This window comes from Ornithodoros turicata, chromosome 1, assembly GCF_037126465.1.
Source record: "Ornithodoros turicata isolate Travis chromosome 1, ASM3712646v1, whole genome shotgun sequence".
Lineage (NCBI taxonomy): Eukaryota > Metazoa > Arthropoda > Arachnida > Ixodida > Argasidae > Ornithodoros > Ornithodoros turicata.
The window spans coordinates 46,724,498-46,846,393 of NC_088201.1; the positions used below are offsets into that span (position 1 = coordinate 46,724,498).

A 121,896-nucleotide genomic window follows, 5' to 3' on the forward strand; every position below is an offset into this window, starting at 1 on the left:
TGAAGCTAGAGTTTTTCTGGAGAGCTTTGAGGTGCACAACGTTTCTGCAATAGAATACATTACCTGTCATATATAACATTACGCAGCTAAAGATTAATAGTACATTATGTAAATTCTACGTATATACTTTTTTGTTGTTGCTATTGTGCAGTCCTTTAGACATGAATTATTGTGCAGTCTTCTAGAGGGGAGTGGCACGGCCATCCCGTTCCATGAGGTGGTTGGCCTCGGAACAACTCTGTTTGTTGGTACTGTTAGTAGTTACTACAATGCTTCCACCGAGCATGTCGCGGAAGTGGAAAACGTACATATGCCTGACTAGCCGAAACATACTGCAGGTTCAAGTGCAGCCTCCTGTGATGCCTTTACGTACCTTCGCTTCTCAAAACGCTATCTGAGCGCTTCATAATAACACGCCAGTAGTTCATTTGCAGTGTATTCAAACGAGTGACATCCTCACGGAAGATTCTAATGGAACAAAATGGAAAAAGCTGCTCACGGAGCCGAAGTTCCGTCCCGTCTCGTGTTATGTTGAGCATACACACGGTTCCGGAATATCGGGAGTGGCGTATCGTGCAGTTAGCAGACAACGGTTAGCAGATGATACCGCCAGCGTCTTTTCCTGTCATCTGCTACGGAATATCTTGTGGCTGTTTCGCAGGACATTCTCCAACGTTTGCGGTTCACGTGAAGACACCACGTTGAGCGCCTTGCGCGCACGCGACAGCAGAAAGCTCACGTTTTCCGCATCTTCCGCTGGAGTATTCTGAGGAATGTCGCTCATGTGAATGCACGGTTACTCGAACATATTGACGTGGTAGAGCAATATGGGTAGGGTAAAGTGGGGCTACTTGAAGACGGGGGCAACTTGAGGACATTTTGGGATTTTCGCGTGGCATTTTCTTAGCAATATTTTTTGTCGTCTGTGACACCAGCTTCAGCACAGTCGTTGTCTGGGGGGGGGGGGGATATGTTCAATGCGAAGTAAAAGAAGAAGAGAAGGGAAATGTTAGCCACGGTGTAGGCTCACTATTCCCAAAAAGCTATCAAGCAAACAAAAGAGGATACAAGCAAATGAGACACAGAAAATTATGAAAAAATACAGAATAAACAGCTCCTTCTCTAATCGTTGCGCATTGGGCATTGTCTGGGCTTTTAAGTAACTTGTTGATGTTCTGCACGTGGCTTTTTAGAAATACGTCAGACGCTGTTTTGCAGATGTCGTATAAATAAAAGGGGCCTCTTTTTGTCCCATCTGTAACTTCCGCGAGCATTGACTTCCAGTTTGCTCACTTCTGCTCCTCGGCTAATAAAATACGACCTCGTTGTTATGATGTTGTGTCAGTGTCCTGTGTTTCCATGTGCATTACTCGGGACTAATAGTTTCGGCTGGCCCAAACAAAAGACAAAATTTAAACCCGGCATTAATTTTTTGATGTCCTCAACTTATCCATAGGGTGGGGTAAGTTGACGAAAATATGTAGCCTGTCATTTTTTACGAATATCTGGTTTAGCACCACAGTAATTTGTGGATCACTTCTCAAAGGTTCGGGGATTCAGTTAACGAATTATGGTAAAATTTATGCGATTATTCTGACTGCTAATAACAAAATAGTTCAGCTGTCTTCAACATAGACCACCTATTATTGCAGGGACACATGAGAGTCGCACTTAGAACTTCCAATGTGCCCGACCGTCAGCTCCGAATTAATTCAACATGTTGTTGGGAGCATTTCCCCGAGTATATGGGCTGATATTGAACACTGAATCCAACGTTCTTTGAGAAGTTGATACGTGAAACGCCTGGTGGCGCTACATGCATATTCAATGGCCATTGGGTGCAATTATCATTGAAGAATGCCCGCGTGACATCGGTATTAAACGTACACGCGATTTCTTCAAGGGGGCGTTGGAGTACAGCGGCTGCTCCCGAGACTCAACGAAATAGTGCCGGTAGAGGAGAAGTGTTGATCGCCTGGTAGTATGTAGATTGTCTTGCGGCCGCATTCCTGTCGCCTGTTGGCATATGGTGTAAGGATCGGAACCAGAGACGTTAGTCGGCTAGTATAGAACGCCTTATTGTCCTGAAGCTCCTTGGTGTGAGAAGGCGTAAAGTAGATGAGACGTATTGTTTCTCCATCCTCATTTTGAAAGATTTAAATCGGACTTATAGCGTTTCACTCGTCAGGCAGGCAAACATCAAAAGCGATGCCAGGAAGCACGCGGCAACATGATTTTCTTACAGATCACTCTACCTCCTATCGCGTCGTATGCAGCGCACCCTGCTTTGTCAACAATGGCTCCTCTCTTACAAGGCTGAACGGGACGATGCGTTCCATGATTTCCCAGTGCTTCCTAGATTATTTCGTGCTCAATCCAATAGTTTGAAATGTCTATTTGAGTGCTTACATTTTTTATACGGAAGGTATCGAAGATAGCAGAAATGCATAAGCTACAATTACGCGTTCACTTAACGCGCTCAACTTACGTTTCTTTACGCAGTGCACCTGGTACCCGTTCAAGCAGTGACTGCAGAAAACAATTCAATTTCAGACCAAACAAACAAATAACTATAACAATGAATAGACGGAATTGCATTGCACTTTGTTTTCGATGTCATTGGAATCATTGCGCGTTTTGCGCGTTTGAATTGCAATTGCTCTGTGCACACCACATTCAGTATAATTTTCCCCCACTTGGGCGACCACCGTGCTGTTATTAGAAACGTTCCTATAGAGAATCGCTAAATCAGTGCAAAGCGTCGATGCGCTCTGTTTATTGTGTCTTTTCCCAAAGCACACTTTCACAAGTAGCACCCATAGCCTCGTCCACACTCACCCAATACATATTAACGTACCCCCATCAACTACCCACCACCAACACCATCCATTTCATCACCCTCCTTCGCTATCCCTCACACGTTTCCGATATCCCTCACACGGTAACCACCTGTCCCCCCTTCCTTCCACCTATATACGAAGTGACGGCATAGCCTCATCCGACCTGATGGACTGGAATGGTGGGACCTCTACGGGTGACAAACGCCCCGGCGATCGCTAAAGAAAACGTCTCGCAGCCGCTGAGCTATGGTCCTCATTACAGGCGTTTCCGAAGCGGCCATACATTACGGGCCGTCCCTGCTATCGGCCGGTGCAGACCTTCTATCAACGACACTGGTTAAGTAATGACATTTCATCCGGTGACCCGCGAGAAGCGATGGAGGGAACAGTTATGGATCCCTCGGGGGGGTCGGTCGACGTTCACGGTCGGCTTGCCGTCTGCTTTATTACTGCGCCACTGCGACGCGCTGTGTGTGTCTGCGTCACTTCCGAGGCCGAAGGGTGGGCCAAAAAGGTTACCTGGGATAAGAAGAAGGATTGAGGAAGAGGGAAGAACTTATGGAAGATGGGATGCTTGGGCATACGGAACAGACGGTGGTGGTTAGGCTAAAGGAACAGGCAAACACTGCTGGAGTGTGTGAGCCAGAAAGCTATAAGGGATGTTACAGAGCTTGGTGCAGGGCGTAAGGTTTCCACGATGACTTGAACAGACATAGCGATTGCTTGTTGGTGTCATTCTCACTTGGAAAACCAGGCATCCAAAACCATCATCGATGGTACTGGAAGTCTGGTTCCAATGTGGTTAGGTGTTCCACAGTGAACCACATCCACTGTGGGTAACCGTTCCATACAAGAGTGTCTATAACACCCTATACATTATCTGAACTTGGGATCATATGGCTCAGACGGTGATCAAGCCTACGTGCTAACAAATTTATCCCATTACCCCTGTAATGACGGTTAAACTCAACTATAAATGGCAGTTTTCGACGATGTACAAGGAAGGGAATCTGCATGAGGGGAGGGTATCAAAGGTACCAAAGCGTGCTCAACACCAGAGCCGAATACCCTGTTATTGGACCTGTTCAGCTTCGTACATACACATTCCGTAATACAGGTTGGTAATAATCAGTTTAAACCATTCCAACATAAACTCGACATCATGTGACCCCACTTGCGAATCGCCATTGCTTTGGCAATTGAACTCCACTTGCGGCATTATGTCAGTTATTGTGTCCACAGAAAATGTTGCGTAACTTAATTCATCCAAGCATGGGTAACGCAGTGTTCGCTTGCTGAAGTTGGCGGGTACGCAACTGGGCAACGCCTAGGCAAGTGTGACACAACGGAAGTCCATTTTGTGTGAACGGAGCAATAACACAGGTTCAGACAGGTTCCAGAGCAGCATTTTCGCGTTGATAAGACATAATTTGGATAAAGCAAAAGCTGAATTCGAAGAGATATTAAAAAAAAACGAAAACTCTGTATGTGGACCCTGTTGCCAAAAAGACGCAGCGTGCGCCTCGAAACATACATACATGAACACGAATATACACAGAAGTATTCAAAACCGAACGTACTGCAACAAATTCACCAACCGTTGAACGGCCCACACCCCAAGCGGGAGCCACTCTGATTCCAAATAGACAATATTTCATCCAAACTACCACGTCGCTCTCTCAGCCGCTCAGTCGTCCACCCTCTTTCCCACTCATTCCGCCGCGGTAACAGTAAAAGAAAGAAGATAAAAAACGGCGAAATACGGATTCACAGAAAAAAGAACAAACTAATATAACCGTCTTCCCTCCGAAATAAATAGCGCGGGAGAACATTCCAGAACTTGACGAATGTTGATTGGCAGCCGGTGACGCGAAGGGTTGAACTAGGGAGCGCTGCGCGATCACACAGAGAAGCAAAGAAGAAATATAATAATGATGAACCAAAGAAAAAGAAAACACTGAAGAAGAAAGATTGAAATAGCCCCTAGCTATGAGGCGAAGGAAAAACTAAACAGAGGATTCAAGGGGGGAAAAAAGGAGGGTGGAGTTTCCCTTCTTCCCCCGGCCTGACCCCTCGCGTTGTACCTGATTTATGAGAAACGATTTAACTCTTTCATGAGCTCACTTGGGTTAGATATACGCTTGCCTCTAATCAAATACTGCGAGATGAAGCAATTTCGTCCTCGCTCTCAGGATCGACTGAGTAATAGACACAGTGTCGGAGGCTGATCGCTGGCCGATTTCATTTCTTTTTTCTTCTTCGTTTTTTTTTTCTTTTTTATTTTTTTGGGGCATCATAATGAGCTCTTCTGGTTTTTGTTTTGTTGCCGTCAGTCTTCGTTTACTTGGACGCCGCTGGATTTGAGTATAGGTAACCGTTAGAGACCGCGCTGCTGTTGTTTCTGTGGCGGTGCTTGTGTGTTGTTTTGTAGTTGAGGGGATTGCAGAGGCATTCATTGCTCAGCATCTGTTTCGTATTATGACAATTGTTGTGGTGGGTGACTTGAAGAACACTGCAGGGAAGCATTGCGTGTGCGGGAGCGTGAATGTGTGTGGCGGTGAGAATGGGTGTCGTAGATAGTGACGTTTATGGGTCTTGGTGGCCGGTGTTAGTGCAGAGGAAGCGGGTTATGAATAGAGAAAATGTTACAAGAATTTGTGCACTGAAATTACAGGAATATCGAATGAGGAATATCAAGAGCACAGTCGAGCCCTATTTGGTACAATGAAGGATAAAAGGCAATGAAGCATCACTCTTAAATGTGGAATTGGATAGTCAGTTCTAAAAAAAATAATCCTTTAAATGATCAAATCATTTAAACAGTTACCAGGTTAGAAAATTACCAGATGCAAATCCTTTAGAATAATGTAGTTCTTTAGAAAGTTACCAAGACATTGTCCACATCTCTGCCATACAAGTGTACCGGTTTAACAAAATTCGTCAAAGCATATGTATTTGTTACAGAGACATATATTTGTCCGCGAGAAAGATTCTGGCATAACCACCAAAGAATAACATCCACACGAAACAACACACACTAAAACAGAATAATATAATTAATAATTCCGTACTTTACGTCGCTAGACAACAGCGATCATGAGCGACGGCACAATGATCGGGTCTGTGGATTCATTTTGCCCACCTGAGGGTTCTTTAACGTGCGCCGAAATCTCGACACACGACACACCACATTAAACGTCCCTCGCGGAAGACGACGTGTATGAGCAACTTGTACCCTTCCACCAAGTTGCCACCGTCCTCGGCCGGGTTTGAACCCGCGATATTGGGATGAGCAGGCGGACACCCTACTGACTGGCCACCGAGGGCTGCAGAATAATATACCCAGAACTACAAATGCAACAGCACCATATCCGACTATTCTCAAAGTTCAAGCGCATGAAGAATGTATATTCTATCAGAAGTAGCTCAGTTGTTTTTGTTATACTGTAAACCTCTGGGATATATCATTCAGAGAGAGCTAAACTATGGTGGGAGGTGGTTTTATCCGTGATTGATACTGAGACTGTTTGAGAGTACACCCCTGTTTCTGTGGCGCAACAAAAATAAAGTAGAACGAAGGAATAGCGCAAGGCCGAAATCAGCATTTCGGGCTCTCAGACTCTCCCGTACCTTAACGTGTACGCTGATGCTGTGGATTTTGAACCCACTATCCCAATGCCAATAAATCCGTCATTATCGCTCCCTACTTCTCGAAACATCGTCGTTCGCATGCAGACAGATAAGAGACTATGCCTAAAGCCACCGCGCGAGTCTTCAAGGGGAGTGACAACTCGCGTCCTTTCTGCCACTGACATTTGTCCAATCGCGCGAGATTACGCGCCAGTTTCTTCCTGACAAAAGGAAACGGGTTCGCGTCTGTCGTCTGTGTCGGCCATCACTTGTCAGAGCAACGCGCTTGCAATCTCGTCCCCAGACACGGTCACATGCCCGATTCAGAGGATGAGTTTGTGTCGTTTGGCGTGTGTGTCTGCGCGGGACAGGCGCTGTCAACTTGAGCCAATATGAGTACGAAGGGAACTACTCCGGATGACGACGACGGATTACGTAATTGCTTCCGCACGGGAAGCTGTTTTCAAGCGGAGAATAGAAGTTTGTGCGCTTGTCAATCCATGTTGGGAGTGCGGAATCTTGATTCCCATTACGGCAGCACAAATGAAAGAGACGGTAAACTGAAGTGCGAACGAATGTGACAAAGAAGAAGCAGTGCACATGAAATCATAACTGGTCTATTATAGTTGTAGATTTGCACTTCATGTGTGATAGACGATTATTTCGAAATTCAATCAAGTTTCGCGGCAAGTTCGTTTGCCATGACCGCAGGGAGAAAGCAAAAGCATATAAACGCGCACAAGCACCCACAGTTCTTTTCACCTTCCTCCTCCCTTCGCTGCTTCTTCATTTCCCATCTCACGTTCGTTCATTAAACCTCCGAGTTGTGAATTTGAGCTTGTATGTGTTTCTCTGTCCGTGTGTTTGCTTGCTCCCTGTGACATGGACTCCGACTACTTTGCCCCACTCTCCACGCTCATCAAGATCGTTTAACATAGAGTGAGCTTTTTTAGCAATTTTTCTTAAATTCCGTGTTATCACCGCCAAGCAGCTATAGCTAGCCGCGGTGTATATACGTGGACAGATGGAGAGAGGACAGCAGAAGAGAGTGGGAGATAGGGACAGCTAAAAAATAGGAAAGAGGAGGAAAGGGAAAATATAGCAAAGCGTGACTGTTTCAAGCGAACGTGAATAATAGTTACCTCACTTTCATATGTTCATTTACATTCCACGGCTTTGCTTTCAATAGGGATCCACCCCTTTGTGCACGTGTATCAATATGACTCGATTTTAGTTGTCCTATTCACTGCGAATATAGCCTATACATTTGAATTACGCGTAGCGTATTGAACAGTCGTAATCGCAGTCAACGTTGTTACTTCTAAAATTGCGTGTACTGTCCTACTAACCTTCAACATGCCAAGTGGCTTTCGGAGACGGGCGTATTTGTTTGGCAAAATAGCGGAAATACAGCCCAACTTTCAATCAGAAAGCTGACCGCCGTTTCGTTTCGCATTTGCGCTTCTGCTACGGTAGCGACGTCAGCAGAAGAGGCTGGGGCTACCAGGTGCAACCCATGCGGCTGACGGAAGCTCGTCTCCATAACCACGGCCACTGTAAAAGAGCATTACGCTGGGCTAGTTGATTAGAAGTCAGGCGCGACATGGTACACAGGGACGAACGACAACTACAAAGGTCAAGCTCCTTCTACCAATTGCAGTTTCTTCTGTAACACAACACGTATAAATAGCGCTGATGCACATTTGTGACCTACAGGCGAATTCGGTTAGTCATTTCGTGGCAACTTTTTTTTTGCAAGATTCCGAGTAGCCATGTTCGCTTGGTCAAAGCGAAGCAATCTCACATGCTCGCGGGGCGCTTTCCGAGCGCAAGAAATTTGCCAGCTAGCACTTTTTTTCGCCCTGTCTCGAAAGGCTCGAGCAGCGGGTTGCCCAACTATATCCGGTGTCGTCACATCCGCACTGCAACGGTGGCGCGTGCTCTGATTGGCCCGCACGTCGAAGTTCACGTGGATTAGCAGACGACAGAACCCGAAGACGAGCGACCGCGGTGCCCCTAACGTGATCCAAGTGTCACCAAACACTAAAACCGCTAGATTCTTGGCACTCATGTTCGGGTGGCAACGGTCACGTGATACAGCTCGGGCTGCGACATAGCAGTTTCCGAGCGTTAGGCCGTGTTGCCATGAAATGACCACCTGGATTCGCCATAAGTGATAAATTCGAAACAAATCTTTCGGCCTAATCACATTCCCGGTTATCAATGTAACCCAGGAACTTCAGCTTGGTTTGACTCCCAATGACTGTAGGAGAATCCAAGTAATCGATCTGGGGCGTTTTTTATTTATTTTTAAACTTTTCTTTCTTTCCTTCTTTTTGGCCGGAACTCCAGCGGAGCACTGCCATATGTATTTTTGGCCTTTTCACATGCATGTCAAAAGGGGCCTCAAGTAGGTCGTGGGACATACCCCGTCCCACTTCATCGAACTTCCTTAGCTGGTCCATAGGACAAATTAGTCCTACTTTCTTCTTAGCTGCAAATCGTTTGTTGGCGTTCGGGTTTGGTTTCATTTTGTGTGTGTGTGTGTGTGTGTGTATAAAACTGCACTAGAAGAGCAGTGGAACTGTTCGTGATGGTGTGCAATGTCAAGCTTTTTCGTGTCCAACAAAGGGTTAAAGAGCGGGGTGAATGTCACACCGAGACGGAGCATGCGTATAACTGACGAAAAGTTGCAAGGCAGCTGACTGGGCAACACTTTGGACAATACTTCGCGACCACTACTCGTCCGTAGACGGCTCATTTCCTGGAGGATGACTGCAACTACCAGCACCAGTGATCCACGCGACCCATACGTGCAATACATTGTGTATCGTTAGAGTGTTCCAAGGCTAACCCTAACTCTCACAGCTCAGGAGGAACACGTCCGTAGGGTCACGAGCAAGCCTGTAACTTCGTCTTTATTGCCAAGCGAACACTCCCGTCACTCCGATATACATATCCTCATTTCTTTTTAAAAACAAAGAAACAAGAGCTTTCATTGAGTTATTTGTGTAAAATTCTGACGGTAAACCAGAGGCTGTGGAGCACGTACGTGTCTTGCCGATATTCGGAATCCGGTTGCTCCGTCCTGCACCGTTGGAGGTTGTTCTGCATCCTGTTTGTTTCGGTGTGTAGATGTCGGGGTTTCTCTGACGCTCTGCATCCTCACCATCTTCACTTGCGTCATATTCATCGGACAAAGAGTAGCCGGCTACAGGAGGGAGTGCTTCAGCTGTTCGGAGCACATGCTGACGGTTCCGTCAAAGCCGTTTCCCTTGCTCACACTCCACGATGTGCGATCGCGGACCACAGGAGCGTACGACTGTGGCTTCTCTTGACCAGGACGCTCCATCGTGAATACGCACTACTTCACCTCTACCCAAGGGAGGCAAGTCTCTACCACGTGACTTTTGTGCATGCTTATGCACATTCCTGCTTGGTTCAGGGGTGAAACCTGGCAGCAACTTCCGAAGTCGCCTGTTCATTAATAGCTCCCCTGGAGACTTCCCATTTGCCAGAGGGGTCGTCCTGTAGTTCAACAGAGCTAACCAGAAGTCGTCACCAGAGTGCGCACATTTCGTCATAAGCCATTTCACAACTTGAACACCTTTTTTTCCGCCAGACCATTCGACCTGGGAAATCGAGGACTTGATATCACATTCATGAGTGAAATCGTACTGATTTGCGAAATTCACGAAGTCTCTTGAAGCAAACTGAGGACCTCCATCCGAGTAAACTTTGAGTGGAATACCATGGGGCGAAAACACGCAGGCCATAGCAGTGATGACCGTGCGCGAAGTAGTCTCAGAGAGTGCTGTCACTACTGGGTAGTTGGAGTACGCATCATACAAGACAAGGTATGACTTAGTGCCGTAGACACACAAGTCTGCTCCTACACATGCCCATGGGTGTGATGGTGCAGGTCGAACTAGAAGTGACTCCTCTTGCTGCTCATATGCGAAGTGCTTGCAAGCAGGACATCTGCTGATCATATTCGAAATGTCAGCATTTAGTCTGGGCCAAATTATGAGCTGTCTTGCTCGAGCCTTGGATTTGTTGAGTCCTAAATGACCGCTGCGCACACGTTTCAACATTTCCATCTTTAGAGACTGTGGGATAACTGCTTTGGTGCCTTTCAGAACCAGACCTTCCACACGCGAGAGTTCTGACTGGAAAGGCTTGACTTCGCCTTCTTTTACGTATCTGGAAAGACTATGCATAACTTCCCTCAGGATAGGGTCACTGGCTGTAGCTTACTGGAGTCTTAGCTTTGTCTTGTCGGTGACCAGCGTAGATAGTACATACGCAGCATGGATATGAATGTCTGCGAAGCTTTCACCACTTGCTCCCTTCGTCTGAGTAGTTCTTGACTGTGCGTCAGCAAGCACTAGCCTTTTCCCTGGTACAAATTGAAGTATGTAACTATACCGCAGTGGCCTTCGAAGCAACAACAACAACAAATAAATCATGACTATGGCCTGGGGTGATTCACCGCTTGAGAGCAGTGCACTACCCCATTACACGAGAAACATGAGATGTGAAATATGAAAATGAAGTTATGTGCAAGTACAACTCTTGAACTCCCCTCCTCTGGCTGCGCAACGCTACGTCACACAAAAGGAAGAAAGAAACACATGACAGAAGCGCCAATGGTCCTTGAGATGCAGGGGAGGACCCTACAGCGTCTGGAGCAAGCCGCTACCCAAGAGGAACTCCAAGAACATCAGAAGACCTCGACGATGTTGCACATGGCTCTGACATGGACCAAGAATTGCAGCCAGGTTGAACGTCTGTCGGCTAGCACCACTCAGCTGAGCACAGAGTTGCCGCCTCTCCGTGTCAGAGGGTGGCGATCCGTCTCGATTGTCACTCAATGTCCATAGATAAAATGATGAAACTTCTCACATCCACATACTATTCCCAAAGTCTCTTTCTCAATTTGCGAGTATCGTGCCTCACTGTGTGTTAATAATCGAGAGGCATACGCCACGGAACGCCAGTGTGAGCCATACTTCTGAATCAATGCCGCTTCCAGTGCATACTGTGAGGCATCCGTGGACAGTGAGGTAGCTCGTTTCGGGTCGTACACTGCCAGTAAAGGATGTGTCCTGAGCATCACCCTGAGTTGCTCCCATTTTTCTCTGTGAATATTCAACCGTTCGAACACAGTGTCTTCTCTAATGAGCTCTCTGAGATTCCTTGTTCTTTCTGACAACGCAGACAAGAACTTTCCTAAGTAATTTACTGCGAACAGAAATCGCTGACCATCCTTCTTGCTCTTGGGGGCTGGCACATTTATGATGCATGCAATGAGTGACACATCAGGTTCAACTCCTTTCATGCTGATCTTATCATCCAAAAACCTAATCGTATTGAGTCCGAACTTGCACTTTTCGTCGTTGAGGGTGATTCCGGCTCTCACCGCTCCTTCCCATGCCTTTTTGAGTCTCTTATTGTGTTCTGCACGCGTAGATCCCCAAATGAGCGTGTCCTCGATGTCACCGTCTTGCACTCTTACACCGTCTAACCCATAAAAGATCTGAGATATCTGCTGCTGAAAAGCTTTGGGAGCTGAACTGAGCCCAAACGGCAGTCTGAGGTAACGGTACCGTTCATACGGTGCAGGAAACGTACAGATCCTCAATGTCTCCTCGTCAAGAGGAATCTGATGAACTCCACTGTTGGCGTCAAGCATGCTGAAGAACTTTGCATTCGCTAGTTCCGCGTGTATCTCTTCCCCACTCGGAAGATGAAAATGTTCACGCTTGATGCACGTATTGGTCAGCCTTGGATCCATGCAAACATTCTTCTTGGTGACTACCACCAAAGGACTCACCCAATCTGTCGGCTTTCTCACTAGGGCAGTTATGCCATTTTCTACCATCCGCTGCAGCTCGTCCTTCAGGGGTCCCCAAAGTGCATGAGGAACTCTTGGAACAGAGGAATAGGCTGGGAATCATAATTAAGCAGCATGTGATAATGTCTCTGCGCCGTTCACAGTCCTTTAAAAAGACACGGCCATTCGGACAAAATCTCCTTCCGTGAGCCACCCATATCTGTAACCTCAGCTACTGGCTTCACTAGGCCAAACAGTTCGCTTGCTTGCATTCCCAAGAGCGCGTGCATTCCCCTTCCTTTATTCACACCGAAAAAGTTAACATACTCCGTCTGGCCCCTCATAGTTAGTTGTACGCGCACATACCCACTGTAGCTGTACAACGTTGAAGAATTCTACTTAAACAGGGATTTTTGTACATGGATAGGGATATCAGATTACCTTGAGCACCTGTATGAACTTGAAGTTCATGTATGAAGTTCATGTTCCTGTTCCTGTATGATGTTCCTCCATTATGTTCCTGTATGAAGTTGAAGCTCTCGTCCATCAGTGTGGGCAGTTACAACCCATTCAGTATCACTCAATTTGCACTTGTACTACTTGAACTTGAACGTCCCTTGTACTTGTATCATACTAAAATCAACGCCATCATCCTCTCGAGGCGCACTCTGCTCGTCACCTTCATGCACAATCTTCTTCTGTTCTCATAGTATCAGTTGATCGCAGTTGACTCACGACGTAAAGCCACGAATTATCATTATAAAATGAGTTCGTAATGACAGATCGGCGGTGCACCCGTGCGAATCGACATCCACACGGTCACTAGATGTTTGGGTATTTCGGAACCTACACCAGAGGCACGGTTAGCCTCCTCTATAGGAACGGCTGGGCTAAGAATAAATCGTAATGGAACCTACTGTCTTGTAAACAACAAAAAAGCCGCTTCAAAACCACTTCAGGGGCACGCGTGAGCACTTGTCCGGTACAGCGATGCATAATTCCTCTTTAACGCTCATCATCTGAGCTAAAGTTCCCTACTTGTCCGCAAGCAGAACTGAGACGCTGTGGATGTGTACTGTGAAATTCAGAACCTGCAGGTGCAGCTGAAGGTAGTGTACCAGTCGCAGCAGAACGTGCGCTGTTTCCTGACGATGTGGTATGGATCCTTTGCAGAAGAAACCCAAGCACCTCATTCCCGTTCTGTCGGCCACGTCCATAATTTTACTTCGTCCTCTGGGACCTCTAGACTAACTTTTCTTTAAGCCACACCAAACATTCTTTGTTACGCAATGCAAAAAAAAAAAGAAGAAGAAAAGAAAAATACAAACTCACACGACGAAGAAAATGAAAAAGCTTAACCGCAAACGAACCACTCATTACTTTTCTCTGCACAAAAAAGGCCCCACCCCATTTCTTTTTTGCGCATTTTTTAAGAACCCACACACTGTGCAACAATGTCACCCGCTGTAAAAGAGCGCGAAATATTCCAACCACGAGGTTATCATTCCATGAGCTCATCTCCAGCCAATATTCATTTGCATACGTACTCGGTTCATAAATTTCATATATCATCAAGCAGCGCGCAAATGCCATTCTTGGGATATTTTGACATCGGCCCTCTCCATGGGAGGAAACTGGAGAGTCGAATAATGTTTGTTGGATTCATTTCATCAGGGCCCACACTGATCTCCCCAGAGCAGCCTTTAAACTTTTGTGCCATTCAGTTGGTGCTATCCGATACAATCTCCGTCCGTTATTCCGGTCTATCTCCTGCGTTATAAAAACGCGACAGAAAGAAATTGAGCAATATTTTAATTATCGAGGAAAGGAATTTTGAAGACGAACACCGTTATCGAAGGTTAATTTTGGCGAGTTTTGACGTCCATTAAAGAAGCGAGACAATTCGTTTCGTGTCGTTTTTTTCCCCGTCTCTAATGGGGGCAACAAGAAGTACCACTTAGTAAAGGAGCATGGACCACACTTCCAGATAAAAAAAGAAAAACGCCCTATTAATAGTTTAATAAATGCACGCGTGCGAGTGATCCTATGGAGGAGTATCCGCGTGAAGGATCCCTTTTCTTTGTCGGCCTAAAAAGAAAGCACGGTAAAAGAAAAAACGAAAACATCACGTGACAACGCGCCCGCGCCTCAAGATTTGTAAGGCGCGTCGCCACGTGATTTTTTTTTTCGCCGACTTTGTCTTTGGACAAAAAGGAACAAAAAAAAAAAAAAGAAGACACACACGCGTACCTTGTTCAAAACACCACTGTCAAGTGTTCCGCAAGGCGGTGTACGACTTACCTATGCACCTTAAAGCAATATTCTGATAGTTGACTAAGTAGTCTTATCTAATTATTTTGGGCACAATGAAAATTTATGAGCAAACCCTACGGAGCTTAGGTGAGGCGGGGTGTGGAGCCACATAACGCGGTAGTATGTATGGGTGAATGGTATGTGGTTTGCGTCCTGGGTATCAAACTGTCGGCGGATTGATTTGGTTAGTGAGTTAATTAACAGTTAATTAGTTTTGCTAATTAGTTCATTGGTAATTAATTAGCCAAGTGATAAGCAATTTACTTATTACTTAAGAATTAATTTACCCACCATTTAATTACCTAATTAACTAACTTATAATTTTAACTAAACAATTACAACAAGCTACTTAACTAATTATTTTACACATAACCTATTAGAACATTCACTGACTGGTTAATTGATGCATAGATGTTGTGTCATGCGATACCGCATACGTTACCTCCCACTCTCACAAGCTGTTTGGGAAGTGTATGTGCGGGGTGCTGCCACGGCTGCTTGGAGATCACGTGTTCCATCGCGACCGCCGTGATAGAGAGAGCTCCTTCAGATGACGCAACCATGCCGTAGTACCACCAACCGTATAGTACAAAACGGTGTTTAATGTCTGCATAACACAATTAGTGCAGAAATCGCTGCGTAGAAAATGTATAGTTGAAATTCCACATTATTTATCAGTTGACTGCGGAGCCGAAAACCGTGGCAACGGAACACGCCCGCGATGAGGTCATAAATTCTATCGCATTTCAACGACAATCTACTCGGCGATTTCTGCCGTAATTCTTCTATCTGCTACTTTAAATTTGGGCACGTGTTGGTTGATAAACTGTGTGTCTTTCCTTTTTTTGTGTGTGTGTGTTCTTGTTGTTGTCGGGACAGGCGAGGAAATTTGATCACATTTGATCAACAGGCGTGTTCGTCGTCTTGACAGTTGTATCATGCTTTCCGGGTCACTCTCATTGTTCGCACGAAAACGCAATTCCGAAATCAAGGCAGGCGTCTCCGCTTTAGACCTTTACCTACCGCATTACTCTTCGAAAAAGTGATAAATGATTACAGGACAGTTAAGACTCGTGTAACGTGAAATTCAGAGTCAGCTGTGCGTGTGGTGAAATGAGGCCGAATGAAGGTGTGTAGACAAATTTATTTAACCGTGATGAGTATTGATTTGTGGTTGCTGAAAAGGTTGCCGAAGTGACTGGTATCCTGAACGAGGAGGCTGTTCTGGAACACCAAGCCTACGCATGAGCCATGTCTAGTTGTAGGTTGGCGGATGTCGGTGCACAGCGTAAGGTCCAGTTGTTCAGACATATCACTTAGGAAAGTGGTGTTCTTGGCCAGTGAAACGTCCACATTGAAGTGTCTGACGACGAGAACGGTAGGGCGCGAGTACATACACGATAAAGTCCCTTATGCGTTCCGGCGTGGCGCGAGGCGAGAAGTAGCACACAGCCACCACGAGCCCTGTGGGAAGTTGCACGGCACAATTTCTCCGACGTCGTCTTCAGGAAGGGTGACTTCAAGTGGTGTAGCGAGCACTCCGGCACGCTGGTAAATGGCAACTCCGGCCGCTCGGTTGCCCTTGCCACTGCGACGCGCCCCGCAGCAGCATTTCAACCCGTCGACTTGTATCGGTCTCTCCGTCTTCATCCACGTCTCGGAAAACACGAAATGATGTCTTACGGAGGACATAGTCGTGTGAAACGTCTTCTGCGTGGAGCTGTATACGTATTTAGGACTGCGAGTGTCAACGAGTGGGGCTTGTCTAGTTGTTCCACGCGCTGCATAGTGATGGTGCGTATGCGGTGCTTTTGCAGTCGATGAAATTCGTCCGACAAAGTTCTGTCGACATTCGCCTTTCCCGCATTAGAAGTTGAAGTCATTGCCAGCATTTGTCAGGTAGAGTGGATGGATATAGGTTGCACGGCTGGGCGTGGTTTTTATCTCACTTTCCATCGATAGCGGTTGTAAACTGGCGGGGTTCTCGTCCTTACTCCCAGCGCTGAGCGCACATGCGATAAGAGTTTTGTGCGGACATGCGAATGCCAACGACGGCGACGCGATCTCGGGAAAGTCTCCACTAAACAGCTGGCGCTGTGAAATGCAGCAATGCGCATCATGCCGCGACAAGACCCGTTCCACATCCAGACGCGCACAATAGGCATGCGCGCGCTCCTCCTACTGTCAGATTGGATGCCACCAATATTTGCTTCCTGAGGATCCATTCGTTGCCACCAAAGACGGCTCTGTTTTCATTGGGTTTTCTTCTAAACGGTGGCGCTCTGTGAACTAATTTTACATGCATTATACTAACTATGACAAAACTATTTTAGCGATCAAGATAGTCACTCTCAAAGTATATAATTGACGGCTCGGTGCACCCACTGGAGGGGATAGAGGGAAGGGTGAAAGAGATAGCAGAGAGATTACGGTGGTACAGGAGAGGAAGCGGTGTGCAGTGTCTCTTGTTCTGGGAATCGGGTACTCGCGGAGAACCACACACCACAGAAAACACGCGAGCACCCCTCAGTAGCCTTCACTGGGATGCTCTCTGTACCACGGTAACCGCCAGAGCGATTGCCGAAGTTTCCCTGCCCATGCGTGTCAGAAGTGGACTGCAACGATACCCCCCTCCCCTTCATCCCCCCCGTGCTGGCATAAATTACACTGGGTCCTCTAAAGGCAAGATCAGGAGGTTCCTTCTAGCCAAACTCTTCAATTGCTCTGCAAGCAACACCTTCGCAGAAAACTTGAAGGAACAAAACATGCCCATGATTGTCATGGAGGTCTTCTCATAAATTGTGTGTTCGTCAGTGGCATAAAAAAGCTAGTAGTTGCCATACATCAGCCATGCACGTCACCTACTTTAGTCTCCACAGCCCTCTTGCGTCCATCGTCGGAGATGATCTGCACAGCGATTTCTACCGTACTTTTTGGCCCCAACCAGGAATTCCACGAATTCTGTATCTCATACGCAGCCAAGATGACCTTAGACTCACTGACACCGTGCTGTTAGGGCCCACGGGAATCCTTACAAGTGCAAAAACAAGTCTTTCGGTAACATTCATTCTGCTTTTTTTTTCTTAAAGGGTTACTGTCAAGTAACTAAGCTACTTTAATGCAGTAACTGTTGCTGTATAGTTATGTTTCAATAAGAGTGAAGTTCTGTAACTAACTATAACCGTAACGAACTTACATTGTTTGAGTAACTTACCCATGACTGGTACGAACTGCGTGAACCAACTCAGGTCATCCGGTGTATAGGGATGAGCTAGCTTTCTAATGTTTTGCACACGTTTGGTGTGAGGATGAACAAAGTAGAACGTTGCAAGACGTTGCAGGACTATTCGTACTTCTCGTAGTGGTGACGTCGTTATTTATCGGTCTATTTGCCTGTAGATAATGCGGCATGCTCCTCGGGGTGATCACGAGTTCTCGGCATGCGCTTTACATGGACTCATGTGCTTGCACTATTCTCTGAAGACCAAATTTGACGGCATAATGCGCTCTGCGCAAGGAGTTGTGTCGAGTGATACAGTTATTGCTTCTGACTTGAGGAGACAGCAAGGTTTAGCATGCCATAGTCACAGTGGGCCTCTCCCTGAGTGTTAAGGTCCAATCCGCGTTCTTCGAGCGGCAGAACGCCAAGCTTTTCTCAGCGGCAAACGATGCTGTCGATAAGCGCCCAAAGCTAACCGCAAGCAGCGTTTCTACAACGGCGGATGGACGGAGTCACATGCGAATGCTTCCATACTCTCTCAAGGAAAGAAACTCGACTTGACTTGATAAACACTTTTATTCGAGGTTATATTCGTGGCGGTTGTTTTATCACAAGTGAAGAAGTCTCAAACACAGGTGCTTTTGAGTGATCACATATTATAACGAACGAGATACTGCAGGAAAGCGCACTCACGGAGCCAGTGCGTGTGAATGGCGGTCCCGCTATTCACAAAGCACCCAAAATACACGGCGGGAACGCAGCATACCAGTTGACATTTTCATCAATCTGTAGTTCCCTTTGTGTTTTGCATGCTCACACAAGAATTACGTTTTTAACATCCGCAACACTCTTCTGATGTTCTGCCGAACGCGATCCACCCGAGCAATCTGAGCACTTCCGCGTGCCGCCATCTATGGAGTCTCCCAAAAACTGCCGCGATCGGATGAACCTAACCTGAGGCTAGTCCCTGATTGGCCACTTGCGCACGCCGCTTCCGTAGCCCGCCGTCGAGATCTGCTCGTCTCGGACTTAAAGGGGCACTAAACTGATATAAAGGCGATGTTATTTGCGTCTCTAAATGTCCTATAGCCGTTGATGAATGTTTCCTGAAATTGTCGTGGTCAATAACGTCACATTGACCGAGTAAGTACAAAACACGTCGTGCACTCTTTTCTAAGGATGACCCGCCCTCCGGGTTTCTCAACAATGCAGACTACGTCATTTTGACGTTTCGCTCGAACCGCCAGTGGCATTTCTTCATTTTTTAAGAGCGTCTTATTGTAGTGCTCTCACATTATGTTTATGGGGGATCTTCAGATGAAATCAATTCATCTTGTACTTCTTGCAGCATCCCCCGGGAACCCACCGAAAATAATTTTATATGCCGCACTATATCTTCAACAACGAAACCACTCCGCTGTGGCGCACGCATGTCCGGCAATGATGCCGGTGAAACTTCCGACTCTCGTTTTCCCTTCTGTGCGGCTGTACTCTCGGTTGTTCGTGTTCGTAATTTGGGTGCATCGTTTATCCCAGTCGTTTTATGTAATTAGTTTCCCTTGATTTTCTGTTGTATTGTGTCTCTGTTTTGTTTCTGCTTGTGCATTTTGTTGTAAATATAGACACTTGTACATATAAAACTTCGACTGCATCATGCCACCTTCTTGTATGGTTGTATGACAACTTGCCCTCATAGACGGGCAAAGAACCAGCCTGCAGGTCTCCGTTTTCACAAAGTGCCGAACGACGTAGTTGGAGAAAAGTTTCGATCCAACTTTCCGGTCAAGCGAATAACAGTGAGAACTTGCCCGGAGTTCCGTACGTTTGCCAGGAACATTTCGCTGTGCGCGCATACCACATGAGCATCACGGACCCGGTTAGCAGGCGACTTCGACCAGACGCAGTACCTCCCCTTCGTCTTCCAATTCATGACCCTGAATTTCCCTCAAAACGACGCTTAGCTCCAGTAAGTATATTTTGCAAGGTACTATGAACACGTTGCTTAGAAACTCAAAACAGCGTATTGTGAATGTTGTCTATTCATAAAAACATACAGTTGAATTAAGCTACCTAAGCGGGTCGAAGCAACAGTGTGATGAACTAATACGGAAATTTTATCATGAAGGTAGACACTGCACTACAGCCCAGGCAAAACATTCCCCTGCCTATTTGTGTACCCCTTGGACACCCCAATGCTACAAATAGCAGCAGTACTGTGCAACAGCATCCTAACGTTCATCCGCCAAGTAGAGCACTGGTGAGAACAATATGCGCTGCTTGACGAAAATGTCAATGGTCTTTTGAACTGCTTCGCAGATGCCGCAGCAGACATCAAACTTTGGCCCCATTGGTGTCCCACTGCCTCCTGCACAAACGGTTAGTAACTATTTACATGTCACTTATGCTATTGTTTGTGCATGCTTGTAATTTGTGACAAATTGTCGTGTTTGTATGGTGTGTGCATTTGCTTTTTTTTACACAAGCACTGAAGCAGCAGCATAGCGCGAAAAATGTTTTGGGAGGAGGATTTCAGGGGGAGGTTTGAACCCCCAAACCACCACCGTGCCTATGCCACTGCACTGAACTGCAAGGGAAAGATAAAGTTGATAATATTGCTTGCTAATATTTTATAATCTAAATTTAACAACGTTATAGGCATCCAGGCGCCCAACTCCTCCTTACGCTGCTGATCCTTGCACAGCAGAATGACCGTTCCTTCTAGGGAGGTTTCTGGAAACGTACCTTTCTGAAGTGCACCATTAAGCACCTTCACCAAAGAGGGGCCTAGGATGCTCCAATATCGTTTGTAAAATTCTGCCGGAAGCCTGTCGGGCCCCGGCGACTTCCCGTTATTCAGGCTTCTAACAGCCTGCTGTACCTCTTTGCAGCTAAGCTCTATGCCTTTTCCTGGCTTTCCCCCACAAAAGGAATCATCTGCCGTGAGTCAATTCTCCCGTTTCTCATGGAACTCTCGTGCCACAGTGGCTATTTCACCTTGCTTGGTGACTCGTCTGCCCTTGTTTATGAGGTCCTCCATGGGCGGTTGCGCTGAAGCCAGATGTTTAGAGAGGAGCCTCCGGGAGCACCAGGCTTCCTTCTCTAGATTGTCCCTCGCCGCCATATACCTCAACGCCTCCCACCTTTCCTCCCTCAGGAGTGCGAGGTGATCTTTGGCGGAGGTGTAGCTCACACCGGAGAGTACTCCCACGCCGAACTGTTGCAACCGCCGCATGTGATCCTGGAGTTTGTGCGTCGTTGCACGCTTCTCATGCGCCTTTTTCTTCCCCCAGGCCTTAAGGCAGTTTTTCACAGTATTTTTAAGTTTATTCCACCAATGAAAAGTATTGTCACAATCCTTGACCCCTCTCTGGATTATGTCATTGACTTCTTGGTCAACTTCTGGGAGATCGAGCAACTTTATATTCATTCTCCATGGACGCTGGGAACCCGGAAACCCCATTTCTGTCACTTCCAACAGGACACCCTTGTGGCCGGAAATGTCAATTGTTTCGATGGTTTTAACGACCCTTACTTTCTGTGCCATCCGACTTGATACACTTGATACATATATTCTGTCGATTCTGCTTCCCCCTTTTTTATTGAGGCGGGTAAAACCCGTTCCTTCCCCTCCTGCTATTGTCCACACATCTTGTACTTGGAATTTTTGTACTGCCCACTCCAAGTGTCTAGCACCACTACTGTTGGAATGTTTTCCTGATGATGTATCTCTAGTATCAGTAACGCAGTTAAAGTCCCCACAGAGTATAAAATTGTGAGCCCCAATAAAATAATACGGAAGTTCATCCTTATAGAACTCCTCAGATTCTTTTGCTCTATTTGGCCCATACACGTTAATTATTCTAAGTACTCCTCCTCCGTGAGCTATGTCCACTGTAATTACTCTCCCACCGATGTCTTTTTCGAATTTAAGTACTCTTATGCTCCTTGGATGCAGAAAAATAATTCCAACCCCTTTTGAGTTGTGCGTTCCATAACTCCAGTACGACTTTGTGGTAAATATTTTATCGAATTCCATTGCTTCTTGTTGTTTGTGCCAATGCGTCTCTTGAATTCGGATACAGTTAACTCCCAAAAATTTCGATAGTTCAATTACTTCATTTTGTTTCGGTTTACTTCTAAATCCTCTTGCATTACATGTCAGGAATTTGAATGTCATAATGGAGTGGAGTGGAGTGGAAGAGACTCAACTGACTGACACGGTAATAGCTTTAACAACTTTGTCTTAAATATCAACCTTCGCCTTTCTGCCACCTTTTTTGCCTTTCTAGATACCCTTCTCCTTTTCAAAGCCATACCACGACCCTTCTTATCAACTTCCTCGCTTTCTTTCGCTTTCTTGTCCCTCACTTTCCTCTGATACCATCGCGTGGAAGCTTTCTCAACTGTCAGAATATGTAACTTGTGACACTGAAGACACGCTTAAGGTTGTGCTTGTTACAGAGGAAGCATCGTCCGGGCTTGCTTCCTCTTCAACATTGCCATTGCGAGCCTCTGGTCCTCGCTTTTTTCCGTTCCTTCACTCTTACTGTCATCATTTGTGGTTTCCTCCACCTCCTTGCAGACCTTCATTTCGTGCTCTAAAGCCTTTCCTTCTGCCTCTTGCTGCTTATCACAGGCCCCTATTTCTCCCTCTTTCTTACCACTGACTACTTCATTCACTTTAACTACACCATCCTTCTCTACGATTGTGGTGCCCGACTTGTTTGCTTCCTCTACAACCTCCTACTGCACTTCCTGCTGCTCTGTACTTTCCAAACGAGGAAAGTTCTCCTCTGACACCCATGGTGTACTCTTCGGCTCAGCCACGCCTCCCCAAGCCGATGGTCTTACATCTGCCGGGACGTTCCTCTTTCTTGCCAGATCACTTTTGAATTTCCCACACTTCACCTCGGCATCTATGAGCCTTACATTCACGAGCTAGGTGATCAGTTGCATCACACTTCGCACATCTCCGTGTGACCCCATGATACAGGCACTCAATTCTGACACCCCTCACCGTCAAATAATTTGGAAGGTCCCCATTAAGCTCCATGATCACCAATCTTGTTCCAGTTTCGCAGTCTTCATGCTCTCCACCATATTTTTCCCTTTGAGTCTTAATCGCCAATCCATACTGCCCTAACTCTTTTTCCAAGTCGGTATCCGGATAATCAATGGGGTATCGAAATACAGTTATCCTTCGCACTTTCGCTCCCAAATAATATGCTTCTACCCGTTTTCCACCAATCACTACACCTCCCTCTTGCTTCAGTAACCTGACACCCTCCATATCATTCACAACTACCTCATAGAAGCCATAACCCTGATTCTGTGCACTGCGGACTCTGCCAGGGGCTACCTTCTTACACGCATCCAAAACATCCTTCCCGAAGTACCCCTGAGGGGCTCTTACCTTAAAAACCAGGATGCGGTTGTCCTGGCCCTCATCCATTGCTCTGCCAGCGTCTCAGCCTACGAGACCCGGCTACACCCTGTAAGCCGCTCAGCGCTTGAAACTCACACTTGAAAAAACCACACCAACACAACTAACAAAAGGATACAAAATGAACAATCACTTGAGGTTTTTAAGCCTACAGCGGAGCTGTCACAGAACACTACGCTTACCAACAACTTGTATCGCCAACTTTCACGGAGCTTACATTGGGATAACAATAATATATGCACCAAAAATTTCCAACCCGCTCCGAGAGTACAAAGGAGCGAAACACTTTCGTGACGGTGACGGACATGCGCCTCAGCAACTCACACTGCCTGCAGTAACTTGAAAGCGCCTAGTTTTACAGAAGAGCCATCTCTTCCTATCAAACATTGTGTTTTTTACTTGACCTGCCGCAATTCCGTTATCATTAGAAGACCCAGCGACATTCTAACCCATATGAAACGTCCGATCCGACTGTCGCACGTGCGCGCGTGATTTCGCTCAAACGGCCACGCTTTCAGTCGGTCCTACCGATTGGCATTGGCATCGCGAAGCAAGATGGCGGCTGCTTCCAACAACTGGAAATTTGAGTTGTTGATGTTGAGTTATAATGAATTTTATAATGGGATTGCCACGTACGTTGACAGTTTCGAAGAATGTGTATCATCTGCGGGAAGCTGTTGGATGTAACGACGTATTGAATTGGGCATTCCAGACGCTTCAACATCCAATCTTGCCGTGCTGCTTGCGCATTTGTGCAAACCGTGTACGTACCATTTTCTGCATTTTCAGTCAATATGGGGTGTACACGGGCAATATGGGGCCCATATTGCTAGGATTTTTCCTATATTGGCTCAAACTGGACACTATGGGGCCCATACTGCCCAGTTTGAGCCAATATGGGGGAAATCTTGGCGAAACGGGTCCCATATTGAACCCGTATCGCCAATGACCAGCCAATAGGGGCCCAATATTGTGTGCTGCTTGGGAAGTGCGTTAGACTCCGGCCATGTGGGAAGGTTAATGTGGTTCACGTATACTAGCGACTGTAGAAGACATGATGTATCTCATGAAAATGACTCAGATGCACGGTCGTCCTTCAGGACACATGGTCAACGTCATAGTTAGACATACAAGGTGTCCTTGCGAAAACTGTGAGGACCTGCCTAGTTGTATCTCGAGAACCGTCAACCCGCGCAGCCTTTCCTGAAACGAGGTACACCCATAGCAGCACTTACGAGTTACTGAATCAGTCATGCATTACATTCGAGTGGCGACACTGCACACCAAATACTACGCACGTGTGAATATTCGAATTTTTCGAATATGGAAGCGGATTCTACATTCGATTTGATTTTCGAATGGAATATGGATTTCTGTGTTCGAAAAGGAAAGTGAGCGCTACTTCATATTCTGATCCGTATGAATATATCGCGCATAAAACTATTCGCGTCGTATTCCGCCTCAGTTTCAAACTAATTATTCGCACAACCAAACACATCTTAGTGCTTAACACGTATCGACCGGGCATATACCAAGCTCAAATAGCACATTTTCGGGAAGTCCCACTATTGAGACCTTTCTACTTAGAGCTTCTCATCCCTCTTCACGCTGAGGCAGTCTACTGTGCCAGCAAAGGTTCTTCCCCAGACATATATGTCTCTAGGACATCCTTTGACCCTGGACATCTAACCCAGGACATATGACTGTTCCTGAGGACATCCATAAAAGTCCACAGGACGTATTGTAGACGTCTGCGGGACGGTCAAACTTACATCCATGAACGTCCCGTTTTTTAAAAATTCCGTGTTACCGCCGCGAAGCAACTGTGGCCAGGGTGTTGGAGCGAACCGAAAACCAGAACCGAAAACCGTAAAAAACCGCTATTTTGGTGCGAACCGGAACGGAATCGAAACCGTATACGTTTTTTCCGCTCAGGAGGGAAACCGAAAATATTATTTAACGGTTTTCGGTCCAAGAAAAAACTTCGCCGGTTTGGACTACGAATAGGCGAATGAAACTGACGTCGTGTGTTCTGAAGTCATGTAGTGGATACTTTACGAGGGTTACGGTAACGTGGAATGTATGTCGGTATACTATGGCCCTTAGGCTCCCTTTGTAACGTTTTATCGTTCGCGCACATAGACTTAGAGGTACATGTGACCGGGTGTGACTTTCTATACCAATGTGCCGTAGTGTTCATTTTAATTTCATCCGAACTCTCCTGAACTAAACAGCGACCCAATGGGGCTGCGTTACGGCTTCTATATCGGTAATGTCGCGCAACGCGTCCCTTGTTTGAGAGCAGCGAAGTTGAATACATTTACGTATCCGCGAGGGCAAGCGCGTGCGAAGTGGCGCCTCTTTTCTGGACAGGACATGAAGAAAAGAAAACGGAGCCGTCGAGCGCGTTTGTGAGTGAAGGTGTTTCTCGATTTGCGTCGTACTCGTGCAGTGGTGCTTGATGGCTAGGAAGCAGCAACATACATTTGGATGGGACGCGATCGAACCAATCCCGCAAGAAAGTACTTTACGTATGACATCACGACAAACAAGCCCGTCTGTATCGTGCTCTTCAAGAAAGGAGAAAGCCTGTTTGAACAGATAGTCACCTTCAGGAACCAGGAGCTACCAATTTCACAGCTGCCTATTAATATTAAATACCATGTATGCGGAATAAACGGGTTTACATTTTGCAACATTGATTTGTTTTCTGGTAATGAATATGCCCACCAGAAGCGGAACAGGTATGAACCGTTATTTTTTTGCTCCGGAGCAGAACCGGTACCGGACCGTTTATGATAGAACCGGAATGAAAACCGGAACCAAAAACGTTTCGGTTCGACACCCTGACTGTGGCTATGAGCGGCGTACAGACGTGGACCGATGGAGTGAGGACAGCAGGAAAGAGTGGGGGACAGGGGGGTTAGTATACGTCCTGGGCCGACTTCAGGGGGAACTGAGGGAGGAACTGAGGGGGAATTCGTCTGGAAAGTCTTCGGAAAACCCAGGGAAAACCTCAGACAGCACAGCCGGTGACAGGATTCGAACCCGTGTCACCTCCCAGTCTCGGCGTAGAAAGCGATCATCCTAACCACTATGCCACGGGAGCTGGTCGTCCCCTGTTTCTTTCTGGTCGTCCCCTGGCGTCGTACTCGTGCAGTGGTGCTTGATGGCTAGGAAGCAGCAACATACATTTGGATGGGACGCGATCGAACCAATCCCGCAAGAAAGTACTTTACGTATGACATCACGACAAACAAGCCCGTCTGTATCGTGTTCTTCAAGAAAGGAGAAAGCCTGTTTGAACAGATAGTCACCTTCAGGAACCAGGAGCTACCAATTTCACAGCTGCCTATTAATATTAAATACCATGTATGCGGAATAAACGGGTTTACATTTTGCAACATTGATTTGTTTTCTGGTAATGAATATGCCCACCAGAAGCGGAACAGGTATGAACCGTTATTTTTTTGCTCCGGAGCAGAACCGGTACCGGACCGTTTATGATAGAACCGGAATGAAAACCGGAACCAAAAACGTTTCGGTTCGACACCCTGACTGTGGCTATGAGCGGCGTACAGACGTGGACCGATGGAGTGAGGACAGCAGGAAAGAGTGGGGGACAGGGGGGTTAGTATACGTCCTGGGCCGACTTCAGGGGGAACTGAGGGAGGAACTGAGGAACTGAGGGGGAATTCGTCTGGAAAGTCTTCGGAAAACCCAGGGAAAACCTCAGACAGCACAGCCGGTGACAGGATTCGAACCCGTGTCACCTCCCAGTCTCGGCGTAGAAAGCGATCATCCTAACCACTATGCCACGGGAGCTGGTCGTCCCCTGTTTGTCCATGGATTGTCTTGTATGACATTCGGAGGACTGCACCGGTATGTTGCCACCTATGCCATATAAGGCCTCACCGACCGCTTTCCTGCATATTTTACTGTGGTTCCGTTGTCTTTTTCTTTCTGATATTTTATTTTTTTCAACGTCCTGCACCACACGTTTCATGTTTCCTTTCTCCTCTTTGTTTGTTTCTTGTATTTCCCATAACCGACTGCGAGCGGCGTATTTTAAAAATTAAGAAAAAAGCGAAATATAGAAGCTTCCAGGACCACTATGTCCAAACAGCTAACTAGGCATATGCTGCAGTGGTATTTCCGAAGAGAAAGCGTACACTATGTATTGCTTATCTCAAGAGCTTCCCCAAATTTGGGAGTCCTACTTGCCTTTGAGTCGAAAGGAAGGTTGAGGCGCCTACGTTTAATTGGATTACGCACAGAAAAAAAAAAAAAAAAAACAAGAAAAACACGGAAGTGAGGATCTGCCTGGAGCATTATCTCACCATCATAATAACGTTTGTGTTTTTGCTGCCTTCGGGTTGAGACATTCGGTAAGTTAATCTAAAGTCAAACGTCCCCAGTCCTACACCACCAGCCCTTCTCTTCCGCAATAAATGCTCCACGTAATATCCCGCCACGGTCCTGACTCATGCAATCCTTGGTCCAGGTAAGTTCATTTATAAAGCTCCCAGTGACGTCGGACGGACATTAATTTCCTGATATCCTAGAGCCACGTGTCCGTCAAACGTACACAGGACATCTTCTGAGTACAAAAACATTAGGACTTTATCCGGACATTTCTCGGACATTGGTGGTTGTCTGGGGACCGCAGATGGATGTGTTGCAGCTTGCGCTGATTATCATGGCAGACTACTTCGACACCCAAAAAAGATGCATCAGCCGCACATGCACCATCAACGTGCGCGTTTTTTTTTTTTAAATTTTGCCTACGGGGGAATGACATGCGATTCGTACGTTTCACTGGACGTCTTGAACGGCGGTTGAGCTCTACGCCATCGAAACGACTTCCCCCACCCCCTACACACACCGCATCAATATGAACTCCGTCGTCACAGGTGATTTCTTGGACTCTCAATATGGCCTCAAAGTACTCCAAGCTGCGAGGTACAGCCGGCCTTGAATCCACAGTGACCGACATCATCACGGCGTTCAATTACGCTACAATAGAAAGGCATAACGCTGTGCTACAATGGATTCTGGGGCACAGTGGCATACGTGGAAAACTAGCAGGCTGACAACGCGACCCAAGACACGCAAAGAAATCGAAAAATTTGCTTCATTAGGTCCGACGCAAAAAAAAGCATGCAGAGCTTAGCACGTATTAGGCTCTGAGACGTTAAATGCAAAATTCATTCCTTGCACGAATATATCCCACCTCTATCTACCGTCTGATTCCCAGGATGCCACGATTTCCAGAGGCAGTAATTCCACCGTCTGCGGCTCAAGGTTCTCTAGCAGCAGTATTCCCGTACAAGGTAAGAGTCGCTCGTACACCCAATGGCTGGACTGGCGGTACCCCGGAGGATACGGATCATGTACTGGTATCCTGCCGACGCTTCGCTTCTAGTAATCGATGACTGAAGACAGCATTGGGCAGGATAGGCCCTTCGACCTATAGGAGGTTCTGTGGACTGTCATAGCCTCGGCCGTTTCAATTGGTCTTCGAAAGCACGTCACCTCGCCCGTTGCAGCCCCACTGGTGGGCTTGTTTGCAGTAATATGGGCTGGATGAGTTTTACAATTCACGGTTTTTTTCTTTATTTTTTATTTTTTTAAATTTATTTATGTAAATACCTCAAAGAGCCCATTGGGGCGATACATGAGGGGGATACATACAATATATGCAACGTTAGTACATGAAACAGCACAAACACTGCACCAAATAGTTAAGGTAATAAAATTTACACACATACAAGACATGAGATACTGCTTCCCCACTAAATGTGTAGATATGATGCCAAATTTCTACGGAAAGTTTGATGGTTAGGCGACGTGACTAAGGACTGAGGAAGGTCATTCCAATCGGCAATCGTAAGTGGAAAAAAGAATACAAAAAGTGGGAAGTGTGACAAGTGATTGGTTCTACCTTACACGGGTGGTCTAATCGGCCTGAGATGTAAGCATAGGTGGGGAAGTTACTTTTATTTTGTAGTGCACTACCGCTACTCACTACTTTTTTCAAAAGGTAACGCGTTACCTTATTCGTTACTGTTGCGGTAGTAGGTAACGCGTTACTAACGCCGTTACTTCTAATAAGTAATGCCGTTACTTTTGCATTACTACACCAGTTGTCCTTATAATATGTACCATTTTTGGTTGAGTCACATAAGTGCATTCCGTAAATTACTACAAGCAATGTTGGGCGCAAACAAGGGTCACGCATGAACACAACTTGCATGTACGATTTATTGCAACGCAGAAGTAGTTGATGTTCAAAATTTTCATCTCTGAGCTTCGCCCGTTTGGCTGAGAGGACGCCTAATGACCAGTGAGTGCTCCTTGTCAAGGTTGATAGAGACGGTGACCGTTTATCTCACACAGTACAAATCCAAACAGCCAATCCCTTGGTACTTTGTTACTTATTCAGAGGGTAGAGGCCATTTTTATGTCGCTTTTGCCCCATTCATCCGAAAAATACCAGAGGGAGTGAGAAACAGTGGTGGTAAACAAAGGTGACATCTAAACCAGGTTAGGTCAATAACCTTTCTTTTGCGTTCTTAGTGGGTGCCGATGTGACCTTCTTGTCATTGTTGAAGATGAATAGAAAACAACGGGTATTTTCCCGGATTCTGTAGGCATGGTCCTCGCTCAAGCTTTCAAGTTTAGACGATGAACCAATGTTCTCGAACACGCAGTAACGCATAACACCACTACGCGTTAGTTATTAAAAATGTAATGACGTTACGTTACTCCTTACTTTTCTCCCAAATGTAATGCGTTACCATATTTCACTACTCGAATGTAACGCGTTGCCGGTAACGCACTAGTTTGTAACGTGTTACGCCCCACCTATGGATGTAAGGTGCGGCTGTGATGAAGGATGGCCGTATAGATAGGCTGGAATAAAATTTGTGAAAAAGGGAAAGGCGGAAGAAACTTCTGCCAGTTACGAGAGGCGGAAGGTCCAGAGAAGATTTAAGTGATGTGATACTAGAAGGATAGGAATAGTCTGAAAGGATGAAACGTTTTCTGCGCATGTATTACATCACTCGATGTAAAACTTCGAATGCAGGTTCTCATTATACATGTAATCGTCATTTACTCTGGTAGGGAAGTTTTCCACTTCTCCAGCTGTATACACGGACGGCGCTTCCAGAAATGGCAAGTCTGTCTCACCATTCGTAATACAATCCGAAGGCGTAGTGCAAGGCCGACGCCTTTCGCATCCAACCTCATCAACAGCTGCAGGACTCTATGTCATTCTGTTTGTTCTGCAGGAGATTGCTGATTTTATCCGGCAAGAATGCACAGCGTTCACCAACTCAAAATCTGCACTCCAAGTTATTGACAACAGAGGCATACAAGGCTCGTCCGCACCCCTAGTGACGGATGTGTTAATGGCTTACCAGCTTGTATACAAAGCTTCACACAGGCTGGTTCTTCACTGGGCTCCAGCCCATCGTGGTGTCTTTGGAAATGAACAGGCCGACAGCGCCGCAGAAGCAGCTCTCTCATCTCGGAGACGAACGAGTATTGCACTGCTGACAGGAGACTGTCGTTCCATTCTTCGACGTCTAGTCGCACCCCTGGCTTCCCGCCAATGGACAAATGACATTCTCCCCCATCGATGCTGAGAAGAGTTGATCCAACGCTCGCTTTCCGGATGCCACGAAACACCTCTCGTCAAGACACTGCATTAATTCATTGGATGCGGCTCAATGTGGCTTTTACAGCTGAATGGCGTTACCGCTTGAGACAAGTTGACTCTCCCAGATGCCGCCAGGGCGGTGATCTGGAAGATGTAGAGCACATTCTTCTTCAGTGCGACACTAATAACCATCTCGCACCACACTATCCGTGTCCCTCAGACAGCTGGACTCTCGCCTCCTCTCCTTCTTAAAATTGTGTGGTCCACGGCCAAATCCAGCCCACCAACGCTCTGCCCTCAGCGCTCTCTGACCTGTTTGGACACCGTAGGTGTCCACTTCGGTCCTCACTGTGAGGCGACTCATTATTCCCACATTACCACCATCATTTCCCACATTACCACCAGCAATGGAGTAGGGTATCGCCCCTGCCGGTGGAACTCCCTAATCATCATCATCATCAAACAAACTTGCTGTTTTGTATAGTTTACATTCGTCCAGTATAACCTGGGTCGAAGTGTCACAACCACCTTTGGGCTACCCAGAGGCGGAGAAGCAGGTTTCTTCGTTCACACTTCAGAACTCTTTCCCAACAGCTTTTACTGAAAATCTAACCACCGTTCCATGATCGTCAGAAACTGAAAGGTGAAAACGCGTGCAACACAAAGTGAAAGTAAAAAAAAAAAAAACTTACAATAGCACGCGAGATAAAACGTGTAGGATCTCTCAGACACATCGTATGGCGAGAGAGAGAGAAATACATGATGACGATGATATGGGGATGACTTCCGCTCATTAAGCAGAATGCTACCCCATTGCTATTGGGGGAAAATGAGAGGATGGTGATGAGGATGATGCTGACGACGCTGACAGGGTTTTAGAGAGAGTCGATGAGGCCGGTAGTTTGCAGGAATTTGATGAAGGGTCGTAAGACGGACATCTGCGTTCGTGTGTCCCATGGTCCCAAAATGAGTCTGAGGTCAAGGGGTCGGCTGTCAATCCGCGCAAGGTCGTTTGCCAACAAGTGACGCTCCCTCCTATAGGTGGCACATGCGATGATCACATGGTCCGCGGTCGCTGGCACACCACACTCCGGGCACAAGGGACTACTGGCACACCCTATCTGGTAACGGTAGTACGGCGAAAAGGCAACGTTCAGCCGTAAGCGATGTAGGAGGGACTTAATGGCGCGCTGTAGAGATGTCGGTAAGCGACACGAGAATGTTGGGTCTACAATTCCCAGTGTGGTACTGGCCGGGACATCCCGACGCCATTGTTCGACGGATGAGGAGGCAGCCCAGTCACGAAGAAGGGACCGTCTGTCCCCCCTTGGGAGAACAATCGGGACACACTTGCCCTGGTGGTGAGCGGCCGCTTGCGGCAGCGTCGGCAACGTGATTGCCAGAGATTCCGCAATGACCCGGAATCCATTGAAAAGCGATGGTGTGGCCGTGGGCAGTTATGGACTTCAGTAGGCGTAGAATGTTTATCACAAGTGTGGCCAGTGAGCCGCGGAGACCTGAGGTTTTCAGGCATCGAAGAGCTGACTTGGAGTCCGTACAGACTACCCATCGCCGTGGATCGCAGGTGGCCGCATATTGTAAGAACAACAGGATTCCGTACAGCTCGGCTGAGGTCGAAGAGGTGCGATGGGATAACCGGCAACCCCGGGTGAGCGGGATCGAGGGTACCACAAAAGATGAGGATGACGAAGTTTTCGTTGAGGAGCCATCCGTGAAGACCGTGCAGAACCCATCATATGCGGTGCCGATGAAATCCATAGTCAGTTGCTGTAGTACGAGGTCGGGGTAGCTCCTTTTGTTGTCCGTGATCCCTGGGACAGAACCGGTGACGCTTGGCGACGGAAGTGTCCACGGGGCCGTGCTTTCAGCGGCGGGGCTGATCACGAATTTCGGAACGCGGGATTTGAATGACATTATACATCCGTGGATCGGCGTGCTGCGCCTTGCCCGAAGTTTCCGGATGAGCGGGTGGTGGCGATGGTGTGCAATCAGGCGGAGATACTGGCGCACAGTTTCTGTATTTCGGAGAACTTCAAAAGGGATGTCGCGGGCTTCCGCAACCACTAGCCTTGTCTCGGCCCCGCGGGGGACACCGAGGCACACCCGTAGGCTCCGTGCCAGCATAGCGCGGATCCTCTGTGCTAAGGTGCTGGGGAGATCGTGAAGCACAGGCAGACTGTAGGCGACTGTGGCGCGAATCAAGGCGTTATGCAGCATCAGGAGGTCCTTCTCATCGCGTCCCCACCTCATTCCAGCGAAGTGACGGATGACAGCGGTCCAGCGCTGAACTTTCTTCTCCATGCCATCGATGTGACGTTTCCAAGAGAGGCTAGTGGTTAGAGTTACGCCGAGGAATTTGTGGTGCTGGACATTTATAAGTGGCCTGTCCCCAATGTGCAGACGGCATCGTTGCATGGATTTGCGGGAGAAGGCGAGTGCCGCACTTTTCTCCGCGATATGTGTCAATCGTATGGCGATTGACACATATGTGATGCTATTTCAGCACACGTTGAAGAACCATGAGGTGCAGAACAGGTATTTGGTGAACAGGTATTTGGAAAACAGGTTATTTGGTTTCCAAAACTGGCGCCTCGAGGTTCTGACACGAGGTCTGACACGAAGCGCGGACACGTGGTGCCACCTCTCGGCTGTAAACGTAGTTGTAGCAGCGAGTGCACTCTCTTCTCTCTGAAAGAATTGCTGAGACGCAAGCGAGCTGGTAACCAGAATACACGACAGAAAAACCTCGAGGCTAGGGAGATAACTGAGACAAGGGATTGATACTTTGTGTGTGTGTCTCTCTCTCTCTCTCTCTGTGTGTGTGTTGGTCCATTTTCTGCTAACTCCCTACTCCCTAGTACTGGAGTTTTACTGCCAGGTATCGCTTCTTTCGTTACTTGCATGCTGCAGCAGCTTTGTCTGCTTTCATTCAGAAAAACATGAACACTTTTCCTTTAAGCGATTCTTATTCATGTGTAGGATTCCGCGTTCTCGGGTTTTATTTTTGGGGCGGATTCGGCGTATGTTTTTCTATGTTTATTGATTTTCACAAAATCGGCGTTTTTCGATGTTTTTCCTGGCGTGTACATGATTTACCCGACGGTTATCTAGACGGTTACAGAAATCACAATGTAAATTCCGCACGACGCTCATTCAACACGGCGTTGTTCGCTGCAGTGGCGTTTTACAGCTAACGAAAAAAATAAACGGACATTTTTCACAACCATCGTATTTCTGTATGGTTTTCTGATCTGCATCACCAAGCTGCTGGGCATGTGCAGCAATTTATCTCTATCATGTCCTGGAACGTCCCTCTGTATTCGGTGTTTTTCGATTAAACCGAATGAGGGAAAATTTACCTGGCTTATGTTTTTCGGTGTTTTTCGATTAAGACCGAAAACCCGGAACCCTATTTATGTGACACCATCCAATGCTTAGTGCTTCATTTATTGGAGTTATTACGAAAAATAAACATAACATAAAACTCAAACGCTATGAATGTGCAGGACGGTAGTGCCATCTCCATTTTTTTTAGTTCTTTTTTCGCGCATTCAGCTCCAGCGGGTCAACACATTGTTCTGTAACCAGTAGTTGAGCAGATGTTGCTTACTTGTCGGTTGCAAACCTTGCTGCTCTCGTCATTCAACCATGTGCACTGCACATCCAAGGGCATGCATAGAGGGCGAATCAAAATAGAAAAAAAAAAAAAAGAATGTAAACGAATAGAATACGACCGAAGCTTTTTACCAAGATGTCAGCTAAGATACAATATGTGCAAATGCGCGATTTGCGATTAATTACTGGAAGGCCAAAAAAAGTCACGCCTCAAAGTAGTCTGACCCGACTTTGTTGGGTCTCACGTCTTCGTATTTTTTTTATATATTCAATCAATCAATCAATCACCCCCTGCTTTCGTCATCTCTCGAATTTCCCATTTTCGCCGTTAGGGAGTAGTAGGGTAAGTCTGAACCAAGGAACACAAAGAGGGTTCACCCGAGCGCTTTTCACGGAAGACAAACGAAAAATGTAAGCAGACTTCTGAGGGTATATATGTGTTTCGACGAATGCCAGCCGGCAACTCCAGAACGCTTCTTGTTCACTGCACAACGACCACTAGGGGTCAGTGGGGTTACTGAAGTGACAGGAAAGAAAATGAATGAGTGAAAAAGCGATATCTCACGTGAGTGGGGGATTACTAATTCAGGGAAGGATAACGGACGTATTTTCGTTACCGTTTCCATTTTCGTTACTGCCATATTTTCGTTTCTGTTATCCGTTTCTGATACCAGCTTTTCAATTTCGTTTCCGTTACGCTTCCGTTACTGTTTCAGGTAATGGAACTGCTGTTATAGAGCTGCGGGAGGACAGCCCGTCCGGCTCTGTCAGCACCCTGGTTTACCTAAATGCTGCTTCGGTGTCACGCGTACACACTACACACGTAATTTTACGTTGTTGGGATGCTCACGTAATGAGGACTGGGGCGAGTAGGCAGGCGAGGGATGCACCATCGAGATCAAATATTGCGCTTTGTTGCCATGTTCTCGTGTAGTATTTAGAGCACTACAGGGAATGGAGTCATATCAAAATACAAAAATAAAATGAAAAGTCACTCAAATGTCATCGCATAACAGGAATGGCCATTACCCGAATTCAATACCGGACGATAATTTTCGTTTCCGTTTCCGGTAATGGACGACCGTGGTACGAGTTTCCGTTTCCGTTATCGTTTCCATCTCCAATTTCGGTAATATACCGTTTCTGTTTCCGTTACCATTAACGTTACCCTTCCCATATGCGTGACCGCTAAGTTGCGCTTTCATCGTTATTCCGCTATGCGTCAAAACGGTGTCCGCTCGGGATGTCTCGGAAGCATTGTAGGATTTATAATGATATACTTATGTAACAATGTAACAACAATGTACAATGTAACAACAACAACCGAAAAAGTAATGTAAAGACGGTGCAGGAAGCAGGTACCAATCAAAGTGGACAGTAGGCGCGGAAGGCGGGAAGTCAAATTGGCATTTGTTGGCGAAAATGTTTGCAGATGCGGTAATCGAGGCGCTGGAGCACGAAGGCAAAGACAAGAGCAGACTTGCTGGTTACGCCCTGTAACCGTGTAACAAGACAATGAACCGTCAATGCAAGGAGGAGAGAGCCCATCCTTTCGTGCTTTTAATTCGCCTTCAACGTTCTCAAAAGCCGCCCTTCAACCGTCACCGCATCGCAATTGAGCACCACGTCCTCTCCCCAACCTCGTGCCGAAAATCTCCCCGTCCTCCATAAGACGACGACGGATTGACGATTCCATCGTCACCACTAACGAAACGCCACCACGGCCTAAGCACAGAAACGACAAAAAGAAACAGTGCAGGGCGTAAATCAGTCTCCTTTCCTTCTTCCTCGCGGATCGATCCCGCTGGAGTGGCACCCATCCATCGCTTCTTCTCCTCTTCTTCCGCATCACTTCCATTCCTCCACGGAGAGAGGGAGAGAGGTAAATGAGGCTCTCTGGAAGGAAGCCTGTCTGTCATTCGTCACCGCTGCGCGTCTCGGAGTGACGGGTTGAGCGGACCGTACTCATTTCACATTTGAAGGGTAGGGTGAGGTATGTGTGGGTGTGGGTGGGTGCTGGAATGCTGCTAAACCTCGACAGAAAACGAAAAAGTGACACAAAAGGGTTGGAGTGAAGTACGCATGCGCATGAGCCAGGCGTTATGCAGTTTTTTAGCGCGTGTATAAGCGACAGGCCTCGGAATGGAAATTGAGCTTTTCTTCTTCTGTTCTTTCTCTTTCTTCTTTTTAAATTCGAGGATACGTCTGAAGGAAATGGCGATTTTCTCGTTCAGTAGCTTTGTTTGCAGGAGGAGGATGAAGGAAATCGAGAATGAGAGCGTAGGAGAATGATGATGATGATATCGTTAAGAGGAAAACTATTATGAGGCGGGAGTTAGTTTGTGCGGGGATTGGTTAACAGAGGGGTGTGGTGATTTAGGAGTGAACAGTATGTGTAGTGGGTTCGTTTAACGGTCTCGGAGCCTGGGCGGAATTTGACTTGAATGATCATTGATCACGTGATGTGAACCGTGGTTCTTCTTGCAGGTCTTGGATAGCGTCATTGTAATTGTCTTGTGTAAGTGGTTTACACGAGCAAATTTGAGTTAAATGACCCTTTCAGTTTCTTCAATGAACTAACTTCAGTAGCATTGACTGTAATGACTGGTCGAAACACGACTACTTGATAAGAAGGAAGGACGAAACCGGTCAATTTTTCCCCTTTTTTAAGTGTGGAGTTCTCTTGCGGTTCTTCTAGAGGAGTGATTTGTAGGAGTGGTAAGTACTATCAAAGTTCCTGCACAAGTGGGTTGTCTTTCTTCCTATATGCGTCACTAGTGAGTATGGATGAGTTTTTCACGGGCATCCACGTTTGTTTGATGTTTGTCGCCGGTATGACAGCCGTTACAGGGTGCCGAAACATTAATTAAATAGAGAACAAATGAACCCGACACAAACAATTATCAAGCTACTTCCACGCGAGCTCTTCCGCATCACATGATTGTTTTTCTTGTTGCTGTTTCTTCTTCTTCTTCTTTTTTCTTACGATGCTTGGGGTTTCATCGAACATATACTTTTGTTTGTTTGTTGCACTCCTATACCATTTTTACGACCCATCTGTTTTTGTTTTTTGCGACTTCGTAATTCACATAATCTGCGTAATTTTTTGCAGACGCAAAAAGTAGCGCATAGTAAAACTAAATTAATCAAAGAAACTGAAAAAAAAGGAGCCCAACCGTTTGTGACCGAAAGGGCACCACGGCTACGCTACCATTTATTTATGTTGCAAAGCCCGTTATGAGTCATCAACATTTGGCAATGCCGCTAAACACGCTTTTAGGCTAATGGCAAGCACTTGATTAGAACTGCCCGGTGCTTCCAGAGCATTGGTGCTTCATCAGAATTGATTACTGACAAACGCGAAATCCAGGGTCGCCCCGATGCCGTCCGCGCACACGGCCAATATACCACACACGGCTATGATATTCCTCCGGTTTGCTAATTGGAATACATAATTAATGGTTATTTACACGCAATTGCAGCCTCCTGCACATGCCTAGAGAGAGCGCACCTTCATTAACTCTTCTTGTTTCTTGACATATTACTGCTGGAATGGAAAGCCTTTAACGAAATGTAGTGCACATGTTTTTTTCTCTTTTCTTTTTCTTTTTATGCTTGTGATAAGGTGAACGAAAAACATACTGCATCGGATTATACGCTCATTTGGATGTTTTGATACATACCGATCTTAATATTATTTCAGGGGATACCATCTGGCGCCAAGCTTAATCTAAAAGATATTCCCGCTACTGAACGGCCCACGCTAGACGCCATGGTCTTCTCTACCATCGTACAAACATGTCGGCCATATTGGCAGATAAACCGCTTAATTAAACACCACCTCCATGATCAACATGATATTACGATGGACAGAAACAGTAAGTGTTTCAGTGCGTCCGATAGATATCGGGAACGAATATAACATATTAGGGAGCTTTAGTACATCGGAAGGTGTTCGCGATAACAGATCCAAATACATGATAAGCCAATCACCCTCTTTCTTTGGAGCGAGTGACATCACATTGCTATGCTTGGATTTGATAACTTGTCTTATCGTTTTCGTAAAGCTCTTCCGGTACACTAAAACTCGCTAATATGCCGCACCATGACAAGATTGACGCTAAAATTACAATTTGTCCTCAGGCACCCCACAGGGGCACATGCTAAGCAAGGCACTAAAATGCTGTTGCTACTTTGCGAGGTACCTTAATTAGCCACTTTTGTGTTCAAATATGCCGAATGTACTGCAGACTACTGATGAAGCACTGCAGATGTCCTGAGGAAACTAGCTTAATAATAATGATGAAGATTACAATGACTTGGAGTATTACAACTGTAATCATGACGACGGCACAACCGTAAATTCAATACTAATTGGAGGTTTACGTCGCGAGACAACTGGGATCATGAGCGACGCCACAGCGGTTGGTCTGTGGATAGCTTTTGCCTACCTGAGGGTTCTTTAACGTGCGATGAAGGCTCATCACACGGCACCCCGTATTTAATGTTCCCGCGGAATACGGCGTGTCTCAGCAACCTGCACCCTGCCACCAAGTTGCTGGCATCCTCGGCCGGGATCGAACCCGCGATCTTGGGATCAGAAGGCGAACACGCTACCGACTGAGCCACCCAGGTCGGTTCAAATTAATTTCGACTATCTGGGGGTTATTTAACGTTCACAGAAGTCACAGGACACAGCGTGGGTCGCTCCTTGTGAGGATGGTATACCTAAGCAACTGGTACTATGCAATAAGTTGCTGGCTGCCATGGCAGGTTTCGGCCCGGCTTGTCACGTCGAGAAAACGATGTCTACGATTTCTAAAACTCCACGGTTTCCGTAAATTTCATAATTTCATTTACAGCTGTTCGTATGCATCTCCCTTAATGTAAAGTCACATGTCTAGTGGCATATAACTACCGATTTAACATTCCCTCGTAAAGCGTTGATCACGCATTCACATACTACCGCTGCTTTATTCACTCACCATCTCAGAGACAGCGCCACTTCTGATACAGCAACATATTCTCCAAGAGGACAAAACATCATCTCTTTCCTCTAACAAGCGTTCCGGCACATTTGTCCCGCCATCAAGCAGCTTGTTTACGAACCCACTTATATTCTCCAAAGCCTGCTCATATAACAGCTGTCCGCACACACAAGCTTGACAAGACAAACTCCTTGTAACAAATGTCGCCTGACAGAGGTCCTCCACACTTGAGCAAGAGGGTCCACGTTGTCGGGAAAATGTCGCGCGCGCGGTCGCCTAAAACAAACGCGCTGACAAACGCACACGGGACAGATTGCCGCGACGCCTATACGACTCGAGTCGTCTTTCTTGTCGGGACAGCGTCTCTCTATCTGGCCCAGTCAGGGACTCCTTTTGTCTTGGTAGCCGATAAAGATGTGTCTATAGGCGCGCCCGTGTGTACCGTCATATTTCAGCGGCTATTGAAAGCCGACGGGGAAAAGCCACACTTGACTGTTTTCTCGACAAGTCCGCGGCAGTAGTGAGAAATTGCGTTTGGTTTCGGATCTACGCTGGCCGCTCTCATTTCTGGTTCAGTTTCAGATTTGTGGGCTTCTGTCTGGTCCGTCGGTGATATAAAAGTTTGTTGAAGAGGGCGTTATTTTCCGAGCGAAGTGATGAAGAGGTTCCTGTTAGCAGAGCGTAACGAGAGGTAGTTTCGTGACTAATCCGCTATGTCTTTGCGACGTTATCTTTCCGTATTTTCATACTGGAGGACTTGCTTATGAGTGCTGCAAATATGTCCGCGTGTTTCAGAGCATTATTTTCAAAAATCGATTACCGTATTGACCCATGTTACAGGAGTTATTATAGGGCACATGCAGTCCGATGGAACATAGAAACAGAATTAAAAGAATTTGGAGCAGACGACGCTCACTGTGACCGTGTCCTCATGACAATGCACGTGAGTATGACGCAGAGCTGAGCTGAAGGTCATTTACAAAATAACCAAGTTGAACGAGTTTTCGCAGAAGCGACGCTTATAGCAAAATGTATCAGATATTGATCAGTGCACGGATGGGCTTATTAAAATGTACCTAAAACAATGAGCCCACTAAAGATTGAATGGAAACTGTCGTGCACGTAACACCACTTATAGTTGCATACAAAGAATTTACCGCATTCTCAGTGCCCGCGTGTGTACTTAGCAAGCATTGTGACCACCAGCGGCAACCCCGACGACAACGGCGAGACCTTTCACCACCACCACATCCACCGTGACCACCAGGGTCGCGCAACTATACGTAGTTCTCTGCGTAGTTCTAACTATAAAACCAGTGATTCTGGATTTGATTTGATTTGATTTGATGTTTAATAGCGCAACTACAACGGAGTAATTATGGAGCTGTGGGCATCCTTTGCAATGTTTGCTATGACAAAGGCCCAGCTTTATATTAAGGATCGTAACTTGAGTTAGAAAAAAAAAAATAGCAGTGGGGATTTCCCAAATGTTTTGAAATGATTTGAGATGATTTTGAGGTGTTTTGAATTATCACCCTACACTACACTTCGCTACGTAACACACTCCTAGCCAACCAAGATATCGTTTCCTCTCCTGATTTGTTGAAAATGGAATGTACCCCTCGCCCCATTTTATCCATTGCATTTGCATAATGTGTCCAAAAGAGGCGTACACCTCCTGTTTTCAACAAGACAGGAGACAGAACAACCTCATTCCCCGAAGGATATGGTTGACTGTGAGCTATGCTATGTTGCGAAATTCCGTTTGAACTGTCCCGCCTGACACGTACCCACGAATACATCGTCGACTCGAATGATACAACTAGGTATCGCGAGCGGGACGAAGTTTTTTTTTCTTTTTCTTTCTCGCAAGTTGGATATTTGTCGGCGCAATAGGGGGGCGCAGCAGCTTATTCTGCGGTGAAGTACAGCCTCACGACTGTGGGATCGCCCAGGAGGGAGCTGTATTGTCGGTAGTCTATTCTTATTTATTTTTATTTTTTTTTATGAAATACTACAAACCCTAAATGGGTCCAAGTAGGAGGGGCACAGAAAGTCCAAAATAATTTACAACAAGGCACATATATCACAACCTATGGGTGAGCCTATGGGTCTTTCTACGCTCTTCCAGCGGTATTTAAGCCACTCCGTGCGTAAAGAGGAGTAACAGAGGTGTGACGATGGTACGACTTGAAAATAAAACGTAACGCTCTCCTTTGAACGGATTCAAGAAGTCGGATATTATTATAACTATATATTATTACTATACATATATTACATATATTATATACATATATTATTACTATACACTCTTAGAAATAGGTCTTCTATCGTGCCGTCAAGAGCTGCCGTGTCTTCTAGATTCACGCTCAAGGCCGAAGTTTTAGACGACAGATGCCCACGTGACCCGGGAGAAAAGAAAATACCATAAAAATTGTCTTGGTTGTTTTGGCGCGTACGCCGTGTAGAAGACACGTTTATCACGTGACCAGGAATCGGACGTCGTGACGTCTATTTCGTGTTGTCTAAATTTTTGCCGTGGTTTCTATGCGCTCGGAGTGATCACCTGACCGGTGTCGAGGACCGGAGTCACGTGAACTATGCGACGGGGCCAGACATGCTGGTGGCGCGGCACTGGTCACACCTCTTCTTCGATGCCTTGCCGCCAGCGTTACCTCGCTTTGCTGATTCTGGGATTCTTTGACAGGTAAGACACCTCCGTTTAATAAATTTTATTGCGATAATTATGCTAGCAGCACTACTATTGTAGTGGCTACCTGTTGCTTCCCCACGCTTCTAACGAGCATTTGGAAGGTGCAGGTGCGAATGGAAGTGTCATGGCGGTTGTGACAGAACGTCAACGAAAGTTATGTGGTGATGCTTGAGAAGTTGAGTAGTGAAGGTATTCTCAGAGACGCTAATGTGCTATCAGCTGTATCCGGTTTGTAGCTCTGTTAGAATTGCGTCTAAACATGGACTTCACGAGCGCTAACGTTTGTGTATGGCGCAGGATGTTTTTGTCCTTCGGGGGCTCGTTTCGACCGTGGTTTGAGTAACCATTCTCTGTCTCAGCTGGCCGCAGTGGGTATGGACGTCACCAACGAAGACTTCATTGGTGTTCAACGTGCCGCCTGGAGGAAATGTGGGTGCGATTCATACCGAAGACTGACAGATATTAGCCGGTACACGGCACAAGTGTTACCCGGAACATGCGTCCAATGCTGACACTCACCTGTCGACCATGTGCAAGGTAATACAAGTGGCCGCGTCGTTCGCCTTGCATGCGAGACGAGTTGATTGTAGTTATTCGTTCGTCATGGATAGCTCGGCCTGACTGGCGTGTTGATCTCAGCCGCATTCAGTAAGATACCTCTTTGATCTCTCCTCCTACATACTTGGTACTGCTGTAGTACCAATGTACCATTTTTCTCTCCTCGCTGCCTCACCTATCATCGTTTTAGTATAAGCTACAGTTCGTACCCTTTCACTGTTGTCGATAGTGACTTTTATTACACTTAATGTTGTTCCTATTCACTTTGTAATGTGTCTTTGTCGTCGTTCACTTTGTCACAGTTATGACTTGAAGCAGAATTCCGATTCGAGGCCAGGATGGGAAGCATGGAGGAAACGCTGCACAACGGGTGACAACTGCCATATCAACAGCCCCCACAAAGAGATGTAGAGCCGCTGAAATATAGTGATCATATGCCCTGAGCAACAAACAGGTCTGCATCCTAGCGAAACTTGTTTCCTAGCGAGTTTCAAGCTTGCAAATAGTTTCGCAGCAGCGGCGTCGAGCCGCGCCGTTTTGTGCAATCTGTGATATTTTGACTATGTGTGGTTCTTATTCATTTTTATTTTCTCTGAGTTATTTCTCTGTGAACAGGGTATTTTGCATAGTTTGCAAGTCTAGTCAATATTCACTGTATCACTGCCACAATTTCACAACTTTGCCGAAATAAAGTCTTCAACCCCCTTTGAAACAAATTCTGTTGACTGTAAGCCTGCCCTAAAGGCCTGCCTTCCAAGCCTGCGCCGGGGGAGATGGGAAGCAGGAGCACGCGCTGAGGGGGAAACGACCGGGAAAGGAGGAAACTGCCAAGCATAAAACAGACGCCACTTTTGTGGCTTCTACGAGGGAAACCACGTGATGCGACGTCATTCCCCGCGCTTTCGCGTGGTCTCTACGTAGAAACCCCAAAACTACCATTTTTCGGGTGTCTACAGAAGACACGATAGAAGATCCATTTGTGAGATTATATATATATATATTACATTGTAACTATATACTCTAAAAGATAGACCGCTTAGGAAAATAGTACCTTGTAGTATTCGACAGAACCCAGTATAACGTCACACTTCGAGAGCACAGCAGAAAAAGGGGACGGCTTCATTGCACACTCTAAACGGATAACTTCACAGCATACCACGCCCAAGGCCAACCCGCGTTCAGATCGATATCGCTTTGTCCCCTGATTTGCTGGGACAAGTGGCATACTCCATTTTTGTAATGATTTGCGTACATGTCAAGTTTTATTTTTATTCCATGTTAGCGCCGCGAAGCAACTGTGGCCCTGAGCGGCGTTCAGATGTGGACAGATGGAGAGATGACAGCAGGAGGGAGTGGGGCACAGGGGGTTACTATGCGTCCTGGGCCGACTTCAGGGGGAACTGTGCCGACATTTGTCTGGAAAGTCTTCGGAAAACCCGTACGTGTCAAGTGTTACAGAATATGCGCACGCCTCGTTTTCAACAATCAGAAGACAGATCGATATGGGGGGCGGGGGGGATTATTGACAGAAAAAAAGGGAAAAGGAAAGATAAAAGGGGGATGGTCAGCCATGCAGCACGCTGGCTTGCTATTCCCTAAACAAAAAAAAGAAATGAAAGAGAAAGACAAATAAATGAATAAAAATCAGAAAAGAAAATGAAAAAGAGACCCGGCTCACAGGGAGCCCAGGAGGCCCGTATCACGCAGAAAGCGGAGCACCGCTTTTGTGACACTCCACTGGCTAGCTCGCTGCACGGGGCCAAGGAGTGTTGCGAGGGAAACGTCCGTCCGTCCATGCACCCAAGCTCTGAGAGGTGTTGCCAGAGCACGGCCCGATGATGGTGACGCTGACAGTGGAGGAGCTGATGAGAGATATCGTCTTCTACGGCGCAGCAGGGGCAAGTGGAAGATGGGACGCGGCCCATTTTGAATAGGAGTGAACGGGTGAGGGCAACGTTCAGCCGAAGACGATGTAGAAGAGACTTCTTCGCGGATACAGCGGCAGCCGATGACAAACTCCAGTGAGGGGTCGATGGACTGCAGTAATGCATGAGGTCGGATAGCGTCTACAAGAAACTGACGGGTGCCGTCGCCGCAGAGACACCGTATTAGCAGGCGACACGCAGACACCGGGAGCGGCAGTAGGGGCACCGGCGTAGCCGCCTCAAGCGCGGCGCGTCTCGCAGCCGCATCAGCACAGGTGTTTCCGTGTAGCCCTGTATGCCCAGGTACCCAGGGCGATATAGTTCTGAGTACTGGCTGTCAATAAGCGTGTCATGTAGAGATGTTTTGCTTTTAGAGTGTGCGCAGATGTTGACCTTGAGCGTTGTTATTAGGTGAAGTCGTCTCTTCAGGCTGCTTCACCGGGGCACGCGCCTCATATGCTACCTGTTACGTAAAGTTCGCGTTGTTTTCAAAGAGAATTTCCCTAAATTCCTCAATACACCACAAGAAACAGGTCGATCACGGAAAACCACGGCTAGAGTAAAAGATGCGCACCAGGGAGCAGTTTTGGGCGTCCACGTTTCTTCGTGATCCTGTGTATCGTACCGTGCTCTTGGTTCTTAGGTATAGTCGGAGCCCGCGTTCTGAATTTTGTCTATACACTGACCACCGTGGGGGAAGCAATAGTGTCTGTAGAGACTGGGCTAGCGATGCGGGCATCACAAAGACATGTCTGCGTCTATCCTGCAAAGCGACCACGAGCTTGCTGCTCCCATAAACCGGAGTACCCTATACACATTCTCTTGTTCACAGCGAAGAGACAGCGTGTGCAGTAAGTGAAGTGTATTCGACGTACTGGACCGCGTCAGTATGCCCGGGACGCTTCTGTGTCTGCTGCGTCATTCCCAGGTGTTCCACTGTAACCCTTTTCACAGAGCCGGTGTGGTAGATGCTAATGGCACCGCATACAAGGGGAGCAAAGCCTGCGGGAACAAACATCGCCTCCAGGGCTTTCAACCTAGTTCTTGAATCACTGTATGTGAGCGCTATTTATTTATTTATTTATTTTGCTGCGAATGACCCGATGAACTGCATCGTCATGATAATGTCAGAGCTCTGTGCCAGTGGAGGATATATGTGGGAATGAACTTCTTTCCCACAAGGCCAGGGCCCACAGGGGGTCCAACAGTTCAATGAGAGAAGTAGGCCATTCGCGGCGACTTATGCTGAGTGATATAATCACGACAAGGCTAAAGGTCCTGATAGAACCTTGAGAAGCTTCGCCGGGAGAGAGCCTGAGATAATGGATGCCGATGTAGTCGCGTCGTGATACAAGCACGGTATAATGACGCATCTTCGGAACGTACACAGCTAGTAAGGGTTGCGTTAGATTCGGCTATAGCCGCCACATGTCTTGCAAGCACATATCTTGATGGTCTGTACCAACACACTTTCCAATGCGCTTTTCCAGTCGTTGTTTCGATTGTTACCTGCATTCCTTTATTGCACACCACACCACCACAAGGACATTTATTTGTGGGTGGGTGTTTATTGCAAAGCTACTTCTAAGCTTGTCTACGAGAAAGGGGGTATCAATAGTATGTCCAGGAAAATGCGACCGATTATTTGAGGCACAGCACATTTGTTTATCTCCAGCTGAGAGAGCGTCGGCCGTTCCCGTGTGAACGAACAAATAAATAAAAAACTATTTCATGCTCATGGCCAACCAGCACTCAGAATAATACCGTCCTGTTTTCTGGTTGCTACAAACAAGAGGTGGTGGTGATGAAACTGCGTGCCGTAGTGGGTAACGCCATGAAATGTTACAAAATTGGCGTATGCACCTCGTCCTCAGCAAATCAGCAGATAGAGCGATATCATTCTGAATGCTGCTTGGCGGAGTGTGTTAGGCGGTGAAGTTGTGTTCTCAGAGTGCGTAGGAAACGTGGCCACCACGTCAAGTGATATATGTAATAGAAATTGCAGCGCTGGTCACAGTTCTCCTGACGACCAAAGGTCCACACGCGCATCATGTAATCCGCGTCATCCGCATAGAGACTAAGTGGAAAGAAGACTCAGGAATCCTTGAGGCGCCCCTGTTCGTTGCGCATAGCACTGACCCTATTGCGCGTGTGTATGAAGACCTTTCGTCCTGGCAGATATGTAGCGATCCACAGAAGGGAACGACCAACCAATCCATGCTTGTGCAATCAGTGCAACACGCGCGCGCGTAACTGACCCTGCCGTAAGCCAGACGTATGCCCTTGATTTCGCGGAGACAGCTATCGTTAAACGGGCATTCCCCCGCTTTGTTCAACGCCGGTGGCCATACAGTATACAGTTCACTGTACAAGCGGACTTTCTGAATCTAGCCAATTCTTCAGGAGGGGGCTCTGGAATGGCAAGGAATGGCAAGCATGAACAGGGAAACATGTAATTATATCCCTTAGTCACACATCATTCCCTTGCTATAAAATTCAGCTGTGCCAATGATAACCTCAGCCGCACAGACATCTCCATAATGTCTGTTCTCATGCAGTTTCGATACCTGTATTCATCCCCTCCGCAACTGCCATGGATATGCACCGAGTGGCGTAGTGCTTGCGGCACTCATAGCCACAGTTGCTTCGCGGCGCTAACACGGAATAAAGAAATAGTTCTCGCTCCATTCCTTTCAGAAATCGGTACTCCAACGGATCTCACTCCCTCTCGGTCAAGCTGAGTGATCCATTTGAAACTGCAGATATCCACCTGGTCTTCATTCTTCAGCCAGGCTTCGTTCAGAGCCAGTAGGTCTACGCATACACTCGTAGGATCGCATGCTTCATGCGAATCAACATGACATGACATGAACTGGGGTAGCCAGCCCGACTTAGTCGTGACGCACCACCTTTTTCTTCTTCTATCCATCATCATCATCAACATGATAATCTTGTAAAAATTTGCCTGATGACACGAAAGCTCAGACACCCCGCTCGACACTGTTTTCTTTAAATTCCGTGTTAGTGCCCGAAGCAACTGTGGCTATGAACGACGTACTGGTGTGGTCAGATGGAGAGAGGACAGCAGAAAGGAGTTGGGGACAGGGGGGCTGGAAGCGGGAGCAAAGTACCCCGTAGCCTGAAGCGTTTACGCCAGGAGGAGGGGGAGCATTGCAGACCCCACCGGCGAATTGAAAATTCGCCGCCTACACTCTTAGAAATGAACTTCACCGCATAGCACGCTCAGAGCCAACCATCATCTCGAATGATATCGTTATCTGCCCTGATTTGTCGAAAACGGGAGGCGTCCACCTTTTTTGTGACACTTATGCTGTTCATAATTGTCACAAAAAAGGCGTACGCCTCCAGTTTTCAACAAATCAGGTCAGATAACGATGTCATTCGAGATGATGGTTGGCTAGGAATGTGCTATGCGGTGAAGTTCATTTCTAAGAGTGTAGGCCGGTGGGGGCTGCAATGCCCCCCCCCCTCCTCCCGGCGTAAACGCTTCAGGCTACGGGGTACTTTGCTCCCGCTTCGAGCCCCCATGTCCCCAACTCCTTTCTGCTATCCTCTCTCCATCTGACCACACCTGTACGCCGCGGACCTGCCACACCTACGCCGCCTACCGCACCTACCACACCTGCCGCACCTACCCGCCACACCTACGCCGCGCGTACACCTGTACGCGCCTGTAACACGGAACTTAAAAAAAAAAAACAGAGTCGATCGAGCGGGTTGTCTGAGCTTTCGTGTCATGAGGCAAATTTTTACAAGATTGTCATGTTGATGATGCTGATGATGATGGATAGAAGAAAAAAAAAGGTGGTGCGTCACGACTAAGTCGGGCTGGCTGCCCCAGTTCATGTCATGTCATGTTGATTCGCAAGAAGCATGCGATCTTTCGGATATCCCTTGACCTGTGTTTCGAAAGTACTTGGGGCCCTGGAATCATAGTGTCAGACATCGGACGTTCTTCGCCGTAGTGAAATTTTTCCGGGACTGATGCGGACAACAAGTTTTGAGCCTATATGGGTTTTGTGTGTTTTGCTGTTAGACTGTTTGCCTGTTGCGTGTTTGCGCGTTCTGTGTCATCTCAGTGTGTGTGCAATTGTTTTCTGTAGGAATCACCACCACCACTAATCATCGTCATCACCACCACCATCCTCCTCCTCTTCATTGGCATCATCATAAGAGGAATTTTCCACTAAAGTAACTGGTGCAAGTGATGTAGAGTTGCTGGCCTCACACTAGTAAAGCAAAAATCTCCATTTTACTTTTTCTTAAAACCAACCCAAACCAATCTCGAAACGTTCATCTTGAGTGCCAGCTGGGTAGACTTCTCAGAGGGCAGCCTGCCTATGAATTTCCGGGGAGGGGGTTCAGCCCCCCCCCTTCCAATCCCCTGCGCAATCGGCACTAGAGTCACTAAATAGGGAACAGAGTATCGACACTGAGCACGCCGGTGAGCGAGACCGCCGTCTTGGGTCCGGCGCGGTTGCGTCGCCTAGCAATAGGACGCCTATCTCCCCCTTCTCCGCGGACTCAACATGGACGGCGCGTTCTTGGAAGGAGAAACCACGTGACACGATCGGCCCAATCGCGGACACCGAACGGCGGCTCCGGCGCGGAAAAGGAATACGATACCCTGTACCCCTATTTAGTGAGCCTAGTCGGCACCTACGGGTCGACGGAGTGCACTGTACAGATTGGGACAAAAGTTTGACTGAACACGCGAGCGGCGTACTTTTTCTTCGGTGCGACACCCTAGCGGCCGCCGGAAGCGGGTGAGTTCACTGTTTCGGAGGGGTGGAAGGGCGTGCTGGTAGCGTTATACAGCGGTGGCTTGAACTTCCCAGGCACACCCAAGTGACACCGGAACTACCACTGTGTGGCTAACAGCGCACCCTTCCACCCCTCCGAAACAGAGAACTCATCCGCTTCTGGAGGCCGCTAGGGTGTCGCACCGAAGAAAAAGTACGCCGTTCGCGTGTTCCGTAAACTTGTGTCCCAACCTGTACCTCATTCACTCGTAATCCGCAGCGCGTGCCCTCAGACTCGGTGCGCCGGGCCGCGAATTTCCGCCCTCGCGCGCGGCTTTCAACCGGATGTTGTCCTCTCTCGTTTTCGTAAGTCTTCCGACATATGTAGACTTTTCTGAATGCTTGTACCCTCGGCTACACCTCTTAGTGCATTTTTCGCCGCTCGTGTTGGTATTTTTCTCCGAATTTCATTGTCATATTTGAAAATTTCTGTGCTAACTCTCACAATATATCTAGCGATATACATCCTATCTAACGGTAAATAAATCATTAAGTCGCTTCTTATAGTTTCGGTGCAGCAAGATTTCAGATTTTTCACTTTTTGGCACATCTGAACCTTCGAATGTACATTCTCCTTCACGAAGACTCCGAGAAGGACGTAAAATGAGACGAAATTGATATAATCGCCCGAAGAATAACGGCAATTGCAATGCTAAATTCCGCAAACGTTCCCAACACCTTGTAAGTACAACGAACCGCGACAACACGACATACAGGGGAACAACAGGGAAAAAAGGAGAGTTAGGAACAACACACACCTGGCACACAAGCCTACTGCTTATTAATATCAGCCAACAGGTTCCCTGCCATTCGCTCTTTTCGACACGTATGGTGTTCGAAAGTTGACTTTAAATGCATTGTTTGGCAACATATAAGCAGAAGAATAAAGCTTACTGCAGCCTTGATGGAAAGAATAGCATTTTGGTGCTGTCAAGGTCCTCATGGCGCGCTGTCTGCCTGGTATTTCCACAAGCACTTGAAGGGGTTGTCGCACTTCAATACATGTGCTTTCGCGTTACAGTGGAATTAGCGCAAATCGGGGATGCATACGGTTAGCAAGTAGACCACACGAACGCTGACTTTCAGCAGGTTTATTTGACCAACGCCAAATACGGAGCCTGTTGTCTGCTCAAGCGCAGAACGTCGACGCTCAAGGACATCACACTGTCGATAAAACCAAACACACGTTTACAGCTGGTTATCATCCCGTGTCATCATCACTTCTTCATTTATTGTTGTTGTTGTGGTTATCAAGGAACTTCAGTTCACACCGAAACACGTGCCCTCAGGTGTTATTAGCACAATAGAGAGTTTTAGTACATCGTACGCTATTGCCTTCGCGTACGTAAGGGATAGCGCGGTGTTTCTGCGCATGACGCGAAGCACTCTTTATGTTTTGCGCGTGCGCAGTACCACCAACGCATATGCATATGAGTCATCAGACGTTTAATACTGCCGCCTAACAGTGTGCATAACTGAAGTACGTCTAGTCCCGTATTACATCACTTTCTGCCGGTCATGAGTCATGACCTGGTTCATGTGCCATTCTGTATTGCGTTACTAGTGCGTTCTTCTGCTATTTGAATGTGTCTGATGTGTAATGCGCTGGTGTGCATGAAAAGGAAAGCAGCGTGTATCGCGCACGCCTGGAACCTTGAATTTCTTCATTAGTCGACACGTCAGTGCGTAACGGCCATAAGGCCCATAGCATATCTTGCATAGCGCATTTAGCCAATTAACATTGCTTATGCTTAGCTTTACCATATCCTTAATTTTTTTTCTTTTTTTTTTTTTGAGACACCGACAGCTGAACACCTGTTCGTGGCCCTGCAATTCCTGAGCATGTAGCCCCTGTCACCTGAAAATTCTACAGTTGTACTAGGATGAAGACAATGGCCCGTGCGTAATAATATCTACTTTCTCCAAACCGAACAGGTTCCTTTAAAGATTGTGTAATATGGTAGCCACGGTTTATGTTGCACTGAAGTATTTATCATTCTGTAACCATCGTGTACATTTACTTGCATTCCAATTTCGGGTCTTGTTTACGTATGTGTTTACAGTGTCAATAAATTTGTACACGTGCATTTCTTTGTGTTCTCAGTTTTCATTTTCTGCTTCCCGATAATATTAGCAGATGGCCCGGCGGAGAACGGAAAGGAATTCCATGTTAGCGCCGCGAAGCACCTGTGGCCATGAGCGGCGTACAGACATGGACAGATGGAGAGAGGACATCAGGAAGGAGTGGGGGGACAGGGGGATCAGTATGCGTCCTGGGCCTACTTGAGGGGTGAACTGTGCCGACATTCGTCTGGGAAGTCTTCGGAAAACCCAGGGAAAACCTCAAACAGCACAGGCGGTGACAGGATTCGAACCCGTGTCACCTCCCAGTCTCTGCGTGGAAAGCGATCATCTTAACCACTATGCCATGGGAGCTGGTGGAAAGGGTATAGGAGAGAGCAAGCAGCACACGTGCGCAGTTCGATCAAGTCAGCGCGCGCCTTTTGGCGCCAGATTCCGGCTCTGCTTTCGCCATTCGCTACCGATGTTCACGCGGCCGAGGGGGGGGGGGGGGGCACTCCACTGGCTCTGCTAAAAGAAAAAGTCAGCTAGAGACCTGCCAGTGGGGCCCCTTACTAACATCACCTAGATAGGGAAAGCCTGCTTACTCGTCGTGAGTCGTGAGAAGAGTCAGCCAGTCGGGATCGTGTTTTCAACGGCGGTAGCCAATCACGAACGTGCTTTCAGTGGTCGTAGCCATGAAGAAGAACCACTGTCGTCTGCGAGTAGTGATTGAACGTCCCCACGTACTGAATGGGAAAACTTTTAAATAAAGCGCAAAACGATCCAATATCTTCTCAAGAACGATTTTCTGGAACGCGTGTTGTACTTTTTTGTCTGTAGAGATTCAGTTCAACAGGTTCCAAGTTAGCTGCAGTCATTTGCGAGTTCCTGAATTCGCAGAACGGCGAATCTCAGGAGCAGACGAATTCTGACTTTATATGTCCACGTAGCGAAGGAGAGAGAGGAGGCAATAAGCAGGCGTTGCCCTTTCCCGCCGCACCGTCGCTTCGGAGTAGACCGTCGTCTCTATGACAACGGGTGGGCCACGTGACCCACTTCTCGCAACCGCACCTCGTCAGTGAGCGTCCTCTATCGCAGGGGTTGGTTGAGGATGTTCGCCTGCGCAAAACATATCGGCGTTCGTTGTGGGAATTGTCGGCGTGGTGGCGGCTGTCTACGTGGTTCCTCTTGATTATGGGGCCGATTTAGTTGAATCTACGCGATCTTTCCGCTTCACGAGGAGCGCATTCACACCACTATCCGAGGTTTGTCTTGGTCTTCTTCTTCCGCCTGTCAAAGGATACCGCAAGAAAATACTGGGACGAAGATGTTCAGGGAAGTTTTGACACAACATTTTGAGTTACATCTAGACCGAGTACATGCTGAAAAGAGTCATGTTTTGGAAACCATCGGAGTAATTCTGCTTCATTTGTAACTAGAAATTATTCACTTGGCGAGCTCTTATCGTGCAGTAGTCACGCAGTTATGATCCACGACAGCAACAGCTCGAAGTTAAACGTAGCTTCTACGATCAACATCGCTACACGAGGCAGTAGACACCAAACAACTCACGAAACGCAAAAAAAAAAAAAAGGAAAATAAATGGGATGCTGCGGGGGAACAGTTTTACGGAAACGTCGCAGTCTATTCATGCTGCGCTCAGTGGAGACAAATGCAGAATTGGAAACAAAACATGTGCGCCAGCACTTATGTATCTACGTCAAGTTTGAAAATCGGTTCCATGCATACTAGGCTGTGTATATACGCACAACAAGAATCCGAACTTCCCGCTGTCATGAGACACACGTCAATAAGGCTTTTGTACTGCATAACGGGAAAACAAGTTGCGTGGATATCCGAAGTTACCGCTTTTAGCTCAACAGAAGGTAGAAAATTGCTTCCATGCAGAAACAGTCACAACGAAGCTGAGAGCACGCGCGCGCGAGAGAGAAAAAGGCCCATGTTGGGGGCAAGATGTCCTTTAGGGACCATCGGCGAGCACCCTGCGATATCCGCCGAGCCCGCAGGCTGCAGCAGACGACGCGACGGTGTGCTCGCATTGCTTGATACATTGGTACAGCAGACTCCTGTCGTCGAGAGTGGCGTCTCTCTGCCGCGCGCAGGCACGTAACCCCGACGCACCAAATGGCGGTAGCCTTCCCGACCATTTCCGAGCCTGCGTAGACACCACGCTCCCAACCGACGAAGGCGGAGTCACTCTCAGATGCCGCACCGACGAGGTTGCCAGTAAGCCGCCCATGTGGAGTGCACCTGTGCGCCTTTCCGGTCGATTTCATCGAGATTCTTTTCTCACACACACTTTTTCTCACACACGCTAATCTCAACTCAGCCAAATACTTTCTTGAAAATTTTCCTCACCTCACGTCACCTAAATCTTTTCCCTGGAAATATTCCTCACCTCGTCTCACTTCAATCGTATCCCTGTTGTTTGCAGGGGAACCTCATGTCCTACGTGTGGATACATGGGAAGAAAAAAAGCTGAGGCAAAATATGCAAATCAGCATTAAGTCACATATACATTACAAGGCGCTTTAGGGAGCAGCGACTACGTTTCAATTAACAAAACGGACGTCGATTAAATTTTGTGTTTACTATAGAACAGTGGCTAGTCAAAATTGCTCACCTTCCTGGGACAACGGGGAACAGATTCTCCTTCGAAAATAAGTTCCAGTGCAAGAAAAGTTAGAAGTGAAAGTTACAAGTTGATATCTTTTTCGATGTCCTGTAATTATAGTTCTGATTACCCAATGCCTGTTTCATTTCTTCTGTTTCGGGTTCAGCTTATTTGTATCAATTAAAAAGTTCATATTTTGCATTAACCAATACGGATACGAATCTTTGATGTTTCTCCACACCTTACCTCATCGCAATTTTTTTTCTACTTAGCTCAGCTCAGCTCAGCTCACCTCAGCGTCCGTGATGTGAGGGTGAGATGAGACGTGAGAGTAGGGACGTCCTCACTTTAATTCGTCCTCGTGATGATCCTCACCTCTGACACCAACAGTGTATGAAAGTCTGACCCTGACGCAACATGCGCTCTGCCCTAAAGGCGATACATTCACGAAACATATTGCCGATTTCCGTACCGAACTTGCCCGCGTTTTCAACCACGCCACCTGGCGCACTCTAATCGCACTCCGACCGATAACTCCTTTGAGGCTCACACGCAATACCCGTGGCTCCATCTAGCATCACGTTTCACAATATCAATCCGTGAGCGCCAGTTCAAAAACTGGATAGGCAATGAAACGAGATCCGCTGTTTCATTCGGCTACTGTCGGCTAAGGCTTAACATTTATTTTTATACATCACCACCACATATTAATTTAGGGGAGAAACACAAACATCATACTCTTGCACGCAATCCAGTCAGAACACTTGATGTACGCATTTCTGAAATAAAATAAATGCACCTGTTAGACAAAATATTAACAGCCATTAACAGTTTCTTCAAATTAAAATAGCGGAAACGAAGTGTGTACTGTTTCACCGATGAGAACGTTGTGACTACAACTGAGTTTCACGCGCTGTGCAAAGCTATCAGCAGCGAAAAAGAGATGTCGAAATAGTTAACAAGACTCGCGCCATTAGCGCTGGATGAAAGCGCATACCGTGGTGGACACACGAAACATATACAACAAGGTCACGTTCACAGCGCTCAACCCTTTAGACCAACTTTGAACAATGTCCAACGGCTGTCTTCGTGTCTTGCATTCAAACTTGTGACAATTTTATATTTCATTTTTGGTGATTTCATGCTACCGACATTAAATAACAAATCATTCCAGCAAAATTTGTTGTCAAACTTTCTCACAGTTTATAGAGAGATACATGCTGGAGCGAGAGAGACACGTGGAAATTGAAAACAAAAGCCACGTGCTCCCTCGGCAGTGACTCGCCCTAACAGCGCTTCGTGTCGCTTCTAAGCAGTAATTTCACCCGAAATCGACCTCTACGTTTTTGTGTGTGGAGAGGAGTATATGTTTATATGGGCATATGTTTATGGATATATGTATTGGTTGTTGAGCTGCACTGGGCAATCTCAGAAATTTCAGGCGGGTGTTGCAAAAAACCAAGGGGTGTAGCGAAATCCCTGCATCTGAGTCGCTTCCCAGTTGTGCCTTCAGAACTTGATATGCACGTCTGTACGGCACCTCAGACACTCCTTTGTTCAAGAAAAAGCTCGATAAACCACAATTTGTATCAAGTCGTACAGCTGGGCCGCGGTTCCATACGCAAACACAAACATGTCCCGAAGTCACCTGTGCGTATTGGACCATGCTGATCCCTTTTGTTGGTGTAACGATCCAAAGTCCAATATCAAATAAATATGGCACACTTGACTTGAACCACAGCTAATGGAAGCGCTAATGGATCATGTTGACCAACGCACAGTAATCTCCCCGGATGCTTTCACAACAGCTACAGGATCCGTTTGTACCTTCGCCACGCCTTCGCATTCATGAGGAGTGCGCTTTCTACACCTATCGTCCTCAGCAGAAGACTTGCATACAGGTTTCATGATAGCGGAAATGATCGTGTCGTCGTGCTCACCGACCAAATGAGCAGTTAATCTGTATAGCGAAAGTTGGTTTACAATCACTTTCATCAACGGAGACACATAACTTCCTAGCACCTGCAGAACATTCTGGAGCTAATGCGGATGCAATGTGGCTATCTGCACTCCGTCTAAACGCTGTGGACAGTCATCACTCATCTGTACCTTCTGTCGCTTACCAGTGAGTTCGTTAACGCAGATGTCTTTTAAGATTCGCCTCGCCGTTTCGTAATGTTTACCTCCTTCCGTTCTCTTGAAGACGTAAAGAGGACACTGAGAGAATATCAGAAGGTTGTAGGCACACTCGATGTAGCTCCCAAAAATCCTGCAAGAGAGTGCAATAATTGATGTCGGTTATACTACATTTTAAGTGGGTTCACATCATGTTGTGTGCGGAAGATGCTAGGAAGTAGGGGTGGAACGATATCGATATTCTTATCGATATTATCGGTATTTTATGCATGCGATGTTATCGGCTCCTTTAAAATATCGACATTTATCGATAAAAATATCGATATTCACATCGATATAAATATCGTTATCACATCGATATACATATCGAACGCACGCTGAGAGAAATATCAGTAATTCGGCGGCTTCTGCGCGCAAACAGGATGGGAGCGACGGGTCAACGAATTTATTAACCAAACTTGACGGCTTTTTTTCCTCTCTCCCTCTTGATTTGGTTGCTGATTGCTGGGGCGTGCCCGGAACCGTGAGCTGTCTCTGCATTCGATGCTTCTGCAAGTGCTCGGCAAAGTCCCTTCCGGTGTATTCTCCTCTGTTGTCGCTACGAAATCCTTTATAGTCAGTCCATGTTCTCTGCCATTTGCTTGTAATGACGAAATTTTTCCAGTACCTCATCCTTCTTCTTCGTTGGATAGACTACAGCATACCGCGAGTAGTCGTCAATGAAAGTCACAAAGTAATTTGATCCACCCTTGGACGGTGGGGTGACGCTTCCGACGTCTGAGTGCACCAGTCCCAATGGTGGAGTGGCCCGAACTCTGGGTAGGCGGGAAACATTTTCGTTTCAACTTCCCTAAAAGGCAGACAGCTTCCTTCTTCCTATGACTCGTTTCCTCCAAGGAAACGATGTACAGCTCCCATGTGAAGGTGTCCTAGACGTCGGTGGAACAAGGATGCGTCCAAGGTCTTTCGACCGCGTCAATAGTTTCAATGATTGACGCAACTCTTCCACCGCGTACAACCGCCCAACTCGAGTAGCTGACAAAATTAGCACTCCGTTCTTGTCTCGCACTTCTGCTCTCCCACCACCAAAAACGACTCGGAGCCCTAGGTCTTCAATTCTTCCGACACACAGGAGATTTCCATCTAATTCTGGTACGTACATGTCATCCTTCAAAACGAATGCCGTCCCGCCGTTCTTCTCCGAGAGCTGGAATTCAACGTGACCTTTCCAAAGTATCTTCACGACTTCTTTGTTAGCCATCTCTACAGCTGCCGGGGTTGAATAAAAGTTCCGACTGACTTCTAAATCTGACTACTATCCAACGTCATGTGGTCTGTTGCACCGCTATCCAAATACCACACGTGGCTGGCTGTTGCGCTGTTGTCCTTCGCACAGAGAGCTTTATGTGTCGCTTTCCTAGCGTGTGACGCTTATCCCTTCTCCAAAGAGTCGCTGCGTTGGTCTTCAGAATCACCTTCGCAGTCATCAGCGGGGGAACGGGTATTACAACTTTGCAAGCAAGCTTGTGCTTAAATCTTGTTCTTGTGCTCATAAAGATGCCTGCTTCTCTAATGCAGTCTTTTTTTTATCAATATAATTGTAATTGGCAATCGGATCGGTCGTTTCATTCGAGGGAAAATGTCCGTGGAAATACTCTCTAATGACAAGGGAAGCGGCAGGTCAAGTAGGAAACGCAATTTCCGATAGAAAGGGATAACTGTTCTGTAACGCTAAGTGCCCTGAAGTTACTGCAGGTGCAGTGCCAGTTGATGAGGCCTATGTCCGTCACCGTTACGAAGGTGCTTCGCTCTTTTGTACTCTAGGAGCGGGTTGTAAAATTTTAGGTCGTATAGCACTGCAATCTCAATGACGGCTTTGAACGGCGCGGCCGATAACAAGGTCGTCGGGGCAGTATCGCTTGCGGTACTGTTTCCGGAAAAAAAAATTCTTTCGCCTATGCGACTACCTGGATTCTTGAGGAAGACGGAGAGGCACTGCACTTGTTAGGGAGTTTTAGCTAGCCACTTCTGCTCCTCCGATAACTTTCCTACTCAGCTTTCCGCAAAGTGCGCATGCGTATACTGAGTCGGAGATCGCTATCGGCTACGAAAAATATCGGAATCCCACTCATTCCGAATTTATCGGACATCTTTCGTGCGAGCTTTCGTGCTCCCACTCAGCTGGAGCATGCGCAGAGCGTTCACTTACAAACAAGATGGCTGACAACAACAGAAACAATATCGTTCGCTCGCGGCGTGCACTGCGAACGATTTTGGTCTGCAACTCCCCAAAATCATGGCTGGGCGACAACCACGGGTACGGTACGTAGTGGATGTTCCGAAGAAAAGGCAGTGGACTGTTGATGAGGCGTAGTGTGCGGACTTCACACTGACTTCCCCCGTCTGGACGTCTAAGCCTAAGTGAAGATGTGCATTGTTTCGGGGACTATTTTTCACCAAAAGCTGTTGCCGGCGCATAAATGCGCAGAGAAACATTTAGCAACATTACGTCTTCCACAACCATTGATACAAATGCTTGTAACACGCGTTTCATGCGCATAATATAACTGGACACTAGTAAACGAAGTTAAGATTTGTGCGAACAGATGACGTCCCGCTTGATTTTCCGTATCGGTGGGTTGTTCTCGGTGACTCTTCGTCTGCAAACTAAAGCTGCGGACAAGCGCTTCCCACCGACTCGTGAGTCGTGTCTGTTTTTCCGAGATCGTGTCGATCGGCGTGTTATCGTAGTGGGAACTAAAACTCCCTGTTGTTCGTGTTTTGGGGCGAGGGCACCATTGTTTTTGAAACGCGGTGCAGCGCAGATCAGTATCTGCACAAAAAACAAAACAAAAGAAGCCCAATGAAGTAACATCACTTAACCACAGAGTGGAAAACAAGAGTGGTTAGTGTTCTCTGCAATGTACTTGGTAGAGTAGTCAAGGGAACACCTGCAGGAAGGGTGTAAGGGAACACTCAGGGAGGGGAGTCGAGGGGACACCCTTAGCAAGGGAGCCAGGAGAACACCCTTACATGGGGAGTAGCCTAAACACCGCGAAGGGAGTCATATGTGTGACGAGCGTGAGCACCCCCAAGGGTGCTTCCCATACTCCCATTTTTCTGAGGGTGTATTGGAAAGTTTCCTGTGCAGGTCCATGAGCCTGCTCGAACACTGTTTCATGGGCTCTTCCCTCTTCATCGTGACGTTCACGAAATCACGAAGCAACTGCAAAATATGCAACAGTCCATCACTTCGTGTGCATTTGGCGCGGGATCTCCATGCTTCGTGTGCCAAGACACAGGCTCTAATGTCATCCAGGTAGCTGGAAGGCGATTGCGTTATTATTGACCCTCCTCTCGTCGTTCGTCATCTCAACTCCTGGGTATCGCTGGTCGGCGGCTTCCCACTAACCCTTTTGCACAAGCGCAGCTTTGGCGCTGATGGACCAGGCATGGTAATTTTCCGACGTCAGCTTCTCAATCTTGAACTCGTTTCGTAGCCCCATTCCTTCTTTGCGTATTGGTTACCTTCCCATCCGCCAAGCGTCCCTGTGCTAGTCGTCGAGGCGTCCTAGGCCCATAACCTCTTAAGCAGTAACCGCAGGTGTAGCAATACGAGAGACAAGCAGTCGAGTCGTGTGTCAACGTTGCCTCAGAAGACTTAAATGGCGTAGAGGAAAGAAGGAACAACGGAGCACACCACGCGAGACGCGATGGCACGCAGAAGAGGTGCCGAACAAACACAAAGACAAAAACCTAATGCCCCAAACAGCTACGGGACATTGTACATATCTAACACATTGGTCTATTCAGGAAAGCGTCAACGTTTCCGTGGTTCTGTGGGAACAAGGCCTGCAACCCACTAAACATCCTGATCTGTGCGAGACCGTCACTTTCTGCCTTGGTGTGATTTTCCGTAACAGGGCAGCACAGGGATGATCTTCGATCCGCAGGGGGTAGCGTACAACCGAAACACAGTGCACTCTGGACACGTCCCTGTCACTCGCCATTGCTGACGTCAACGAACACGTGATCATAGCCATGGCGACGCACATGATCGGCGGCCGAACCGATCGTAAACAACGTACTTTCTGTTTCTTTGCGTCCTTTTGTAATGTCTTTCGACTTTGTTTATTCGTGTATTACTACAAGCGTAGCGAGGAAGCTGCAGGCTAAAGGTAACATAGCTACCTGACAGCGGCCTGAACACCTCAATTCACTTCAGCAATTAGTTCTATAAAATAATCTCGCAGTGAAACAAGTAGGTTTTACAAAAGTGCCTTTGGAACGCTGGCCACTCCAAATGACGCGATAAGGACAGTGGTGCTAAGACTCGCTCAGCCGATGCAATGCGCTCAGACTTCGGAAGGGTAAGCTACCATGTCAAGTAAGAAGCATCATGTAGTTTACACTAGCAAACTACGACAATCTCGTCGTTTTATGCCGACAAGAAAATGTTGGCAAGCGACAAGACGGAATATACGCGAAGCCACCTGACCCCAAAATGATGTTATGTGTAACATGTAACCAGGGCAAGAGTGGCAAGCCTCTCTAGGGGCTGTTACTTTAAACCCGTATAAAGAAATGACGAAGAATGTTCGCAACATGCAACCGTTTGAGGGTGCTTACGGGTGTATCCCTGTACATTGCCGCGATGAGCCGGAATGGAAAGGATGTCCGGAGGTACGTGGGCGTCTAGAGAACCGCTCAAGAATACTTTTTTGATTCTGTGTTAGTGCCGCGAAGCACCAGTGGCTATAAGCCTTTATATAGCCTATAATATACATTTATGTATATAATGTGTGGTGTCCCATCTAAATGCAAACATATTTTTTACATATATACAGGGTGTCTCAGATAAATCCCCGGGCTGAATAATTCGGGAACGGCGCCATCTATCGGGAAACTTTCTTTTTTGTTACCATCTCTGAGATATCGTCCACCAGAACATGCGGAAGAACACGTAATTCCGAGGAGGATAGCAATGTGAAAGAACTTGTGTTTGCGGTCCTACGCGAGGAAAATATGTAAACCGAAACTAATTAATTACTCGCGAAAATGACTAGACCCGATGATTTTTTTTTTCCTCGGAGGGGTATGTACTCAAGATCCCCAATGGTGTAGTAGATGTCGCGGTACCGTCGGACGCGTTCTTTGAAAGCTGTCATTTCCGGGTAATTGATTTTTGTTTTTAGCTAATTAATGAAAGTGCGCACATAAATTTCACACTGCCTGGCTGGGGGACGATATCTCAGAGATGGTAACAAAAAAGAAAGTTTCCCGATAGATGGCGCCGTTCCCGAATTATTCAGCCCGGGGATTTATCTGAGACACCCTGTATATATATATTATATATATATATATATATATATATATATATATCACTTTTTCCGAGATGAAATCAATTGCAATATAGCATATGCTGAAGGGCACTCCTTAGGAGGGCATTAGCAAACTCCTAAGGTAATGTTTTAATTAACTTTCAGTAAATTAACTCTTTAATTATAAAAGCTACCAAGTTGTCCCAATGAGAACATTTGGTACATTCGGTCACCTGATAACGCAGCCGTTTTCAGAACAAAAATCCGTTCGATAGATCGTCCGCAAAAATTCGTGAAGGAACACCATTTTTTTCTTTACTTTGTTCATTGCGCATCTTCGGAGACGCGTCTGTCCTTCACCCCCAATGTGAGAGGGTGAAGGAGCACAGTGCCGCCTCATGCGTCGAAGATGAGCTTTAACTTGCGGAAACAAAACAAAAACAAATGTATCGGGTGACTCTGTCGGAACTGCCCTTATCTTGGGTTGCATTTTCTGTTTTCTGTTAATCTTTTTCCAGGACGCGAGAGGCGGTAGTGTGCTCTTACACCCAGGGAAGGATAACGGACGTATTTTGGTTACCGTTGCCATTTTCGATACTGCTATATTATCGTTCCCGTTATCCGTTTCTGATACTTTCCTTTCAATTTCGTTTCTGTTACGTTTCCGTTACTGTTTCCGGTAATGGAACGGTTGTTACAGAGCTGCGGGATGACAGCCTGTCCGGCTCTATCAGCGCCTTGTTTAGCCCAAGTGCTGCTTCGGTGTCACGCGTACACACTACACAAGTAATTTTACGTCGTTGGGATGCGCACATCTTGCAAGATTAAAAAAAAAAAAAAGCAGGAACATGTCTTCAGTCACTCGGAGTCCAGCAACTCAAGACGGGCGTAACCTTCATCCAATGTCGCATTCATAAGTGGACACTATCAGTAGTAAATAATACTGCCATGGCCACGGTGGAATGAAAAAAAAAGAGTAATCCAAAATAAGTAACTAAAACTCGTAGTGCCTCCTCCTCGTGCTATGGTGTAGTATTGTGTTGATGTAATGAGTTATGAGGGCTGGGACGAGGTAAGCGACGGAGTCACCCTCGAGATCCAGTATTGCGCGCTCTCGTGTAGTATTTAGTCACTCAAATGTCATCGCACAACAGGAATAGCCATTACCCGAATTGAATACCGGACGATAAATTCGTTTCCGTTTCTGTTTCCGGTAATGGCGCACCGTGGTATGCGTTTCCGTTTCCGTTATCGTTACCATCTCCAATTTCGGTAATATACCGTCTCTGTTTCCGTTACCATTACCGTTACCTTTCCCTGCCACCCTCTCACATTGGGGGTGAAGGAAAGGCGCGCTCCGAAGATGCGCAATGAAAAAGAAAGAAATGGTGTTCCTTCACGAATTTTTTGCGGACGATCTATTAAACGGATTTTTGTTCTGAAAACTGCTCCGGTATCAGGTGACCGAAGGAACCAGATGTTCTCATTGGGACAACTTCGTAGCATAATTAAACAGTTAATTATTGAAAGCTGATTAAGACATTGGCTTAGGAGTTTGCTAATGCCGTTCTAAGGAGTGCCCTTCAGGATATGATATATTGCAATGATTTCATCTCGGAAAAAGTGATATATATATATATATATATATATATATATACCGGGTGTTTCAGTTAAATCCCCGGGCTAAATAATTCGCGGACGGGTGCACCAATCCACGAACTTTCTTTTTTACAAGTATCTGTCCGATACCACCTACAAGCTGCACACCGTGTGAATGAGTGGGAGGCGCTCATTATTAAAATAAAAATGCAAATGAGTTTCGTAAAAAAGCGTAACTTCTGAAGCAGAGCGCTATCGGCATTAAAATGGGTACTACCCCTTTTGAGACCTTCAATGGACACCTTTTAGAGAAAAATCTGCCACCGAAGCGGGTCATTTGTTGCAGTAATTAATTGGTTTCGGTTTACGTATTTTTGTCGCGGCTGGTCGCGGCGCAGCGCAAAAGGACGCTCTTTCACTCCCTTATCCATCAATAAATTACATCCTTACATTTATGAATTACACCAATGAATTACACCAATGAAATACGCCCTTTTGCGCTTCGCCGCGACCAGCCGCGACAAAAATACGTAAACCGAAACCAATGAATTACTGCAACAAATGACCCGCTTCGGTGGCAGATTTTTCTCTAAAAGGTGTCCACTGAAGGTCCCAAAAGGGGTAGTACCCATTTTAATGCCGACAGCGCCCTGCTTTAGAAGATACGCTTTTTGACGAAACTCATTTGCATTTTTATTTTAATAATGAGCGCCTCCCACTCATTCACACGGTGTGCAGCTTGTAGGTGGTATCGGACAGACACTTGTAAAAAAGAAAGTTCGTCTATTGGTGCACCCGTTCGTGAATTATTTAGCCCGGGGATTTAACTGAAACACCCGGTATATACGTTCGCGTTTAGCTGGGACACCCTGTATATATATAGTTGTGGAAGGCAAAAGACGCGGACAACAGATTTTAGGGAAGTTAGGAACACTATTAGGGAGAAATTAAAAGTTAATATCGTAATAAACGTCATAATCGGTACAAGCGCGCCACGTGGCGCGCTTGTACTGATTATGACGTCCCGTACCAAACCTATTTAAGCAATGTCTAACCCCCTGTCCATCTTTTGTCCTGACGAAGACAGTACCACCGTCGAAACGTCGACCCTTTTTCATCTAACTTTTAATTTCTCCCTAATAAATAGTGTTCCTAACTTCCATAAAATATATTGTTCGCGTCTTCTTCCTTCCACACCTGTAAAACCTCGTGGCCGTTTCATTTCTTGTACCTACCTCGACTTATATATACAGGGTGTTTCATTTAACTCGAACCCCACCTTAAAAAAATAACGGCTCATTGCATCACAACGAAACCAGCTGCGTAGTATTACTAGTAGCCTAAAGTGTTTCAGAGTATTTTTGTAGCGCAATTAATTAATTAAGTAGTGGAAATTAATTTTATAACTTTCTAGTTACGAGGATTACAACGAAGATGTAAATTGTGAAGTTGTAGGCACAGCCATGAGAAAACGAATCCAGTGTCTTGGAACACTCTAGCTCTAACGAATCGTTTTTTCCCGGGTCTGCAGAAATGTGCGCGGACTTCCGAAACTTGGATGGAGCATGTTTCCGTCACGCCAAAAGAGCGCTCGATCGCAGAGCCCTCCCACGTCCACTTGACGAAAAAGGCGATATGTGATCCATTCCACCTACTACACTCTTATCTATCATCCTTGCATGGTGCCGTATCTGCTAGACGATCAGAGGGCGCAGTGACGATGACAACGCGCGCTTTGTCTTTTTATGGTTTGTTTGATTTCCTCCTGGTTTTTCTTCTTTCGCCGTGATGCAACTGAAAGTACGGGACAAGGAATGTTATCTTTCAACCGAAGCACCTTCCCAAGCAGCAAAATGTACTGAAAGTCGGGTGCCATAGGGGTGGATGGGTAGGTGGAAGGCCTTGAACAGACTCGTGAAACTAAGGAACATCGATAAGACACATACCGTCCACCCCTATTGCACTCGACTTTCAGTACATTGTGCTGCTTGGGTTGATTCTTTGTTCACTTTCGTCTCCGTACACGCACTCCTTGTTGGGTGCTCTGCGGGTCAAATAATGCCCTATTCCAACGAAGAGCTGACATGGTGCTTGCCCTAGGTGCTGCACAGAGCAATAAGAAAAAGGCAGTGATTTTTCAGATGTGGCATACCGGCAGGAGACCAAGCCCTGCGACGATTGTTCCTCAGTACGAAACGCTAAAAGAATTTGGGAAGTTTTCCCGAAAGCGACGTAGGTCATCGACAGCTTCAGACGACGTTCGAACCAACATCCTGGCGTTCTTTGAGGCACACCCTCTAGCCAGCATCCGCGAGGCCAGCAGTCAGAGTGGCGTTCCGTTGTCGACGGTGTGGAGGGTAGCAAAAGAGGCCTGCCTCCGTCAGTAAAAACTCGAACTCGAAGTTGTTGTTGTCTGTTCTTCTCGTCCCGAGTGGCGGGTGACGGATGGGCGATGACGATGCGCACGAAGTGTCCAAATTCTTCTCCGCCGCTCCGAGTTCGATGAAGGGATGGTTCGGAATCTGCTCGGTAGGCACTGATTAAAGCCCGACTCAGATGACGGTGATACGGGCTTTACTCACTGGAGACTATGGTACATAGGGATATTTACCAGATTTATTATCACCAGTTACATGTTCCGAAGTCCGGCTCCCAGGTCTCTTTTCGTCGCTGCGGCCGCTTAAAAGGGTGACAGATAGGGCCACAACCTCCGCTGAAGGCTTCCAATCGGGCAGCCTGGGTTCAAAGGGTTACAGCTCGTGGTTGGCCCAGTTTAAATGTTTGTCCAGACCAGAACCACCCGATTGTACACTCTCTCCACGGGATTTACGACCAACGTTTCGAGGTGTCAACCCGTGCACGACCTAAATTTGGTCAGTGCATGCCTCCGGCGCCAGAACCCAGATTTATGGCCGTCGCGACGGATCGAGTTGCCTGGAGGACCCCAGCTCCCCTGCACCTGCAACGATACCATTCCCTTTCCCCACTGACATTACCAGTCGGGTCAACCCTCGTCGCAGGCTCGTTAAGAAAATGAGCAAACATGCCCCAACAACACCAGATGTGGGCGGATGATGTCTGATGTTACAATTTGGACAAATATAACATACAGTTCTCATAACGGTCATGAAACACAACTCAATCCTTTACACCATCCTTAGCACGTTCAACTGCATCAACAGTTGCAGCAAGGAGACTTCGAAAACCGGTTGCACTATGCCAACTGGATTTTGCGCACTGTCGATCAGAACCCGCAATTTTTTAGTAACGTCATCTGGACGGACGAGGCAAACTTCTCCCGGGACGCGCAAGTGAACCTGCACAACGCTCATTATTGGAGTACCACCAATCCCCATTGGCTTCGCAAATTCCCATCATCAATACAAATGGTCCCTCAACGTCTGGTGCGGCATTTGCGACGGGACCCTCATTGGACCCGTCTTCCTTGATGGGACATTTACTGCGGACAGATACCTGAACGAGGTTCTGCAGGGCCCCGTGGAAGAGTCCTACGCCAACCTCCCACTCGCGCGATATGGCAAGCTGTGGTTTCAGCACGATGGCGCTCCCGCACACAGCTCCAGCCCAGCTCGCGCCTATCTCGACCACGCATTTCCTAACCAGTGGGTGGGAAGGTTCGGACCAGTGCTATGGCTTGCCAGGTCCCCGGACCTTACGCCTCTGGATTTCTTCTTATGGGGATATGTGAAGGACCGCGTGTACGTAGAGGACACGACAACACCTGATGCCCTGAGGGCGAAGATCACTCAAGTTTGCCGTGAAATCCCCGAGGATATGTTGCGGAGGGCGACCGAGAACACAATCAGGAGATGCCGGTTTTGTGTGATGACGCACGGCGACCTCTTCGAGCACCTGCTCTGAATATCCATGATATTGTTTCTGTTATGTTGGAATACATGTGCGAAATGCAGACTCACGTTGTTCTATCTTAAAATAAGTTGTCATTAAAATAAGTGACACCAAAAAGAGGCAATTATTTTTATCTTGCTCTTTTCTGTTTTCCCTGTGCAGCACATAGGGGAAGCATCATACCAGCTGGCTCTTCGCTGGAATAAAGCGTTGCTTGTGCCACAAACCATTTTACAGATAGTGGCTGTAAATGCGTAAACGTTAAAGGAGCGGCTGAACAAATGCCATCCGCGACAGCTCTTCCTTGTGTTTTCTGGTTTGCTTGCTTGTTTTTCTTTTTTGTAAACACATGCTACAGGTTCAAGGTGCTTCCCTGGAAAGATAACCTTCCCTGTCGCATACTTTGAGTTGCTTCACGGCGAAAGAATGAAAAAAGAGGAGGAAATCAAACAAACAATAAAAAGACAAAGCGCCGCGTTGTCATGGTCAGCGTGCCTCCTGATAGTCTAGCGGATACGGCACCATGCAAGGGTGATAGATAAGTGTGTAGGTGGAATGGATCGCATATCTCCTTGTTCGTCAAGTGGACATGAGAGGGCTCCGCGATAGAGCGCTCTTTTGACGCGACGGAAAGATGCTCCGTCCAAGTTTCGGAAGTTCGTGCCCATTTCTGCAGACTCGGGGAAAAAACGAGTTGTTAGAGCTAGACTGTTGCAAGACACTGGATTCGTTTTCTTATGGCAGCGCCTGCAACTTCACCATTGACACCTTCGTTGTAATCCTCGTAAGGAGAAAGTTACAAAATTAATTTCCACTAATTAATTAATTAATTGCGGTACAGAAATACTCTGAAACACTTTAGGCTACTAGTAATACTATGCAGTGGGTTTCGTTGTGATGCAATGAGCCGTTATTTTCGAGGTTCGAGGTTGCTATGGCTTGTGGTTTTGTTTTTTCCCTGGTTTAAAAATTGGTTTCAGAAGCTGCGCGCGCCACACAGCGCTCCCCATAATTCGGCGCCCGCGCGCGACGATTGCTGTGCACTCCGATAGGTGTGCCGTGTAACAGGTGAAATACCTTCCTCTCGTGTGACGCAGCCCAAGGATGGTCTCGAAGCGCTAATCTCAAGGTCACTGTACGCCGGAGGGCGCTGGAATCGTCGCGCGCAGGTGCCGGATTGTGGGCAGCGATTTGCGGTCCACCCGGCATCTGAAACCAACTTTTAAACCCGGCAAAAAACGAAACCACAAGCTATAGCGACCTCGAACCACTTCAGTTGTGTCTTTTTCGACATGTACTACAACGTCCTGATTGACATCTGAGAGCTAAAATCGATAATTAAAAAGTTAGAAAATTAATTACCGCTAATTAATTGACAAGGGGCGATGAAAAAATATTTTTGGATGGACCACACAACTGCCAAGCACGTACAGCTGGTTCCATTTGTGTAGAGTAATCCGTATCTTCTTTAGCCCATGACCCTTTTTCGGTGGGACACCCTGTATTAGGCTCTATGCGGCGTACAGACGTGCACAGAGAACAGCAAGAAGCTGGATGGGTGCACGCTGTGCAGGCTCTGTCGTCGCTCGATGAGCCAGTGGTTATCCAAAGACACCGTGTCAGTTAGCGTTGGTACAGTCTCTTTGGGGTGTCATGTCATTTATCTGCCTGTCAGACGCCACCTGTCGTAATCTGAAATCAGTGTGTAGGAGGACGGCGTCATAACCAATCCTGCTGATATCGCATCGATGCAGCTATCACCAACCTAGGAAACTAGCGCCACTATTGTGGACGACTAGCGCCTGTGTGCTTCCGAATCATTGGGCAGGCATGTAGTATATAGGAGGCTATGGTTAAGGCGTTCCGCTCGTGGTAGCCAAGGTCGTGCTGAAGACTGGGAGGTGGTGGTTCGAATCCTACCACCGGCTGTGCTGTATGAGATTTTTCCTGGGTTTTCCGAAGACTTTCGAGACGAATGTCGGCGCAGTTCCCCCTGAAGTCGGTCCAGGACGAATACTAACCCCCCCTGTTCCCCACTCCTTCCAGCTGTCCTGTCCACATTTGTTTCTGCTCATGGCCACAGTTGCTTTGCGGACGCTAACACGGAATTTAAAAAAATACTGGAGTAGAAATCCTGCAGCACGTTGGAACTAACCAACTTCCCTTTTAACGTGTAATAACTTTTTTTTTTTCTGGGGAGCATTTGTTGGATTTTCCGGTTGCATTGTATCCGCACCCAACACTGCCACCTCCCTGCAGATAAGTTATTGGGCGCAGCCATGTGAAGCGATGCCATGTCTTCCCTGTTAATTACACTTAATGCTTCCGGTCGGCACTTTCCGAAAAATGTTGCATTGCAAACGCCATTGAAGATAGGTATCGTCCACCAGCTTGCCTGCATCTATACTATCTTATGAGTCGCATTATACACGCCGGTTGGAACCTGCAGCATAACGAATAAATACGAGCAATTAAAAACGTTACCTGCAACCTTCTTTGTTGTAGCGTTCTAGTACAGCAAGTTTCACCATGCGATATGTGGTGTGGCACACTTCGTAGTGATGCATCAACTTCGTCACATTGCAGAAGCCTGAACAGACAAAGATGAACCCTATTGATGACAGTGCGCTAAATGACGCCGTGTATGGTCACTAATCATGCCACAAGAAGGGTGACTGCTACCCGTAATTTTCATATCTGTGCTTGCTACCACAGCCGGTACACAGCCGCTGTGTGTTGGTGAGTGTCGCCGAATTCATCCACTACGCCTGTGAAGAGTCCGTGTCTTGCTTCTCTAGAAACTAACGTCATTTGTGTTGAAATGTCCGGTAAAATGAACGATTGTGTCATTCCCCCGAAGAACCGCCTTCCCTCTTCAATAATGGCGTTTATCTGCGGAGGTACCCACACGACGAGCACTGCGATCACATGATTGATCAGCTTCACATGACACGATGCACGTTCACAAACTACATACAAATGTATGACAAACACTGAAACACAGTAGAGTAGAGTGTAGTAGGGTTTCGTATGAATTTGCCCGCGTCCTGTCAAGTTTCTCACGACAAACGTATTTATTCTGTTTAGGGTTTCTTTCGCAGCTGGCATCTGATGAATAGGATAATTACCAGTTTGTACCAGAACCAAAAGTTTGTCTCAGCAGATGAAGTCCCGAACTTCTGGTAGTTTGCCTTTTATACCAGTACATAGGTATACCAGTAGGTAAGGTAGGTATAGGTATCTTAGGTGCTGCAAACGAACTATTTTCGTCACTCGTTAAAATCTCGTTTTTAAAATACCACTTCAATTTTCACACGTTACCGAAACGTATTTTATGATCGACTCATTCTACGTCAACTGTGATAATATTTCAATGATTCAAAACTTTAGGTTTGTTAATTAAAGAACGAATTAATCCACATCGTACCTGAAGCTTACGTTCTCGTGTTGTTCGCTAGAAAGACGTACGAGCCTTTCCCGGAAGAAGCACTCGCTTACATTTGTTAGAGAGTTTTAGTGCTGTGTACGCAAACCGTTTGTGTGCACCAGGAAATAGCCGGTGCACACTGAGCAAGTGCAGAACGCAGCTTCCTGTTTCGTGCGTGCGCAGTCGCAACACGCAATTTCCTTGCGTACGCTGCAACTAACACTTTCCGTGGGAAAAGATAGGCAAACGAGCAGAGGCGAGCTCCACCTAGACAAACACAACACATAGAGCCTCCCAGACGTCTAGGAGGTCACTGGGCCTGCTTACACGAAACCTCCCTAAGTGTAACACTTGGCAAGTGTTGCACTAACGCGTTAGTGCACTAAGTTTAGGGTTGCAGTTAAGTGGCTTGTACGAACACTTCGACGACCGCCCTAAGTTAAGTGTTCTAAAGTGAATCGTGGCTACGAGCAGTAGCAGTTTTCGGAGGCTCGCATTGGTAGAAAGAGAACTTCCGGAGTTCATCCCAGGAAGTCGTGCGTCACAGCATGTTTGGATTGTGGGAAGTCGCCTGCTTCTGCCGTCGCACGTAAACAGTTTGTAGATCCAAAATAAGGTATTGTAATATCACTGTAGCTGCAAGAACGTTGCGTACGTTCTATCGCTCAAGCTGTAAACTAGGCTTAGTTCTGAAATACTTCTACTGCACCGTTAAGGTCTTCCTTCGGTCCACCCTTGGGCCTGTGGGGTCTCCAGCCTGCCTATGGAGGGCGGGCGAGAGACTCCGCGAGCTCCGGCAAGGCAGGCAAGAGTCTTACGGAGATCCAGAAGTCGATCGCCTGTTGGGCGTTCCCCTCCTGCAAGTCCAACTGGTGCAAATCCACCCGCCGTGAATCCACCAGCTGCAAGTCCACCCGCTGCAATTCCACCTGCTGCAAGTTCGATCGGCGCAAGTTGTGCTGATTTTCAGATGGCAGAGGCAAGTGGCTCTCATAATCCTGAGCTTTCGCACCGTGACTGGTCGGAGACCACAATCCCATACAACCCCGGGAGGGACCCTGTAGATGATGAGATGGGGGACCGCTTTACGTTGGTCACATATAGAAAGAATCGGCCAAAAGGAATACCTGTGCTGTTCAAGCCCGTCGACGTCAGCCGTTCCTTCTGGAAAGTAAACCCAAACGATGTGGCTAGAGACGTCTGGACTGCTGCGCAAGAGGCAATCCCCCACCATCGTATAAACAAGGATGGCAGCTTGTGTGTTTTTGTGAAGTCTGAGGGAGCTGTATCGAACCTCTTGGCGCTTGAGTTTGTAGCAGGGATTGCGGTATCTGTCTCAATACCGTCCTCCTACGTGTCCAATATGGGTAAGATCTATGATGTCCCTCTGGACTATGACAACGGAGACCTTGCCTTATACCTGGAGAGAGAAGGCGTCATCTCTGCACGCCGGCAAGTCCGTCATGTTTACCACGAGGACGGTACCGACAGCTACATTCCTCTTCGGAGCGTTATCCTTACGTTTAAGCCCACCCTGAAGCTTCCCGACAAGGTACACTTGGGATTTGGCACACATGACGTTTATGAGTACGTGGATGGCCCAGTCCAATGTTATAACTGCCAGCGTTTCGGCCATCTCGCGCGCAACTGCCGCTGGCCCACACGATGCAAGATCTGCTCAGGCTCGCACACCCTTCAGGATTGCACTGCGCGGCGTGAGCCAAAGTGCTCAAACTGTGGCGGACCACATGCGGCCTCACATTCTCTGTGTCCTCGGAAGAGATCGGCGATCCAGCGCTTCCAGACGGATGTACTCCCCAGCGTAGGCCGACCTGTGGTCAGTAGTAGCAACGATGCCCCGGTGGAAACAGCGCCATGCAAACAACAAACGACTGCTGCGGCGAAGTCCCGTAAGAGAAAGCGTCGCCCAGGTCGGACTCAGCGGTCTCTGAACCGCAACCAAGAGCCCATGCTGGAGCTGGATGCCAGGACTCCTCTCCCGTCGTCGTCTCCTTTGCGTGAGTCCTATGCTGCTGTCGCAGAGCGGGCCGCGGTCCCCCAGATGAGTACACGTAGGAATCGAGTGACGCCGACCCAGCGACAGCAACCAAGTCGAATGGCAACGAGTCGCGATGACTCGGCAGCGGTACTACTTCCCTTGGTCATAGCGGTTCTCAAGGCACTTTTGGCTGCTTTTCCGGGTGCTGCGGGTCTACCAGAGGTGCAGGCCTTGCTTGCGACTGAAAGGCTGCTAACAGCAAGGCATGGAACACCTGTATAGGCGGGCTACCCTCCTCCAATGGAATGCGCGTGGTCTGCGCACGAAGCTCCCGGACCTCAAGTTGTTTCTGTTGAAATACAAGACTCCCCTTCTGGCCATAAGTGAAGCATATGTGAAGTCGGACTTTCGTCTTAGTGGCTACAATGTTTTTGGTCTACCCGGCGTGTCAGTGTGGAGAACAGTGCTCTGTGTGCGGCGTGACTTGACTGCAACGCAGATACACCCGGTGGGGCCACTGCCGTTCGACCTTGTGCATTGCAGAGTTCAGCTTGGAAGAACTACATTGTCTGTTCTAAGTATGTATGCTCCGCCGTCCGTCCCGGTGACAATGCATGACTTACGGTCGGCTCTTGGTGGATTGGGTGCTCCCTCGCTTGTAGTTGGTGACATAAATGCGCACCACCCTATGTGGGGAAGCCGTAAGCGCGATGGCAAGGGGTCTCTGTGGTGCGACGTCATTGAAGATCTTGACCTCTGTGTCTTGAATGATGGGTCTCCAACATTCTTGCGTCGAGAGTTCTCGACGGACGCAGACGTTTCGCTCTGTTCCAGGGATCTTTTTCCACATGTCACTTGGAGTACGGATTTGGACGGCAGAGGCAGCGATCATCTCCCCATATTCCTCTCGTATGCCAAGTACGCGCCCGGAGCAGGCCACAGGATCGCTCGGTTGACCAATTGGCAGTCCTTTCGCAACCTGAGCAAGAAAGATGTGCAGGCGGGAATGACAGCAGAGGAAATTACTGATCTCATTGTGCGGTGCATAACGTCGTCCACTACGACTGCTAAGGTCGCTGCTGGTCATGCAGGTACAGATCCAGTAGTGGAGCGTTTGCGTGCTTATAGGAGACGGGCGGAGCGAAAGGCTCGGCGATCTGGCCAACTCACGGATGTTCAGGATGCCCGTCGTGCAAACGTAATGGTACAAAAGGCCCTGAAGGCCGTGGACATACGAAGATGGCGGCAGTTCTGTGCGTCTCTGACCCCTTTTACCAGTACTGCGAAGGTATGGCGCGTTGCTCGAAGTCTCCGGGAAGCTCCTCCGGCGAAGAACCCTCTGCGATCTCTGTCTCTCTCGATTTCCAAGCCCGAGAAGGAAGTTGCATACGAATTTTGCAAGACCATAGCAGCGAGCTCCGAGGCGGCGAAATGTTCAGGCTTTCAGGAACATGTTGTGCAGCTACAGCGCGCTATTAGCCAAGCTCCTCTATCATCGGACCCCGACATGGATGCAGACTTCACGGTTGCAGAACTCAAGGCGGCCCTGGCGTTTTCTCGGAAAAAGTCGTCACCTGGTCCGGACTTGGTCACCTATGCTGCGCTCCGTAACCTGAATGACACCTGCCTTCTGGTCCTCTTAGAGATCTACAATAAATCATGGAGGGATGGACAAGTCCCTGCTCAGTGGAAGGAGGCCCTAGTGGTTCCCATACTGAAACCTGGAAAACACCCCTTGGACCTGGCGTCTTTTCGGCCTGTCAGCCTTACCAGCTGCCTAGGGAAAGTTCTGGAGCGCATGGTGCTGCACAGGCTCGAGTGGTTTGAGAGGAGTTGGTCGAGGCTTGAGAGGAGATGTGTTTTCCCCCAGGAAATATCAGGCTTCCGTAGGCATCGTAGTTCAATGGATTCGGTGATGGATTTGGTCTCTACTGTTGAGGAAGCGAAAGCCCGGAGGCAAATCGTGATGGCTGTCTTCCTGGACGTCAAGCGGGCGTATGACACCGTAAGTCACCCCGGTGTTCTGCATGCGTTACTTCGGTCGCAAGTGCCTGGGGAAGCGCTTGCATGGCTTTCCGACTTCCTGAGCCAAAGGCAAATTTTTGTCAGAACAGGCGAGGGTGACACAGAAAAGACTGCTGTCCCGCAGGGTGTCCCGCAAGGAAGTGTCCTAAGCCCGTTACTATTCAATATCGTCATGGTTGATCTCAAAGAATGTCTACCGAGGAGAGTAAGTCTCTCCATATATGCGGACGATGTGTGTATCTGGACTGTTGGAAAATCCCGGCCGGCAATTCAACATCGGTTGCAAAGAGCACTGGATGCCATCAACAACTTCTTCTTGAACGCGGGGATGGATATCTCCACCGAAAAAAGCGCTGTCCTTCCGTTCACTCGAAGAGAGATGCGGAGGTTCCAACTGCGGATTGGGGATTGCCCCCTCATACAAGTCAAGTTTCACAGGTTCCTGGGTGTTATCCTGGACCGCAACCTGTCGTGGCGAAGGCACATTGACTTCATCATCTCAAAGGCTCAGCGCTGGGGGAATGTGATTCGCCACTTTGCCGGCGTGCGCTGGGGCTGCACTGAGCGGGATCTTCTTGTGCTCCACAAAACTCTGGTTCACGGCTCCCTGCTATACAGCTTGCCCGTATTGCACGGTATATCAGCCACGTCTGAGCACAAGCTTCGGTGTACACTGGCACGCAGCCTGCGGACGTGCCTTGGTGTCCCGCGCAGCGCTGAGACACGGATGGTGATCGCCGACGCCGGGGAAATACCCATCGATGTCCTCCGCCGAAGAGAAACCATCAGACACTACCTACGGTTGCTCGCTCACCACCGGCGTCATCCTCTGGTTCAAAAGCTACGTAGGCGGAAGAACAGTAGACTCTCGCTATGTGTTACAGCAACATCTGGAAACATCCCTGACTTCACTGTTGCCCCGACCGCCCCTTCAGTGGCACCATGGACACTGCCGAGCCCATCCCTCTCGACACACATCCCTGGCCTCCTGGGGCCGAAGAGCCAGATCCCCGTCTCGGTTCTCAAGCAGTCTACTTTGGAAATGATGGATACAAACTACAGAGGCCGCACGGCTGTGTTCACAGATGGTTCGTCTACGTCGGATGGCTCCTCCGCTGCCTTTGTCATACCGGAGGAGTCACTATCATGTGGGTTCCGCCTGTCACATCGCACTTCGTCGACCTCTGCGGAGCTGTATGCCATCTTGTTAGCTCTAAAGTCTGTCTCAAAGTACCCTCCCCGTTCCTGGGTGATATACACCGACTCAAAATCAGCCCTGCAATGCGTAGGAACCATGGGCATCCGCGGCTCGTTGGCCCCGGTGGTTGTTAGTATCCTGACGGCGCTCAGGGTTCTCGGCGAACAGGGACACCGGGTGACCCTACAGTGGGTCCCCGGCCACACCGGCATTCAGGGCAACGAAGAGGCAGATTTGGCGGCTGCTGCGGCCCACCGTATCTCCAGAGCCCTGCCCATTATCCTCTCCAACGGGGATAGGCGCTCCTACTTGTCTGCGTTGGTGTCACCCTTGGCCCGCCAGCAATGGCTGCATGACATCACTCAATGGTCGCTCCTCCATGCAGTGGACCCGTCATTATCATTTAGGATGCCAAGTGGATTCCCTCGCAGCTTTACGACACTCCTGCGGCGTCTACGACTCAACGTCGCCTTCACCCCTGCGTTCCGTGCTAAGCTGGGTTACAGTAACACGGCGCTGTGCCTAGCTTGCCGCACCCCAGCTACGATCCCCCATATCATCGAGGACTGTGAGCGGTACACGTGTGAACGCCGGGTACTTCGACGCCAACTTGAACTCCTCGACCATAGACCATTCAGCTTGTCCAAAGTACTTGGCCCATGGAGCTCCCCTGAACATCAGTGCCGGGCTCTTCGCTCCCTTTTCGTTTTCATGCAGGCCACTGGACTCCTTGAAGAGCTCTAAACAGAACTCCGACCTGTCGTTGCTTCATTCTCACCATAATTCATCCTCTCATATTAACCACTGTGAAATGGGGTAGTGTCCTGTGGCTACCACGGGGAAACATCCCATGTCATCATCACTTCTTCATTTATTGTTGTTGTTGCGTACGTTGCGTCACTTGTTGCGTACTTTCGTTAAATAAAATAAAGCCTGTGGCCCAGGGTATGTCTCGAATTGCTTGATGATGGAGAGATTATCTCCACCGGCAGTGCCGGTGAGAGGCACTTCGCGCGGCGATCATTTTGAGAGATGTCGCTAACGAAAAGCACAAAACGTACGGCACCCACAGCATAAAAAAATTAGACGTTGTTGGTATTGCAAGGAAAACGCGTACTGTATTACAGGTGGTGCCGACGACGAATCCTCGCTACACGGTTCATAGCGGCTGACATGTTACTCCTAAGCTTTAGTGCGGTAGTTTAGGGTGCTCCTAGGACCCTTGGCCAGCGTCCTAAATTGCGCGGAGCGAGCGCCACCACTTTAGTGTTGTAAAGTTTCGTGCAAGCCACTTACGGCTCCGGCACTACATTAAGTGGGGAACTCGTTAAGTATTACACTAAGTTTGTTTCGTGCAAGCGGGCCCAGCTTCCACCCTTGGCGCTAGCACTTATTGGATTTTGCGTGAATTACTTATTGACTTTTAAGACTATCCATTACGTAAAGTAGACATTGTAATAAAGTAAAGAAGCATTTACTTACTTGAGTTGATTACTTTCATTCCAGCTTTCACAATTAATGCTTCGTTTTTGTCAATCTCTTCAGTGTCCTGCTCTTCGTCCAAACTCTTCGAATCATCGGTCTTGTTACCCTTCTTGACTTCACTTTCTTCCTCAGTGAAGCGTCGAGCCACCACGTTTGCGCTTTTACTCCTGTTATCCTTTCTATTACGCGCGGTTCCATGTTGTATGCTAACATCACTCAGTTTAACAGTAGTAATGTTATTTATTAAGTTCTTAGCGTGTTGTGCACGGGATTGTGGTTGAGTAGCAACCACTTCTTGTGACACGTGATCCCTCGCGTGTTCCAGAATATCTTTCCTCCGCATTATGTCATCTTTCTGCTTAACGAGGTTACCCTGCTTTCCAACCTGCGTTCGCAACTCGTCTCGGCATCCTACGCCAGTAGCTGTGTTATGTGTTAGTGCATGTGTTATAACAGTCATTGGTTGTACGTACACTCGTGGGGCATGAGGGACAACTTCTTTCACTGCCTGTCCGCTGTGCACTGAAACACTTCTAACTTTTCCCGCCCCTCCGTTTCCCTTGTTTACGTCGAAACGAGTAGCTGCAACTGGAACCTTATGTCTCGACCAGTTATATGTACGATTGGCCTGGTCAGCTTCAGCGTACTTCACACTTAACGGTGCGGCAGTCTCCATATAGGTCGCTGTTCCAAGCCTCGACGCCGGTACACTGGTGAATAATTCGTGCGTTTTTCCCTCCGCGTATGACCGGTAGGTGCTCCTATCCCACATTTCATTTCCGGCTTCTTCTTCTTTCTTAAAATACTTTCCGACATAAGGTTGTTTTGTTGTCGTATTCAGATGTTGTTCTTCTATTAGAGTATCAGTCTCTTGAGATGTGCTTCTGCTATGAGTCGCCAATTCATTAGGTAACAATCGACTACGAACATGATGTACAAGAACGGCAGGGGTAGTAGAACGAGCTTTCTTTTCTGATATGTGTGTTTCTTCAACTGGTAACCGTATAGCAGACGCCCCGCGCTGGACCGTTGTAATCTGCTTGCCAGACTTGTTCGCCATGTTGTCTTGACGAGATTGGTTCCTTAGCATTTTCACTTTGAGCCGCTCTAGCACAACCCGCGTATTCATGTCATACACAGTCTTCTCGACTGGTTTCTTTGTGCTCAGTGGTAAGCCTGCAGTTGTTTCTGCCGTATGTGAACTTTCTCTTGCAGCAGTTGTCATTACTGGTGTCTTACTTCCTGGGATTGCCGTAATACTCCATGAAGTTTCATATTCAGTCCTAGTGCTCGTCAGATTTTTCGGAGTGGTAAATTTTACAAGCACAGGTGTAGATGGTTGAGAAGTCGCAGTTGTCGTTCGTGTTACCTCATTTTGGAGCAAGGTAACATTGGTACTCGACTGCGCACTGGAGGGTGTCGTTGGCGACGTCTTCCCTTCCGAAAAGCTAACTTCGCTAGTTCGAGACCACGACTCAAGTTCACTATCAGTACGATTTAGGTGTTGGGAAGTGGTTGATTCGATCGGCAGAGCAGTGGATGAATGACCACGCTCTGGGGTCACACTTCTGAATTGGGTCGGAACTGGCGTGTTGGTTTCCGACCCGGTCACTTCAGTACTTGGGGGCCACGATAACGTAACTTCAGAAGTCGAAGACCACGATTCAAGTTCACCTTCGGTACTTCCCGGATATTCGGAAGTAGTCCATTTTGTCGGCGGTGAGGTCGATGGCTGTGGCGACACAGGGGTCACAGGTATCGATATCGTCGTTGGAAGTGTCTTTCTTTCCGAAAACGTGACTTCAGAACTTGAAGACCACGATTCAGGTTCACCTTTGGCACTTCCCGGATATTCAGAAGTGGCCGATTCTGTCGGCGGTGCAGTCGATGTCTGTGGCCACACAGGGGTCACAGGTTTCGATGTTGTCGTTGGCAATGTCTTTCTTCCCGAAAACGTAACTTCAGAACTTGAAGACCACGATACAGGCTCACGTATGGTGCTTCCCGGATATTCGGAAGTGATCGATTCTGTCGGCGGTGAGGTCGATGTCTGTTGCAACACAGGTGTCACAGGTTTCGATATTGTCGTTGGAGGTGTCTTTCGTTCCGAAAACGCAACTTCAGAACTCGAAGACCACGACTCAGGTTTACGTTCGGTACTTCCCGGATATTCGGAAGTGGACGATTCTGTCGGTGGTGAAGTCGACGTCTGTGGCCACGCAGGGGTCGCAGGTTTCGACATTGTCGTTGGAGGTGTCTTTCGTTCCGAAAACGTAACTTCAGAACTCGAAGACCAGGATTGAGGTTCACGTTCGGTACTTCCCGGATATTCGGAAGTAGTCGATTCTGTCGGCGGTGAGGTCGATGTCTCGGGCCACAAGCGTGTCACAGGTTTCGATATTGTCGTTGGAGGTGTCTTTCGTTCTAAAAACGTAACTTCAGAAGTCGAAGACCACGATTCAGGTTCACCTTCGGTACTTCCCGGATATTCGGAAGTGGTCGATTCTGTCGGCGTTGAGGTCGATGTCTCTGGCCACACAGGTGTCATAGGTTTCGATATTGTCGCTGGCACTGTCTTTCTTTCCGAAAGTGTAACTTCAGAACTTGAAGACCACGATTCAGGTTCACCTTTGGTGCTTCCCGGATATTCGGAAGTGGTCAATTCTGTCGCCGGTAAGGTCGACGTATGTGGTGACACAGGGGTCACAGGTTTCGATACTGCCGTTGGATGTGTCCTTTCCGAGAATATAACTTCAGAACTCGAAGACCACGATTCAGGTTCACCTTCAGTACTTCCCGAGTATTCAGAAGTGAGCGATTCTGTCGGCGGTGCAGTCGATGTCTGTGGCCACACAGGTGTCACAGGTTTCGATGTTGTCGTTGGAGGTGTCTTTCTTTCCGAAAACGTAACTTCAGAAATCGAAGACGACGATTCAGGTTCACCTTCGGTACTTCTCGGATATTTGGAAGTGGTCGATTCTGTCTGCGGTGAGGTCGGCGTCTCTGGCGACACAGGTGTCACAAGTTTCGATATCGTCATTGGAGGTGTCTTTCTTTCCGAAAACGTAACTTCAGAACTCGAAGACAACGATTCAGGTTCACCTTCGGTACTTCCCGGATATTCGGAAGTGGTCGATTCTGTCGGCGGTGAGGTCGATGTCTCTGGCCACACGGGTGTCACAGGTTTCGATATTGCCGTTGGAGGTGTCTCTCGTTCCGAAAACGTAACTTCAGAACTCGAAGACCAGGAATCCGGTTCACGTTCGGTACTCCCCGGATATTCAGAACTCGTCGATTCTGTCGGCGGTGAGGTCGATGTCTCTGGCCACACGGGTGTCACAGGTTTCGATATTGCCGTTAGAGTTGTCTTTCTTTCCGAAAACGTAACTTCAGAACTGGAAGACCACGACTCAGGTTCACCTTCGGTACTTTTCGGATATTTGGAAGTGGCCGATTTTGTCGGCGGTGAAGTCGATGGCTCTGGCCACACGGGTGTCACATGTTTCGATATTGTCGTTGGAGGTGTCCTTTCCGAAAACGTAACTTCAGAACTCGAAGACCATGATTCACGTTCACCTTCGGTACTTCCCGGATATTCGGAAGTGGTCGATTCGGTCGGCGGTGAGGTTGATGTCTCTGGCCACAGAGGTGTCACACGTTTCGATATTGTCGTTGGAGGTGTCTTTCGTTCCGAAAATGTAACTTCGCCACTCGAAGACCACAATTCAGGTTCACCTTCGGTTCTTCCTGGATATTCCGAAGTGGTCGATTCTGTCGGCGGTGAGGTCGATGTCTCTGCCCACACGGGTGTCACAGCTTTCGATATTGTCGTTGGAGGTGTCTTTCGTTCCGAAAACGTAACTTCAGAACTCGAAGACCACAATTCAGGCTCACCTTCGGTACTTCCCGGATATTCGGAAGTGGTCGATTCTGTCGGCGGTGAGGTCGATGTCTCTAGCCACACAGGTGTCACAGGTTTCGATATTGCCGTTGGAGGTGTCTTTCTTTCTGAAAACTTAACTTCAGAACTTGAGGACCACGATTCAGGTTCACCTTCGGTACTTCCCGGATATTCGGAAGTGGACGATTCTGTCGGTGGGGAGGCCGACGTCTGTGGCCACGCAGGGGTGGCAGGTTTCGATATTATCGTTGGAGGTGTCTTTCGTTCCGAAAACGTAACTTCAGAACTCGAAGACCAGAATTCAGGTTCACCTTCGGTACTTCCCCGATATTCGGAAGTGGTCGATTGTGTCGGCTGTGAGGTCGATGTCTCTGGCCACACAGGTGTCACAGGTTTCGATACTGTCATTGGAGATGTCTTTCTTTCCGAAAACGTAACTTCAGAACTCGAAGACCACAATTCAGGTTCACCTTCGGTACTTCTCGGATATTCGGAAGTTGTCGATTCTGTCAGTGGTGAGGTCGATGTCTCTGACCACATAGGTGTCACAGGTTTCGATACTGTCATTGGAGATGTCTTCCTTTCCGAAAACGTAACTTCAGAACTCGAAGACCGAAGTCCACCTTCGGTACTTCTCGGATATTCGGAAGTGGTTGATTCTGTCAGCGGTGAGGTCGATGTCTCTGGCCACATAGGTGTCACAGGTTTCGATATTGCCGTTGGAGGTGTCTTTCGTTCCGAAAACGTAACTTCAGAACTCGAAGGCCACGATTCAGGTTCACCTTCGGTACTTGCCAGATATTTGGAAGTATTCGATTCTGTCAGTGGTGAGGTCGATGTCTCTGGCCACACGGGTGTCACCTGTATCGATATCGTAGTTGTAGGTGTCTTTCGTTCCGAAAACGTAACTTCAGAACTCGAAGACGGAAGTTCACCTTCTGTACTTTCCGTATATTCGGAAGTGGTCGATTCTGTCGGCGGTGAGGTCGATGTCTCTGGCCACACACGTGTCACAGGTTTCGATATTGCCGTTGGAGGTGTCTTTCTTTCCGAAAACGTAACTTCAGAACTTGAAGACCACGACTCAGGTTTACGTTCGGTACTTCCCGGATATTCGGAAGTGGACGATTCTGTCGGTGGTGAGGTCGGCGTCTGTGGCCACGCAGGGGTCACAGGTTTCGATATTGTCGTTGGAGGTGTCTTTCGTTCCGAAAACGTAACTTCAGAACTCGAAGACCACGATTCAGGTTTGCGTTCGGTACTTTCCGGATATTCGGAAGTGGTCGATTCTGTCAGCGGTGAGGTCGATGTCTCTGCCCACACGGGTGTCACAGCTTTCGATATTCTCGTTGGAGGTGTCTTTCGTTCCGAAAGCGTAGCTTCAGAACTCGAAGACCAGAATTCAGGTTCACCTTCGGTACTTCCCCGATATTCGGAAGTGGTCGATTGTGTCGGCGGTGAGGTCGATGTCTCTGGCCACACATGTGTCACAGGTTTCGATACTGTCATTGGAGATGTCTTTCTTTCCGAAAACGTAACTTCAGAACTCGAAGACCACAATTCAGGTTCACCTTCGGTACTTCTCTGATATTCGGAAGTGGTTGATTCTGTCGGTGGTGAGGTCGATGTCTCTGGCCACATAGGTGTCACATGTTTCGATATTGCAGTTGGAGGTGTCTTTCGTTCCGAAGACGTAACTTCAGAAGTCGAAGACCACGATTCAGGTTCACCTTCTGTACTTCCCGGATATTTGGAAGTAGCCGATTCTGTCAGTGGTGAGGTCGATATCTCTGGCCACACGGGTGTCACAGGTATCGATATCGTAGTTGTAGGTGTCTTGCGTTCCGAAAACGTAAATTCAGAACTCGAAGACGGAAGTTCACCCTCGGTACTTCCCGGATATTCGGAAGTGGTCGATTCTGTCTGCGGTGAGGTCAATGTCTCTGGCCACACAGGTGTCACAGGTTTGGATATTGCCGTTGGAAGTGTCATTCTTTCCGAAAACGTAACTTCAGAACTTGAAGACCACGACTCAGGTTTACGTTCGGTACTTCCCGGATATTCGGAAGTGGACGATTCTGTCGGTGATGAAGTCGATGTCTCTGGCCACATGGGTGTCACAGCTTTCGAGATTGTCGTTGGAGGTGTCTTTCGTTCCGAAAACGTAAGTTCAGAACTCGAAGACCACGATTCAGGTTCACCTTTGGTACTTCCCGGATATTCAGAAGTGGTCGATTCTGTCGGCGGTGCAGTCGATGTCTGTGGCCACACAGGGGTCACAGGTTTCGATGTTGTCGTTGGCAATGTCTTTCTTTCCGAAAACGTAACTTCAGAACTTGAAGACCACGATACAGGCTCACGTATGGTGCTTCCCGGATATTCGGAAGTGATCGACTCTGTCGGCGGTGAGGTCGATGTCTGTTGCAACACAGGTGTCACAGGTTTCGATATTGTCGTTGGAGGTGTCTTTCGTTCCGAAAACGTAACTTGAGAACTCGAAGACCAGGATTGAGGTTCAAGTTCGGTACTTCCCGGATATTCGGAAGTGGTCGATTCTGTCGGTGGTGAGGTCGGCGTCTGTGGCCACGCAGGGGTCACAGGTTTCGATATTGTCGTTGGAGGTGTCTTTCGTTCCGAAAACGTAACTTCAGAACTCGAAGACCAGGATTGAGGTTCACGTTTGGTACTTCCCGGATATTCGGAAGTGGCAGATTCTGTCGGCGGTGAGGTCGATGTCTCGGGCCACAAGGGTGTCACAGGTTTCGATATTGTCGTTGGAGGTGTCTTTCTTTCCGAAAACGTAACTTCTGAACCGGAAGACCAGGATTGAGGTCCAAGTTCGGTACTTCCCGGATATTCGGAAGCGGTCGATTCTGTCGGCGGTGAGGTCGATGTCTGTGGCCACAGAGGGGTCAGAGGTTTCGATATTGTTGTTGGATGTGTCTTTCTTTCCGAAAACGTAACTTCAGAACTCGAAGACCACGATTCAGGTTCACGTTCGCTACTTCCCCGATATTCGGAAGAGGTCGATTCTGTCGGCGGTGAGGTCGATGTCTCTGGCCACACGGGTGTCGCAGGTTTCGATATTGCCGTCGGAGGTGTCTTTAGTTCTGAAAACGTAACTTCAGAACTCGAAGACCACGATTCAGGTTCACCTTCGCTACTTCCCGGATATTCGGAAGTGGTCGATTCTGTCGGCGGTGAGGTCGATGTCTCTGGCCACACGGGTGTCACAGGTATCGATACCGTAGTTGTAAGTGTCTTTCGTTCCGAAAACGTAACTTCAGAACTCGAAGACGGAAGTTCACCCTCGGTACTTCCCGGATATTCGGAAGCGGTCGATTCTGTCGGCGGTGAGGTCGATGTCTGTGGCCACACAGGGGTCAGAGGTTTCGATATTGTTGTTGGAGGTGTCTTTCGTTCTGAAAACGAAACTTCAGAACTCGAAGACCACGATTCAGGTTCACGTTCGGTACTTCCCGGATATTCGGAAGAGGTCGATGTCTCTGGCCACACGGCTGTCGCAGGTTTCGATATTGCCGTTGGAGGTGCCTTTCGTTCTGAAAACGTAACTTCAGAACTCGAAGACCACGAATCAGGTTCACCTTCGGTACTTCCCGGATATTCGGAAGTGGTCGATTCTGTCGGCGGTGAGGTCGATGTCTCTTGCCACACGGGTGTCACAGGTATCGATACCGTAGTTGTAGGTGTCTTTCGTTCCGAAAACGTAACTTCAGAACTCGAAGACAGAAGTTCACCCTCGGTACTTCCCGGATATTCGGAAGCGGTCGATTCTGTCGGCGGTGAGGTCGATGTCTGTGGCCACACAGGGGTCAGAGGTTTCGATATTGTTGTTGGAGGTGTCTTTCGTTCTGAAAACGTAACCTCAGAACTCGAAGACCACGATTCAGGTTCACGTTCGGTACTTCCCGGATATTCGGAAGAGGTCGATTCTGTCGGCGGTGAGGTCGATGTCTCTGGCCACACGGGTGTCGCAGGTTTCGATATTGCCGTTGGAGGTGTCCTTCGTTCTGAAAACGTAACTTCAGAACTCGAAGACCACGATTCAGGTTCACCTTCGGTACTTCCCGGATATTCGGAAGAGGTCGATTCTGTCGGCGGTGAGGTCGATGTCTGTGGCCACACAGGGGTCAGAGGTTTCGATATTGTTGTTGGAGGTGTCTTTCGTTCTGAAAACGTAACCTCAGAACTCGAAGACCACGATTCAGGTTCACGTTCGGTACTTCCCGGATATTCGGAAGAGGTCGATTCTGTCGGCGGTGAGGTCGATGTGTCTGGCCACACGGGTGTCGCAGGTTTCGATATTGCCGTTGGAGGTGTCCTTCGTTCTGAAAACGTAACTTCAGAACTCGAAGACCACGATTCAGGTTCACCTTCGGTACTTCCCGGATATTCGGAAGAGGTCGATTCTGTCGGCGGTGAGGTCGATGTCTGTGGCCACACGGGTGTCGCAGGTTTCGATATTGTTGTTGGAGGTGTCTTTCGTTCTGAAAACGTAACCTCAGAACTCGAAGACCACGATTCAGGTTCACGTTCGGTACTTCCCGGATATTCGGAAGAGGTCGATTCTGTCGGCGGTGAGGTCGATGTGTCTGGCCACACGGGTGTCGCAGGTTTCGATATTGCCGTTGGAGGTGTCCTTCGTTCTGAAAACGTAACTTCAGAACTCGAAGACCACGATTCAGGTTCACCTTCGGTACTTCCCGGATATTCGGAAGTGGTCGATTCTGTCGGCGGTGAGGTCGATGTCTCTGGCCACACGGGTGTCGCAGGTTTCGATATTGCCGTTGGAGGTGTCTTTCGTTCCGAAAACGTAACTTCAGAACTCGAAGACAGAAGTTCACCCTCGGTACTTCCCGGATATTCGGAAGCGGTCGATTCTGTCGGCGGTGAGGTCGATGTCTGTGGCCACACAGTGGTCAGAGGTTTCGATATTGTTGTTGGAGGTGTCTTTCGTTCTGAAAACGTAACCTCAGAACTCGAAGACCACGATTCAGGTTCACGTTCGGTACTTCCCGGATATTCGGAAGAGGTCGATTCTGTCGGCGGTGAGGTCGATGTCTCTGGCCACACGGGTGTCGCAGGTTTCGATATTGCTGTTGGAGGTGTCTTTCGCTCTGAAAACGTAAGTTCAGAACTCGAAGACGGAAGTTCACCCTCGGTACTTCCCGGATATTCGGAAGCGGTCGATTCTGTCGGCAGTGAGGTCGATGTATGTGGCCACACAGGGGTCAGAGGTTTCGATATTGTTGTTGGAGGTGTTTTTCGTTCTGAAAACGTAACTTCAGAACTCGAAGACCACGATTCAGGTTCACGTTCGGTACTTCCCGGATATTCGGAAGCGGTCGATTCTGTCGGCGGTGAGGTCGATGTCTGTGGCCACAGAGGGGTCAGAGGTTTCGATATTGGTGTTGGATGTGTCTTTCGTTCTGAAAACGTAACTTCAGAACTCGAAGACCACGATTCAGGTTCACCTTCGGTACTTCCCGGATATTCAGAAGTGGTCGATTCTGTCGGCGGTGAGGTCGATGTCTCTGGCCACACGGGTGTCACATGTATCGATACCGTAGTTATAGGTGTCTTTCGCTCCGAAAACGTAACTTCAGAACTCGAAGACGGAAGTTCACCCTCGGTACTTCCCGGATATTCGGAAGCGGTCGATTCAGTCGGCGGTGAGGTCGATCTCTCTGGCCACACGGGTGTCGCAGGTTTCGATATTGCCGTTGGAGGTGTCTTTCGTTCTGAAAACGTAACTTCAGAACTCGAAGACCACGATTCAGGTTCACCTTCGGTACTTCCCGGATATTCGGAAGTGGTCGATTCTGTTGGCGGTGAGGTCGATGTCTCTGGCCACACGGGTGTCACATGTATCGATACCGTAGTTGTAGGTGTCTTTCGTTCCGAAAGCGTAACTTCAGAACTCGAAGACGGAAGTTCACCCTCGGTACTTTCCGGATATTCGGAAGCGGTCGATTCTGTCGGTGGTGAGGTCGATGTCTGTGGCCACACAGGGGTCAGAGGTTTCGATATTGTTGTTGGAGGTGTCTTTCGTTCTGAAAACGTAACTTCAGAACTCGAAGACCACGATTCAGGTTCACCTTCGGTACTTCCCGGATATTCGGAAGAGGTCGATGTCTCTGGCCCCACGGGTGTCGCAGGTTTCGATATTGTTGTTGGAGGTGTCTTTCGTTCTGAAAACGTAACTTCAGAACTCGAAGACCACGATTCAGGTTCACCTTCGGTACTTCCCGGATATTCGGAAGTGGTCGATTCTGTCGGCGGTGAGGTCGATGTCTCTGGCCACACGGGTGTCACAGGTATCGATATCGTAGTTGTAGGTGTCTTTCGTTCCGAAAACGTAACTTCAGAACTCGAAGACGGAAGTTCACCCTCGGTACTTCCCGGATATTCGGAAGCGGTCGATTCTGTCGGCGGTGAGGTCGATGTCTGTGGCCACACAGGGGTCAGAGGTTTCGATATTGTTGTTGGAGGTGTCTTTCGTTCTGAAAACGTAACTTCAGAACTCGAAGACCACGATTCAGGTTCACGTTCGGTACTTCCCGGATATTCGGAAGAGGTCGATGTCTCTGGCCCCACGGGTGTCGCAGGTTTCGATATTGTTGTTGGAGGTGTCTTTCGTTCTGAAAACGTAACTTCAGAACTCGAAGACCACGATTCAGGTTCACGTTCGGTACTTCCCGGATATTCAGAAGAGGTCGATGTCTCTGGCCACACAGGTGTCGCAGGTTTCGATATTGCCGTTGGAGGTGCCTTTCGTTCTGAAAACGTAACTTCAGAACTCGAAGACCACGATTCAGGTTCACCTTCGGTACTTCTCGGATATTCGGAGGTGGTCGATTCTGTCGGCGGTGAGGTCGATGTCTCTGGCCACACGGGTGTCACAGGTATCGATATCGTAGTTGTAGGTGTCTTTCGTTCCGAAAACGTAACTTCAGAACTCGAAGACGGAAGTTCACCCTCGGTACTTCCCGGATATTCGGAAGCGGTCGATTCTGTCGGCGGTGAGGTCGATGTATGTGGCCACACAGGGGTCAGAGGTTTCGATATTGTTGTTGGAGGTGTTTTTCGTTCCGAAAACGTAACTTCAGAACTCGAAGACGGAAGTTCACCCTCGGTACTTCCCGGATATTCGGAAGAGGTCGATTCTATCGGGGGTGAGGTCGATGTCTCTGGCCACACGGGTGTCGCAGGTTTCGATATTGCCGTTGGAGGTGTCTTTCGTTCTGAAAACGTAACTTCAGAACTCGAAGACCACGATTCAGGTTCACCTTCGGTACTTCCCGGGTATTCGGAAGTGGTCGATTCTGTCGGCGGTGAGGTGGATGTCTCTAGCCACACGGGTGTCACAGGTATCGATACCGTAGTTGTAGGTGTCTTTCGTTCCGAAAACGTAACTTCAGAACTCGAAGACGGAAGTTCACCCTCGGTACTTCCCGGATATTCGGAAGCGGTCGATTCTGTCGGCGGTGAGGTCGATGTCTGTCGCCACACAGGGGTCAGAGGTTTCGATATTGTTGTTGGAGGTGTCTTTCGTTCTGAAAACGTAACTTCAGAACTCGAAGACCACGATTCAGGTTCACGTTCGGTACTTCCCGGATATTCGGAAGTGGTCGATTCTGTCGGCGGTGAGGTCGATGTCTCTGGCCACACGGGTGTCATATGTATCGATACCGTAGTTGTAGATGTCTTTCGTTCCGAAAACGGAACTTCAGAACTCGAAGACGGAAGTTCACCCTCGGTACTTCCCGGATATTCGGAAGCGGTCGATGTCTGTGGCCACAGAGGGGTCAGAGGTTTCGATATTGTTGTTGGATGTGTCTTTCGTTCTGAAAACGTAACTTCAGAACTCGAAGACCACGATTCAGGTTCACCTTCGGTACTTCCCGGATATTCGGAAGTGGTCGATTCTGTCGGCGGTGAGGTCGATGTCTCTGGCCACACGGGTGTCACATGTATCGATACCGTAGTTGTAGGTGTCTTTCGCTCCGAAAACGTAACTTCAGAACTCGAAGACGGAAGTTCACCCTCGGTACTTCCCGGATATTCGGAAGGGGTCGATTCAGTCGGCGGTGAGGTCGATCTCTCTGGCCACACGGGTGTCGCAGGTTTTGATATTGCCGTTGGAGGTGTCTTTCGTTCTGAAAACGTAACTTCAGAACTCGAAGACCACGATTCAGGTTCACCTTCGGTACTTCCCGGATATTCGGAAGTGGTCGATTCTGTCGGCGGTGAGGTCGATGTCTCTGGCCACACGGGTGTCACATGTATCGATACCGTAGTTGTAGGTGTCTTTCGTTCCGAAAACGTAACTTCAGAACTCGAAGACGGAAGTTCACCCTCGGTACTTCCCGGATATTCGGAAGCGGTCGATTCTGTCGGCGGTGAGGTCGATGTCTGTGGCCACACAGGGGTCAGAGGTTTCGATATTGTTGTTGGAGGTGTCTTTCGTTCTGAAAACGTAACTTCAGAACTCGAAGACCACGATTCAGGTTCACCTTCGGTACTTCCCGGATATTCGGAAGAGCTCGATGTCTCTGGCCACACGGGTGTCGCAGGTTTCGATATTGCCGTTGGAGGCGCCTTTCGTTCTGAAAACGTAACTTCAGAACTCGAAGACCACGATTCAGGTTCACCTTCGGTACTTCCCGGATATTCGGAAGTGGTCGATTCTGTCAGCGGTGAGGTCGATGTCTCTGGCCACACGGGTGTCACATGTATCGATACCGTAGTTGTAGGTGTCTTTCGTTCCGAAAACGTAACTTCAGAAATCGAAGACGGAAGTTCACCCTCGGTACTTCCCGGATATTCGGAAGCGGTCGATTCTGTCGGCGGTGAGGTCGATGTCTGTGGCCACACAGGGGTCAGAGGTTTCGATATTGTTGTTGGAGGTGTCTTTCGTTCTGAAAACGTAACTTCAGAACTCGAAGACCACGATTCAGGTTCACGTTCGGTACTTCCCGGATATTCGGAAGAGGTCGATGTCTCTGGCCACACGGGTGTCGCAGGTTTCGATATTGCCGTTGGAGGTGTCTTTCGTTCTGAAAACGTAACTTCAGAACTCGAAGACCACGATTCAGGTTCACCTTCGGTACTTCCCGGATATTCGGAAGTGGTCGATTCTGTCGGCGGTGAGGTCGATGTCTCTGGCCACACGGGTGTCACAGGTATCGATATCGTAGTTGTAGGTGTCTTTCGTTCCGAAAACGTAACTTCAGAACTCGAAGACGGAAGTTCACCCTCGGTACTTCCCGGATATTCGGAAGCGGTCGATTCTGTCGGCGGTGAGGTCGATGTCTGTGGCCACACAGGGGTCAGAGGTTTCGATATTGTTGTTGGAGGTGTCTTTCGTTCTGAAAACGTAACTTCAGAACTCGAAGACCACGATTCAGGTTCACGTTCGGTACTTCCCGGATATTCGGAAGAGGTCGATGTCTCTGGCCCCACGGGTGTCGCAGGTTTCGATATTGTTGTTGGAGGTGTCTTTCGTTCTGAAAACGTAACTTCAGAACTCGAAGACCACGATTCAGGTTCACGTTCGGTACTTCCCGGATATTCGGAAGAGGTCGATGTCTCTGGCCACACAGGGGTCACAGGTTTCGATATTGTTGTTGGAGGTGTCTTTCGTTCTGAAAACGTAACTTCAGAACTCGAAGACCACGATTCAGGTTCACGTTCGGTACTTCCCAGATATTCGGAAGAGGTCGATGTCTCTGGCCACACAGGTGTCGCAGGTTTCGATATTGCCGTTGGAGGTGTCTTTCGTTCTGAAAACGTAACTTCAGAACTCGAAGACCACGATTCAGGTTCACCTTCGGTACTTCCCGGATATTCGGAAGTGGTCGATTCTGTCGGCGGTGAGGTCGATGTCTCTGGCCACACGGGTGTCACAGGTATCGATATCGTAGTTGTAGGTGTCTTTCGTTCCGAAAACGTAACTTCAGAACTCGAAGACGGAAGTTCACCCTCGGTACTTCCCGGATATTCGGAAGCGGTCGATTCTGTCGGCGGTGAGGTCGATGTCTGTGGCCACACAGGGGTCAGAGGTTTCGATATTGTTGTTGGAGGTGTCTTTCGTTCTGAAAACGTAACTTCAGAACTCGAAGACCACGATTCAGGTTCACGTTCGGTACTTCCCGGATATTCGGAAGAGGTCGATGTCTCTGGCCACACGGGTGTCGCAGGTTTCGATATTGCCGTTGGAGGTGTCTTTCGTTCTGAAAACGTAACTTCAGAACTCGAAGACCACGATTCAGGTTCACCTTCGGTACTTCCCGGATATTCGGAAGTGGTCGATTCTGTCGGCGGTGAGGTCGATGTCTCTGGCCACACGGGTGTCACAGGTATCGATATCGTAGTTGTAGGTGTCTTTCGTTCCGAAAACGTAACTTCAGAACTCGAAGACGGAAGTTCACCCTCGGTACTTCCCGGATATTCGGAAGCGGTCGATTCTGTCGGCGGTGAGGTCGATGTCTGTGGCCACACGGGGGTCGGAGGTTTCGATATTGTTGTTGGAGGTGTCTTTCGTTCCGAAAATGTAACTTCAGAACTCGAAGACCACGATTCAGGTTCACGTTCGGTACTTCCCGGATATTCGGAAGAGGTCGATGTCTCTGGCCACACGGGTGTCGCAGGTTTCGATATTGCCGTTGGAGGTGTCTTTCGTTCTGAAAACGTAACTTCAGAACTCGAAGACCACGATTCAGGTTCACCTTCGGTACTTCCCGGATATTCGGAAGTGGTCGATTCTGTCGGCGGTGAGGTCGATGTCTCTGGCCACACGGGTGTCACAGGTATCGATATCGTAGTTGTAGGTGTCTTTCGTTCCGAAAACGTAACTTCAGAACTCGAAGACGGAAGTTCACCCTCGGTACTTCCCGGATATTCGGAAGCGGTCGATTCTGTCGGCGGTGAGGTCGATGTCTGTGGCCACACAGGGGTCAGAGGTTTCGATATTGTTGTTGGAGGTGTCTTTCGTTCTGAAAACGTAACTTCAGAACTCGAAGACCACGATTCAGGTTCACGTTCGGTACTTCCCGGATATTCGGAAGAGGTCGATGTCTCTGGCCCCATGGGTGTCGCAGGTTTCGATATTGTTGTTGGAGGTGTCTTTCGTTCTGAAAACGTAACTTCAGAACTCGAAGACCACGATTCAGGTTCACGTTCGGTACTTCCCGGATATTCGGAAGAGGTCGATGTCTCTGGCCACACAGGGGTCACAGGTTTCGATATTGTTGTTGGAGGTGTCTTTCGTTCTGAAAACGTAACTTCAGAACTCGAAGACCACGATTCAGGTTCACGTTCGGTACTTCCCAGATATTCGGAAGAGGTCGATGTCTCTGGCCACACAGGTGTCGCAGGTTTCGATATTGCCGTTGGAGGTGTCTTTCGTTCTGAAAACGTAACTTCAGAACTCGAAGACCACGATTCAGGTTCACCTTCGGTACTTCCCGGATATTCGGAAGTGGTCGATTCTGTCGGCGGTGAGGTCGATGTCTCTGGCCACACGGGTGTCACAGGTATCGATATCGTAGTTGTAGGTGTCTTTCGTTCCGAAAACGTAACTTCAGAACTCGAAGACGGAAGTTCACCCTCGGTACTTCCCGGATATTCGGAAGCGGTCGATTCTGTCGGCGGTGAGGTCGATGTCTGTGGCCACACAGGGGTCAGAGGTTTCGATATTGTTGTTGGAGGTGTCTTTCGTTCTGAAAACGTAACTTCAGAACTCGAAGACCACGATTCAGGTTCACGTTCGGTACTTCCCGGATATTCGGAAGAGGTCGATGTCTCTGGCCACACGGGTGTCGCAGGTTTCGATATTGCCGTTGGAGGTGTCTTTCGTTCTGAAAACGTAACTTCAGAACTCGAAGACCACGATTCAGGTTCACCTTCGGTACTTCCCGGATATTCGGAAGTGGTCGATTCTGTCGGCGGTGAGGTCGATGTCTCTGGCCACACGGGTGTCACAGGTATCGATATCGTAGTTGTAGGTGTCTTTCGTTCCGAAAACGTAACTTCAGAACTCGAAGACGGAAGTTCACCCTCGGTACTTCCCGGATATTCGGAAGCGGTCGATTCTGTCGGCGGTGAGGTCGATGTCTGTGGCCACACGGGGGTCGGAGGTTTCGATATTGTTGTTGGAGGTGTCTTTCGTTCCGAAAATGTAACTTCAGAACTCGAAGACCACGATTCAGGTTCACGTTCGGTACTTCCCGGATGTTTCGAAGTGGACGATTCTATCGGCGGTGGAGTCGATGGTCGAGACCACAGAGAGGTCACAGCTGTCGTTGGTGGCGTCCTACGCTCTGACCAGGTAACCTCAGGACTCGGTGACCACAATTCTTGTTCACTCTCGGTACTTTTTAGATATTCTGAAGTGGTGGGTTCCGTGAGCGGCGTAGATGATTCAGGGCGATGAGGGGTCGCATCTACAGGAGAGGTGGTTGTTGATATCTGGGTTTCAGACCAGGTGCGTTCAGTAGTTCGATCCCACTAGTTAGATTCGGTGACTGTACTTGCTGGATATTCGAAAGTCGTCAAACAAACTAACGAACACTCTAGACCAGGGGTGCCGGACTCATTCATGTCCGCGGGCCGTCATTGATTCATGGAAAAACTACGCCGGCCCCCCTCCACAGCTTTGGGGTAGTCTGTTTCTGATATGGATGACACAACACAGAACATAAAAAGTATACATTAGTCTACTTCGCGTTGCTCAGTCACATGCAGGTCCAGCAATTCTTTAATTTGTTGTGTCATGAAGAAACTTGACAGATCTTGTTTTAACTATTGCGTCAACATCGCGTGAAAGTGGTTGCGCAATTGCAGTCTTAGGGATTGCGTTGAGGTGTTCGTTTGTTAGTTGTCAGCGTAAATTTCACCTATCAAGGTTCATCACAGAAAAGGCCTGCTCACAGAGGTATGTTTTCGCGGTTGACCGCCCCTGGTGATAAGATCCCCATACATCATCTGAATGAATAAAGTTGTTGTTGTTGAGCTGGTTGACTTGCGATTTAAAGCCCCGAATTATTATTAGACGTATGTCGTACCGAACATGCCAGGTTTGTCCGCGGAAACATACGTATCTTCACATAATTTCGTCCAACGCTAGACTGAAACGAAGCCGCACCAACTTCAGCGAACCTGTTGTTAAAGGTGCGACGCACTTCAGTTCAATCAGTTGCTGTTGTCCATCAGGAACGTCTTCTTTTGCTGTTTATTGCTACTACTGTCCATATAACTTCAGTATCTAAAGACGATGACTCAGCGCTTTCCTTGCAATTTCCCAGTAGCGCGTAGTAGAGGCTTGAGTGAGAGAAGTAGATAACCGAGTGCATTGAGAAGTAAAGCCTGATTGACATCCTCTTGCTATTTATGCGAGAGTGGTGGATCTGGGACGGTGGACGATCGCGTTCGCTCAGGAGTCGCACCTTCGGATGCTGTATTCAGAGGACGGCTAGGTATTGTGGTATGCGTGCCAGCTTGAGCGGGAATTGTTGGTCGTGCTGGAGAAAATGTCATGCGACTTGTAGTTGTGGATTGGTTTGTGCCATATTTTGTAACATATTGTAGCAACTACCCGTTGTCACCCGTGCTAACCTACCTTCAAAAGCAGGGCAAGAGTGCAGGCAAGCTGGTAACGATGCTTTTTTTTTCTTGCTGTTCTTGTTGTTTTGTCTGCCCCTCCGTGTTCTGTGCCTCTCGGTTTGCTCTAATGTACTAATTTTACCCTGGGATATATCAAAGCAAGGAAGGCATAGAAATACTGGTGCGCCTGGAGTGAGTTATTATTTGGCCAAATGTCGTTACGTGAAAAAAAAAAATAGATAGATATATATAGAGAGAGCGACATTTGTTTGTTATATTTCCAGAAAACAACTTGCATCATAGCCCGCAAAATATTCACAGTTGTGCACACGCGAATGGCCTCACAATGTACTGTTCGGGACACGGTTGTCTAAAATCTCCAGCCCGTGGCGAAGCGATCCCCAATCGGCGATGTCGCGCACGAAGGAACTATACCAATACCCTCCCTGTGGGGAGGCCGCGCTGAACCGCTCTCCGTAGCAAACGACGCTGAGAATGCGATGGTACTCTCCCCCCGAGGGAGACTCTTTTCGGCTGTAGTTCGAGTCACACGGGCTCCGCCTCTCGGCGAACGTCATATGTCACGTGAGAAAGTCGCTTCTGCCCGCGCGCCGGCCGCTGGCGATCCTTCTTGCTGAAGAGAGATGGGGAATGTGCACATGTGGACATGTGCTCTTAGGTTTATAAGGTAAAACGTAGTACTGCATAGCCTTGCTGGATGGCGATGAGATGAGTTTGTGTAAAACCGACAGCGGTTCGCTACACTGAGTGCATTCAGGTGCTTCATCTCGAGCGAAACTGGGAAGTGTCTGAAGTTTCACCGCTTCCCCACCTTTCCCTCCCGTTTTTTTTTCCATTGGTCTAATAAATATACCCCCTCCCGCTTCCCGGGCCAAAGCCGTAATACACGGCACTGGCGCTGCCCCGACCAAAATAGGGAAGCTGATCGGCGACAGGGCTGGGTGTCTGGCACTCAAAATAATTCATACGGCAAGGAAAGCTTTTGTTCGTTTGTTAAACCAAGCATATCATTCCAGATTGCAACAAGAAGAGTAACTCGTTCACTAGTCCTTTCTTCGCAGGCAAGATGGGGGGGGGGGGAGGATGTATTTATTAGACGAAAGAAAAAACGGGGAGGAAACGCAAGATGGAGATTAGTGCTTGCCGAACGGAAACACAAGTGCCTGCTGCTGAACTTCGGATAAAGTTTGCGATCAACAACTACGAATCGCAAGGGAATTGCTCTGAACTCCCTGAACTTTCGTCTTCTGAAGCACAATACAATTTAGACTAAGTGCGACAGGTGTGAGCAGGCAGTTGTGCCTGTGATGTGTGATTCAAATGTGTGCTGAAATCGCTGGAAACATAAAATAAAAGAAAATAGCAAAAGAATAGACTGAGAGCAATATACATATGATTAATGTATTCCATTTAATGGAACAGTTTCTCTATATATCTCGAAATTCGGAAGCATGTACAACAACAATAAATGACAGAGAAATTATGATGACATGGGATGTTTACCCCTGGTAGCCAAAGGACCCAACCCTACTTCACAGAGGTTGATATGAGAGGAAACACAAAGTTCGTAGAAAAGTTCCACATAGCTATGATAATCTATACTATTTTGTGAGTAAAATAAATTTGAAAATCACCGTGTATCGAATACATAATAATGAATTCGAGACGCCGTAATGGGTAACACGTGTGGGACACCGGTACACAGGCAACGACGTAAATAATATTTGGTGACTCGTTGGAAGTGCTGACTGTTTCAACGGAACATTTAACGGAATGTTTATCCTGTTCTCAGTCTGACGGGCTGCGTACATATACCCGCTCATAATACCTTTTTTGAAGTTAGAACTAAAAAAGATCGCATAATTTGCCCTAACTTGCAAACAGTTCTGCCGCCGGACACATACCAATCTGACCTCCCCGTCCCCGTCTTTGGTGTTCCCGCCTAGTTCCCGCCATTCCCGCTCCATCCCTTGCTCTCTCTTTCCCTCCTCACGTGACATATGACGCACGCCATGAGGCGGAGCCTGTGTGACTCGAGCTACAGCCGAAAAGAGTCTCCCCTCTCCCGACAGGTGGCGCTGCGCGGCCTTACCTCGGAGACTGTAATGGTATAGTTCGGTGCGCGACGTCGCCGATAGGGGACTGCTCGGCCACGGGCTGGAGATTTTAGACAATCGCGTCCCCAGCAGTAGATGCAACGTTCAGCTTCATGAGGAGCTCGAGCCCGGGGTGGAAATAATTGTTTATTTGTTTGTAAGGAAAGAAAAAGAGGAGAAATTGAACTCGTCTCCTGACTAGTTCTGCTACTCCTACCATAAATTCTGACCCCCACCCCCGAAAAATACTTCTCATGTGCTCTACTCGAGAGTTCGCTATTCATTATTCACGTGTTCGCTATTCAGAAGTCCACTATTCACAATTATCCCAAGATCGGGTACAGAAAATCCTAGAAGGTTGTATGCATTGAACAGCTCTGACCAAATTTCACAAGTGCCGCCAAGGCAGCATCCCTCGTGTTCGGTGTCCAAAGTCCCAACAGCTTCACTATATCGAAGACCCTGCTGTCTAGTCGAGCAAGTGTAGCTTTCAAAGTAGCTCTTTGAGGTGCATACCTAGTGCAGTGCATTATAATATGCTCACTATCCTCCACCGTTGCACAAACGGAACAATTCGATGAGTCGGCTTTTCCAACTTTCCGGAGAAAATCATTATGTGGCACGTAGGGAGCGCGTCTTCTACTTTCCATGCGAAGCAACATCTCTTAGTGGTTGGGGTTCAGCTCTCACGTTTCGGAGCTGGGGAGGTGTGTGTGTGTGTATGTGGGTAGATACTAAATGGGTATCTGTCGTCTCAACGGCAAGAGACGGGGCACATGCATGTGTGGGTGAGCACATGGTGAGCATAGGGATGTTTAATTGAAGAGCGGCAAGCCTTCGACACTGTAATGGAATGACATCCATTGTCGCATATACAATTGAGACACGGATAAAACACTCCACGCGATCAAGTTTACCATGGTGATGGCTGTTTAATGACTTTGGCGATCACCAAGCTAGTCGAAGCCTGTATGCTATGCAGTTCTTACGCTGCACACGACCATTACAGCATTTAGACTGTAGAAAGTTGATGGAACGATTTTGCGGAGTATATACTGTTACTGATAACCTGGCAGCCTGTCGAAATTACAACTCGATGAACCCTAATGCAATACCGCTGTCAGACGGACTAATTTAGTGTCACTTTCACAGAGTGACACTCACACAGAGCGTCATTGTTACGCTGTCACATGGCATCTTTTAGTGACACTCGAGAGAAAGTGCACTAACGCTTTAGTGAGTTCCCCAAACTCACTTCACTTCTCTTCGGCGGACCGAGTGGGTAGCTTCGACAGGACGCTTCGATGTACAAGTAAAAATGTTGAGAAAAACTGGCCTCCACAACCACAAATTTTTAAACAAGTGTATTAACGGCGTGTTCTTTTATTTTAGTACAGTGTGACATTGTGCTGAAAAAAAAAAAACAATTCTTTAGCATCGTTAACAGCATGTGAAAACTTCGCCGTCTCATCGATCCGGCGCCGGCCATTTTCGTTGTAGCACATGTTTGAGGTCAACTTGTTTAATAAAGATTTACAGGAAGTGTTTCTAAATCAAAGAAAAACGTTATCGGGACGGTATTGCAGCGCACGCCTAAAAATTTCGCCGCTGTTTATTCTTATATCTATCGTAACTGCCATCATCGCTTAGTGACACTTACTTAAGCTGTGTAGCAATCAAGTAGTGAAAGTGACATTCGCTTGGTTAGAGAGCGCTTCACGAAAATGACACTAACTAAATTATCCCGTGTGACAAGGGTATAAAGCATGCCTAGCTAATTTCTGCATTAATGCGCACGTGAAGCCGAAGCTTAGAAGTTTCGTCGAAAAGTATATAGTTATTTTAACTTTTCTGTAGTGACGTACGGCTGTTTGAGGTGAACATGAGGAGCAATTTTACTAACTTGGTCTAAAAGAAGTTTAAGTGGTGTCTACGTGCCAGCTCGATTGTTGTGCAAGCGGAAATTTTGAGAGGTTAGATCCCAAGATTTTCTAATTCGTAGCTAAAAGTGGATACACGCACTGGAACCAGACATGTACAAAATACTGCGCAAAAGCATTTAAAATAAGATACTAAATACTCCACGTAAAAAGTATTTAAAATAGAGTACAAAATACTCAAAACTGACAGTAATTTGAGCAGAGTGCTAAATGCTCTAAGCAATATTTAAGATACTCTTAAAGTACTTTAGTATTATCATTACGTGACAAAAACAAAAAAGGTGTACCCCTCCCGTTTTCAACAAATCAGCGGAGAGACGGATGTCATTCGGGATGATGGTTGGCTGGGAGCGTGCTATGCGGTGACGTTCATTTTTAAGAGTGCAACCGTGCCTCAACACGCGTACGAACTTGCATCCTACAATGTGAGGCAACAGGAGTGTGATACTGTGGCAGTGGTACCCGATGATGCTCGTTCCTGGTCAACTGTGAGACTCCAGTGTTATTAGGCGTTAGAATTTCTATGGGGCCGCTGAAAACAACACATTAAACTGTGACCCCGCGCGGTGCTCTTCGTTTCCTCCACGAAGGCAGAGCCTTGGTAATGCACCATGTTTGAGCTGTTTCTGTAGCCACCATAAAACACAGCGCAACACACAAGCACACAAACACTCCCCTAACAGTAGGACCCGCTAGCAGCAGCAACAGTTAATCGCGTTCTCTCACCGTCGACGCAGCCGTGTGTGCTTCGGGAAAGTGACACAACATCCAAATACGACGAAGTAGAGTCATAAATACAGCAGGTATTTAGCACCGTATCGCTTAACAAAACGGAAAACACACGGAACGCATGGCGGGTTCCCTATTGTTTACCTTTCTGCCGTTCGCACGTGAAGTCGACCGGGAAGTCGAAGGCGAATGGGACCGCGGCAGGCCGCCGCGCCCGTCATTTTACACCCTCGCCGTCTGCTGCGCAGAGACCTACTTTAAGAGCGTATATCATTCGGAATGGTGGTTGGCTTGGAGCGTACTATGCGGTCTAGTTCTGATTTAACAGTGAATAGCTATCTTTTTATCGCCAGCCGTCGCCAATATGTTAGATCTGACTCAAAGCTGCCCCAGTGAAAACCTTGTACTCCTGCTGTAGGGCGAAGGTCCAAGAGTACTGATTTGCGACTGTTTGTCTTACGAGGGCACTGTATTTTGGATGCAGAATACGTGTTTGGGCTGGAGTGTTCGAGGTCGCCCTGTCCTTTCGCTACATTACAACCTCTTCAACCCAACGCACTCTTCCAGACCACGTGACAGTCGCTCCTTCCTTCCTAACACTCACCCCTATAAACCGGAACTTACCCTCCCAGACCATATAATAATTGCGCCAACGCAGCCGGCTAGTTGCTTCCTACCTTTCTCTTTCAGTCTGTTAAAATAGCGTGTCCCTCAGTCGTTAGATAGCACCGATAGACGGTGCTACGATACTTGGCACAACAGAATAGCACTGCATGTGTATCAGAGATGCGGAATTGGGCTCCCATTCTATTTCAATTCCATTCCGTGGAGTGGAGACGTCTGCTAATTCCATTCCTTGCAATTCCAAGGAATCGAGAGGCATGGTCAATTCCCACTCCTGGAATGGCTTGCCAACCCCATCCCATTCTTAAGATCCGTGAAAAAAAAAGGCAGTGGTTGTCGAAAGAATTCTAAAGAATAAATAAAACAAATAAGTCAAAGATTTCGAACTATGATAAAATAGACAAAAAGCATTTCGTATTAAAAACAATATAAACATATTTCGAAACCACGCAGCGCGAGAGAGACGCACCAAAGATTTTCCCGTGACGCATATCTAGTTTTGTTGCCTGATTCGATTTGCAGCATGAAATTTACATGCTTGAATAGGGTGAGGCAGTGTCTTTCGTAATCCGTGAATTAGAATTTGCGATCAGTTCTGTACGTTCTTCCAGAGTCCAGTTTCTCGCTCACAGTTTTGGAGCGGTGGTTTCTCCATGCGCCCATTATCTTTCTAGTATTGCTTCTTCCTCACCCGGCAAACTGCACGCCTGTTCCCCACGTGCCCGTTTCTGCATTTTTCGTCGTTCTATGTATTCTTGCGTTAAGTTTTGAGTGACCACGGTGAGCTTCTCTTTATATTTTTGAAGTACTGAACGATACAGGAGACATTTCCCTCTTCATCGATGCGCGTGCGGGTTCAAGGGGCGCAAGGGCACAAACCATTGGGTTGAAACCGAAATTACCATAGGGACAACCCGGTCATTCTATTCCCATTCGATTCCGGTTAAAAGGGGGGCTCATTACATTTCCATTCCACTCCCTAAGGCCGTTGCCGCCATGACATTCCCATTCCATTCCAGGTTCTCATAAAGCTGGAATGATTCCGGAATCATTCGAACTCCGGAGTGACAACTCCGCAACCCGGGTGTATATGTGTGTGTAGTAGGGAGGTGTAGATCTGCTCAATCAGGTGTGTCGGATTCTTATGGCGTTCGACTCATGGACGTGAAGCCGACAGAAAACAGAAAATGTCAATTGCACTAGTCACATCAGCTCTTCCACTGTTCATCCACTAGCGGACCTTGAGAAGTATGTTTGGCGATCTTTTGTGCAAACGCCGAATATGCTATGATACGACATTCTCCGTTACGAGTACAGGTGTAAACGCACAAGCATGAGGGTCTCCGGCATTTATGAACACCAGAAACGTACCAAAAGAACGGTAAAAAAACAAAGCCAGTTGGTCGCATATCTCAACGAAGTGAAACGGTCGGGTGCGTTGAGGCAAGAGATCATCTTGTACAACGAAACATCAACGGGCAGCACATGATACAAGCTACCGCACTTACAAATGAGACGAGAAAGTACAGAGGCATCAATATCATAGTAAACTAAAGTTCGATAAGAAATCCTCGTTATAGACCTGCATTGAGAAAAAAATGCTTTGTAACCTCACACCTGAGTGCCGCGGAGTGTATTCTCCTTCCTCTAATACCACGAACAATATCTTGCCGGGCCATTGTGAAGTATCGACGCTCAGTTAATTAAAATGTCGTGTGGACAGTTTGCGTACAGCGTGATGTACAGTTCTCTGCTCGTTGCACTTCACTCCTTTGCTGACTGTGGGAGTGTGTATGAGGTTTAATTCTCTTTTACTTGGGTATAGTGTACGTGATAACATCGTGACACTAATAATTGTAAAGAGCTCCGCTGGTGGTGGACATGCATTTCATTTTACCATGTTGACGGTTAGAGAGCAGAAAAACGGGGATAAAGACTAAAACGGCACCAGTGCCAAGTGCTTTTGTAAAGTGCAACGAATGCGTTTTGTCTGTAATTTGGCAACTAGTATGAAACGCAGCGAACGGAGAATTTGTGTCGTTTAATTACTGGCGATGAGACTTCATTGAACATTAAAACCCTCGTGCACGAGAACACCGCACGAGTAAGATTGTTAATGAGTACAAATATACGTACCTGGGCTAACTTCACAGGGTTGATAGGGCGGACCACACATCGGTTTCCGGCAAATCCTCCCGAATGCCTCTGCTAATCGCAGGAATCTTGTTCCGAGTGTACTTGTAATATTCATGTGCTGTCTCTTGGCGCAACGGACTTTACGTGCCGCTGTATGGGCACAGTTCCGATAATGCTTGAAAGAACTGCAATAATATTGATTGCGTTACGTGAACCTTTGCTGCGACCCTCCAACAATCCACGTCTTTAGAAACTACTTTTCATTAGAATGACATCATTCCGAATGACTGTTCGTTTTCAGCATGCCATACGGTGAAGTCCTCTTTCGTGAAACCACTAAAATATGATAAACGAATGTGATATGAATACAGTTAAAGCAAGCCAACATAGACCTTCCTACTTTGGTTGCCTTCTTAGTGCCTACTTTGGTTGCCTTTGGTTGCCGCGCGGTGCTAAAACAGGTCCCAGTACCGAGCAAGGCAACGTAACATTATCTCTGTTTACATTTGTTCTCATTTGTTGACTGGACAGTGCGTACACTCTTAAAAATGAACTTCACCACATAGCACGCTCCTAGCCAACCACCATCCCGAATGACAACGTTCTCGCCCGTGATTTGTTGAAAACGGGAGGAGGAGCCTATTTTGTGCCATGCATAATGGACACAAAATAGGCTCCTCCTCCCGTTTTCAACAAATCACGGGCGAGAACGTTGTCATTCGGGATGGTGGTTGGCTAGGAGCGTGCTATGTGGTGAAGTTCATTTTTAAGAGCGTAGGGCTGGCCGGATATTTGCAGTTTCATCACCACCACCGGATATTAGAGAATATGCCTCAAGATATTTACCTGCAGAAAAGCGCAGGCTTCCTCGTGGCTAAGTATTTGGCAACACGTTTTTCCCATCGCCCACACAGCCTTTTCGCAACGTGTTGAACAATGGTTCGACAGCACTTGTCTGAAAGAAAGAAAAAAAAAAGAAAGAAAAATAAAAAAGGAAAAACAAGTGATGGGGAATTTCTACACAGTGGATTAGTAATGTGCATTCAACATGGACGATCTATCACTCTTTGAAGTGTATAGACCCGAATGTTCTGTCGGAACGGAATTTGGCGCGTTTATTGTATGTTAGTAGTAAGTGTCTTACCTCCCTTGCAAGGATGGCGGACCGGGGCGGTAGGCTCTGAAAAAAGAAACAGGGATTGTAAGTGCAGAATCATCACCCCCTCTCATTTTGAAAGCACAGCAAGGACAAACGTACGAATAACTGTGTACAGAAACTGAAGGAGTGTTGGGCACACGGCCGTTGGCCACAGTGCGAATGGCCCTATATGGAAATGATTCCATGGTATCACAGGAGCTGAAGCGGCAGATGCTTCTGTTCTTGCGGCCAATGACAACGAAGTGTGTCTACACGTAGTGTACCCTTTACTCGCTAAGCTTCCTCTATGTCTGCTTTCTGTGGGTGAATTGTTTAGCTACCCGCAAGTCTGACAGACCGCAAGGCTGTGGTAGCCATACATGGCTGCTTGAGAACTATTGACGCTACCGTGATTTTTTTTATCCTTCATTGTATGAGCCGATCACACGTGTATTCAACTCATCGATTCCTACTGAGTATTGCTCATCAGTTCACACGATGTAGCGAATGACAAAATCGAACTCCCCCAACTGTTTCACCACACAAGAGGAAATTGAGTACATACTCCTTCACTGCTTCGCTCATCAACGGCCGAGATCCTATTTGCGCCAAGCTATGACCAATGTGACCACCGGTCCCTTAACTTTAGAAGTTCTTCCAGGGTCAGCGTCCCCGCGGACGGTCATCGAAACTCTAGTGCACTTCTACACGGATAGGAGACGGTCTTCACGTCTTCGACTGTCATTCAGTGACGTTATTGTGGCTGAGAGTATCTTCTGCTGGATCACACGGTCCAAACGGTGACACATATAAATCATGCCTTTTACCTACAGGAACACACGAATGCTAGGTAGCCAGTGTTTTGCCTGTGGCCAAATTCTCTGCATGTTACCTTTTACATATATCCCCCCGCCCGCTCCCGTCCCAGTTCCACCCTTTTGAAAAAATACTACACAGAGGACTAATATATTGTTAAGCTGGACCACAACGGCAATTCGTCAGGGGGAAAGTTTGCTCCGCACTACCGCTCCTGGTTTCGAGCATTAGATGCTCTATGGCACAAATTACCTCGTATTCGACATTCAGGTATTTATGACATCAAATCGAGAGCGCGTTTCCTAATGTGAAATGAAGGAAAACTATTTATCCAACATGGTTTCAACCCACAACCCCGCAGGTCATGAGACGCAGCGTACACTTCAGTACGCAGAGTGCATTGCAAGACCTATAGCATCATGATACAAGTCAGCTTACTTTCTTTTTTGCATCGGAGCCACAGGGATGCGAGGCGGGAAGTTATCTTATGGCCCGTTTTGGTTTCCATGAACTTTCTTGCATTGCACTTCCTCCGCTTCAATACTGCACCGACGCAGTGTTTTAGAAGTCTTGCACTCCTGCAACATTATTTCACGAAGCAAAACAGCGAATTAAACTCTCTTTTGTCTGTGCATGTGCGAGTTTAGCCTCCTTTTGATTTTTTTTTTAAATTCTTGTTAACGCTGCGAAGCAACCGTGGCTATGAGAGGCGTACAGATGTGGATAGATGGAGAAAGGACAGCACGAAGGAGTGGGGGATAGGGTGGTTAGTATGCGTCCTGGACCGACTACAGGGAGAACTGTGCCGAGATTCGTCTGGAAAGTCTTCATTTCAGCACCGCCGGTGGTAGGATTTGAACCCACCACTCGCCAGTCTTGGTCTCCTTGCTTCGACTACATTTGATACATGGTACATACCACAACAGTCTATTTGCGATTTCGGTCGAGCTGTGGCATGTCAATTTTGCATATTCCTATCCTTACCTTACCGGAGTACCTTACCGGATGTGCATTACGTCATAACGAAAAGTTCGTTCTCACGGGTTATAATTTACAACGTTTAAGAAGTTCCTAATGGTGTAAAAGAGTGGCAGCAGCACTGGATCTCCCTGAGCATTCAAATTCATTTAGCATACGTTTAACTGTGCCGGACACGATGTGGTCCTCTTATACCTACGAGGCAGGTATAGACGAAATTTTGCAACCACTATTGGAATCGATAGGTGTCAATATTGCCTACCTACCAACTCCACCTATTACAGGAGTCACCCCGCAATTATTGTTTTACGACATCCTTACATGCAGGCTTTGCTGGGATTCCTCTTCTGCGGATTTCGACGGATCGCCCTCCACTGAGTAGCCACGCATCGCCGTGTCTCTTTGAAAAAGCCTCGCTCGCAGTTCTTCTTGGCAGGGGCGCCTGTAGATAGGAAAAAGAAGAGCACATGTGCGTTACTGTGTTTCTCCTTGTGTATGGCAAATGCGCAAACGCCACTGACGAACATTAAATGGATGAACATTGTAACGGGAACAAAATATTTGATACACATCGTTCCTATAGGCTCGGTAAACAGAAGCCATCAACTCTAAAAGTGAACGTGATGTACAACGGGACATAGAGCACACCATGAGGAGTGATTCGATAAGATTGCGGCCTGACTAGCGTTTAGTGGGCTGTTCGATGACATGGAACCATTGCGATAAGTTTGATGACCGTGAGACATGTTAAAACAGTTACAAGAAACAGTTTACGCAGTGATGCAGCATACTCTGTACAAACCAACTGAACCTGCTGAATTGCACGGTCTATTTGCCTCAAAGAACCATTTATGGTCATGCGTAACTATCCATCAGATTACAGGTTTCGATATTTTAGACACTATCAGCATACTAGATCAGCGAAGATGAGTGGTTGTGTACCTCCTACACCCTTAGAAATGAACTTCACCACATAGCACGCTCCTAGCCAACCATTATCCCGAATGACAACGTTCTCGCCCCTGATTTGTTGAAAACGGGAGGCGGAGCCTATTCTGTGCCGTGCATAATGTACACAAAATAGGCTCCGCGTCCCGTTGTCAACAAATCAGGGGCGAGAACGTTGTCATTCGGGATAATGGTTGGCTAGGAGCGTGCTATGTGGTGAAGTTCATTTTTAAGAGTGTGGGCCTTTGAAACAGAACTTCACCACATAAGACCGCTCGCAGCCAACTGTCACTAAGGATGACATCGTGCAGTTTCCTGATTTGTTGAAAAGGGGTATTTTTCTCTTTTGATTCTTCGTGTTTGCGCCGCGAAGCAACTGTGGCTATGAGCGGAGCACGGACGTGAACACGTGGACAGAGGACAGCAGGAAGGAGTAGGGCACAAGGGGTTAGTATGCGTCATGGGCCGACTTCAGAGGGAACTGCACCGACATCTGTCTGGAAAATCTGCCGGAAAAACCTAGGGAAAACCCCAGACAACGCAGCCGGTGGTAGGATTCGAACCCACCACCTCCCAGTCTACAGCACGAGCTTGGAGTCACCACTAACGAGCGGATGGTTTTATCCACTGGGCCATGCCGGTGGTTAAATTAGCATTTTGCATAATGTGTCCAAAACAGGCGGTCCCCACTTTAAACAAATCAGGAGACATAACGATGTCATTCGGAATGATGGTTGCCTAGGGGCGTCTTATTTGGTCCGGATCCGTTTTCACAGTATATTCGCTAGAAAACGGTATCCTTCTATCGCCGCCGCACATTCATAACGATATGTTAAGTAAACGCCGTGAACAGCGTGGATCAATTCGCTCTCTAACGGGTGACTCTTTAAGCGAGAGAGTAAAACGTGTACGTGTTTTACTTACGTTTTCTGCACAGCGGTTCGTACATAATAAGGAATGTTCGTGCTTCCACGTAAGCATTCTTGGATAAGACACGTTTTTGGCAACGAGCGCCCGGAAGCGTTCTCTTGAAACAAATCTTGTAGTTATTGAATGACCTATAACCAAAGGGAAGTTACGGTATAATTTTCAGGATATCCAAGTCTTCCACTGTAACCATGAAGCGAAGCATAGGGGGAGCAGAGGACGACGAAGAAAAACACGCGAAACAAGGAGAACTAAAGAGCACACAGGATCTCACGATATCTGAGATCGTGTCATCATGTACAGCTCGTATCAGAGTTAACTTGAACGCCAGTCCGGCCTGGGGACACTGGTGGTACTTAGTAGAAATAACAACGGAAGGTGTTTACACGGCGGAGGGTAGTGGGAGGGTTACAGTTAGAGGGATGACCCTCGTTATGAAGGCGTCGTTTTCCGCTAAGCGCCGCCAGGGTGGCTCTCTTCTCGCCTCGCAGGCTGGAGCGGTGTTCAAGTTAACTTTGACGCGAGCCGAACCAGCTTGCTTTTGCCCTTCGGCGGTTGGTACGAAACAGGGCTGCTATAATACAGCAGGAACTTTGGTAGTACTTGGGGAGGGGGAAGGGGTGCTCTGTGCTAATAGTATCTGAGAAGCTACACCAGACAATCGCTTATGTGCTGAAATTTCATTCGCGGTCTTACATCGAATTGTCAGCTGCTCTGAGTTCACCGTCAGGGCACTCAAAGAAGGGGCGCGACAACGACCGTCGCCGCACCCCTTCAGTTTATTTCTCAGTGGCACGCTGCAGCCAATGCTAGCCCTCTCTTTCCTTTTTGTGTGAATAATACGAGCCTGATAGCTAACGATGAAATTGCTCTGTTTGTTGATGCGGCCGGCCTGGTTATGTCACACGTAGTTGCAACAGCGCATGCACAACTTGAAAGAACACAGTTGCGTCTCGTCTAGAAGAGTGATGGCGTTATCAGTGGCAGCAGCGTGCCACTGAGAGGGAAATGGAGGATTCGGCGCGTGAAAGGGCGTCTCGCGACACAAAAGTCTAAATAAAAAATATACGTATCTGAAAATTATCGGAACAAACAAATGTATTTACCTGGAGGGAGCTTTCGCCACGTACAAGTAATTTGATCAAATTTCAGTGGACATATTTATTAAATTGAGCTCTAAACGGAACATTTTTCTGCCACAAACGGAACGCACATTGCAGATTTACCCAAATCCATCACAAAATACGTCACTTATAATACAATAGTAGCAGCTCGGGCAAAAGGGACCAGAACGGGTATTTGAAGAAAAGCCGTTGCTCGTCCGCACAGAGTTCTCCATCAAGAAGCAGCGTGTGAAGGATATGGACCCGCACCTATAGTCGTGTTCAACTTAAGACGGAAAAAAAAATCAAGTCTGTCAACTACATACACGGTTGGAGATAAGGAGCAAAGACACGCGATAAGGAGACGTAATAGCGCGCCAGGAGAAGTACGGCAGCGCCATGATGCGCCATCAGTAGAGAAGCGCACTTTCTGCCGCAGAGTAGTGTTATGCCGCCAGTCTGAACAGCCAATGCGGAGGCAGGGTGAGTATGATGGATTACATTATCTGGCACAGGAGGAGCGTGACCTCTCAGGCCAGAAATCATATCTGCGCCGCAGTAGTATGTTGAGGGCTGACGGACTAGATTTCTCTTCCTTCTTAAGTTGAACGCGACTATAGTTTCCTGTTCGATGCTTCTGCAGTAACAGCGGCGAAGTTACAACGCCACAGTTATCTAAAACAACAGTCAGAAAGGAACAGGGAGACCGTTTCGTTCCGCGGCTTCTTGCATTAACTTGACGGAGAACTGAGCACTGCCCAGCAATCACGCTTCTCGAGAAATCGTTTTCGCACATATATATATATATATATATATCAGACGGCTACGAAGTTGAATAAAAGTGAAATAATAAGACTTGGACTACAGATTACAGGAATGTTAACAAAAACTAATTTATTTAATGGGCAATTTAACACATAGACTTAAAAAAAGAATGGTCGACGTTTCGACAGTGGCACTGTCTTCGTCAGGACAAAAAGTCCTTGTCAAGTCCTTGACAAAAAGTCTTTGTCCTGACGAAGACAGTGCCACTGTCGAAACGTCGACCATTCTTTTTTTAAATCTATGTGTTAAATTGCCCATTAAATAAATTAGTTTTTGTTAACATTCCTGTAATCTGTAGTCCAAGTCTTATTATTTCACTTATATACAGGGTGTCCCAGAAAACGTGTCATTGAATTATAATAAAAAAACTACGCCACCTAGAATCATGCGGTCAACGGCATTTGTTCTTATTAGGTTTTTGCCACCTTGTAAAGTTAATGTATGTACCCCAACTTTAACTATGCAAATATTTGCGAACTGAACTCAGAAATTTGCCAAGGGAAGGTCACTTTTTTACCCCACCAATATGAAGAGCGTGTCGAATTCACTCCAATTCACGATAATTGACAGTGATATTCACGAGCTATCCCATCGGAAAAAATAGCCGAATATCATGCTTTTCGGAGCACCGGACCATAACGCGCGACGTCTTTTTGAGCGCAATCGCTCGCAGTGCGACGAAAGGAGGTTCTGAAGCCAGCCCAAAGAGTGATAGTAGAAAAAGTAACAGTTCCTAAAATTGGGAGAGGGAAAGCATTATCCCAGCGAAAGTCGGACGTGATAAGCCATGCCTGCGTTATCTCTTTCTGCGATGCCGGGGTGGGCTGGGTTTCCAACCTCCTTTCGTCGGACTGACAAAGATTGCGCTGAAAAATTCATCGTGCGCTATTCTGAGCGACCTCCGTAGAGCATGATGTTCGGCTATTTTTTTCGATGGGATAGCTCCCGAATATCCCTGTCAATTATCATTAATTTGAGTAAATTAGACACGCTCTTCACATTGGTGGGGTAAAAAAGTGACATTTACTAGGCAAATTTCCGAGTTCAGTTCGCAAAAATTTACATAATTAAACTTACGTTACACGACATTCACATGAGGAGGTGGCAAAAACCCAGTAAGAACAAATGCCGCTGACCGCATGACTCTAGGTGGTGTAGTTTTTTTATTATAATTCAATGACACGTTTTCTGGGACACCCTGTATATATATATATATATATATAGTAGGGTGAGGTAAAAGGATTATCAAACGGCCACGAAGTTTTACAGAAGTTCAAAAAAAGACGCGGAAACAGATTTTAGGGAAGTTACAAATACTAGTTTATTACATAGGGAGACGTTAAAAAGTAAAATGGGCAAGGGGTCGACGTTTCGACAGTGGCACTGTCTTTTGTCCTGACGAAGACAGTGCCACTGTCGAAACGTCGACCCCTTGCCCATTTTACTTTTTAACGTCTCCCTATGTAATAAACTAGTGTTTGTAACTTCCCTAAAATCTGTTTCCGCGTCTTTTTTTAACTTCTATATATATATATATATATAGGTTCGGACAACAGATTTTAGGGAAGTTAAAAACGCTAGTTCATTTAATGGGCAGAAATTAAAAGTTGAATGTAATTCATCTAACGTCATTTATGTCATTCAGTGCGACATGTGCGAAGCACAATACGTAGGTCAGACCAAAACATCATTTCGGATCAGGTTCAACAACCACCGGTCTGACGTTACAAAAAAGCCAAACCTCCCGGTCTCTCGTCATTTCAATCAACCAGGTCATTCCCTAAATAATGTGTCACTCTTCATTCTCCAGTCAAATTTTAGCTCAGATCGGTGCAGAGAACAACGCGAATCCTATCTCATTCACAAATTCCAATCAACCATTAACGAAGATCTCGGAGCACTGTCAACGGTAAGAAACCTGGCCGCCTAGTTGAGCTTCTTCCTTTCCGTTCCTTTTTTTTCCTTTTTTTTTCAGCGAAGTCGGAAGCAGCACTCGATCACCCTGCCTAGGAATGTTTTTTCTCCAAATACCGAGAAGGACCAAAGGAGAATGACCTCAGCACCCGGACTTGACCTTCTGGAATATTCCCGTACCTGACTCACCGACAACCGCCTGTGGCGTGCCTTGTACCGATGATGACGTCACACACCGAACCTATTTAAGCAATCTGTAACCCCCTGCGCATCTTTTGTCCTGACGAAGACAGTGCCACTGTCGAAACGTCGACCCCGTTTCTCATTCAACTTTTAATTTCTGCCCATTAAATGAACTAGTGTTTTTAACTTCCCTAAAATCTGTTGTCCCCGTCTTTTTCCTTCCACAACTGTAAAACCTCGTGGCCGTTTGACTTTTGTACTTTCCTGGACCTATACAGGGTGTTTCAAAAAACGTGTCATTCGGACTTTATAAAAAAACGGGGCGACGGAAAAATACGGGGTAAACGGCATTTGTGTGGCAACTGAATTTGCCATCTTGCAAAAATATTTTCATTTGATTTTAATTAAAATAAATTGAATTTCTTTAATTGAACTCCAAAATTTCCCAAGTCAACCTCACGTTTTTTTTACAGAATTGGAGAGCCCGTAGCGAACTGAGTCAGATCCACCAAGAAATCCGCTCGATATTGTAAATGGAACTGCCCAAAAAAAGCCCAAAAATTGAGGCTTCAAAGTTTCGGGTATTCAACGGCGCACCAAATCAGTCGGAAAAATGCGCGGAGGGCAGGACATGCCCCTGCCCCCATGAAGCTAGAACAGTTTATCGCCAAACCGGCGTGCAGCACAAGACGCGCAGATAATAAGGCAGGTGACATTCCACCATACGTTGATAAGCGGCAAACAAAAATGATTCCGCCTCTTTTTTCCCGCCCTGTGTTTTTTCGACCTTCTATCTTTCATGGGGCAGGATCATGTCCTCCTCTCCACGAATCTTTGCGTCTGATTTGGTGCGCCGTTGAATACCCGAAACTTTGAAGCCTCAATTTCGGGACTTTTTTGGTCAGTTCCATTTGCGATATCGAGCGGATTTCTTAGTGGATCTGACTAAGTTCGCTACGGGCTCTCTAATTTTGTAAAAAAAACGTTAGGTTGACTTGGGAAATTTTGAAGTTCAATTAAAGGAATTCAATTTATTTTAATTAAAATCAAATGAAAATATTTTTTCAAGATGGCAAATTCAGTTGCCACACAAGTGCCCTTTACCCCGTATTTTTCCCTCGCCCCGTTTTTTTATAAAGTCCGAATGACACGTTTTTTGAAACACCCTGTATATACAGGGTGTCCCAGAAAACGTGTCATTGAATTATAATTAAAAAGCTACGCCACCTAGAATCATGCGGTCAACGGCAATTGTTCTTATTAGGTTTTTGCCACCTTGTAAAGTTAATGTCATGTACCCCAAGTTTAATTATGCAAATATTTGCGAAGTGAACTCAGAAATTTGCCAAGGGAAGGTCACTTTTTTACCCCACCAATATGAAGAGCGTGCCGAATTCACTCCAATTCATGATAATTGACAGTGATATTCACGAGCTATCCCATCGGAAAAAATAGCTGAATATCATGCTTTTCGGAGCACCGGACGATAACGCGCGATGTCTTTTTGAGCGCAATCGCTCGCAGTGCGACGAAAGGAGGTTCCGAAGCCAGCCCAAAGAGTGATAGTAGAAAAAGTAACAGTTCTTAAAATTGGGAGAGGGAAAGCATTATCCCAGCGAAAGTCGGACGTGATAAGCCATGCCTGCGTTATCTCTTTTTGCGATGCCGGGGTAGGCTGGGTTTCCAACCTCCTTTCGTCGGACTGACAAAGATTGCGCTGAAAAATTCATCGTGCGCTATTCTGTGCGACCTCCGTAGAGCATGATGTTCGGCTATTTTTTCCGGTGGGATAGCTCCTGAATATCCCTGTCAATTATCATTAATTTGAGTAAATTAGACACGCTCTTCACATTGGTGGGGTAAAAAAGCGACATTTACTAGGCAAATTTCCGAGTTCAGTTCGCAAAAATTTACATAATTAAACTTACGTTACACGACATTCACATGAGGAGGTGGCAAAAACCCAGTAAGAACAAATGCCGTTGACCGCATGACTCTAGGTGGTGTAGTTTTTTTATTATAATTCAATGACACGTTTTCTGGGACACCCTGTATATATATTTTTTTTTGCAGACCGGTCAACTTCTACAGGTCAACTCCGCCCACATAGCCAAAGAGATCTGTGAGTGCCTCGCGCAAGCATGCTTAAAACTGTTGCCTGTACATACACTGATCATGCTGCGAAAACACCCATCGGAAAACACCTGTACTTGCAGTACAGGGTTCGCGAAGATAAACTTCGGGGTTTGTAACGAAGATAAAACAAGCAGAAACAGTGTCGGGAAGCTAAAGTAGATGTTAGAAAACGTATTATGCCAAAAAAATTTATGTCGATACTGTCACTTAGTCCGTATTTCTGCGGATAAATCGTGAAAATTAAAAAAACGCCGCTGCCTAACATTTTCAATCAGCTATACCTGCGTCTCAGCTCGCCTTCCGTCAGATGGCGAAACGATCGAACGCAGCGTTGCAGACGAAACGAATGGCATTTAAATGATTTTAAGGCCAGCTTGTAAAATTTCTGCGTTAACAAAACATGTGAAACGGCTTCCACGACTGCTTCGCATCCGCCTCCTTCTTATTCTTTTTTTTATTTTTATTTTTTACTTTCGTGTTAGCGCCGCGAAGCAACTGTGGCTATGAGCGGCGTACAGATGAGGACAAATGGAGAGACGACAGCAGGAAGGAGTGAGGGACAGGGGGGTTAGTATGCGTCCTGGGCCGACTTCAGGGGGAACTGTGCCGACATTCGTGCCTCCTCCTTGTATGCCCCACTTTCTACCTGTACACCTATGTGACTAAAGGCGCAGATATAGTCCGACGTAACTGTGCTGCGCGTACGCGCGCTGCACAGTTGCGCTACGCCGGGGGAAATCACACCCTCTATAGTCTAGTGGCTAGCGCGGCCGGCGGCATTCAACGCGCTAGGACGTCGGCCGCGCAGAATAGACCATGTTCTATTTTTCGCCGACCGCGCTCACTTAGTCAGATCAGCGCAGTCGCAGTCGCGCTGTTGCATTCAGAGCGACTTTGCGCATGCGCAACGGTCGCAGGCCACTGCTGACGCGCGTCTGACTATAAACGCATATTTCGCGGATCGCTTGCTTGGCGTGTCTGACTTCGGCTGTCGCTGACTGTGACGCCGTAAACGTTGGACTATATCTGCGCCTTAAGACCGACCCACATGGCGCGTATTTCACTACGTGAAGCGCTCCCTGAAGACAGAGCGCATGATACGCGGAGCCTGAATACGCAGAGCGAACCAGGTCGCGTAAATATCAGGTACCGCGAGCTTAGCAACACTACTCCTGCTCAGTTCGCATAATACGCGCATAATCTTCGGTTCGGCTGGCTACTGAGCATCCGCCACTCTTATGCGCGGCGTGAAATTCAAAACCCTTTAGACGCTCTGTTTCACGTACAGAAAACGGATTGTGTGCGTGAAATTTTACGCTGTGCGTGACACACAACGTGTTGTGCGCTGGAATCGTGTCGGCCTTCTCTGGAGTTGTCTAGGTAACGTAGATTTGGATAACTACGCAATGCACTTCCAGATTCCGGCTAGAACTGGTTCCGCTTGATAAATCGCAGACTGCACTTCAAGAAATTAGATTTCTTTTCATTAAAATTTGATAGAATTACTTTTTCATCGTAAAAGCTCCTCACGGAGAAACACTTTCGACCTCATAATTTTGGGAGAAAGATATTCTTTAATTGACTTGTGACACGTTAGCCGAAACACAATGCATATTTGATTTCGACAGACGAAGCAAGGACGTCAAATGCCATGTTCGGTGTACCTGCATGTACCATATAAGTCACCCTTCTGTAGTCGTTGTCTTGAGAGTTCCATGAACCTAGTGCACTGGCGCTTGTAGTTTCCGAGACTGCACGCATGGTGGAGTACTTCAACGTGCCTCACATTTCGAGATGTGGCTGTTCAATAAAGGATTGCATATTTTGCGATATACATGCGTCAATTCACCACTAATGCCTGTTGCCAATAATTGTAATTGTCCGACGTGACAGTGCAGTTACGCTATACATAGATGGGATCACTAGGTGGACTCTAAAGTAGCTGAATATATTACAGTGTATCACGATGCCCAGAAAACGAGAGCGAGTGATGCAGTATACGTATGCTCCGGGGCGAGGCTACAGAGAGTAGCTTTTCAATTTGTGCACTCTAAGCATTTGCAGAGACAAGTTTGCTTGCACTTGGCAAACCAATGGAATCGGAACAGTCACACATACTTAGTTTGCGCGAAGGTAAAAGTTTGCGCGAATTACCGTAAGGCAGTGTGACGTCGCGCTGGCTTAGGAAAACAACGACCAGAACACGTGGAGGAAACATATCAGGAAAACTTCTGGCATTGTTACGCGTCAGCATTCCGCAAGGCGGCTTCACCTAACGCATGCGGCTTTAGGAGAAGCTCGCTTTAGAAAAAGTGTGAAAAGCACGTCCTGGGCCTTTCGAATCATCCCGCAAATTTCGGCAGCATTGGCCAAAAACGAAGAGAGAGGATCGTTTTCTCCTATTTTCATTTTAGTGTAATTTTTTTATACGAATTTCGGATGATACGAATGTTTTGCAGCTACCCGGTAGATTTCGTATCATCCAGATACTACTTTATTATTCACCTAAAGGCCCATCTTTTAATAGAAACTTAACATCTTTTAAGAGATTTTGCACACGTTCTTCAAGTCGTCTTGTTAATGCCACGCGTATTTTGCTCACCCCCAACATTTCCTTAATTTTTTTTGTAAAAAAGTGCGCAAATTATGCGAGCAAATACGGTATCCGTTTGATATATTATTCATATAGTGACCAACTTTATAACCGCTTCAGATGTACTTCATACTTTCTTAGTATGCCCAACAGAAGATGTTCGTGCCCCCCTCAAAGCGTTTTGTGCAGTGCAATTTATGCTGCCCCTTCATCCATCCAGTCTCTTACAGGAATGGCTCGAAGCACCCGTCGTAGGCAGCTGCAGGAAAATGTCGCTCTTCTTCGCGCGGAGTAATTACCACATCTCACAGGTGCAGCATTCGTTAGTCCACGTTGAACCAGCAGCGTTTACTACTCATACGTGCGTTCCTGACCCGAAGTATAAAGCCCGAAACGCATGGGACGTTTTCCCAGCGTCAAAACGTCGCACGCACGCCATGGCCTTAGACACGCGGCTAAGAAACGCCCGCGAGGCGACCACCAGAAACGTATGGGACGCGTATACGGAGCGAGTGACGCGTGCCACTGTGGCTATATTCGTCGGCCACAAGTGTCTATTAGAACGTGCCGATGCTCTTCTTTCCTCTGGTTCCTGCGTTCATTCATTCCAGATATCATTAAAATGTACAAGTAAATTTAGTGGTGGATAATGTCCAAAAAATTTATGCGAGCTGCTCATACGCAACCTTGTCTCCCGCACGACGGCCATCGTTCTAGTCTACTTCTCGGAAAACGCGCCCAGATGCGGGCAAGTAGCTGTAGTTGACAGATTCCGGCGTACACCCTCCGCGCATGTTGAAAAACTATTTTTTCCGAGATCACATGCACGCCGAGCGCGCGCGCGCGTCCTGAAAACGTCGGAAAAACGCTCCGTGCGTTTATGCCTTTACGCTATGAAGAACTTGGCCAACGCAAAAACGATATTCAACAAAAAGATAAAAAACAGAAGATCAAGCTCTTTGAAGTTGATCCCGCTAGTCAGCTTCAGTGACAGAAAAGGCGAGAAAATGTACCCAGTAAAGGCCAGTTCCCACATATAGCGCTTTGCTACATAGCACTAGAAAATTGCGCTATATTTTCCTCCTCGCATTGCTGCGAACCGCTATAAAACCACTCTTGTCGAAGTAGAGCCCCGGTCAACTTTTTTAGCGCTATATTGAGCGGTGAGCCTGTGTTAAGCAATCGTGAGCGTCTTTCAGCCGTGACGTCGCGGAAGCTGGGGTTTTTGTTTTGCTTCCGATCACTCGAAGCAGCAAGGCGGGAAGGCGACGACGACGACGTGAAAATGGCCACGAGTTTCATCTGCCCGTGCATCTGCCAATTCATGTCTCTTTGGTTACTATAGTTAGGTATCGCGATCACAGCATCGAAAGTGTCATCCGCGTTCATGCTGCGGATATCCGTCGCGGACAATAAACAATCACGGTGGTACCGGTGCAACACGTCGCAACGAGATATCCCGTGACTGCAGCAGGATAGCGCTCTGTGCTCGGTAGTGTGTGAGAACGGCAACCGGAAAAACAGCGCCAGATTTTGAGCGCTATTTTCTAGCGCTATAAAGCGAAGCGCTGTATGTGGGAACTGGCCTTAAGTACAGACTAGATGGATACAAAGACCTGATTGTTCACTAACGTCCTCCTAACATTTGAGGAAAACGAAGCTTGTGTTCTACGTGGCTCTTTCAGATAAAAACGTGTTTTTCTCCACATATTTCCGTTTCAACTGAATACCCGATATCATCAATCAATCACAACGAGTTGGCCTTCCAGATCTTCGAAGTGATGCGATAATCTATTCCTGATTTTGTGTGAGGTCCTTTGATCGCCAGTGACAGCGTATCAAGCTGGCACTTCATGTTTTTCACAAACCGGACAGTAATGATTGATTTCATTGATTGCGGTGACGGAAGACTACTTGAGATTATGTTTCGTCATTGTCAATCTCATGCACTCTCGGTAAATCGATGTTATTGATTTGCCCTGGAGTTGGCGCACATGAAGACAATAATCCTTGATACAGGTACCACGGTGTAGGAGACGTTTCAGATCTGAGAGACATGCCCCTGGCGTGCCCTTTTCTTGTTGGAATTATCATTGAAGAAACTCATTTTGCTTTTGCTCGCCCATTACAAAATGTGTGCTACTCCACAAAATATGAATAAATGCGTACTGGACGCCTCAATATACCTCGTGAGTTGACAAGCAGTATCAACAAGGAGACAGACAGAGCTGTCATGGTGTTCGAATGTACCTGTAGATAAAAAGAGTGCGAAGAGTAGTAAAAGATAGCAAGCAAAACACACACACACACACACACAAAGCAAAACGCTTCCTACAGACATGGGTGACAATTTAACGACAACGTAACGTAATTCGCAGCTTTCGTTTTTCTGTGGTAGCGTCCATCACATACGACAGCGTTAAATTGTTAACTAAAACCTCCATTTGGGCTTGTTGGTGACAGGACTGCATGACATAAAAGCGCTAAAAGGATGAGACACAAACACACACAACACCGAGAATACAACACCTTCCTGTTTGGAAGAGCGGACAATACGTGTGTCAGCTCGGAAAGCTCCTTATTGTCTGAAAGGGAGATGCAATTCCTGTTGCAGGGTTTAAAGAGCACATTCTGTAGTAAAGTGTTGAAACTTGGCGCTCGGTGTTGCGTGTGTTTGTGTTTCATCCTTTTAGCGCTTTTAAATCATGCGGTTGCATTATTAATCCCACGAAATTGTCAGTATCGTGGCAATGCTCTTGAACTCGTTTCAGACCTCGTAGTTTCGCTAGTAGCAATTGCAGAAAAGTAATGTGAATGTCACAATTTTCCACTACGCATTTGCTAGCACAACTGGTAAACTGACTATTTTAAGCAGGAATGTGGCATGATCACTGGTAGGTATGAGAAAGCACTTCAGACATAAATGATGTGTTAATATTTCGTGTGGTGTTGAACGAAAGGTAATAAATAACAATTATGACTCCGTTTAACTGGACCGGTATGTCGGCTAAAAGCTCCAGTCAACTAACTGTGCAGGTGGACACGTCAAAATTCAAGAGAGAACTATAGTATGTGGAATGTGTTTTCGAAGACGTGGCTACCGGCAGCACGGAATTGGGTACGGTGCGAATTACCGGTCATACGGTATCGATCGCACGACCTGTGCGAGTCTTGATTTACCCATCCATCCATTCAACAAAGCGCAGCAGTTATTCAATTCGATATGGTTTTAGTCTTATGGAGTTTATACACCTGTCCAACAGAGTACTGCATTACATAGGAAAAAAAAAAAAAGAAACTGACCGCAGTAATAAGAGAAAAGTAAAATATATTACAGCTGCTCATGCAATCTTTCTTGAGTTAAAATATTATGCTTATGTCGTAACAGGACTACAGAGGATTAGAATGCAGGGGAAGGATTTAAACACGTTATTTGTTTAACAAACTTAAGGGAGAAGGATTAGTCACGTACGACTGTGAAACAAGCTTCCACAAGTTTATGCTTCCTTCCTTTTCCAAATGTCGAAACGGCATCTCTCTCATTTCAAACTCTCTTGCTGGCTTATTCTTTTCTTACCTTACCTACTCTATTGGTTACTCTTGTTCGTTCCTCATTGCAACCGTGATGCAGGATTAGATTCCGAATGTGCTTGAGGGTGTCATGCGGTGAAGTTGTTTTTAGAGTCTAGCTATTTTCAGGAAGTAGGACAGTCAACAATACTGAGGACGTCGTGTAAACTTGACACACACTTTGGCGAGAAACCGATTACTAACTGAAAGACTTTCGAACGGTGGAATACGTAAAAGTACACATGACAAGTAATGCGTACTACTTGCGACACGCTTGTCTGAAATCAGCACCAATCACAAATCTCCAAGTGTTGCAAGATGTTTTATTTTGAGTAAAAAACACGTGCAGCATATGGTCCTTCTTTAAATACAATATTGGAACAACATTTCTGAGGGCAACCAAGGAAATATGGGCTGCAGAAGTACTGACAGGCGATTCCAGACAACAGTGTCGCAAGCAGTAGATTTAGTTGTAAATGGGGTGTATTGAAAGAAATTCTCGCTTATATTTGAACCACATCATATTTTGATTCTACGCCAATTGTTTTCGTGCTATTTGATACGTATCCCTAAACATGTGACCCCTCCACGAGATAATCACCGCTAGCGAGATGTTTATCCTGCTCTCCGTGCAAAAAAAGAAAAAGAAAATGCATTAAAAAAACTACGATCACTACTATCACCTACCGATATACAAAATATTCGCACACAAACACACTCGTAATGCACGGATCAAGCCCCAGGTGCTAGTGTGTTGACCCCACAATGGCTACAGTCGCAACCAAGGACACATGTACTTTTCTCCTGACCCTTCCGAGTGAACGAACCTCAATAACGTCATCACAACTGTCAAATCAACTCACCTCTTATTGCTTCATAAAGATGCTCAAGGTTCCGGCTTGCGGTACAGCGGAGGGGGAATGGACCGCACAGTTTCCACAAAGCCAGCATTAAGCAGAACCTATAAAATTTTCCTCTCTTTCTCGTGATCACCTCTCTATTCAGTACGGAACGCTCGAAAGAGCGGAGGACACCTTGAAACTCTGAATAACGCGGCGCTTCCCATTGATGCACGTGAAACAGGTGGGCGTCTGGCGCAATTAATCGAACTTGGGATAACCTCATCACGTATTTAAGCTTCCCGCAAAGCCATTTTGCATTGTGTAGCTGTCTACGTGAATCGAACTAACGTTTTCGTAGAAATCGTTCAATTGATGGCGTGTTCAGGAGCTCGTACCTCACGGAACGCCTTGGAGATGGCAAGAGTGACCTAACATATTTGTATCTGTCCGAGTTAGAAGGGCACGTCAGCAAGTTGATAGCACAGCTGGCTTGTGTACGTTACTGTTCTTTCTTTTTGTGCCTGTATGCTACGACAATGCGTCTTTGCACGAGGCCGAGGAGTGTCTCCTTTTGTCATCGATGTTAAATGGACTATAAGGCGTCCTCTTACTCGTTTTTGTTTGACGGCTGAACACACGACCGATGATTTATGTTCAGCATTCGAAACGTTTTCTCACAAGATCATTTAAATCAAGTGCCGAAGTCACACGAAGCTGATACGCCTGGCGATGCGCGAGCGCTAAGGGCAGCAGGAGTGTTATGACAGGTTATCACCACTGATCTCTATGTATAAAGGCTGGATCAGTGGTTAGCGTGCTAGCCATGTCATGTCGAGACTGGGAGGTACCCGGGTTCAAATCCCGGTGCCGGCTGTGCTGTCTGGGGTTTTTCCTGGGTTTTCCTCAGACGCTTTCAGACATATGTCGGCACAGTTGCCCTAGAAGTCGGCCCAGGACGCACATTTCCCCAGGGCGTGAGTCGTGACGTTGCCCACATACGTGAGGCCGACAACGGCAAGTCCTTTCACCATCACCACCACCATCTGGATCGCGCATGGGAGAGGGGCTCGTGGGGGAGAGGCACGCATTCGGGCCGCCATGTTGGGAGGTCCTAAAGCGCTGTGTGTGCCCAGAGAAAACAATGGGAGGCAACAGAGATTTTGAGTATTTATTGCGCTGCAGGCGTTGATCGTTTTTTGTCGTCACACAATTTTGTAAGGTGCCAGTATACTGATGTATCCTAACAGTGTTTCACAGGTGTCCTGCCGTTCGATTCTTAATTGCGTTATGTTTTGCATTCCGAAACTAGACCGTCACTGCAGTACAGCGCTGGGGATTGTACTACAGCACGTTTCCAAGGCAATATTTCAATAAGAAACGATGTGAGATTAACAACAACCATGTATATAATCTCCCGTGCTGCGTTCTGGACAAAAATTGTTCCACAAAGAACGGTCCCAGAAAGGATATACCCTCATGGTAGAAAGAAATCGCCCCATA

General features: G+C 47.4%; 1 protein-coding gene across 1 annotated transcript; it reads right to left on the reverse strand.

Annotated features, from left to right (window-relative positions):
• Positions 1–54,943: 54,943 nt before the first annotated feature.
• Positions 54,944–120,533, reverse strand: LOC135389405 (mucin-19-like). The gene is made up of 13 exons (XM_064619473.1): positions 120,418–120,533; positions 118,171–118,234; positions 115,056–115,191; positions 107,228–107,361; positions 105,677–105,797; positions 104,816–104,955; positions 103,568–103,603; positions 103,270–103,378; positions 102,424–102,608; positions 77,348–93,718; positions 69,701–69,806; positions 56,414–56,559; positions 54,944–55,069 (listed from the first exon to the last, which is right to left on the reverse strand). The coding sequence occupies exons 2-13, from the start codon at positions 118,217–118,219 to the stop codon at positions 55,023–55,025; spliced, it is 17,580 nt and encodes a 5,859-aa protein (XP_064475543.1). The 5' UTR covers positions 118,220–118,234; positions 120,418–120,533; the 3' UTR covers positions 54,944–55,022.
• Positions 120,534–121,896: the final 1,363 nt, after the last annotated feature.

Coding starts and splice junctions, on each gene's coding strand:
- LOC135389405 (XM_064619473.1), bottom strand. CDS start 118,219: ATGACAGCTCTGTCTGTCTCCTTGTTGATACTGCTTGTCAACTCACGA. Junction 107,362..115,055: donor GACTTATATGGTACATGCAG/GTACACCGAACA, acceptor CTTTGGTTATAG/GTCATTCAATAACTACAAGA. Junction 102,609..103,269: donor AAGCCTGCGCTTTTCTGCAG/GTAAATATCTTG, acceptor ATATTATTGCAG/TTCTTTCAAGCATTATCGGA.